This window comes from Aquila chrysaetos, chromosome 4, assembly GCF_900496995.4.
Source record: "Aquila chrysaetos chrysaetos chromosome 4, bAquChr1.4, whole genome shotgun sequence".
NCBI classification, from domain to species: Eukaryota; Metazoa; Chordata; class Aves; order Accipitriformes; family Accipitridae; genus Aquila; species Aquila chrysaetos.
The window spans coordinates 35,171,035-35,284,116 of record NC_044007.1 but is presented as its reverse complement, the minus strand read 5'-3'; the positions used below and the strand labels follow the sequence as shown (position 1 = coordinate 35,284,116).

The window sequence follows — 113,082 nt, the reverse complement described above, 5'->3', positions numbered from 1 at the left end:
TCTCTTCCCACCACTGCAAGCAAACAGGAATCCTGCATTTGAAACTCCCCATTCAATATTTGAAGTGTTTGTCAAACAGCAAAGAACCACAATAAGGAACTATTTGATCCTCTATGGGAAATGAAAGCACTATATCTTAGTGATTTTTTTTTTTAATTTTTTTTTTTTTTTTTAAGAAACTATTTCCTTCAGCTGTTACAACAGATACCCTCTGGAGAAAAGAGGAAAGACCTCACTGTCATCCAAATTCCTCCCTTGATATCCATCACAGCATTTTGGAATTACTGACATCTTTGTCTCAAGAGTAGCTGAATGTAAGGAACAGTGCTTCTGCACTCCACCATGAAAAGGTCCACACGTATTTCCATTCAAGGGTAGTAATCTATTTTAAAACAAGAATTTATTGTGTTATAGTATAAAGACACTAAACACAAAACAAAGTGTTTAACAACACGAACATTGACACAAAATAAAAGCAAGATCGTTTCAAGCCAATTCTGTAACCATTCCATGTGAGAAATTCCAAGTGAAAGAAAGTTACATACACAGAGTCACCCTACAGAAAGGATGGCACCACCTTCATCTAATTCAAGCCCTATTTCAGGACATCATAGCATTGTCAGAATAGTTGCATTATTTTGAGGGCTTTAGTGGTATATAGGCTTTGTCTTGGCCCTCTGTATATAGGTGAACTTACCCACAGATCTACAAGAGAACCAATGGAGGCATTTCTACTGTAAACTAAAAGACCTGAGGTACATTCTCTTCTAATCTACCTTGCATTTTTTTGATCTAAATATATTATAGGGGAGGGTTATTAAAGAGCAGCATAAATTTGGTTATTTAACTTCACTGTAGTCCATGTGATAGCATAGGTCAGTAAAAAGTATAATGCTTTGCACTACGACACCCATCTTCAACAAAATACATACAGCATGTCATAAAGCTTCTCTGAAACCATGTATTGTAGTATGGCAAGCCACCATATGAAAAGATACATGAATCTGAGAAGATGTTCTTGAACCATTTCTTCAGAGACATTACCTTGTATCACAATAAGGTCTCTTTCCTGTGGACTATTTGATAGGATCCATTATGTGAACCATTCATACATGAATTTCTCAAAGCTGCACCAATCATTTCAATCAATACAGAGCAGTTAATGTGAATATACAGATTAAGTATCAGATTACTGCTCTTTTATATGAACCATTTCCAAAAATAACCAGTTTGATTAACTCACAACAATAAAATTTTGCTAAACAAAATGTTCAGAGCAGAACTATTTCATTTGCTTAAAATGATTATTTTTGGCTCTTAAAAGAAACTGAATTCTATGTTTTAAAGGCTCATTGTGAAAATATATACACACATCAAATTTATATCCAAAGCTAGATTTTACCATTGAGTTTTAAAGGCCAAGAGATATTTTCAGTACAGTAGAAAAAAATAGCAGTTCCTGAAGTATATTGTAGCCTCACTTCACTGGCAATATCCATAATTCAGTTGCTGTACAAAACACTTCTCTGAAGCAAATCCATCTGAACTCTATCCACCCTGAGTTAAGCATCTACACTTTAAAACATTTTAAACATCAGGTAACAGAGAAGTATATACATGGCTATAAAACTTGTCAGTTATCATACAGCAGTAAGAAAAAAAATCAGTATTTTCAGCCAATTTTCTGTTTGTTATTGTAGTTATTAGTTCTGGGTTGGGTTTGGGGTTTTTTTGGCTTTTCTTTGTTTTTAAATCAAGCAGGTACTTGATTTAGACATTCATGCATTAATCGCTTGAATTTTTTTTTTTTTGAGTGCAACAATAAGGCAACAGTAAAAAAAGTTATAGAAATTTTGCATATGTGTAAAGGTATTAAGTTTATAAAAGTGCTTCCTAAAAAGACAACCTAATTGCAGTATCAAAATATTACAGAGTGGTGAGAACGACTATCATTTCAATAAATGTTGCTCCATAGAAAAACATCAATCTGATTTTAGGCTTTTTCCCCTTTTTTGGTGAAGTAAAAGCCTGGAAAAAAATTGGTATGGCTGCGTGGGACAAGCAAGTTAAGAAAATATACTTTAGTCTAAACTTAAATAAGAAGGTCCACACTTTTTTGTCAAAACATTAAGCCTCTGTCAAAAATGTATTTTTTTTTGTTTTTATAGTACAGGATTAAAAGACAAGATGATGCTTACAAGATAAAGAAATAATTTACATGAAAATATCTTCTGACAAAGCTTTTCAATCAAAATATTGTTTTGTAACATTCAAACATGACATACAACAACAAAAGAAACAGTGAATGCAAACAAAAAAATGTTATATGGATTGCTTTCAAACACATAAATAAATGAAATATTGGTGTAGGCAGTAGGGCTCATGCTGATGGCTAGCAGGAAATAACAGTGTGCAATCTATTTGGAAAAAGCTCTAAAGTACAAATTACAAGCCCAATTACGGACTGCAGCAAGTTCAGTTATATCACTGCCATCCTCTTCTATCTCCAAAATAAATTCTTGATTAAATCACTCATACCCTAAATTACTCATACCTTTGCTTCAGAGATATGAATAACTATATACAAAAAGTAGTTTTATTTCACCATAGGGATAACATTGTACCTCTCTGCCAACGTCACTTGAAAAACCTTCCATGTCAAAACAATCTGACAGCAGATAAACAATTTAATAAATATGCAATGATCTTATTACAGTCCTTCAGCTAAGCATGTTGATTCATGCTGCTAGTTTTGTGACCACAGTGCATAGAATCCAAATATAAAAGAATGGGGAGGCTTTTAAGGTAATGGAGGATCCCTTGCTTATAATCCAAATATATCCGAAACTTTCATAAGCTCTGTCATGCATCAATCTTTTTTTGTGGCAGGAGCAAAACCTTTCCCTGGTACAATGTCCATTGCCGGCAATGGATGCACCAAAACCGTCAAGGAGCTCAGTGTTATTGCACAATATATGAAGACCTGGAATTCTTCCAAAAGCTTAAAATAAAAATAATGGAATTATTCTGACATTTCTGGACACCTGCATTAATACTGTATGACTAATAAAAGCATGTCAGTTGCATGGACTGAACCAGCGATCAACATGCGCCCAGAATGCACACTAGTAAAAATGCAGTCAAAGGAAGTAGTCTTCATTGCCTATAGGTCACTTCCAGTCAAAGGTTAAAGTTCAAAGACTGAATGATCAAAGTGCTCATTTTCTCAGTAGGACTATCTTCTGCTACGAGGATCACAAAATGGTGGCATCAACATGTGTCATCTTTAAAATAAAAGAAGAGCATTTATGGAAAACATATAAACATTCTAAGTCCAAATTAGCAAGGTGCTGTACGCAGAAACAATTCCTAGCATAGACAGTAACATGCAGTGGAAATACACCAATTGAATAATTATGCAGTTTTGTTCAATAACGACTCGGGGAAAAGAGAAGAGACTATCAAAACACAAAACTTCCAAAATACATGTAACACCCCCAAGCATATTAGTATTAGCAAATATTTCATTAAAAGGACAGTAATTTCCACGCTTGATATTTAAAAAGTCACTCATCAGGAAAATTAAAGACTAAATAAGCTTAACATTTTGCCCCCTTTAAGTACAGCAGGTCCACACCAGTTACCAAATTGAAAAATCCTTTTATAAGGAATATATAGCAATAAGAGCTAGCAGAGTGGGCTTCTCCTGCTGCATTCTCAATCTTTTATACATATATATGTATATATATTTATATATATGTATGTATATTCATTTATTTCTCAAGAAGCAACACAAACTATAGCTGACAAAATTATGCAAAAATAATAGGTTACTATTATAATCCTAAAATCTTAAACCTGAAAATAACTTATATTCACTAAATTTTAGATACTGTGATTGGACAGAACATATTACAAAAAAGCATATTCTATGACAATCTTTTCTGCATTACGCTCAATATTAAAGTAAATATTTGCCTGTGAAAGGTCTCCCTTTTAAACTTTCTCTTCCACACATCAACCCACAGTATATTTGCATCTGGTAACAGTAAACATTAAGTTTGTTAGCAGAAAACAAACTTACTGTCTTGTTATTTTTAATGCACTTGTTACCTCGCACACCTAGAAAATGTAGCCTCATAAACAGTATTTTTACTGTTTACAGATTTAGTATGTATAAAGTAGCAGTTAATAATTCTACATTCTCACTGGAAAACTTTATGTCATCAATACTATTGCATGTAAAAAAACTCTTCATTTTGATAGTAGGGTACTATACATGTAAAAAAGATTGGACAAGGATGCAAGAGAGATAGAAGGGGTATTTAAACAGTGTACCAAAAGTTTGGGCCAAATACCACAGAAAACACTTCCTACTTCAAAAAAAAAAAAAAAAAAAAAAAAGACAAGCCAAAAGCAGTAAGGAGGTGCTGGTTGAAAACAAACACCATTGCCCTCTTTTTTTCACAAAAATCTACCTCCTGACAACACCAAAGCCAGGCAACAGCTTTACGAAACCAATTTCAGCCTGGATGTCCAAGAAAACTGTATCTGGAAGATCCTCCTCTATCTTTAACATAACACGATCAACTCTCAGATTGAAAATTCAACATGAAATTCAGTGTACAGGTGAAGCAGACATTTGTAGGGCAGACATTCTAGAAATATTTTAAGTTATCAAAGATCAGAAGTCTTGAAACAGGGCTTGTGAGGACATCAGTTTGTAGCAAACAAGGCTCCACAACTCTGCTTATGCAATAAGTTGCTTTGTTGGGGCAGGGATGAAATGAGATTAAAAACTCTGTAATAAGCTAAACGCACAGAGACACATGTTTACATGTCAGAATATATCTCAAAGTGCCACTTTATCCCTCTGTGTTCATACTGGTTTGCTTTACATCAGCTCCCAACCATGCACTATTTGCTCCCAGCTAAATAAATTCCAGGCACTTACTGGAGGAAAAAACCAAAAAAACAACCAACCAAAAAAACTTCAAATGCATATATTAGAAATGATGACAGTCTTCCTCCTTTCTCTTCAAAACAGAAGGATTCAATTTCACATTAAAGCGAAGCCATCCCAATGGCTAGCTGACAACAGAAGGGGCAGAACCACTCCGCATCTCCCCCCACATGTTCTTACATTAGCACTGCCATTTATTTCACCTAGTTGTTACCCTTGGACAGCTGGTTTTCTTTCTTGGTTGGGATTGGGGTTTTGCCCCTAATTTACCCAGCCTGAAGTGGTTCGACCACAAGATCAGATATGTGACACTTCAGTTGAAGCAGGAACAGAAAATGAAGATGACAGAATCACATTTTCCAAGGGCTTGTAAATCTTTTCAGATTACAAAACACTGAAGACAGTTCTTTTCCAGAGAGAGGTGGTTAAAATTAGCAGGCAAGCTACACCTCCCATTTTAGTGTAACCCACCATTTCTTCAAACCCATTAAGAAAACATTGAAAATTTAAAGATCATGCTTTGGCAGTCTTGTTTTATGTCCACAGAAGAGAAACAAAACTACTTGTAAGTAAGAAAAGGAGCAAGTGACACACAAAACTTGAAGGAAAAACCCTCTAGCATTTAAGAAAATTTTTGTCCAATGGACATTGGGCATATTTTATTTTTTAATATATGAATTTAATGGTGGGGGAGTAAAACCCAATGAACTTCTAATCATGACCTCCTTTTTAATTAGTACTTAAAAGGGAAGTTAAAAAACAAATTAAAATATTATGAAGCAAAACAGTATGAGTTATTTAAATGAACTGACTTGCTTTCTCTTGCCTCAGGTTGGTTTTTAGATTGCTCTGAATTTTGGGAGGGGTAAGGTTTTCTGACTTTTAGAAAACAGCCATTGCATAGTTACTTCAAAGTTATTAAATGACTTGTTCAGTGGTCTATAAGCAGCTTGATGGTTTTGAGCCACAATTATATAGCAACTTTCAGAGTCAGATAACCCACGCTTCTTTTCATACTCATTTGGTGTTTTGCTTGTTTAACTCAAATTGAATTTAATGAATACGAAATCAAAGTAGTATCAGCAGACTGTTCTCCTTGATAGACTTCAATCCTGAATCAAAACAAGACTAGTACAAATCCAAAGCAGACAAAACATATTTTAATCATAAGGTAAAGCCAATAAATGAAAGTTTACTTGTTTCTCTAGCAAGTGAAAATAAAAATAGTTAATAAAAATTCTCCCAAAATTGCCAATAAAGATAAAGCAAAACTAGAAATGGAGAAGCACCAAACACATTACAAGAGTGTGAAAACAGAAAGAGAAGAGAAAGTGACTACTGAATAATCTGGTGAAGATTAAAAACCCAGCCTCGCAGGCAACAGGATTATTATTCTTGGAATCAATTTTAAAAACAACATAATGTACAACCACATGATAAACAGTCCTGAGTTTCTTAAATACCTCTTAATCTTATGACATACAGCACTCCTGTTACTGTAATTGAAGTCACCTTGTTTTAGAGATACTATTAGAGTATTATGAGAAACAGAGTTTCAGTCTGTTACATTACCATACATCAAAACCCCATTGGTCTCAGCAAGTCTTATGAAACTCTCAAGTTTCACTTGTTAATGCATCCATGGACTTTTAAGAATCTAAGGGTGAAGGTTTTGGCATTTGCCTCTCCAGTCATTAACTCCCACTGTCTCAAAATACCCAGTCTCATTTCACATAGGGGACAGAAGATGTCCTGGGGTGGGGAGGCAGTGAAAAACAGAGGATGTCTTATGATGGAGCCTTCAGTGAAAGGCAGTGATGGGATCAACTGCTCCTGCACCACCCTAGCATACAGCATTACTTGCTCTAAACACATCCTTTCCCAAAATACATGGGCTTCCAATAACCGCCATTTATATAGTATTTTCCCAGGGAAAGCAAAGAAAGTATTGGCCAACAACAGAGGAGAGAAGAAAAGCATAGCCCGTCTCTAACTCCTGCTTCTTTCTTTCCTCACCAATGGAGTGGATAAGACAAGCACATACAGTCAACCCCAGCTCTGGGAAAAGGATGACAAATATTGAGGCAGAAGAAAGAAACCACACAGTATGAAGCCAGACAGAGAGCACATGGAAAGAAGGTGGGGAGAAAAAAAAAAAACAAAAACAAACACCCCCAAAAAACCCACCAAACCAAAACAACTGGCACTGCAGACACTGTAGTACTATACGTAGCAATTTTAGTATGGTGGTTTTTTACCATGTACATGTAGAATCTTATTACTATATTATTGACTACTAGTTCTTAAGAGCCCTTAAGTCAACCAACTGTCCCACACTGGAAATTCTGATTAACAGCGGAAATCTATTAAAACACATAGCTGTTTACAAATACATAGGCATTTTTTAATTGTCATAAAAGCTCTTAAAGCATTACCAACAACAACAAAAAAACCTGGGTTTAGAGCTAAACCTAGTTTCATTACAGACCTTCCCCAATCCCAAACTTAAGACTTGTCATGGACTAATACAGTTTATAAGAACTTTCATTCAGATTCAAACCTCCAATTTAGAACATAAATCTGTGCAGTTTAAATTTCCATCAGGAATTATTAAAATGTGATATAAAATAAAAGCACAGCAGAGTATCTCAGAAACAGGATTTTAATAACTTCTTGAAATTTAAGAAAAGAGTTTAAGGTTTTGAATGCATTTCTCCTACTTTCCTACATTTTCATTGCCTTCAGCCTGAAAAACTTCAAAATTCCTGCTCCTAGTTAAATACTTACCATGATACCACCATTTTGTTTTCTTTGGATTCTTGTTACATGTTCTTACATAAAATGAGTTATCTGGAGGTCGCCTCTGCAACAGAAGAAAAGACCTACAAATAATCAAACAATCCTCATATTGTAATACATGAGCTATTTAATAAGCTTATGAAAGGGTACCATGTGAATGCAGTGAAAATGAGGTAACAGGCAAGGCTAGAACTTTGTCAAGAAAAATCTCTTAATGATCCAGGTAAGAATTCTCACTAGAGATACTCCAAGCAAAAAATTAATGAAAAATACCAAACAGTTCGGACAGACAGGGGAGAAATAAATAAAAATAAAATAAAATAAAAAAGAATTAAAAAAAAGGAAAGGAAACAACCCACAAGAAAGGAATAGCTGTTCAAAAAAGCCAAATGAAATTCCTTTGCAGTTTGGAATCCAATTCTGATATATTAGATCCAATTCCCATCCATAAGTCTCAGCTTGGAGTGGGTGAAAAAATGAACTTAAACATCTATATCTGATCAATACTTCATATTCTTCAGCTTTCTTCATAAGTGTCATCATTATGCAAAACCAAAGTCCTAGGATACAATACAAAGCCATTTTGGGGGTATTTTTCTATCACATACACATGACTAGGACTGATTGGGATGTGACATAAATAGGCATGTTTGGATAGCACAGATGTACAAGCTCTGACCACATCTAACTTCCACAGATATTCCACTGCGAAAGAAATGGTCAAAAATAAAAGGGTAGTCTCTTCACAGAAAAGGTCTGAGGTATCAGTACCACTCATCTATGACCAAATAAGCAGCTTAGCACCATTTACCTTCCTGAAATGAAAATTATAAAGATCACTGAAATAGGACAGCTGCAAAGCCTTACAAACATCTGCACTAAAGACATTTCAATAGGCATTTTGCACTGCCTTTAGAGATAGAATCAATTTACACAGAATTGTCCTAAAACATGACTGAACTTCACAATTAGTACAACTAGAAGGATTCCATTCATTCCTCTTTTCCAATAATGATATCTGAGTAGGTTATCATGAAAACAGTGACAAAGTACTTACTGCACTGTTTATTTTGCAGTTCTAGCTTAGTATTTTTTCAGTAGTAGAAATGTAGACATAGTAGTTTTGCCTATTTTAGAATTTGAGAAATGAAAAATCTCACTTTGCAAAGTAGAAAACTATTAACTTTTACTTATTCTACTCCAACGGTGCTAAAAAAGCCCATACCTTTTCTTTGCAGCTGGAAAGCATGCTAATAATGCTAAGACAAACAGATTGCACTGAGAGAGCTGGAGACCAGTCTTCTGTTAGAATGGATAAACAGATATGACCATTGCTATAAACATGAGGATGAACAGGAATATTGTCTCCAGTAAACATGACCTAAAAAAAAGAACAAACATCACTGTAATTTATGTTCCACATTTTAAATAATTGTATTGCTTTGGGGAAAACAATATCTTATTTAAGAAGTGGATCTGCCATTTTCACTTACATTAAATACACTTTACCATGTGAGATTCATTCATTTTTGGAAGCTATTAACTGAAATGTAAAATAAAACAACGGAAGCCTAAATAGCTAGTGAAGATGAAGTTAAATAAATGGCTATATGTAGGGTTTTTTCTATGAATATTTATACAGCATAGAAAAATACAAAGGTAACAGTGTAAAGACATCAAACTAAACTTTTTGTATCTTACGGCCTCAGTCTCTCACGTCCTAAGGAATACAGTTGCCTAGCCAAAACACTGGATTTTAATGATTTCATAAGCCACAATGTTGTACACCAGGAAACACAACCGAGATTCACGAATAAGTATTTCTATAACCCTGGACACCATAGAAATTAAGTTCTGGACATCTCATCCAGGTTCCAGCATAAAGAGTAAAATGTATCAATCCTACTAACTATAAAATAAAGGACTTGTACAACCAAAGTATGCTACCTTATAGGAAATATTTTTAGATCATTATTTCAAAGGGAATATGTTTTTATTTGACATGGATGAATATGTAAGAATAGCATTTAGAACCTTAACTCCTCTCTATTAAAAGATAATATCACAGTCAAAAAAAGGTTAGAAAACCAATTTTGACTATTGCTCTTACATCAAGTTTTTGTCAAACACATAGTTGGCTCAGGACGAACGGAAATGGAGTAAAAGTAAAACCTTTGTAGCAGCGTTATCCTCCTGAGCTCCTTATTCAACATAACCACTGTCAGTAATCTTTTATGCAATGACACAATAAATCTCTACCACTCATAACCATAATACCCAGAAGCCTCTTAAGTGTTTCCTAAGTTATATAGATACATGTATGTGTACAAATATGTATACATGTATACAACACACCCACCTCATCACTGACTACAAGAAAGAAGCAACACCTTCATCATACAGGAAACTAAAATTAGAGAGCTTAACAAATGGCAGATAGGTTTCTAAGGCAGCAGAAAAACTGGATGCAGAATGATCTTTCATGGGTCTTTAAATTGGTATTTCTTAAGCACTGAAGAGCTTACCTTCATAATCTAGTAATGTATTTCACTTCTAACTAACATCTTCCTTCTATAGGAAAACCAGAACTAGGCATGCTAGGTAAGTAAAAGTATGCACACTATGATAGACAATATACGTTTAAAGGCAGAAAACAACCAAATGATTAAGCAGCAGAAGTGTAAACTGCCGACTCACAGTAAGGAGATTTGCAGGAGAGAGAATTATGACCCAGAGGTTTGTAATATAGAATGAACTACCCACACAGCAGCGTTTTTATAATGGAAATTCTAGCCATCTACAACAATCAAGTATGCAGTACTTAAATACTTAATTGTTTTCTGTGCTAAAAGTCAGTGTACACATACAGATCTAATTTGCTGTTTTACAATAAATTGCACAGAGCCACACACACAGGTTGGATAATGAGTACAAACAGTACCTACTTGGAACCAAATGAAAGTGGCTACTCTCTTGTGGATGACCTATGATTAGTTCACTGCAAACCTGATGAAGTGCAGAAGTACAGGTGGCCAGTTTGTTCCTTAAAACCTAAGACTGAAAAGTCAGCATTCTAGGTTTTAATCACAGTATCTAAAAACATGTCATGTTTATGGTTTAAGTGTCTCTCTCAGCTCCATGCTTCAGTCTCAACACCAATGAGAAAAGTGTCAGAGATCATTCTTGGAACTTTGAGCTGAAACAGACAGGATAAGAACTAAGGCACTCTTGCTTTTCTTCTTCCTTTTTCAGAAAAGCGGCACTGATAGCTGAACACTACTCTTACCAGCCGTGTTTTGTAACATTTCCCTTGGGTAATGGAGGGATGGATGTACAGATCTCATTCTGCAGCCTAGTAGTATTGCTGTCCCTTCAGTTCTTTACATTGCCATGAAAGCAACACAGTATCTCACATCTCAACTGTAACCACTAGATTTATAGGCCTCTCAAAGATGTCATGTACCTATGAGAATCCCTACCACAAGAACAATATTGCTCCAGCTGTATGAATAATGGCAGCAGAGAAGATGCAAGAGGCTTAAAAACAAACTAGAAAAAAAAAAAAAAAAGAAGTCGGAAGCAAAAAGAGAGGGGAAAAAGCAGCAGTTTGTTGTTTACTCTACTCCTACACCACAGTAAAGGGAATCTTCCCACTTTACCCTGTGTTGCTCTTTCACATGATATGAATATCAGCCTCAAAGAAGCCTCCAGTTTACACTGCTCTTTCATCTCCTACGAAACCAAGTAGATTGTCACAGCACTATACCTCACTGCAGAGTAATTTTTTAAAAGAAAAGGCATCTGCACAATGTGTTTAATACAAATTAGAGTAACTAAACCTCACATTAGGATATGGGGATGATACTAATATTCAGCATGTGTCATCCAGCTATAACCTAAAAGTAGCATTAAGCAAGAAGGAAGAAAGCAGTTACCTGAGGCGAATCAAAAGGATACCGACTACTGAACTTAAATAGAAGCTGAAATTTCTCCCCTTCATATAGTGTTCCTGGAGCACCTTCCATGTCTACAATCCACCTAAGGAATGGGGAAAAAATTGTTAGTATTTTGGACTGACAAGTAATTTTACTCCTGGAGCACAGGACTAATCAAATCAATTACCAATCACAGCCCAATTTCTAAACTCTCCATTAGTATCATAACCATCACAAAGGCAAGTAACACATCAAGTCTACATTTGAAAGAAAAAAGCTTGGTATTTTACATACAAGCATTGATATAGTGCAGCAAATTATACAAGTAATTATGACTTGAATTCAACACAGACCCATCAGTTCCCAATAAAATGGCTGTTAATGTGGGACAACAAAGCTGAAACAAAGACCTGTTCCAAAGTTTATTTCTACACAGAAACAAGCTTGGAACAAAAACTACTACGCATTCTCTTTCACGTTGTTTTACTTTTCTGTCAAGGAAATCATCAATACAGTTTATTAAAATAAAATCTGTATGCAAAGGGGAAGGACAATGCTCCTCTTGCACCTACATCTGTGAAAAACTCAGAAATTAAATGGTATATAACCTGGCAGGCAATGGAACCAAAACTGGAAAAGTGAATAGTATAAAAAGGAAAAGGTCACAGAAAATTAAAAACAAAACAAAACAAAAAGCATGATTTGCAACTGTAATAAAGATAACACCTCAACATATCACAGTATTTTTTTTTTCTCTGCTTCTGCTCCTTCCATCATAATAACACGGAAGTAACTGACAGCTGGAGTTGGCAGGGGGTAGCTGGGTGTGAGTTGTTTACTGTTGGGTTTGGGTTGGGTTGTTGGGGTTTTTTTTAATCCAGTCAAAAATAGATGCTTTGCATATTGTTCAACACATACAGCAACAGTCTGCTATCTAGCTTCTGTCATTTTGGCATTCTATTGTTGATCACTTAATACCATCCTTTGCAGCATAACTTCCCCATTTTTGTCTTTCGCCCTTCGTTGAGTTTTACACATTTGAGCAAGACGAAAAGGTAAAGATTCAGCAAGAGACTACAAAAATGCTCAGATAAGATTTATATCAGACTCAAGTGAGGCAGCCAAGATTTTTCAGAACAGCAGCGTGTTCAGAAAAGTCAACATCTCCTCCAGCTGGCAGTCCTGATGACCCTATTCCCAACCTCTCCATCCTCATATCAGATACACTCTCCCCTTGTATTTAAGCCACGCACATTTTTTATCTTGCCCTCTGTTACTCACTCTTTTTTCTACTGAACTGCTAGCTGTCACACTCTTCAGAAGGAACGCATCTTCAACAGTAGCATAGTGATGGGTGTATCAGTGTTCCATATTTTAATTTTGTGAAGACTCCTTTGATTTAATCTGTCTGCACTCCAGGCCACTTATCTCTTCTTATGCCTTCTGCTTTTACATTTATACACATGGTGCACCAATACTCTTCAGCTTTATTAGTCCTTGCGATCCAGAACCTCCACTTTCAAGTTTTTAAAATAGTTTCATTTACTAAGTAGAAGATAATTCTGCCTGGACATTGCTCCTTTTACGGTCAAGGAATCACTAGAACCCATCTTTCCTGTGTGCTTTACGGTTTAGCCATCTCAAATTTCTAATCTTTGTGTATTTAAAATACATGATTGCTTAACATTTCAGATGACCCAGTTACATCATGGGATCCAATTATTTTACTTCACATCTTTCAAATCCAAGCTTGTATTGCTACACAAATCTTTACTGCACCAGTTCAAACTGCAACTTGATTAATGAACTCAGAACATGCTACTTGGCACCAAAAAACCTCAAAGATAAAAAATACGATGTTATTCATGACAGTAAGCTTCTTAAACAGTGACAATTCCAAAATCTAGCATGACAGCAAACAGGAAGTTTTTACTTGCAAAGTATTGAAAAGTATAAAAATTGCACATAGCAGAAAAAAATAATAAGGTAGTACTCTGGGAACAGAGACATGCTAAAAAAAATGGCAATCTACAAACAGAAAAAAAACACTCAACAGATTTTTTTTTTCCTTCTACATCTCTTCATCTGCTGTAAACTTTCACTTCATAGTTGGTTTTTGTTTAAATGAGTGAAAAACACTTGCAATATTAGACTGAGTCCCTTTTTCAGAAAATTTAAGTATATTGCTTCCAAAAGAAAACCCAAAGTAAAGCAAGAAAGACAAGCTGTAATTCACAATTGTACAGCAGTTTATTACTATTTGTACCAAACTCTGGAAGGTGCTATTTCAATTTGTTTCAGTCATATGCATCTGCATGAAGTATCACAAACCCCAGCATCATTTAAAAAGCAATAGCAGTGTTTAACTCAGTATATACAAGGCTCAGAAAAGCCTCATGTAACATGGTCTGAGTGCCACCACCAAAAATGCAGATGTATCATGGTTTAACACCAGGCAGCAACTAAACAGCATGCAAGCTGCTTGCTCATTCCCCCCCTGCAGTGGGATGGGGGAGAGAACTGGGGGGGGAAGTAAAATTCATGGGTTGAGATAAAGACAGTTTAATAGGACAGAAAAGGAAGGGATAATAATAATAATAATATAATGCAAAACAAGTGATCCACAATGCAATTGCTCACCACCCACTGACCGATGCCCAGCCAACCCCTGAGCCACGGTGCCCCCCAGCCAACTCCCCCCAGTTTATATACTGGGCATGACATAATATGACATGGAATACCCTTTGACTCGTTTGGGTCAGCTGTCCTTGCTGTGTCCCCTCCCAGCTTCTTGTGCACTCCCAGCCTCTGCTGGCAGTGAAGTGTGAAAAGCTGAAAAGTCCTTGACTTAGTATAAACACTGCTTCGCAACAGCTAAAACATCAATGTGTTATCAACATTATCCTCATCCAAAATCCAACATACAGCACTACAGCAGCTACTAAGAAGAAAATTATCTTTATTCCAGCCAAAACCAGGACAATATGTGAAGCAACATGAGAAGACAGCTCTATGTTATGTTTTTAAATTGATCCATCAATCAATAATACAGTCCAGAACATACAGCCTGTGATTCATACTCTCATAAATGTTTACATCTGCTAAGATTTTTTTAACATTTCTCTAAAATTAAACTAAGAAAATTATCTAAAAGAAATATCAACACAGTCTAAATGTTTTGAGTTTCAGTCAATTAAAATAATAATTTAAATTAATACCAGGAACAATCTCTGTCCATTTCAATGGACAGGACACAATATTTAACCATGTTTCTCCTTCTGTTTCGCTAATCACAGAAAAAACTACAGCAGGAAAGAAAGTGCAGAAAAATGTACTTAGATAAATTTGCTCTTTAAGAAGTTTCTTCCACTTGCTTTAGAGAAAGAAGGTAATGGAAATTAACAGCTATGAAATATACTCAATACAAATAATGTAGAAACTCTAAATCAGCTACTCCATTATTTCAGTAAATCTACAGGGGTTTCACAGGTCAGTAGCTATGAAAGATTATTAAATTATTTTATTCTAAAATATGCAGAAGCTTTTACCAATTGACATTTTGTTAGACAGTAAAATGCCTAATAAAAATCTAATGAATTCGCCATCCAGTTCCTAAGAGTGTCCAGCACATTACTGCAATATGCTCATTAAGTAGAACAATGTTTCACTCCCTAGACTAAAAACAAAAATGCAGAATGTTACTTGGAATAAGTGGTGGAAGTGGCATGCAGAGAACTTCTAATTACTTACGCTTTTCAGCTTGATAGCAAAAACAAAATAGAATGTATACTTACTGTGTAATTGAATTTTGTACACTCTTTTCATTTAGAGTCATTCCTGGAGGTGGATCATTTTGCAATGCCAATAGTTCTTTTTGTAATCGTTTCTATAAAGAAATTGTATAGAATATTTTAAATATTAAATAAAGTTCAACAATAAACATGCACACTAAAGTACATTTCATTAACTACTAAAGGCGAAAGGAATTTTATTTGAAAATTTAAATATAAAGTGAAATTGAAAGGTGAGAAAGAGGGAAGACTCCTCTCCTAGAAATTAAACTGAAAAGTCACAGGCAAAAAGTCACAGGCTTTAAACTTACTTTTTTGGTAAAATGGAACAGCACTTGTATTTGCAACAGTGCCAAGTGAAGAACTGTTGTGATATGAAATACACAGAGGTATCCAGGATTTTGTCATATTACAAAGATGTCAGTCAAAGCTCTACATCTATCAATGAACATTTCATATTCCCCATAGCATCAGATTTACAATTAATTCTCCAAGATTTTAACAGTAAACTCTTCCTCCTCCAAGTAATTTAAGACACTTCTATGTTGCATCTGTGCAAGCTTTTGCCTTGTTCTAAGCCATCCCAGAGGATGGAACACAAAATTAAAACAAGACTATGTGACTTGCAGATCATGAACTATTTTATAACTTTATAGTAACTGTATCTTAGAGCCTACAGAGTCATAGTATTTAGAAAAGTGTTACACCAGTAGCTCAGGTAATTCTCACCTATTTTGACAGGGATAAATGGGTAACTGCAACCAGCTGTTTCTATGTAACTACCAGAACTGTTTCTTACAATGTATGGAGCAAGGGAAATGCAACCTCTGTAAAGTGCTATCATTGGCACTGCTTTCAGAGTGTATTTTCTCCATATAAACAGTTACACGACATGTTTTGTCATCTCCAAGCTATCTAGATAACGGAAAATTCAAGGCTTTCTCATTTCTTGCTCTCCTTTTTCCTGCCAACCATTTTAAGGTTTACCGCCTACCAGTCCACTTCCATCATCCCACTCATCAAAATGACCTTATCCTCAAGAGGAATAAAAATATATAGTTTGGGCTTTAGTATCTAATTTCGATTCAACATACAATTTTTTAAAATGTAGGTTTATCACGCATTTGTAGCTGTTTCTTACTAATTTTCCAAACAATTTTTCTGGTGCTTAGAAGAATTTAAAAAAATCCACTGGGGAAAACAAAGCGTTCATTTGTCAACATAGAAGTGATTCAGTATCTCTTTAATACCTTTGAAATAGGACTACAATAAATTCAGACACACAACTCCTAAAGAAAAAGCCCCCATACATTCACAATTTACATTTCGAAATAACTTTGCCTCCATCAAGCAGCCCTGAACACTTGCTTCGAGCTTCTATTTTGAAAGTTCCTACCTTGAACACAGATACACACTTTAAAGGTCTTTTATTTGCAAGCAATTAAACAAATATGTTTTGAAATGAAATGTTGTCATAAAAGAATTTTAAAGGCTGTTATAATTGGTGTATAGATATAAACAAATTGAAAAAACAGTGCTAGCATTTTCATAAGCAAGCTATATACATTGCTAATACAGTGAAAAACAGATTAGATTCCTAGTGTTCATCTTTTGCTTTATGCACAGTTTAGGAAAATTTCACATTATAAACACCAGCGTTTAACACCACTATTATGAATTAAACTGCAAAAGAACAAAGTTCCAAAACCATTTTACAAATCCTTAATTTGAGTGGCAGAGATGTTTTGAAGCCAATTCTCTTTCTGACACTTTCCAAGACCACCATCAAATAAACCTCAGTGGTAGTCAACCTGTGTATGCCTTGTCATACAGATCATCATATTGACAAATATTTTAAAAGTTCAGAGATGAGAACCTTATATGATAAGGGAAATTCAAACTCTTTCCCTTAAAGAGGAGATTTAGAAACATTAGGTAAAAAATAGTAAAGTACAAATGTACTTAAGAACAGCAAATAATTCAGTAGATCCATTTGCTTATACATGTAGACAAACTATGTAACTGTCTTTTTAATAAAAGTAGCCTAAAATCCATTTTAAAATTAAATTAAAACCAGCCACATTAAGGTATCAGTATCTGATCAAAGACAGTAATTTGAAAAGAGGAAATTTTGTTTATTCTGTATACTACCAAAAATCCCAAATTACCAACACTTCTCATTTCAAGTCTGGACCTTTGGCCCTTTTCTCCAGCAACTGTCTTTTCGGTCTAATACAATCTCAGTCACTTTTTTATCCATCTCACCAGTTCAAAAATATTCTGACTGTTTCACAGCTTTTCAGTTCTCACATATAATATTTATGGTTCTTTCTAAAAAAACCAGTAACTCAAGGGGAAAAAAAAAAAAATGTAAAATGTGTACTTGATCAGCAGCGTACCACTAAAGCACTCTGTTCCTCTGATCTTAAAACATTTACTCACACTGTCACGGGGGCCTGCCCATTGAATGCAAGTAATACATACAGACAACACATTGCTTCTCCTCAGTTGCAATACAAAATATATTAAGATCAAAAAATGCATCCCAGAGAAATAACAGCAGATACTATTTACACTTTGGGTCAAAAGTATCACAGTAAACAAAATCATATTTTTAAAGACAAGAAAGAAATTATCTTTTCTAAGTTAGCCAGTTCAAACAAGTATCAATGTAAGTTCAGTCTGACCTGTATTTGCAGCTCTCAGTGAGAATATAAATAAAAGAAAAAAAAATCCATGTCATTCCCATATAAAGCTGAAAAGAGCACATTCAGTAGAAAATGGATATGTTATCTGACTATTAAGCCAAAGAAACTCAATAAAGTAAGTCCCCCAGAAAAGCAAGCCTATAACATTGATAGTGTTGTAATGAAATGAAAGCAAACTTTATCAAAGAAACTTATCACTGTGAAATAAGGGAATCAACAAAGAAAACCTGACTATGATTACCTATTATGCGTAAAAAAACTCCAGTGTAATTCTGATTAACAGTAAATTCCTAGGCAAAGCTCCACACTGGAGGGAGGGGATGCAGAGGTCAAGAAACCCACAGCTCTTCTGGACTTGTTCTTCATTCAGAGCAATGTCCCAAACAGGACCAAGTATCAGCAAAAGGCATTATTTCCTTCAGCTTTACTGTAACCACTCTAACCCGTCAGCTGTGTTCTCCATTGTACTATGCTCTGACGGATTTCATGTATCTCAACATTGCTCCCCCTAAGGGTAGGGCCAGGAGGGGAAGAAAAAAAAAAAAAAAAAAAGAAAAAAAACAACACACACACACAAATTAAGAGGATCTCACCCCACAATTGCAGGCCATCAGGACAGAAGACCAACAACTGCTATTAGAGATGGCACAGAACCTTTACATTTTTATTCTCTCCAGCTATACTGACTATCTTGGATAACTTCCCTTGAAATTAAAGGACAAAAATATGATTTAATAATAAATTCCTAGGTTTCTCCAGTCCCCATGACAGGAGCTCTGAAAGTGTTAGACAGCTCAAGGGGAAAGAAATGCTTTTAATGATTTCGTAAGTATTACTCTAGCCACTACAGAGAGAAGCAAGGCAAAGTCTTTACACAAAGATAATTATTTCTATTGGACCAACTGATACACATTTAAGAAGGGGTACTTTTGGGAATATAAGCCCTTATTTGTTTTTTTCCAACTGGAATAATAAAATATACTATCTATTTTACAACACTCTACTATTCCATTAACCATGCCATACAAGTTAATCATACCTTATCTGATGAACACAGCTGGGTATCTTTAATAGGCTTTCACCAGACATTTTCAAAATTTGGTTTGTTCTATCAAGCATCAACTCAATTATTTCTATACAAACTAATGAACAGCTGCCTATAGACGTTTTCCAGAAGATGCTCAAGAGTACTCTATAGCAACTGTAACAAAATCGTAGAGGGCATCATGGCCTACTAACCAGAATTAATCCAAATACTGAATAATTGTTTTAAGAGAGGGGCTAACCAATATTTCAAAAATTTTCTTCTAATCAACCTCTCTGGTCAATGCATTCCAGTGTTTGACTACCCTCCTGGTATAAAATGTTTCTTTTGTATCCTATTGGAATATCTCACATTCCAATTTGTGTCTGTTGCCCCTTGTCTTCCCACTGTGGCCCCATTTTAGGTTGTAGGCATCAGCAAGATCTTCCCTTTGCCTTCTTTTCTTAAGGCTGAAGAAATCCAGTCAGCCTCTCCTTGAACATCATGTAGTTTAGCTTCCAACCATCCTGGTGGCCATCTGTTGGACTCACTCCAGCACATCCATGTCTGTCTTGAACTGGGGCTTCCTAAAGACAGTACTCAGATATGTCAGAGTGAGGGGAAGAATCACTTTCCTCAAGCTGCTTGCTACATGCTTGCACACACAGGCCAATATGCAACTAAGGATATGCAGAAAATTTGGAAGATACTCTCCAAAGATATTATGAAGGACTATTTTTTCCTTCCCCTCTCCCTTACCACAACTTAAAATAATTTGTCTCATGTTGTGTCTCATTAGTACACAAAACTGGATTATCAGGAGCCAGATGTAGTTTTAGAAAAAAAAAAAATCTTAAATGAAGCCCTTGAAGGCCAGATTCATACAGTTTAATTAGGAAATTAAGATTCTGGTTACCATAGTAATTCATAAAACATCTAAAGTTTAAATGTAACAACTTGAAATTAATTCCTCTTCGGTGTTTAACAATATTTGTACTGGCCGACCAGAGAGGTTACAAAGAACACTAATTTTCTCAGAGTAACACCAAGTCTAAAGACTACTGTAATATCACGCACACATCCAGAAACATGCACTCTTAGCTTCAAGATAATTCAGTTATGTACTTTTAAAAAACCATGACACTGATATACGAAGCCCACACATGTTACATGTGCCACAAAAGGCACGCTGCAACTCTAAGTTTCTGAAATTAAGCATTTGAAAAGGAACAGTTTCAGGAGGAAAGCCTTCCTTGTATTTGACAGCCATGAATACAGAAAACTGTTTTTCTGGCACAAAATTCTTGAGAATTAGCAGCAACATACATAGCAGGAAAAAGTATAATGGATTAACACTTTTCAGACAATTTTAACCACCTCATTTGTAGAATCTTATAAACTTAGGACTTGAAGATACCTCAGGGAAGTCACCTCCCCATCTTCCTAACATAAGGATGGATCAAAGATTCTTAAAATATCCTTGTAGTTAAAAGCCTTTAACATTTTCCACATCACCCTATCTCTTGCTTTTGTAATTGGAAGAATTTTCTTCACAATAAGACATCTAGGTGAGTTGAATAAATTATGTCAAATTACTTCTCTTACTCTTCATGGATACAGAAGAGAATTCTTTTACTTATTTCAACTTATTTCTCTCCTTTCCCAATCCTTACTAAACACAACACATAATTCTTTCAAGCCAATGCAGACTGCACTCAAAATACCCTTTAGTAGGTCCACTCAGCTTGACAGAACCAAATGCCCTCTGTCAATCAGACATCCAGTTGAAACAAGAGTGATTTTACTGCAATCAAACTACAACTGTGATACCTTGAGAAGTCGTCTTTGTGGTTAATAAAAAAAAAAGAATCCAAGAATCCACCAATTTATACATTTCTCTTGTGCGCTTATTCAAATGTCACAATAACACAAGCCAGAAATACTTGCACAGTCGGAATACAGCTACTGCTTCGCTTTCACAATAGTTACTGCACAGTAAGAGGAGAAAGTCATGTCAGTTCAATGTGATCCATTTTGGCTACTTTTTAGCTAAGTACTCACAAGTTAATTGTCCTTTATATCTTACAGGTGTCAGAGACTATTCGGTCCAGTGATTTCCAGAAGCCACCCTTTCACACGACAGTACAAGAATAAAAATAGTACTTATCTGGAAACTCAAGGTAATTGTCAAAAAACCCAGATTCAGTTGCTTAAACACTTAAAACAAAAAAAACCAAAACCAACCCACACAGCTGAATCCTAGTGACCAACATAATACCCAACGCCTAAAAGGTATTGAATCTGTTCTTTTTGCTTGGCATTATTTGTTGTTAATTTAAGTAACTGTATCATCTATTCTTTGCTTTCCTTTTCTATTCACAGGCTCATCCCTTTCTTCATCTTTCTAGTGATTTATAAAAACCTTTCTTAATGCTTTTCTAAAAACAATGAACCATGGGTAGATTTCACTCTTATATGCTTGTCCCTTTCTTTCATATTGAGCTTTAGCTGTAATTACTTATTTTCACTTTTCTGTTTTGTACAAAGCCTTTTCAGTCTTCAAGTCACTAAATAGATCCTCATGCAGCCATTCTGACTTTTACTATTATTCCTATATTTTTTCCATATTGAGACAGCTTGCCACTGTAAATTAGTATTTTCTTCTAGAAATTTGTAGCCCTTCAACATTCTTAATTACAAGGAGTCCTCCTTTATTTACAGATCTCCAGCTATGTTGAGACATGCATATCTAAAGTCAATACCATTATTACTTTTGCTTTTTTTCTTACCATGAATCAGGAATACCATTTTTTTTTAAATCACATACTCAGGTTCCTTTCAGCCTCTCAACCAGCTCCTTTAAGTCAAAATACAAGCTAGTGCAGCCACTCACTCCCACAATAACCTCCAAACAGATGTTATCTATACATTAATATGCTCGTGGGTGCTCTGCTTGCTGGATTGTTCTGTTCATATCACAAGACCATCTTTCCAATGTTTCTGCTAATCCATCATAAGATTTCATATAGAAGCTCCCTTCCTGCTTCTCCACCTTCTATTTAAAGAGACTGCAAAAGAAAACATGGACTGCAATCATGGAGTTATTTACGTAAAGGGGGAATAAATGAAGCATGCACAGGCAATCTTAATTTGATCTTTTCCTTATTTTTGAGAGAGGATTTTATGGTTAAACATTCTTTTAATACAAATTCCCAATAAACCAAAACTAAAAAGTATCGAATTGGTAAAACCATTCACTACCTAGAGGGAAACAGATCAGCAGGGTAGGAAGATCAGAAACCCAAGACTGGGTAACAACACAGTCCTTCAACTAAAGGAATAACCAGCTGCAAAAGGCAAAGAGTAGTGACATAACCAGTAGTTTACAGAAGTATTTTCAAAAAGGTGGAAGTCTTTGAAACCAAGATTACTGAATTCACCTCTACAGGAAAGGATGATTCAAGGATGAAATCAAAGAACACAGCTTAACACTGATCCAAACATTAGCTCCAAAAGAAAGTTTATTCAAGTAATTGAGACATGACTGACAGCAATGGCTTGTATTCTGTTGTTAATTCCATCAAATAGGATTTGTGCAACCCCTTCAATTAACCTCCACAAATTTTCTAAAGTGTCAAGCTCATAAGACTGCTCAAAGCATATGGAGCAAAGAACACAAAATTAACTGGCTGTCAGTGGAGTAAAATTCCTGCCGGCTCCCCAGACAGCTCACAACAACCTCCATCATTTCAATCCTGATAGATGGCACTCACTGTCTGTCATGGTTCAAGTTAAATATATCTCTGAAGCCAGTAGCTTCTAGTACCTTTGCTAAACAAAAATACACACTCTTCTTTCTCTGAACTGGCACGTCTTACGTGGCAACCTCTGAAACTGGTATGGAAACATCTCAAATCCCACAGCTAAATTCTCACTTGTGTTGATTCCTGGTGAATCATATAAAGAAGCAGAAGACAGGGCAGAAGCATATAAAAAGATGCTATTTGTGAAAAGGTGGAGAGGGTAGCAATTTAGGACAGGAAGAGATTTGGAAGTTGGCAAGATGAGTATTTCAGAATGCATCTCCTAGAACCAGTTAGTTTGGTTACTGTGCACCATTGAGCTAGATGTTTTATCTCACATGAATGATTATTAACATAGAAAATTATTTCACTGGTCTCCGTATCCCTGTCAACTACTTCAAAAGGCAATAACCTATATTCCTAAAGCATATATGACAATATCACCATCACATTCCCCAAAACCAGGGATCTTTTTTCTGATTCTACCACAAACCCATGGACAGACAGGTAGACAGACAGACATTATCCACAATCCCCCACAATGCAACAGTGCAGTCAAAGGTATTTTCCTCCCCCGCCATGAAAACTTATCTAGCTCTTGAAGGTATGCGAAAATTACTTCTCAATGCCTTTAAAAAGCAGTTTCACAATATCAGCTGTCTATTTCCAGTTCTAAGCCCACTGTCAGAACTCTTACAACAGCTTTGCCTCTCCCTTGGAAAACTGGAGCCTACAGAGTTAAACTTTAACAAAGCTACATGCAAACAAAAACATGTGTACAGTGAAAAAGCAAGGCACCCTTAGTTATAGGCATCACCACCAAGTATGAATTATGTACATAAAGCTGAGAGCAACTAAGGTAGCCAATGAATATTGTTTCAGTTAACATATAATTCATAACTGGAGTGGGCAAAGCATACATACACTATTACATTGGCTCTGTTGATTAGCAGTAAAATATTAACACCATAATCCAATAAAGGTCAACTGTGTGCCCATACTCCTTGCTTATTATCTCCTCAGAGCTGAAAATACAAACTTTATAAAGGGTAAATGATACAAAGAAAATAAAACTGAAGATCAATGTATACATTCAACTGTCTTATCTTTGCAATTCTTGAATATTCTACTTCTTGGTGTTTCAAGAAATGCTGCACAAGATGTGCAGTGTCTTAAACGGGTAATATCTTAAATGAGTAAACTAAATTATGAGCTATCTTAGTCAAATAATTTACCTATGAACAACCCTTAATATAGACTTCAAAGTCTATTTTAGGGACTGACTTTTTTTTTTTTTTGAGAAAAAAAAAGTAGAGAGAGAAAAGCTGAGCTGATTAAACCAGAAGGAGATTCAGTACCAGACAGGATGTATTAAGGGCAGCAATAACAGTTTGGCAGAAAACAGCTGGGCATAAAGCAATTTTTCTCTACCAGTAGAGCAGAAACCTATGAGTAGAGCAAAAAGTGGAAAATGGGCAAACAGCTTCCGTTCCTTTCTGCTGGAGGAAATGTTCCATCACCACACCTTCTTTTACCACTAAAACAAGCTGTGATGGGCGATTAAGCTGGAATGTGGTGGCCTTTTCACCTGGAGTGGTAGGGACTCTACTAGCCATGCTCAGTTAGGCAGTATCGTGAGGTTATGAAGAAACTGAAAGATGGAACAGCGACTTCACAGACTAGGAAGCGTGGGTGTCCAAAACATCTGTACTTATATTTTGTTAGAAACCTTCTATTTCCATGCACTCAGATTCCCCTCTCTTTGTTGCAACGATCTAAGAACCGAGTGGCCTTCCAAGGCCAAGCCTTCCTAGGCACTGTAAACTCAAATCTTAATCTGGCTTGGAGATCAAAGAGGAAGAAAAACTCACTCATAAATAGTTAAAAATTAAAAATTAGTCCCAGAGGGGCTCCACTCTTCTATTTTATGCCGGTAAAGCCACTGCACCCTAGGGAGACCTAACAATATTTCTGCAGTAACTGCCAATGATTCTCTTCCACACCCAAAGATTTAAATGTACCCAGAAAACTCTGTTAGCACAAAAGCACTGTCAGTACTATGATGAAGTCCTGGCAAAGAATTTACATTTCACTTATCAGCTACGGGCTGTCACCTCCTCCCCCATTCAAGTTACAAAATATTTCACAAAAAACATCCTTTCTGTTTTGTAGAAGTTTTTGCATGCAGGATACAGACTTTTTTCCAAGCACTCCCTCACTGAATGGAGGCAAACAGTAACCCTGTACCAGAATAGGAGAAGTTGTGAACAGGCTGCAACAACAGTGTTGTTACAACACCACCATGTTGATTCATAAGCAAAGCTGTTACTAGTCTGCTAGTACAACCTACTAGCCTGAGAGAGTAAGACCAGTAACAACTCTATTTTCAGTATTTTGGTTCTTCCATTCACACATTTCTTACTGAAAAATACCTCAAGTCCAGAATATGAAGTTCTAAACACTGGGTAGGTAGTCCTGCTTTTCAAACAAAACTCCTCTACAGAAAAAAAAAAAAAAACCAAACCCAAAAAAACCACCACAAACAAAAAACCCCAAACATTTTTAACAGTGTAAGTATTGCTGGAACTGATTGCATATTACTCTCTAACTAGAAATCTAACTTTAAATACCAAAAAGCTCCCAGAAGAGAAACAAGGTAAAGATTAAAAATGGTGATATTTAGGAAAAAACTACCTGCTACAGTCCATCTTGCTACCTAAGGAATCTAAAGAAAATATGACAGTTCCTACAAATTAAAAAATCCTTTGCTTCCTAATCAATCAGGTCACTCAAGAAAGCCCCTGCAGAGTGTATCCCATAACTCAGGTGAAATCATTTGGCCCAGACTCCCAAACTCACAAGCTATGCAGATACTTGATTATCACAATCCTGCATGAATTTTTCCTAATCAAAGTTCTTCTGGTAAGTTTTAATCAAGGCCCAGAGGAGGAAAGAAAGATAATTGTCTGGACATGCTCAATTAAAGCTTCACCAGGACACGTAACAAAACAGCTTCACAAAATACTCTGTACATAAAAAAATAATACCAGGATTTGAATTTGAAGAATTGTTTTTCAGTTTTATCTATTTTTGGCTGAATATCAGGTTTTCAATCTGTACTGAGAATGCAGAAGCAGATTAGTCTCCTCCTTCTCATTTCTAATAAAACATGTTAACATCTGGCAACCCAGTTCTAATGTTATTTTCCCAGACCAATCCATACTTCAAGTTCTGAGTGTCAAGCATTTTGTACATTTCTCTCTTTTTAAAGGAACCAAAAGGCAATACATGGATCTTTTAACAAGCTACTTACAAATAAGTTTCCACCACTAATCTTTTGTTCTTTGAGCATTTAAAAATTTCATTAGGTTATGGATGGGGGGGGGGGGGGGGGGGAAGGAAGGATTGTTGATTTCTCAGCTCAATAACAGAATATTATCTTCACATGCTCCAAGATATTCTGAACTATTTGACTGGAAGGTCAAGGCAACACAGTTCTCTTCTAAAGGGAATAATATGCTTGACTTAAACTCACTAAGAGACAAGATCAAACTGAAATCGGAACTACAGTATAATTAAAGATCAGTCAATAACTACACACACAAAACACTCTGTACTCCACAGTCTGAAAAGCTTTTTGCCAGATAATCAAATTTTTTACAACGAACCTGTCATTTTAAAGCAAATTAAGTGAAACCCACTAATAAAGAATAAAATGAAACTGACAGCTAATCATCTGCTTCATAAACAGTCTTCAAATGTACCAATGCCCAGCACAAGCCTCACACAATACTAAAAAGTCAAACACAAATAATCTTATCTTTTAAGGACAAGAGTCTGGCATTATTTGAGCTGCTTCAGTTAAAAAATGAATTTAAGACAACAGCAAGGGCTGGCACAATAAGGACAACCATATATCTAGCAGGGAATTTCTCATCCTTATAAAAACTGTTCCAAAGGTTGATAACCAAGATAAAATGCTGTATTCTGACAAAAAGCCTTTTGGAAAGAAGAGAGTCAAAATCTTGGAAGTTGTAAACTGCAACAAGATTTAAATACTCATCAAATCCATATCCCTAAACATGACAGGGAGAGAATTTCTAACTTAGGAAACCTCAATCCATTCAGTTTCCTTGTCCCTTCTCATTATTGGCCAACAATTTCTAATCAAGAAGAAATAAATAAATCTATGTGAATAAGTAATATCAAATTCTATGAAGCATTTTAGTCCAGCAGACCTTTAGAGACAATATTTGCTATACTCTCGTAAACTATTATCACCATTTATTGACATATATACAGTATTTTCTTCTTGAGGCTGATCAAACAGTATTTTTAATTAAGTTGAATAAAAAAATACGACAAACAACTTTGTAATCACAAAAGGAGAAAATTATTTTTTAATACTATGTATGAAAAGCTAGTATTCTCAATCAGATCATTAATTATCAAAAATAAGGTGTCTCGCAATTCCTGTGCTACCACTGTTAACTTCTGTCCTTTCTTTTCTAATACATTAATACTGCTCCCAGGAAGGCAAATGACGGGGCTGCCTCCCTTCTTCCCCTGCCACCCCAGATTGATACCTGTTCTTCATTGCAGTGATTAAGGTCACCTTACAGGAAAAACAAACAAAAACAAAGAAAAAAAACCTGCAAAGGCTGGCACCGATTCCAGAATACCTTTTAAAAGCACTCAACTATCAAAAGCAGGCAGAAGACAGGTTACCTGACCTTCATTCTATCACAAAAGGTTTCATACTGGCTCTTTTTATTTTAAAACATTCAACCTATTTACTTTATTTTCATTTGGTTTTAATAAATGAAGTTACAACAGGTTTCAATGAATGGGCAATATTGTCTCTTCCTCCCTTCAAAAGGCAAAAAACCAATCCCCAGCTGATAGTTTTGTCACAGTCCTTCGCTACTTCAAAACCATGCAAGACACACAATTTTTGGCTCCAAGTAATGAGCAACATACCTTCATCATCCTGTTCCCCTTTGCCCCAGTAGAAACTTTAGCCTGTAAACTGCTTGAAAGCTTGTCTCTTGGTTATAAACCAAGGCTACATAAGAGACATTATCATTATACCAAACACACTTGTATTTGTTGGACACAGCCATAACTATGGGTAAGTTCAACAGAAGTTGTGCCTTCTCTCTTTCATATTAATAGGGGTAATTTAATCACATAATCTCTGGGAGTATTCACCAGTACAGCCTATGCCTGTATAACATATAGTGAAGATCCTTTAGTCTGAAAGTCTTAGCTTGGTAGAATTTGAGCAAACAATTAAAGAAAGTGCTTGATCACTGAGTTTTGCACATTGTTTGAGCTAAGCTGCTTTAGCTTATTAATTACAAACTCACAGAGCTTTCCAAGGGAGCAGCTTAACAAGACAACATTCCCTGGCTTTTGCAAATTCATTGTTTTCTCTTTTTCCCTTCTCAGAGCTTGAATAGTTAGGCCTAAACGCAAGCACAAGACGTTATCCAACTCTGAGCAAAAAATATTTAACATCAACTGGAATAATCATTCTTTACAATAAATATCTGCCTGCTTTTATTTTCCTGATTTAAATCACACACATATTCATGACATATCAATGTTCAATGTGACAGGTTGAAAGCATTCGTGGTTTTCTATATTTTAGCTATACTGTTGGTCTATTTGGAAGAAAGATCTGCTGATAACGCTCAGTGGCACCAGTTTCAGTAAACTTGTCTACTACTGCTTTCTTTTTCAGAAGTGAATTCTTCCATTCTAGCTCAAAAATCGTGCAGATGCACAGCAAAATGTTTCCCAAAATTCTATTTACGCAGGCAGATACAAAAACACACAAGTGAGACTCTTTAGGGCCTAAAGCCATAACTATTTTATTTACCTTTACTGACTTAAAGACTATAAATTTTAAACTTCACTTGATATTCAACTCACTTTAAAAGTTTATTAAAAAAAACCCCAAGATTAGACTATCTGATCTTGGTAAAATAACTATAAACTTTGTATTTATCTTATTTTACTGTAGCATGGCTACATGCCAAAGCTAATATACCACATATCAGTACAGACTGGTAACTGAAGGTTACATAAAGGACTAACAACCTCTTAGTGGACAGGAGAAATGCTTTTTACTTTCAACTCATTCTGGTCTCAATTATGGTACTTGCATTTTTCAGTTTAAAAAATGATTGAAATTTTTATCTTCAACAGTATTTCACCAATGGCACCACTAAATACTTAAAGCTGTTACTAACTTCCAATAATTTCCTTGTGTTTATACCCCAGAATTGGTTATATGGTTACAGTAACCACTCATTTTCTTTTTATTTTCTAAATGTTTTGTTTGAAACAACACAAACAGCATCCCATACTGTGATGTTTAACAGTACAGAACACATGTGCATCATCACTGAAGTTCCAGTTGGCTGAAAGCTTTCCTCGCTTAACACTGGGTTTGTTCGGGTTTTTTGGAAGATATTAAAAATAGTTTAGAACTTTTTCCTGGACAAAGCTGTCAAATTAGTAGCGAAAATTACTTCCAAATTATTAAATAAAAATGCTGCCAATATTGAAGAAAGATTAATCAATAAGCAATTGTTCTGAGAACAGCTGGAAACACAGAACTTCCACTAAGACTAGGAGAGCAGGTAAAGAACAGAACCAAGAGCAGGTAAAGAACAGAACCAAGAGCAGGTAAAGAACAGAACCAAGGAACTTCAACAGAAAGTGTACATAATTTTTCTTGCAATTTCAGTGGCCTGTATGCATTTTCACCACCCCCTACCCCACTGGCTGAAAACACTGGAGTAAAACTTGTGGGAAACTTTTATATTGCTACTGGCTTGTGTTTTGTGATAAAAGTTTCTGGTGCTTTCAAACTGTAACATGAATTCTGCATTGTCATCTAGCACAATTATTTTATTAAATGCCTGTTTAGTCATGCATTTTGAAAAAAATTCTATTGCTGGAACAAGACTTTTCAAGTAGCACTTTATTTTGATGTGTGCATGTATTTTGACGGCAGCCCACCAACAGGCAGTTTTCAAGGGCAAAAAAAAAAAAAATTTCCTGATAACAGAAACACATGGTGAAGGCTAACATTCTACACTCTTTACTAAAGCTGTTTGTGTCATTAATTACATTAGCTCTGTATTTAATCAGATTTAAATATCTACATGTACAAATCTCGTGTGCCTAACTTTAAAGAAAAGACAAGAGGTTATTTTGGTGATAAAATGCAAACCTAAAACTGTTCCCATAGACGTGTTTATGAAAGCTGTTTAAATATGTCCAACCATAATGCAGGGCCTGAAGTAACATGGTATTAAAAATGAAAGGAGGGGAAAGGTAAAACAATAGTAATTAAAATGCAAGTATTATGAATAAAGCCAATCTTTCAAGTTTAAGATGCAAATAGTTGGTATCTAGTACTTTGTACAGCAATGATATATTTTCTGTACATTTTCAACTGAACTTCCTTGGTTCTATTTTTTACCTGCTCTTCTATTCTTAATGCAAGTTCTGTCTTTCCAGCTGTTCTGAGAACAACTGTTTATTGCTTATTATTTCTTCAGCATTTGCCGCATTTTATGTTATCTGTAGCTTTAAGACTTCAGATTACTAAAGATGCTATACTGAATTTTCTAAAGCAAATCCATTCTATTCACTTGTTCCATACAATTTACAACTTTTCAGAATATTTCTGGGGTTTTTTTTAGGAAAAAGTTGCACAAGCTGGGGCTTCTTCTGGGAAAAACGTTGGGAAAAAATGCTTTTCCTCCAAGGTTTGTTTGTTAAGAAAAAAAATTATCGTTTGCTTGAAGTTAGGCAAACCAGGTTTAAATCAATCCAGCAGTGGCAAATTACCCACCACTTTAGACAACACTGTGGTTAGAAAACAAAACACAGGATCTCATCAACATTGGCTTCTATTATTCTAGAAGAAAAGCATTACAGAAAACTACCATTAAAGAATGTCGACACAGACAAAGATCACAAATTTAAATAGTACACATAAAGACTCAAACACAGGAGTTTTACAAGTTACTATGCATCAACTGAACAGCAGCAGCTCTTCAGGTTGATGTTCAGTGCTATTGGCAAAAAGAGGTGATTTGTTACAGTTTCAAAACTTTCCTTGCGGGCTGACTTAGAACCGGCTGATCAGATAACTCTAGCTTTAAGTTAATCAGAGAAATTTCGGTGGATCTGTAAACATAAGATGTAATTAACCTAGGGCGTCATACATTGCTGTATAAAATTATGGCAGTTTAGGAAGTAACTAAAACATATTTACCATACCAATAGATCATTCTTATGGGAAATATAAATAATACTGCCACAATAGTACAGTGATAGACTACTGGTAGTTAGAGACTGCAATAAGTTGCACAAACATTTCAGTTAAACACTGGGTACTTAAAAACACTGTACATAATCAGAAAAAGGATGTCTCCTTTTTATCTCAGGCAACTTATATCTTAAACATCAGCACTAATAAATTAAATTATCTTGAACCAAAAACCACTTAAAATTATATACTACAGTTTCCTTTGTAAAATTTTTTTTTTTGCAATGAAGATTTAGATGTTAATTAATAGAAGAATTCAGAGCCTTGAGGTCTTGTTCACCTGGGAAGGTGTCTACTATTGAGAAAGTTACTCATTTTACAGTTCACTTACTAATTTTTCATTTATGCTTCCTTTTTTAAAAAAAAAAAAAAATCCCAGACAATTTCTTTTCCAATTTGCTAAACTACATTACTAAATTAGTAGTTTACTAAACTCAGAAATAAGTCATCAGAACATTATACAACATATAGACAAAAAGACTCCGTAAGTTTTCTTGAATCTCTCATCAGAAGACAATAGAACACCATTTAAAAAAAAAAAAAAAGTGTATTCTTAACAGCTGGTATTTCTAAAATGAAAGCAATTACAACCTTAGATTTACCATGACCGTATTTTCAGGAAGTGAGTACTACCCTCCACACATAACTTGTCTTCTAGGCAATATTTATCATTCATATATCCTAAACAAACTTATCTAATTTGTAACCCTTATTTCCCCTTTACAGAGGGAGCAACAGGAACAAGGGGTGAGGCAAGCTACCTAAAGTTGTTTACTAGGCCAGAGACAGCAACACAGCACAGGTTTACACAGTCCCACAGAGTGCCTCCTTCAAGTTTCACAACTGTCGTTTCCCTATAGTTTTCACACAGTTTTATAAAAGGTACTACTTCATAAATTATTGCCTCTATTTTGCAGTTACGCTTGTGAAAGTCTGAGCGTTAAAAGAGCATTACAAAAACACATTTTCCAGATAGAGCTGATAAAATGAAGGCAGATCAGACTATCTATGGTACTGCTAAATGAAGAACATTCTGTACAGTATGTTCAAGTTCTTGATCCCGTTTCATTTCAATAACTCAGACGCACCATGAGTTTTTTTATGCTTCTACACTTCATCAGCAAAATTTTTTACCCCATAAAGTTCAATGCTTTAACATTTTAACCCTTTTTAGCTATGCTAAATCCAGGCTATCAGGACAATGAAACTCATGTCATTGTTTTTGTACGTTCCTTCTGGTCTGTTTCATTACTAGTAACAAAAAATGTAAGTGATACTGGACCAAAATGAAAACAAGAAAGAGAAAAGAAGCAGCAGTTTGAGAAAGAAAACAGAAGTGCCAGATCATCCAGATCTAAAAACAAAATGGAAAACTAAAAACTCAAGGAAAAGCAGAACAGTTACAGGTGAAATAAGGAAGGACAGGGGCCACTGCCACAAAACCCAGCAATCTTTTCTCCTGCCCCTCTCAATAAATCACCACCCACTTGGAGCAGCACACTGTGAAAGTGATCCATTCTTCCAGAGCAATTTCTGTAGCTACTATTTAAGAACTCCTTCGGAGAAGGTATGAATAAATAATTCAGCTGGAAATACCTGTCAAGCAGCAGGATGTTTCATGCTACTGTACCCACAGCAACCCCATCCAACCAAGTAAAACCAGACGTTATCTGTCCACAGGACTGACACCACACTACAATCTCAATTTACGGAGAGAAAGAGGACCCCACGGGCACACGGCTTGGGACAAAACTTGCCTGTCCCAGCGCCCCCCGCACCGGAGAATTACAGTGCCGTACCCCCAGAAACGCCCGGGAAGATGCAGTTGTTCGTTACATCCTTCGACACCGTCCTCACGGTGTCACCGGGGGGGGGGTGGTGGGGTGTGTATCTCCCTGACCCCCTCCGCTACACCGCGGCCACACCGCCGGGGGAGGGAGGGGAACGACCCCGCCACCTCCCACATCGACCAGCGAACCCGTGGCCCCCTAAAACCCTGCCGAGGGGGAGAGGGGGCATCGCTGCCAGACCTCTCCCCGAGGCAACTCGCCCCCCCGGCGCCTCCCGCCTCCTCCCCCGCCCGCCATCCTGCCCCACCCGCCCTCACTTGCGGCTCCCTCCTCCCTCCCTCGCCGCAGCCGGAGCCCGGCCTCGCCCCTCGCAGCCTGTCCCCGCGGGTCTCAGCTCCGTCCCGGCGCCGGGCCGGCCCTACCCTGCCCTCCCCGGCCCTGCCGAGCGGCCGCCGGCCCTCCCTACCCCCGCGGCCGCGCCGGAGCCGCCACGCAACCGATCCCCTCAGCCGCTGCCCCAGCGGTTGCTCCGCCCGCACCGCTCTCCAGAGCGCACCACCACGCACCCGCCCGGGGAACTGCTCCTCCCGGCTCCGGACCGCCGCCGCCGCCGCTCGGCCCCCGCCCCCGCGCCCCGGTGTTGCCCCGGCTCCGCCGCAGGCTCCTCACCTGCATAGACGCCATGATGGATCCTCCCCCTCCCCTCTGCGCCGCCGGCCCGGGCCCACAGAGACGCACCGCCGCGCGCCCGTCCCCTCCCCGCCTTCCCCGGTCACGTGGCCGCGCCGCCGGCGGGGCGGCCGCGCATGCGCGGGGAGAGGGCGGTGCGGGCGGGCGGGCATCGCCCTTGGGCTCCCGCTGCCGCCGCCGCTGCTGCTGCTACCGCCCTTGCCGGCCGCGGGGGAGGTGCCTCGCTGCGCCCATCGCGGGGCTCCCCCGGTGCTGCCCATCCCCTGCTCGCCCGGCGGCCGGGTGGGTGCTGACTTCCCCCCCCCCCCGCCCCTCTGTTTGTAAAGGTTTTATGCCCGCACGCCCAGAGTCTTTAGGGGAGCTAGTTAATGCCGGCTGTGCCCTTTTATGGGTTTCTCCGGGCTCCCCTCACGTCTGGCGTGTCCCGGCGGGAAGGAGGGATGAGGAATGAGGGATGCGCAGCGGACCCGGGCCGGCCCTGCCCGGCTCGCCGGGCTCAGGGCGGCGGGGCCGCGGGCTGGTGTGCCGTGGGAGAAGGCCTGCCTGCGGCTTGGGGTGAGGGACGGCTCTCCCGGCGAGGGGAGGCCTTTCTGCCTCCCGCGCTGCTCTGCCCACAGGTCTTCTGTCTTCAGATAACCTGGGTTTTCTGCAGCGGTGGTCGGGTGGCGCACCTGCCCAAACTAGCTGGGGTGGTTTTTAGATGCGATGTTTTCCTTTCCTGGAGTGGAACATCCTTTGTCCTTTGCACCAGGTGATTTTGTGGTAACTGCGTAGGTGAAAATAAACGCACCGCTCGCTAGAAGCAACCTGCATGCAATCAATAAATTAAGCAAATTGTGGAAACACTTTTCATAAAGCAGTTACTCCAGCTATAGTATTTCAGACCTAACAGATCCTCAGGATAAACCCACAAACTGTGTTTTCAAAGTCAAACCTATAAAACTCATAATCCTAGTGGATATGTAAACCAAGGATTTAATAGAGATACTGATTTTATAGCTCGTTACAATACCCATCTCCCTGCTGATACCGCTACACGTTCCAAAAACATTGAGTACCTTTCTCCGTCCCTTCACACCCACGCTTTCTGATGATGCTAAAGCAGCCCTTTGGGTCACCTCTGCTTCATCAGTAGCACCTGATTTTTCCTTCAGAGATGGCCTAGATACACATCCAATTAAATTATTGAACAGTTGTTCTCAGTTTGTGTTTACCTTTGAAATCTGCTTCTTTAATTTTAGACCTAAAGACGGGTTGTGCATCCAAAAGCCTGCCTACTTTCTTTAACCATATTATTCAATGTAATGCAAGATACTACTTCTACCTACAGGCTTTACCTTCTGGTATGTTTTTATGCATCCTCAACTTTGAAAATGGCTATCTGGAGGAAAAGAAAAACCCAGCAGAACATGGCATCAGCTTCCAACTTGTACCCAGCACCAACAGTGTTGCCAATGTTGAAGCGAGCATACAAACTTCTGGGGTTTGCTTGAAGGGAGGAACAGGAGAAGTATCCTTGCCCTCTGAGGTAGCTGCAGAAGGGAACAAGCCTCCTGGATTTGCAGGAATTTGCTGATGACAGAATTGAGTATGTGTCAATTTTTGCATAGGAAAGAAGACTAGCCTACCAAAAGTAAAGATGGAAAAAGTATCGTGATATTAACCAAACCCTGTACTTCTTGTCCTCTAAATTCAACCTCCGTTCTCATGTCGCAAACTATGGCCTCCTGATGCTGTGCAAGCTGGCATTGCTGTACTGACTTCATGTAAGTAACACCTAAGTCAGAAGAATCTTGCTCGGTGTGTTTTCCCTGGAAGTCAGTATTTATGTACTATATGATTTCACAACACCGTTTAGGTTGCAGAGGATTTATTGCATTAAGTAGACGTTTAGACCTAGTAGAGGTTTCTTTTTCCTGCAGTTCTTCAGAACTAACTTAGGCTGTTAGAACATTAAGTGGAACGTCGCTATTTCTGTTTTACTAGATGTTGTTGTTTTGCATGATCCAAACATATGTTTATCCTAAAATACATTTCTTAATGCCATATGCCACAAAGATAGCAAGAACATCAAGTTTAAGCAATGGACATGTGTTCGGCTATAAACATGGACATACTGACTATCTGTGTTGATGTAATCACAGTGAGATAAAACTGATTTCAATCCATTATATTCAGTTTCTTAACCCTGTTCCAGAAAACCCTGTTCAAGGTCAGAAGATATGAACAGGCATAAGCTTATGAATGCCAGCACACTTCACAGGCTGCAAGCTAGTTTTGTATTAAAAGATCGGCTTTGTAGTCTTAAGCTAACTGTAATCAGTACAAATATGACTTCTACTCTATAACAAAAGAAAAAAATTCTCTCTGGATGAAAAGCCACGTTAGCAGAAAATCATAGCTTTTAACTGTCCTTATGTTCAAGAAGTCTTTTTTTCCTATCTCACAGAGCTCTGCAATGTTAAAAACAAGGCACCTACCACATTTTGGACTAAAATATTGTTTACTGAGATAACTTCATCTATGCTGCAAAATCCCATTCCTGAGGATAGCAGGCATGAAAAGCAAGGGACAGTTTGCCCTTCACATAAATAATAATGCACCAACAAATTACTACCCCATCCTATCTAACTGGATATGTAAGAAACTAAAGCATTACTCTGCAGCTGAAACTCGTGACCAGATCCCCTCATCCCTAAATTCACTTTGAGTAGAGTTTATTCTTACAGGACTGCCAAAGGTATCTTTTACCACTGTTGTTACACCTTTGTTTTTTAAAGTGTCATGCAATTGCCTAATACACACATGCAACATTTTTAGCTCTTTGTCATCATGGGAATAGGGGCAGCTAGAGAATTATCCCTGTGTTTTATTGGGTTTTTTCCCTTTCCCCATGTCTCAGTAACCTGGCTTGCAGACAGTGCTTTTCAGTAAGTGTTTTTGTACAGTGCATAATGCTATAGGGATTCAATCCCTTAAGCACGATAAGAAAACAAACAGCAGACTTCCAGAAAGAATTTATATGAATATCAGTATTTTCTTCCTTAAATACAATTCCATTCTTGATTTTGTGGTGGCTCATAGTATTCTTTGTTCTACGTTCTTCAGTAATCTCAGCAATGAACGGCCCAAAATCCCAGAGTGGGTAGATTTCACAAGGAGTTGGTTATATTGTAATTTGCTGTTTGTTTCAGTGTTGACCTTTACCTGTGCAAAATGTAGAAGAAAACACTTTTGCAGTTAACCCTTCCTAATCTGTTGCAGGTGTAGAGATAGCCAATGCAATAGTCGTTTGGTTTTTAAAAAAGAAAGCTTTACTATTTGGCTGATGCAGCCTGATCCTGCACCAGTCAACCTAAGGATCGCAGTCCTAGGTCCCAAATATTCAAAACTTTAGGGGTAAGAGGAATTTCATCTGTTATCTTCATTATTTCAGAAGCTATCTTGATCTGATCAAATGCATGATTATGACTCACTTATCAAAAACATATAGAGCAAATAATGAAAATTTTACCTCCTACTAAAATTGTTTCTGTAAATATTCACGAATTTGATCTAAAAATCCACTTTTCTTCAGAGTTTGCATTACCTTACATTTACAGGAAAAATGCAACTGGTGTTCAAACTGCATTTATTAGATAATTTTCTGATATATCTAGCCAGTTTCACAAAGGTCAAATATGTTTCTTGATTAGGGTCCCTATAATTTTATATTCCATTCCCTACGTTATCCATAATGTTTTCAAACATTTATTTTCCTCTGCCCTCCCTTTTTTTTCCTTATATCATTCTTTTACATACTGAACTATCACTGCCTGCTTCTTTACAATTTCTGCCACTATAATAACACGGGAGCTTGATTTCTTTTATCCGTGTCCACCAAACATTTTTAGCTTTCCATCTTGTCTCCTTCTCACACAGAAGTCAACTGTACATTCACGATAACCTCCCCTTAGCACTCCAGTGGCATAGCAACCATAATCAGCAGTGCCAGGAGACTGCATCTCACAAGCCTGGAGAACTCGCTACCTCTGAAAGGAATTGTGCCAAATACTTCCTCCACTCCTGCCTGCCAGTTTAAGGAAGGGCACCAAGTTTAAAAGGTCTGTGGAATGGACATCTGATAAACACAAGCTTGATGCACCTGCAGAAAACGCCACCTAAAGATGTAGAAGCAAACCAAGGCCAGAGTCTATCAAGAATATAAAAGAAATAAATTGCATACATAGCTAAAAATGAAAAATACCCTAAATCTGCAAGATGTCTTCAAGGTGTTGAGATTTTATTGTTTTATTTCTTAGCAATCATCTAGGTTTTCCATCAAAGGTGTATTCCATTTTCATTTTAGTGCTGAACAGTAACAGGCACATTATCACTTCCATCCCAGAACTTTCAAACGGACAAAAGGAAAAAAGTTTCACCTTATTCCTGATCTGCTGCAAGTGCAGTGCCTACAGAAGAGGGTAATATTGTTCTCAGATGTCATATGCTTCCATTTCTTCTCTTTACAGGATTTGACAATTTTGCAGCTGCTGGGTGATCTGTGCCTTTCAGCTTATCCACAGGAAGACTAAACTACCAAGATAATTTTCCATCAGATCAGAAAAAGAATCTGTCTTATTATGTGGACACACTGTTGTTATAATTACTGCAGGGGAAGGAGGAGGACGTGTGGCTAGGGGAAGGAGTGGTATTGCCTGTTTTACTAATAATGCCATAATTACCAATTTGTAGTAATTGTCAAGCCATGTTTTTTGGCACCATTAGTCCTCTAACTCTTTTAAATGCTGTGAAGATAAATACCTATAAAGATACAAGCTGCAAAAAATTAAAATAATGAGGATTGTGTAGGACCTATAATCAAATAGATGAATGCAATATAAAGTGCGAGGTTATGTAATTATTAAAAGTTCTTCCACATCAAAAGCATCCATTTGCAGAGCCCATGTGAGCAGGTTGATTACTGTGTCTATCGAACACAAGGGTTCAGACGCTGCTCAGTGATAATACCTGTAAGATTCAAATATAATTATCATTTAGTAATTTTATTTTACCTCTGAAGACTGTGAACTGAAGGCTTCTCAGGTAAGCCCAAGAGTTATATGAATACTTAGTTGATTTTCTTATTACAAATACACAGAAGTGACTCTTGACTTCATAACCAATGGAGAAGATACTGATAAGGAATTTATGAAATTAAGTAGCTGTTTAGTCTTGCCAGCCTAAGAGCAAAACAAAATTGCTGGAAAAGAGGCTTCTTGGGTAACTTCCACAACTGTGCAATAAGCTATCACAGCTCCTGAGGGATGAGAAGCAAATCCTCCAAATGTGCCTATCAGACTCCATACTGCCATCACCAGACCCTGCACACTACTTACAGAGCTTGCAGAATTTCATTTTGCAGGCCTGTACCCCAAGATGACACTTGGTTTGCATTTGTTTATTTAATGTCCCTTGGGAAAGACAAGACTTCATATGGGATATGAATACCATGAAATGGAGGTATGTTATGAAAACACAATGGATGAGCAGTTACTTGACTATTTCAGCTAAATATTTTCAGACAGTTCTCTTGTTAAGTCATGGTTGTTTCTTACAAGCCAAGTATTTTTCATTATTTAAGTGCTCTACAACAAATCTGAAAGCAGGTTAAATGTTAGTGCAATATTGATACATCATTTACATGTTTACAAGTAGTTTGCTACAAATAATTCTAACTCAAATGGACTGTCACTTCTGGAAAACATTTTATGTCAATTTAGTATGGTAAACGCGGAAAGTGTTTCCCTGTATAAAAAGAGAAATTAAATCCTTTATGCCAAATGCATTTAGATTCTAGATATTTTTCAGGCTTGGTGATACCAACCAAAACTGAGAACTATTTATGTAAGAGTGAATTAACCTGCATAACAAGTATCCCATTGTTTTACTAGACAGAGTAACAAGAATTTAGAGCAACCTAAGACACGAATTATGTATTACTTATGGTTTTGTGTAGTGGTGATCTTGGAGATAAAGGTTTTCTATTATTAAGTGCAAATAGGATACCAGTAGTATTTTCTTCATGGGAAGAAAAGCCTTAGCTATGAATTCTCACCTGAAAAGGTGGTTTTAAATTTGAATTAACATCAAAAGAATTAACAGTATTTAACTTCAAAGTAACTTCTGGTTGAGGAAAGAAATTGGCAACAAATATATAAGCAATAGCACTAATCCATGCCTGTATTCCCCAAAAAACTCATCTCACAAAACTATCCTGAAAACCAGCAACTTTAGTGCTGTTCAGTAAGATTTTAATTTATCTAAAAACTCTCAAGTTGTTACTTTCACCAATCTAAAACGCAGTACATATCTCAGGCAATTTTAACTTTATTTTCCAATTCTACCTTTAACAAGTGGGGCTACAAAACATTACATGATTAACATCTTAAAAACTGTTGGAGTATGTAAGTTCAGTAGGAGAAAACATTGAAGTACTCCATTTGTCTAAGAACAATCATGAGCTTGCAGCTCTGATTCTCCTCCAACATAGCGTGAGAGGAAAATCCTGTATTCTGTAAACATGAAACAGTAACATGGCAATGACAGAGAGAAGTATCTTTTTTTTTTTCCTTTTTTTTTTTATCTCAGTGACCTTTCTCCCATAGAAGAGATTGCACCACAACCTACATTTTAGATGTAACATACTCAAAGCTTTATTTCATGACACAGAACACTTGTTAAAACTTGAAACTGATAAAAACTCACCGTTCTTTTCTCTGTGCTGCCCTAGTGATGACACTCAAACAAGCTTCAGAGGTGGCTGATAATAATCACAAAATCTACTATGTGCTCTTTTCTAGCTCTTCCAATCATTGTGCAAGACAGCGAGTTCACAGCATTAGTATCTTCCCATAAAATTGCCACCTAATAAGGTACATTTAAAAGAAATCCAACTCCAATCCAGTTTATTATTTGTCAAAAAATCCTTCACAGTTGAACTTTTTCCATGGGAAAAACTACCTAATGCCTTTTTTGCTAATTGCAAAGCTTTGGTCTGTCTTTGAAAAACAGCGTAATAGTTTAATCTCCAAATCCACTCAATCTTAAATTAATGAGTTCCTGCTATTTTTCTCTTATTCAGCTATTGAAATTAAGTTTATACTACAGCCTCCACCCTTAGTTTTCAGCTAGGAAAACTGCCACTTCTCCTTAGTACCTACACACTAACATTGTGCTTTTGTTGTTACTCTCTTAAATTATACTGCAACATTTGAGACTTAACAAAATAAATAAAGCTAGGCATATAAAATATGGACTGAAAACTTAACTTTCCTGCCCCGTTAATTTTCTTGTCTACTTTACCTATCACATAAACCAACAGATTTAGGCAGGTGTTGGGAAACCCCTTTCAATGGGACGAGTAAAAACAAGAAAGGGTGAAAAAAACCAAATAGCCACTGCTGCAACTTACAGCTGTAAAATATGACATACAGTGATAAAACACAGAGAGAAGCAACCAATTTTCCACACTTACTACCGTTAATTAAGAAATGCCTTTTAGACGTCGTGTTCATCGCAGCTCTTGAACATAATGGCATGGTGAATCTTGATGGTGAATCCTCCTTTCTTCAACCTCAAAACCAAAAAGGAATTTCATGTCTTGTGGAACGGAGTTCTGATCATTCCAGATGCACAGACCATTTCATGTTGGAGACCATCAGCAGCTTCTTCAGCAGCTTATACATACTGAAATGATGAAAAACCATAACCCAGCAGGACTTTTCTCATTACTTACAGTTAGTAAAGAATCTGGAAGTTTTTATGGCTAAATCAATGGTTCATCAATTTGAACCATCAAGATAAAGACTAGCTTACTAAGTAAAAAGGAGTATTATGGGACACCTGAAGTCTTCAAAATATCCTCTTCAAGGCTGTTCAGGAATTCCATCCTTTTTTAGTACTTGGTTGTTACTGAGAATTGTGCATACTTGTAATCCAGAAGAGCACAAAGATATCTAAATGCTTTAAATCTATGAAACTCTTCAGAACTATGAAAAAAACGCTTTAATTTTATACATGCAGTTTCACAACCTATTCCCCAAATACTAATTATATTAGCAATTTGCTCACCACATAGCCATGAAAATTGATTCTAGATATGAATACTTGCTCTGAGAAGTCATAAATCAACAGAAACACAGGTTTAAAAATTTTCAGTTTTGAAATTTATTTAGAACTCAGGGGTTAAGCGTGGTAAGTTTCCAATCGTCTGATAATAGCATACCCATGTCACTATCACGGAAATTGCACTAATTCCCTCTGCCCCCCTCCCCCTTAGAAATCTGCATGTTAGTTTTAACAGCCGGTGGTTTTGCAAATAGTGTGCTCTAGGACACTACTGCATTTCCTGAGTGTTCAAAGCTACTGTATGATACATTAAGCTGAAGGAAAAACAACAAAATTATTATTCAGAACTAAACCAGCTATTTTACCTTGCTGCTGAAGTATGGAATCATAAAATGCAATGTATTTTAACAGGAGATTGTTTTGGAATGCTTAAAAAGGGAGGAAAAAAAAAGAAAAAAAAAACACTTAAAAAAAATTACATCCTTTTTACTTCCATTTTAAACTAAATAATTTTTAACTTCAAGTCATGAACCTCAAGACTATTAAAAATGGCCAAAGAACTTAAGACTCGCTCAGACTGAAATGTAGTTGGGACTAAAATATCCACATCGGTATTCCTTGACCTTTTAGGGTATTCCTAGTGGCTCTAACAAAAGCAGCATAACAGGGTATCTCTGGTTTATCTTTTTAGTGCCCTTGAAAATGAGTTACTGACAGCACTGACCAGAGTGCTTAAACATAGGATTTCAGACAATCGCCTTGCAATGCACTTCAGCTTTATCGTGGAAAACCAATCTAGTTATAAACATCCCCACATTAAACACAATAAATTGTGCCAAAGTACATGATGTGAATAAATGTCAGCTAATCTATCAACACATTGACAAATGTCAGCTTGTCTATCAAGCGTTGTTCAAGCCCAGAGTAAAATTTCATTAGTCAGAACTGAACTCCTCCATGGGCAGACTGCATAGTCTATGTAAGTTACTAGTTTTTGTCCAGAAAAATCTCTTCAAAGTTGTATTTACGTTGACAAACAGGTTTAGAGGAGAGTTTCAGTCCTCTAAATTCACCATGAGTTAATACATCAATAAAGAGGTCCCACCATCTGTCAGTGGGATTTTTCCATAAAAGACCACAACCACTTCTTGATCAAAACAAAGCTGAAGCAGTGGCAGCTGATGGAAATGCTAACTACATTGTTCTTGCATCATTTTTATGATGTATTAGATTTATTCTCATTTACAGATTATTTTGGCAGAAGGGTTCTTCAGGCCGCAGCTGAACAAAAAGCAACTTCTTGTCCCAAGTTTAATTATTTTTTCTTTATGGAAACTTGTTTTGAACAAAGAACTGTTAGTATAGGCAACTACCATCAGGAACTACCAAGAGATGATGTGTTCCACTCTAGTATTATGTCAGTGGCTTGCCAATCCTTTTCTCCTAAAATATTTGTAAAAACATTGGAAATACCTATGAAATTTATAAAACAGCTCCTTAAACATCTGCTTAATGCCCTTTCCTTCAAATGTAAGAGACCTCCACATTTCAGGGTCTTTTTCTGTGGATACAAGGGAGAGGTCGAGGAAGAGGTAAAAGATAGGATAACTGCTATCTTTTCAGTTCCTATGTTATAAAATTTAAATGACTACTACTCTAAAGATTAAATATGGACTTTACATAACCAAATCACAACAATGGAAATAAACCATAACTGAAACCATATAAAATCCATATTAGGTCAAGTGACAGTACATTAAGAATAACCTTATATGTTATACAGAAGATAATATACACAGATTTTAACAGTTATTTTTCCCCTTAAAAGCCACTGTCAGTAGGATCACAGTCTTACTGTAGAGACGAGTGACTTAAATATTTGTAATTACTAATGGGGAAAATTTAGGTTCTAAAAGAAAAATGTATCAAGTACACCTTTACACACATCTATACTATGATTTAAATTAAAAGCCTTAAGCATTCTCCTACATACTCCACTTTCAACCTAAATGGAGTATCGCTATCAATATACAAACCTTAGGGAGGGCACTTCTAATCTAGTTAGTATAACTATGCTAAAGGACAGCTATCTTACAAAGGAGATTAAGTTCAGATGTTTAGAAACTTTAACAATAAGAGAAAGTTAGAAACCCTAAACAGCTACTCGTATTTAACTATAATTACTTTTAGAGAGCATTAGACTAAACTCCAGTATTTTCTATGGTCATTGTATTAAAAGAAAGTTCTACCACACCTAAAGGATAAGGCATAGCCATCTACTAATTGGCATATTTGTTTATTTGTCTCAGTTTGTGAAAAGGTCCTTATTTGTGTAAGCAGCAAAACAAACTTCAACTGAATGATTGCTATATGCAAAAGGACTGAAGGCAATTGCCTCTGCAGTGAACTTTACAGTTCTCAACAGCACACACGCAACATGCTATCTGAAAAAAAGTTACTAACTGAACTACATGTATTAAATACTGAAAAAAGTTTTACATTTTTTATTATAATTTATTTTATTTAACAATCTAGGAAGTTTGCAGCCATCAGAAGTTCCAGTGCAATTTCAGGTGCAATTGGGAATTCAGGAATCTCCGTAGAGCTGTTAGTATAGCGGACCTTGTAGGTGAAATACATGCATACTTTGGATAGGACATGGGATGGGATCTCTCTAAAATTCACCTCATTTGTTTCATTTTCTGCAAACTGTCCTGTAGAAAAAAAAAAAAAAAAAAACAAAAACAAAAACAAAACAAAACACCAAACCAAAAGTCAGAATCTCAATTCACTGCAAAATGAAATGCTTTACCATACTAATACAACACATTCTAAATAGACTTGCATAAGTCCCATATTCCTGGGTGTTAGATTCTTCGGTGTAAAGCAGGATGTGCCACATTCACAGTCCTCAAGAATATTAAGATCCCCTGCATTACAAAATGTTTATTTTGGCTGCAGCTTATTAATAATATTCTGAACAAGTACACCAGAAATTTAGGTTTAATTCTGATGCTTGCTTGATAGGTGCTCTAAAACTGTAGTGTGCTCAACTCTAAAGGTCACAGTAACAACATTAAAAAAAAAAAAAGCTAGAAATTTGGATTGATACCTATCTTATCCAAGAAAAAAAAATGGTTTATAGATGTTCCATATCTGCATATACACGCTTATCAGTAGTCCCTTCTGTGATCCCACTGGCTTTGAATTTCTCAGTTTCAGGCAGATTTGACAGAGGGTCGAAACCTCAAAGACACACTAACTTGATAAGCTGTGAAAACAGGCAGGCAGGAGGGACAGGGAAGTCATAGTTGTTCTGGAGGTAAGGTTATACAGTACGAGTTTATCCCTATTGGACATTGAAGAATTTATCCAAAGCTCACATATCAAAACACAAGTACATTCAAAATTAGCTTTCTATAGTGCCTATAAGCATGAAACTTGGATGATATGAAGTCATCATGTGGTTAGTCCTACAGCCTTTCTACTGTTGTCTCTGTCCCTCTTTTCCTCATCTCTCTGGTCTTTCAACTCGTTAAGCTGAAAGACAATACAAAAAACACTAACGTGTGCTCCACATTTATGGGAGACCCAGCAGCGTTTGGTTCCTGCTATTTCTATAGGAATCCCCTAACTACAAAGCAGAGCTATTTACTAATGTCTACACATATTTGTGTAGAAATAGCTGCACGCACTGAAGCCAATCCGGCTTGAATTCTAGCACATGAAGAGTAGGAAGCAACAGAAGAAATGTTAGCATATTGGCAATGTCATAGTACTGAAATAGAGAACACTTACACATCAGTGAAATTATGACCTACTGAACTAGACAGAAAGAGTACTTTTCCTTGTGAACCCATTTATCTTGCTAGTTTTTATACAAAATATTCTTGAATGCTGACTGCTTTACAGAGTCACTTTTCTAGCCCTCTAAGCAGGCTACTTCGCCTTTTATTCCTTCACATTGTTTGTGGAACAAATTCAGAGCAGGTCTTGTAACTACTCTTCCTTTTACATGTCTGGGAGGCTGACATGGAGTGGATCAGACACAACAGACCTGCTACATATTTTCAAATGCAACCATTACAATGACATTTAATGGAACATTAAGCTGAGAATTTTAATTGCTCAGTGTGCCCAACTATTACTAGGTAATTTAAAAAAATACTAAGCAAATAGATCTCTCCAGTAATCTCCCTCACCAGAATCTGAAAGAGAATATACAATGACCATATTCAGACCAGAGCTCCATGTAGCCTACTGCCCACCACTCAAGTGGCCAAAGGTAAATCTACAGGATGACGGTACAGAAGAAGAAAAGCACAGGTGTTAACTTCTCCCTGTTCTCTCCTCCACCCTTTCGGTCTTCAAGAATTAGTTCAGACACTTCTGAAACCAGAAGTAGTCCCATATAATCAGTAACATGTGAGGTCCTTCCCTTCTGTAAGTTTATCTACCCTCCTATCAAACTTAAGCTAACTTTTGTCATTAAGCTTAGGAACTCCTTGCCACAGGATCTTGTGAACATGTTGTGGCCTAAGCCCCAGTAGGTGGCTAAGCACCACACAGCCATTTGCTCACTTCCTCCTGCAGCGGACAAGGGAAAAGGAAAGGAAGAGTAAAAGCTAGAAAACTCACGGGTTGAGATAAAAAATTGTTTAATAAGCGAAAGACAAGTAGAAGGAGAGAAAGGAAACAAAACAAATGATGCAAAGGTAATCACTCATCACCTCCCATGGATAGGCTGATGCCCAGCCAGCTCCCAAGCAAAAGATGGCTGACCTCCTTAACCCCCTCCTCTCCCTTTTTACTTCTGAGCATGATGCTATATGGCATGCAATATCTCTGTGGTTAGTTTGGGTCATCTGCCTGGTTGTATTCCCTCCCAACCTCTTGCACAGCCCCCTGTCTATTCACTGGCTGGGGGGAAGACTGAGAAACAAAGAAGGCCTGGACACTGCGCAAACACCGTTCAGCAATAGCTAAAACATTGGTGTGTTAGCATCATTGTTGTTGTCACAAATCTAAAACACAGAACCATATGCCCTGCTATGAAGAAAATTAACTCCATGCCAGCCAGACCCAGTACAGAATACTAAAAGTTCCACCATGAAGGTGGCAATGAAGAACTACCCACTCTTGTTTGTTTTGAACTTGACAGCTACACATTTCATGTAATACCCTCAAGTTCTCACACCATGGAAAACGAGTAGTAATGACACTGTAAGATCACTAACTGTCCAAAAGCGGACAAAGTCCAATTATATGTCTGGTAGCACAATACCCTACAGAAGTGGACTGTTCCACTGGAAACAGGAACTAGGCGGGATCTGGAAAAGTTATCATTTATTCCAACTTTCACTCACTGAACAATATAAATTCAAACTGTCCAAAAGTGAAAACAAAAAATGTGAAGGTACTAAAACTTTTGTACCTACCTGGTCCACTCAACATAGCTTTTATTGTTCCTGATGTTAATGCATGCTCTCTTTTTACAATGAACTCATGGCCGTCGGAGGATATTAACTTCACATACATAGCGTCTGGGCCCTCACACCCACCGTATGTTTTCTCTTCTCCATCTATAATGGAAAACAGATTAACAATTTCAGAACACAATGACTGATTCACACCACTAAGAATGCAAGCTGCAGTCTTTTCTATGACTACGTTTGCAGACCAAAGAACCCAATACAACCAGAAATGACAGAAGCATTTTGCATATTTGAAGATGACTTCTCTGAAGTGCTCAGCAACCTGTTTTAAAGTAAGAGTTTTTGCAAAGTAGGATTTTTTTAATTAACATCTCTTCTCTCTCATTTCTTCATCACTAAATTCTGACATGATATCTAAAATCTACGTAGGGAAGAATTTTCCTTTAGACATTCTCAAGTGAATTGAACATGCTACAGCTTCCCTCCATAAGGCTATTGCCATGTTTATCATACCTGTACTTCCTAAAAGTTACCTAAATGCATATCTAATATTTAAAAATACAGACTGAAAGGAAAAAAGCGCTTTTTGAAGCACAGTTAAGAATAAAAGCAGTCAGTAGTCCTGTACTGAAGAAATGACATGAAGTAAGATTCATTGTCCCTCACTGCCCAGTCAGACCCAGAACCATACATCGTTAGTGCAGACCTGTGTTATGACCTTTGGTGGAGAACAGGAAAAATGCAAAAGCACCAATATCAAGGAAATTTGGAAATTCTCCCCACAGCAGTTCTGGCTGTGCGTTTTCTGTTTCCCTTCTCCCTTTTGTCTCACTATATACCTGCACTCTACTTTGTTTCTCTAGAAGCCCTTATCCCCCTTCCCTTTTTGCTCATTCATTTATTCTCTCCTAACAGCGCCATCTTTGAAGTTGAAACAACATTACTGTTGCCATCACTGCACTGTTCACTCTGTGCAGTCTTAACAGTTTCTGCATCTTGCACCTGTCTTGTCTATTTAGGCAGCATGCTCTCTGGGGTAGGAACCACTGACTACTTTGTGCCCGTATGATGCTCAGCACTACAGGACACCATCACACTAAGGAGACTGTCTCTGTAGTTGGTCTTTATATGTTCCTGTAAATTCTTAAATAATAAAGACTACAGTAATATTAAAATACTTTTAAAAAGATGAGTGTAAAAAAACCTCCCACCCCACTAAAAATACAATTGCTATCAAATTCAAACTGGAAAGTTAATGCCTTCCTTCAAATACTGTATATTTTCTAAGGGACTAATATAGCAAGTATTGCTAGAATTCCATTAAAAACTACTTGAATTTGACACTGCACATAAAATTTGATTTTCAGAAAGTTATTAATCTTGACAGAAAGTTAAAAATGAAAGTCCTGGAAGTTCTTCCAGCTTGGAAAAGTATAAGAGAAGAGATCTGTACACTTCTAGAAAAGTAATATACCGCCAGTATTTCATGATCCCATGCAGAAGTACGGAAGATAAAACAGATATAGACTACAAACTTGACATTTCATTGTTAGTGTTGTTTCTCCTTCTGACAAAACAAAAAGTAGAAATTATATTCATTATATAAATACCTTGCATTGTATCTACTGTTATAGCAAATACAACATTCCCCCAGTCAATTAAGTTCCTTTGTGAATTTGAAGTTAAAAGTGAATTACTGTGGAGTTAGTGCCAATTTTAGTAAAGTACTGCCAGTGCCAAATATCCTAAAATACATTCAGAAAAAGTATAGATAAAACCAGAATCTGTACAATCATGTTTCATTAACCAGTCATTTGTAGAGGCAGATACAACAGTTTCAGACATTTAGTCAGATCACACACACAATATAATCTATCAGATATCAGTCCTTATTATGATCTCTTAGCCAGAATTCAACAGGCTGGCCTTAGTTAACAAACAAACAAAATATTTAAAACAGTACATAGTGAAATTTTCTCGTCCACTATCTAAAAGTTTAGTGCTATAAAAGTCTAAAGGCATCCTATTTTAGCATGTACATTTTCAACACTATGGATATTAAGCAACTGAAATTGTTAGATGCACTCTGAACAAGTCTTTTGACAAATGAACAGTCACTTGAGAATATTCTCCTAGAAAACATTTGTAGGAAGTTCCATTAATTTTTGAGGCTACAGGAAAAACAGTGACAAGATCAACGTTTAAAGTGTTACAATCCACCCTCTACTGATGTAAGAGAGAAAATGCTTATAGGAATAAGCATTATTCCTACATTATAGGAAACAAAAAAACCCCTCTAAGATCATGAACTTACCCATTCTCTTCTTATAAAAAAAAATTGTTTCTTTTCAACAGCAGCTTTTGCAATAGGAGCGTCTGAAAAAACACAAGTGGCAATATTTTCAGTCAGTAGTACACTTTCTTAAGTCAGCTTTAGTTACTAGCCTTTATGTTATCATAAACACTCTTCAGAAAAGAATATGATGATACACAGCATGCAATGTTGATGAGCATTACATTTTGAAAACATTACATTTTGAAACTTAACTTTGCTGCCCAGAGATCCCTACCATATTCAAGAATCTCTAAATTTTAGCTTACTTTGTAAAGAAGGTGTTCCCCTAAACTTTTTAAAGACCCTTGACTATAAAGCCAGAGTAATTTCAAGAGCCTTATGATTTTTATCACTACAGACACCATCCATATAATGGTATCGGGGAGGTAAAGAAAGTGACCTTTGCCACACTGCAAAAGGCACTTAGGAGACTGAACAGCTTGTCTACAGAAAAAAAAAAAAAAAAAAAAAAAAGTCAGAGAACAGTTCACTATGCTGTGAATAGAGGAGCGGTTGTCCTGCCATTCAGAGGGACCTTGACAAGCTGGAGAAAGGGGCCAACAGGAAACCTATGAAGTGCATCAAAGGGAAATATAAACCCCTGCACCTTGGGAAGAATTACCCCAGGCACCAGCACCAGCTGGAGGCCAACCAGCTGGAAAGCAGCTTTGCAGAAAGAGACCTGGGGGTGCTGGTAGACACCAAGTTGAACATGAGGTAGCAACATGCCCTTGCAGCACAGGCAGCCAACAGCACCCTGGACTGTATTAGGAGGAGTGTTGCCAGCAGGTTGAGGCAGGTGATCCTGCCCCTCCACTCAGCACTAGTGGGACACATCTGGAGTGCTGGGTCCAGCTCTGGGCTCCCCAGTACATGCCAGACTGAATTGAGTCCTGCAAAGGGCCACAAAGATGACCGAGGGATTGGAGCACCTGTCATATGAGGAAAGGCTGACAGAACTGGCGCTGTTTATGCTGGAGAAGAGAAGACTCGGGGATCAGCCTAATCACTGTGCACTAAATACCTGGCCTCCAACCTGTCCTTCCCAGAAGATTGACAGGTCCTGATAACAGCCACCAACGTCACCTAGATAATCTACTTCAGACATTTAATGTAGGTATTCACATAGTAAGTTAACCAGGAGCTTCCATAGCTTATAAATTGACATCCAGCTTGCCGCATACATATTTCACCACGTAAATGAATCGGAAGAGTTAAGAGAAATGGAAGCACTTATTTGCAAAACAAATCCAGTATGTTCAGATACAAAATGTATTTCTTTACACTGAACCGCATCTCTGCTGTGGGAAAGAAAACTTCGGAAGAGAAATTCCAACCACCCACCTGCTGTTCTGAAATTCCTTTCACGTCAACAGCTACTCTCCAAACATTAACCCAGTACAAATCAATGAACTACTGCTGTATGCCCACAGGCTTAGGAAAACAGCACCAGTGATTCTGGGTGGTTTCCCAGCCGATATCCAGGGTCAGGGGCAGCAAAGAGACTTAAGAATTCTGACAAACCATGTTGCCTCAAAAAGCAGTGAGCAACAGCAGAGGCATGAACTGTGGTTATGCACTAGAGAAGAACCCCAGAGGCAGAGGTGTGAAAAAACAGACTAGAGACCACTCCCCCCATCCCCTCCCTCCTATGTTTCTGGTAAAAGCTTAGCAAAAAGCATAAGCAAGTTGAGGAGGGAGCTGCAAGATTTGGAAGAAGTTTTACAGAGATCTCTGCATCTCTTCAGAAGATGCAGCTCTTCGCTATTGCCAATAGCTTCACTTCTCAATAGCACTTTGGTGCTGATTTGATCCATCTCCCTTTTTTCATAACTACAATTATGAATTATTCTGAATGTTTCCTCAAGCTTTCACAAGAAGGCACTGTTATGTACACCTAATCAAACTACACATGCATAACCAATAGTTTTTAGTTGTCTGTGGAGAACTGAGCAAAAGCATCCTCCACTTAGACTGTTGTCGTCTTTGAAAATTATCCTGACTTTACAAAAATATCTTACAAAATATTTTCCTTCCCAACTGGTATAAGGAACATCTTCACCTGTACTCTTGCAGGTGATAAGTACCTGAATATAAGGCATATTCAAGAACGCCCTTTGAGAGTTAATTTGTGTACACTGTCATAGACATACCTTAATATCGAGTGTTAAATGCTTTCACCATTTTCACTAGTTCCAGGAACTCATCCAAGGAAATTACATTTGGGTGCTGGAATAGTTGCAGCACAAAACTGATGGGATCTTTCACCCTATTTCAATGTTTTTTGTAAATGGAAATCAAGCATCTTATTGGACAGTATCTATTGCTCAGGAACTGAAGGGATACCTTGCATTATTACTTCTACTCCGCAGAAGAGAATCACTTGTGCTACCTCTTTCTCTAGCCACAAAACCCTTCCCTACATTCCAAAAGAGTAGTGAAACCACTTATAATGATTAAAAAAAAACACAGAAGTGATACCATTTTGTGGAGGTACTGTTGATGATAAAATGTGCCTCAGTTTCCAGTACAAATAATGCCACTAAATACAGGAATAAAGACAGGTTACCTAGTGGGAATGCAAATATATTGACACCATAACTTGAGGAGGCTAATATATTGAAGCTGGGGAGATGAAAAAATGTCTACATTATATTATATTAGAGCTGTCCCAAAAAATTGCAATGAGCACTTTAATAAAATCAAATTAAGTATGCTATCATATGATTAGAGAGAAAAAAAATACTGTAATTAACAAAGAAGAAAAAAAATTATCAGGCTTAGTCGTCTGAATTCAATTGTACTAAAAGGAAAACAGGATAAAAATGCAGTAAGCGTTAGCAGATTTAGGACATACTGGACTAATCCAACACCTAAAAAATGAATCAGTCGTTTCCTTGAAAAAAGGAAACTCAAACAAGATGCAATCTGGACTCAGTGAATCATCTGAGGTTAAATAAATGTGATAAGAGGGTAATCTTAAAATGAGAAAGAAACTTTCTACAAAGATACAGTATGATGGTGCAAACATGGAACAATTGGACTAGAAAATAACTACTAGTTCCTCCAAAAATTATATTGAACTTTTTGTTAGGTTTTGTTGTTGTTGGTTTGTTTTTTTTTTTTTTTGTTTGTTTTTTTTTTTTTTAACAAAGCTGCCAGAAAAGTATAGGTAGATTTAGATGCAACAGAAGTGGAAAGCACTGCAACAGAAGGGGAACAGAGTATCTCTCATACAAGTGACTGGTCTTGAAAAATGGCATACTAGAAGCCACATGAAATGAAATCATATGAAATGCAAGATTCCTGCACGTAGGGACTGATACAAGCTTCTTACATGTAGTCAGGGCTTGTTATTTGGGAGTATAGTCATTCTGTGGTCAACTATGAACTGATGCAGCTCTATAGGTGAAAAAAAGGGGGGGGGCGGGGAGGAAGAGGCAAATGCACATCAAGGATTTCTTTGCTATAGAGATAGGGAAATATGAACATTGTTGCACATAACCAACAACTTGTCAGGAATGCCACACACAACTCTGAATTCCTGTTTTCAAGAAAAAGAAGTTCTAATTACAAGAACTACAGAATGGAGCTACTGATACAACTGTTGTATAAAAGAAAAATTAGTCTTGCTTAGTCAGCTTACCAAAATAAAACTGGAATGAAGATAAATATAACAATTCATTAAAAGAATAAACATCAAAGAGGGAGAAGTATGCCAACATTATTCCTCAGTTTAAGTCTAACAAATGAACATAAACTAAAAAAAAAAAATAAAATTTATACTGCTATTCCAGAATCTAAGTTTGGTTCCAAATATAGAACAAAACTAACATTCTACTGCCAAAAGTAAAAGATGCAGAAATCCTACCTGGTCTTAAGAAAAAGACATCATACATTCCATTATATGATGCATTCAACATGTAAGCAAGGGATACAGTTTGGTTTCACTCAGTTTCTATTCTGATATAACAATGTGTCACTTCAGAAAAAAAAAATCTAAAGAGATAATCATGAATACTATTACAAGTATAGATTTACTCCTGACAAAATATGGACAGCAAAGAGCACAGAAAAATCACAGAGTCAATGCAACAAAAGAGAGAAGGAAAGAAAAACAAGAAACCTGGGAAACTTGAAAAACCTAAAAAAAGCAATGATAACCTGTTAGCATCTATTGGTTCCTCTTCTGGATCAAGAAATGTTCGGTGTGTCATGACAATTCATGGAGATCAGAACATACTGCAGCTCAAAATTATTATTTTGTGAAAAGCATCTTCTTCCCAACAACTACACTCAAATTATCTGAGACAGTATTAACATGATCTTGTGCAAGCCATAGCCTATTTTTTCAGTCAACTATTTATTATGTACTTCTGACCTGAGTATTTCAGACTCCTGCAAGGAACCACTAATTTTTGTTGAAGTACATTCCCGATTTCATTTCCCCTTGAAGAAGCTTATGTGGCACTACCAATTAGGTAGCTCAGCTCCCTGCCTTTAATCTCAAAAAAGCACACATATTAGGTATTATTGTTCTCCTGCCTTGCCTCCTTAAAACAAAACAAAAACCAACCCTGCATTTAAGAGAAAGATTATATTAAAAAATCGATGAGGGAGAATACAATACAACGAAAACCAGAATATTTGGTACAGAAACTTTCCAACCAGTCTAAAAAGGAAGTTCTTGCTGCAGAAAACATAAAATTCTCATTAGATATTAGAGAACTGAAAGTTTTCACAAGTTGCTAGAATATTTACGCCTATGAGGTAGAATATAGCAAAGTATCATAAAACACGGTAATTAACCCACACAAGGCAAGTGTTCTTGTTAGCATAAACATCTTATTCTCCTCCTTACAACTCTAAGAAGAAATACTATGGTATCGTGAGTCTAGTTTGATCTCTTTCCTGCTTTTCTTCAGCATCAAATACAAGAAAAAAAACGAAGCACGTCCATGACCTTCCCACCTTACTCCCAAAGCTGCGTGCTCATCTCCCAAGCTTCCCAGAATTTCCAGAATATAATTTCCTTGTATATCTTGTATGTCGATGAGACCGCAATAGACTTGAAGGACATAACGCTAATTTAGCTGAACACATGCAACCACTGTACAGATGCCAGAACCCCATTGCTTTATTCTGGTTAGCACAAGAAAATTAAATCTATGCAAACACTTCAGGCACTCAGATTCTTTGATCCCACAGAAAACTCTTTAAAAACTCAGATTCTGGGCTAAGGAAACTCAAATGGCTTCCAACTCATTAGCTGCGCAATGCACACACAGCTTTTGTATACTTCAGCTGGTGACATTTCCATACTCTACACTATCAATTTTTGGAAAATGTGGGTCTAATAACCTTCACAAATGCCTTCACAATTCCTAGGTTAGTTTTGAAGCCAAACATGACATCTTCTGGGTCTCATTTATGTATTAGTAAGAGTTCATCAGTAAACAAAGCCTGCTGTGTGCTAAAACAGTAGCCTGCTACTGTTCAGTCCTAAATTCTAGTCCTATTCTTGATCCTATACGCTAACTTGTTTAAAAATACCGCTCTTCAGTTTAGTATTCATTGTTCAGTATGCATCAAAAAAATAATTAATGTAAATAAGGATTGAAGCATATTTAGAAAAAAAAAAAAACATGAGGGCAAACTGGTACAGTGTGATTTCCAAATCAGGTGACTCACTATTACACACTCACAGGCACTAAAATTCAAACATTCAGGGGCACACTGAAGTGTGACAGGATGTTGTACCACAGGTGAGTGCTAGTTAAGATAAACAGGAGATGAGGTAGGATACTGTGTGTGGAGTATCAAAGATGTCACATTAAGATCTTTCTATCTAAGGAAATTTTCCTTTTTGGTAATTCCCAAGAAAATTTTAAGAAAAAAAAAAAGGCAGGGGGGGTGGGGGGGGGTGGCGGGCAGGGGGGTGTTACTGTTTTCTTCCTAACATACAATAAAAGGCCTGTACTATACACCTCTTGCTATTAGGGGAAAAAAAGCTGCTAGCATACTCCAAAATTTTATAGGGGACAGATTTCTGCCCTCTCCTTATAAGCATTCATCAAAAACTGCTGTTATGCAAACTAGCCTATAATGAAGATAATTAAATTCTGAACCTTTCTAGGTGCAAGAAAACTTGTCAAAATACATCAAAATTCCTTTGTTTTAATCTGGCAAAACCCATACTTTTATGACAAAGCTTAAGGGTTTCTTGTAATATACACCGCGAATTGCAAAAACACAGCAAAACATCTGAAGCTAAGTATACTTTCAAAAGATATTTATTTATCCCCACACAAAGCATAAGGGACAGGAGCATGAACACAAATGTATCAGAAAAAGAAATATGAGGTTGGGAGACAGAAGAAGGTACCTCAGAGAATCAACTGGATCTCCTCACCATACCAATACTAAGTCTTCACATTAAGACTACATGAAACTACCTAAATCTGTTCATCACCCATTCTAGTATAAAAAAAGAAATCTCAAATGACTTTTTTCTGATACAACAAGAAAAAAAATATTAAATGCTGAAAGTTTCTAAAGCTTATCTTGAAGTTCCCAATGTTAATGGGAAATGTTAGTGAAGATTTTATTGACATAACTTAAGCACATTAAAAGGCTGATCTCAAAGTATAAGATGTGCACTACATGTGCAAAGATGGTAGCCAATATATTACAGAAAAACTAATTGACACTGACTCCCCTTCTAAGTAACTCTTTAGTTAATAAACATTATTTCTCTCCCGACAATATTTTTTTGTCTTTAGTATAGCAAAAGGAGGAAATTGAAGCATGTAAGGAATTACTCAGAAATAAGTGCACAAAGTGGTTCTTATCCTAAAGGTCTCTCACCTCTCTCTTTACCTATGTTTTTCTAGCTTGCTTCCAAATTGAACTTTTGCAAGTGATCTTCAGCAAACCCAAGTAAACAAATGGCCCATGACCACCTAAGCCTTCCTACAGTGCAAGGCTTAACTCACAATCTACAGTACTAACCATCTTTAATAAAGCTCCTGCACATAGTAGTGCATGGTGTAAGATTAAACTGGTAATCAAAGTTAACCGCTAGCACCACCATCACCTTTTCATGCATCTATGTGAAGCCATCAATAACTCACCAGTGCTCAGGTTCCCTTATATTAAAGCAGAATCTCCCTCTGAGAAACATATGGTACTCAAAAGCTTATTTTTCTTACTACATGTCAGCGTATCACCCTTTTACGTCAACCTTGCTTCCCTTATGTTCGTCGACCACTACAGCTAAAGCACTTCAACCAGCACTTCCCACCTTGGTGTAACAACCCCTGGGGGTGCATCCTAAATTCTTTCGGCCTTAGTTTTTCCCCTATCTCTAGGGCCTGGCGTGGGAAGAGGGTGGACGTCATTTGTGGCGGAAAAAGTTTAAGAGCAGTATTTAATTAAAACACCGTGCCGGAAAGCCCCTTTCCCGGCGGCCCCTGGATTTCAAGGAGACGGCTTCACTCCCGCACGCAGAGGAGAGAAACGCGCCCTTCGCCACCGTCCCGCGGTGGGGGGGGGAGAACCCCGACCTGGCACCGCATCCCTCCACACACCCCCAACGGCCCCCCGCGCTCCCCCGACTGCCCCAAACCTTTCCGCTCCGCGGCCCGGCTCCTGTCCAGCTTCCCCCCGACAGCCCCGCCGCCTCGGGGAGCGGGGCGAGCGCGGCGCGGAGGGCGAGGCCCGCTCCCCTCCGAGGGGCAGGCCCCGGCGGCTCCCCCTTCCCCGTTTTCCGCCCGCCTCGCCCCCTCCCCCCCGGACGGCGACGGGGCCCCCGCCGCCCCCAGCGGAGCCAGCCCCCGCCGTCCCCGCGGCCACTCACTCGTCGGCGCCGCTCCCTCCGCCCCGCTCTCAGGGCCCCCGCGGTGTCGGGCCAGCTGCCTCCCAAGAACTTCCGGCAAGGTCACAGGTCACTTCCGGCCCGGGGCGAGCGCCCCTTCCCGAGCCCGCCGTTGGAAGGCGTGCGGCGCCGGGCTCCCGGCATGCTGTGCGGCGGGGAGCGGTGCATGCTGGGGCGCGTAGTTCCCGGGAGGGCAGGTGCCGGCCCGCCATGTTAGGAGCGGCGCGGGGGAGATGCTGAGGCGGAGTTGCCCGGGCGGCGGTTCCTGCCCCGGGGCTGGCGGCAGCCGAGGCGTCCGAGGGCCCGCCTTCCCTGGCAGCAGGCAAAGTCCGAACCTCGCTGCGGGCGGGTCCTAATCGTGCGGGCGTACGCTCTCGGTCTCGCCCCCCGCCCGGCTGTGCCCACGAACGCAGTGCCGCCGGGATCCGTCCAGGAAACCCACATCGCCCGCCGGGCCGGGGTGCTGCATCGCCGGGCGGAGGCCGCCAGCGGCAGCCTGGCGGGGGCGCGGTGGAGTCGGCCGGACCCTTCCTGCCGGCGGAACCAAAGCGCGGGGCTCTGGGGCGGCGGGGGCTGCCGCCCGCTGCACCGCGCCGCGCTCCCCCGTCCCCCGTCCCCCGCCGCTGCGGGACGCGGCCCGACATGCTGCTGTGCTGCTGCTGCGCCTCCCCCCTCTCCCCCCCTCCGCACCTCCTCCGCCTCCTCTTTCTGCTGTCTCCGCTCGTCACCTCTTTTTCCCTTCCTCCTTCCGCCGCCCCCCTGCCCGCCGCCGCGGGGGCCCAGCAGGTTGTGTGGGGGGTGAGGGGACGCGGCCCCGCTCCCCGGGAGGAGCTGGCCGGGGGGAGGGCGGCAGTCCTGGGATTGGCGGCTTTTTCCCTGCGAAAACTGCGAACCTCAGGCGGGAACCGAGGTTCCCCCCCAGGGCATACCTGAGACCAAAGGGAGACCAGGCGAGCGCGGGGGCTGTGAATGTCTCCCTGCAAGGCCCGATGTGCAACGATCGCAAGCTTAGTATTCGTCAGTGGGGTTGCAAACATTTAATGCTGATTTGGGATCGCCGCATGGAAGATTATTACAACAGTCAAACGGTGTATTAGTTGGCGTTTGTTCGTGGCGTGCGCTGTAGCGTAACCTAACTTTAATCCCCAATTTAAGATGCTGGGAATCGGTTCAGGGCAAGGAGAAACTTTGTGTGTGTGTGTGTGTGTGTGTATATATGTGCGTGTGTGTGTATATATATATATATAAAGTGTAGATTGGTACTAAAGTTGCTTGGCCATGTACTGCTTTCATCTTTCAGGTTACATCTTTTCAAGGAGTGGCTGTTCGCAGCCTCTGCACATCCTCCCCTCATGAGCACCCAGAACACGGAAGATTAGTTTATAAAGGAAATTTGGCAAAGGCAGTGTTAGGTATGTGACTTGAAGTGATTTGTATTGCCTTTTTTTTTTTTTTAACAGTGTTTAATAACTTTAAAATGCAACATTATAAACGTGACTGTTCTCCTTTCCAACTCTGCTAAAACCTGGATCCTCTATACAGCACAAAAATGTGGTGATGGTGGTGTTTGGTTTCTGCTTCTACGCTTGGGTGTGCAGGGAGTTCTGTAGGTACTGTGCATCTCTGTAACCCCTCTGCCTCCATCTGTTTCTCTTGCAGCTTTTGGAGTACATGACCCAACCCAGTAGCAAACAAAGGCTAGCTGTAACTGCTATTTACATTCTGTATGTTTTCAAACGTTACTGAAATGTTTCTGAAGTAGACAGATACTACCATGAAATGCACTCTCTGTAATGAGACTTTGCTGGTCTTTCTCTGACCAGTTAACGTTACAAAGACCTAGTGAAAAGTAATCCATTGGATGTTTTCTGATATGCATTTTTGAGATGTGTCTTAAAGAAGGAGGAAGTATGCCTTACTAACATACATAATTATCACAGCATCTTAGACTCCTGGTTCTCATGGTGGCCTAAGAACTGTGAGAGATCCACAACACTGGCTACTGTCTTTCAAGCTGCATGCAAGATGGCTGTGGAGTACTTGCTAATATTGAATAACCTAGGTTTTTCAAGTTATGCATGGTGGGGAACCAAGCGAGCTTCTTTGTAATGTACAGTGAATGTCAACATTAGTTGTTGGTGAAGAAAGAAATTCCCAGTCATATCTGTCATGATTACCATTATGTGTGTCAATGACTGGAGTCAAGTTTCTCTTGAAATCAGTTTCAATCATAATAGCTAGTAGCTGACTTCATCATAGAAATAGAGCCATCTACCAGCTTTGATAAACCCAACATGAACACATAAACAAAACAGAACAGTGGCAAGAAGGCAGGGTTGAACTGTCAATGGTTTCTTTGTAAGCTTTAAAAAAAAAGAGCAGTGGATTTTCAGTAACTTCAGCTGTTCGAGTAATGCCGTCGATATATAGTAGCAGAACATATGTAATTATAGAGAAAATTTTAGTGATAAGTATTAACCTTGATTTTCTTTTTCTTTTGTTTTATGCAGGTGTGAGGTTTTTCTCTTACTCCACCAGCATATTCAACCTGTTCATGATGCCCTACATCATGCTCAAAACGGGTATTGGATTTGAAAGTCTGCTTATACAAGCTGCCTTTTATGGGTTGATCGGGTTTTTTACATTTGTAACACCGGTTACTTTGCATGTCCTTACAAAAGGCTATGTGATTCGACTCTATTATAAAGATGAAATGGACACATATACAGCCATTACATACAATGCGATCTTGGCAGAAAAAGCGACTGTTTTCCATCAGAAAGATGTAAAGATTCCAGACATCACCAAGATGTTTACAACATTTTATGCTAAAACAAAATCAATGCTTGTTAATCCGACACTTTTCCCAAATCCTCAGGATTATAACCATCTCATGGGCTATGACAAATCCTTTTATTTTAACTTAGAAGAGGAAAAGGAAGCTGGTGAAAAGAAATAATTTGAAGATAATGAATGTCACTGTCGTTGTTCATGGTGCAGTGCTATATATGTGAAAGAATGTAAAATTCTGTTACACTTTCATAAGTATCAGGTAGCTAGAAGTCCCCAAATGCATTTTGGAATGTATAAGAAAAAAAAAATCATTCTTTTAAACTTGTAAACAATGTGAGGGCTTCTTCAGAGTAATGACACAAAACATAGTAAAAAAAAAAAAAAAATGCTTAGATCTGTCTTGTGCTTGTTTGTTCTTGGCTTGGTTTTTATTGTTAACTATCCAGGACAACTGTAAAATGCATGGGCTGTGCGGCAATCTCACCACCTCCGTTTCAAAAGGAACCATTCATATAAGAAAAATCATCAATACACATTACCTGTCAAGTACATAGTTAAGCTTTTAAGCCTTAAAGATTAATTGTACTTAATCCAAAAAGATTGGGCTTTTTCTTCAATGCTGCTGGTGGTATAACGGGAGTGGAGATGGCTTTCACTTCCCTTTGTGAGAGCATCAGTAGCCAGGAGGAGTCTTCAGAAGGCAGACAGGTATTGTTGCTAGTTCCCACTACAGCGTCCTAGACCTCTGGAGAAGATAGGGAGAATGCATCACAATAATCTCTAGCTACTCACAGCTACTAAATGGTTTCTTAAGCTAGAGTCCCACTCCAAGCGACGCTGTCCCCAGAGGTGGAGAACAAGAAGCCTCTGTTTTGTTGGGTGGGGAGAAGCGCCTTAGCATAAGAATTGCTCTCTGAATATCCTGTTGAAAACACGTGCTGTATTTGAAGCAACTGAAAATACTAGCAGCTAGTAGTTAAAATGGATTCTGTCAGCATTTATGTAAGCTGGGGAAGCAAAACGGAATCTCCTGTAGGGTACTGTTTAGATCTTGTGCCTTTAAAAAACATACCTCTTGATATTTAGCACTGCGAAGAAAGCCACCTTTAGCTCAAGTAAAAAGACAATTAGTTCTCTTCATGTGACTAGACTGGTTATTTCTGTACTTCGAGTATGCAGAAATTGGATTTAAATGTTTTTAGCCCAAGGAGAGTTTTGTCATGTAAACTGACGGATACTTGTTTTCAAATAATGAAGGGCCTAAATATTTTGAGGCCTAAAAGTTACTGCATTAAAAAAAAAAAAAAGGTCAAAATTCAAATTAATCCTTTTGTATTAGCAGTGCCATTTGTAATAAGTAAATCTAATGCTACTAATTAAGTCATCCTGATACTGCAAATAAAGAGAAAATAATTATAGCTACCTTTCCAGATGTTTCCTAAGTTCTAGCTGCAAAAATGTATTTAAAAGTCTAAATGTCTTCCAAGACTATTATTTCAGTTTCCTGTCATAGGATGACACTACAGATCATACTAAAACACTAATGTTTTTAAATGTTGTTTTCCTGAATGTTGAAACTGCTCTCGTTGTACTTGCTGAGTGATTAAAAAGCAAATCAGCCCATCCAGATATTTTTGAGGCAGTTGTTTTGTGTTGGGGCAGCTATAATTTTAAAAGCCTGATCTAGCCCCATTAAGCCGGTATCGCTTTATAGGTAACAATAATATAAAAAAACGTATTCCATAAATGATGCTGAAGATGTGAGGCCAGTAACAAGCAATTCTGATCACCTGGTTGTTCTGCTTGTCCTTATTGAAATGATATTTTACACCTAATTAAAAATAATCTTTCCATTCTTTCCATGTCTGATGCATTCACTCTCTTCTTTTTGTGCTTGCAAATGAAGTTAACTTCATCTTTGAATGCCAAATACAGGGGGAACAGGAAATAGAGTTTGCAAGAGGAGGTAAAGGAAAGGCCCCAAAATAACGTTTATGTACCCCTTGAGCAATATTAAAATCCTCAGCCTTTTCTTCTGACTGCAGAAAAGTTTCACTGTTAAATTTGAGATTTGGCCAATTCAGATTTAAGCAGCAATAGTAAGAGGTTTCCATCCCAGTGGCTGAGTTTCTCAAAAAAAGTATGGAAGCTAAACATTATTTCTTCTATCTGTTTGTCCTCTGGCAGTGAAATGCAAGTTAAGCTAGTAGGTGGATTTCTGACACATAGATGATTTTTAAAAAAATAATTACAAAATGCAGATTTCTACCAGAAGATAGGTGATGATTCTGGCCATGATGTAGTCTCAGAAAAGTATTTTACGCTTCCAATGTGCAACCTGAAAATAATTATTCCATAGTTTTCTTTTAATAGTACTTTTATATTAAAGAAAGAAAAAAACACACTAGAGATGCACAATATTCTACCTTGTTTGCTGCTAACTTGGGAAACTCAGTTTGGGAAACAACCAAGTTGTAAATCCTAAAATCATAATATTTGTTATGGTTGCCAAGTAAGTATGGCTTTGGCCTCGTCGCTGTTAGTGTTTCCACAGTTCGTGAGTATAATCCCAGAATTATCAGATTTGTCTTTTTTGCAGTTTTTACTTACAGTATGTACTTAGAATCATGGAATCATTTAGGTTGGAAAAGACCTTAAGATCACTGAGTCCAACTGTAAACCTAACACTGCCAAGTCCACCATGAAACCATGTCCCTGAGCACCACATCTACACGTCTTTTAAATACCTCCAGGGATGGTGACTCCACCACTTCCCTGGGCAGCCGGTTCCAGTGCTTGACAACCCTTTCAGCAGAGAAATTTTTCCTGATATCCAATCTAAACCTCCCCTGGTGCAACCTGAGGCCGTTTCCTCTCATCCTATCACTTGCTACTTGGGAGAAGAGACCAGCACCCACCTCACTACAACCTCCTTTCAGGCAGTTGTAGAGAGCGATAAGGTCTCCCCTCAGCCTCCAGCAGCTCAATGTCTTTCTTGTAGTGAGGGGCCCAAAACTGAACACAGTATTTGAGTTTACTTGCACATATGTGACTGGTTTAGATCTGTGGAACATGTTGAGAGCAGTAGAGACTAGTATTCAAACAAATATTGCTAACATTCACGTTAGCAATGAAATAATGGAATGGAAATGTAATCCAAAAAGGCTTCTAGATTTGTATCTGTTTGGCTTCTGAACAGATATTCTAATACAGATATTTCACAGTGCACTGAGTGCATTTCTAAGTGGGAAACTGAAATGCTTGGTGTCCTTCTAAGCTAGGAAATGTGCATAAACCAAAACAGGCCCTCTTGCTACTAACAAATCATGCAAGAGAATTGACTGTAGTGTGAATGTTTCAATAAGCAGATTGCTGTCAAGTAATTCCCAAAGCCTAGTTATGTTAGCTCCACATCCTTCACAATCCTATTAATTTTATGAACTACTGTTTTCTTCTGGTTTATTTTTCTTCAGTTTTATACACATGGTGAAAACCAGTTCTAACTGCAGAAGTATTACTACCTGCTAACGTTTTCTTCCCTGGAAGTTGCTGATATTTCTCTGGGTGTGGGTAATTTGTGTACAACATGGAAGAAACGATTAATTTATAAGACCTAGAGAATGTGCTCATAAACATGGAGATTCTGAAGGAAATACTGATGCATAAGCCGAGTCTTCTAAAATATGTGATTTACAAGCTGTCCTATTTGCAAGGCTATACCTACTCTGAAGGTTGCCAGCTCCTGCTGTCTTTCCAGTACCAACCAATCACTTCTCCCTAGCAGCTGGGTCTCACATCTTACTCAGGTACCAGTATCACTCAATCTGGTGTGAAGAGCAGGAATGTACAAAATGACTCAAGCCTCTTTCCTATCCCCTTCCAGCCTTACATGCTTCCGCAAAAGGCCATAGATGACTGTTTTTTTTCCTAGGAAAACAGACAGGATATATGCGAATTTTTCTTTTCAGTCTTTGACTACGTGCCATTTTCTTGCCAGCGTCCCTCTCCCCTTTTCTCAAGTTTTTGGCTTTGTCCACAATATTAGTCATAGTCCCTATCTGTTCTTAATTATAAAGTACAATGCTTCTTGTCATTCTTTAATGTTATTTTTTAAATTAAATTATCCCACAACCCTCAGCCTTTTCTTGCAAATGCAAAAAATTCTGATGAGAAAATTATCCCCTTTTGATACTTCAAAGGGAAATCTTTAAAGCTCTGAGGTACTTCACGCTCTTAACCACACTCTCTAGAATTAAAAGCTAACTAATTTCACTGGAGCTTGGTTTATTACAAACCAAAGTCATCACGTTGGCAAAGATGAAGAAAATCTGTGTAGATTTTTGCATGGTACTGTCAGGGCCTAATTTAGGTGATGGAAACTTCATGAAATCTTGTGCTGTAAAAATTAAGAGCACACATGTGAATTATTACAATTGCTCGGTATAACTTCATAGATGGAAACTTGGTAAGCTGCTGTAATTTGGTTGCTCTGGAGCTCTGTGGTCATATCATGAATTTCTTCATGCTCCCACGTACAACATAGCCTGCTGCAGCCCCCCTGAGAAATGGGACAAGTGTGCTAGATAGGAGTTGGATCCACTATAATAAGATTATCCCACAGCTATACATACCTCAGCGAGCAGCTATTTTAAGCAGGGAAGAACAGAGAACAAAAGCAAACAGCCGCAAAACATGTCCAGCTTTCTCCTTTTCTGGAACACCAGGGTGGACAGAGTTGCTGTGGTGTGCTTTCTGTCAGCCTCAGGTAGGACACAACCCTTCCTTCTCCCTTCACCTGCTGCTTTCTCTTCTTTTCGACAACTTCAATGGTTTAATGTATACTTTAGAGTATAACTATAAGCTTTAATCCTAAAGTTGGCTTGGAAAGAATAAACCATAAGCCTACTGGCAACAGGCAGAGTTATTTCCAACATAATTGTTTCCACAGGATACCACCTGGTGCGTATTTGCTTCACTTTAATAGTCTCCAGTGGTTTAATGTGATATATTCAAATCAAACCCCTAAGCCAAAGTGCATACAGCATTTAAAAAATATATTCAGAATAACGCACATCACTTTTTCTTTCTTTCCACAACTATTTGCTTTCTTACTCAAATGCTACCAACTCACCACTGGGTATGTGTTGGAGCACTGCTCTTGGGTCAGACTCCCCTGACACTCTCAAGCACTTCATCAGCTGCATGTAGAGGAGCTGAACCCTCTACCTCTTTCTAGTATCCCTGGGCGTGACTTTCTACTTCCATTATAAACATTATCAAAGATAGGATGAGAGGATTTGAGAAGAGAGATTTATCCATGTATTGCTACAATTTTCTATTCTTCATGTTGATTGCTGAGTGTGTTTCTGTTTTGTGAGTAATGCCTTATGCCTTATATATAGCCCCTTTATGTTGGAGTGTCTTCAGCAGTAACCCTAAACCCAGGATCAGAAGTAATAAACGTCTGCTTCCAGCTGCAAAAATATCTACTTCAAAAACTGTCACAAATGGTCCTGCAAGGAAAATAAAATTATTATTGCCTCTTTCTTTTGTTGAATAAATGTGTTTAACATCTTAAAAGAGTTTTTCCATTAACGTGAGGTTTTGGTACATGCCAAGAACTAGGACATAATTTTTAATTCTGTCTGACTAACACTTTGAAATGGAGTACTTTCCTCTGCTGTACTGGTTATTTATTTATTTTTCTGTGATAGGATATTATGATAACGTATATTATAAATCTTTCCTGAGGGAGATTTCAGTGACTTATAAGTGCTTATCTGGTCAAAGTACTCATCTGCAGCCAACAATCCAAAGTGATTATTTTGAAAAGCAATCGCAAGTAAGTTAAGCACTTTTTAGATGTATTGAGAAAGAAGATAAAAATATCATAAATTAGTTTAAGAATTTTAACCACAAATCAGTGAGGAGGCTTGGAGTTAAACTTCTACTCTCAGCATCTCAGATGTAGACAAAATGGAAAGTCATAGGTATGAAATCCTAAGTTCTCTAGACTTGGATTTATTTTATGTGCTGTTAACTGGATATGCAAGTTGGTCCCTACTAAATGTAGTTGCAAAGAATTTAAAAAAACTGAAGTAAATTGTCACAAAACTCCAGTGAAGTAACACTATTGTGTAGCTCTTTCCACTTCTCTTTCTTTCCTTTTCACCTTCCTTCTGGATCAGAGTATGTAAGAAGAAGATCATAAAAAAGAAAGAGTATTTAGTAAAAATAAAATATATAGAAGTTTATATCCTTCTTCTTCAGTGACCTTCATACTGACTTGAAAGGGACAGAGCAGACTCCTCACACCTCTAGTGCACTAGTTTGGGGCTTCAGTGAGCGTCACAAGAGGTCACTTCTATGAATGGCATCGATAAGGGCATCAAAAGCCACAAGCATCTAAAACTGAATTTGCTGAGGAGATTTAAAAATTATTAAGGTTATTTTGATTTAAGGACAATTTGACCAGACACAATGGTCAAGGTTATAGACTTTATAATTGTGGTCATAAGTGATATTTTAGCCCTGACACCAGTAGCACTTACTGTCCCTATTTTCTCATTAGCCAGCCAGATCCTTCTAAAATGGAGCCTAGTTAACGCTGATTTTTTGAAGCATTGGAATAGTGTTGAGTTGTGCAATAAAAGTGCATGCAATAAGGAACAGCAGAGGATATAGAGGTTTCCCCATGTGTCTGTCTAAGCCACCAGGGGGGACTCATTCCTCATCTATATAATTTACTGCAGCAAGTATCTGAAAAAAAATCTATTCTTGAACCAGGTACAGAAAGTCACCGAGTTCAGCGGAGAGCTTGTCTTCATTTATGTTAAAAGAGCTTTCATATCAAATCTTGTAAATCTGCAGCGCTCTTTCCAGTCTGCCCATGAGTACATCAGCCACCCAACACACTGTGCAGCAAAGTACAAGTCTGGTCACAGAGGGACAGACACGCTTTCAGCTGGGTAATCATGTATGTCAATAGGGTACGGTCAGTGCCATCTCAAGCCCACTTCAAACTGACCTGTGACTTTTGCTAAATCAATTGGACTGACAGAAGACTCAGCGGAGAGCCTGGCTTGGCATCTCGCTGGTTAGACTCACTCCACATCAGTGGCCATGGCTTTGTGGTTGAATGGAACCTTTTTTTGCCTGTACATGCACAAGGTAGCTCTTCTCTAGTGGCTGCTTCATCACACCTTAGTGGCTGTCTCATTACTCCATTTCTTTTTTCCCAACTATTGCAGACTTCCTGATTTATTTCCATTTCACTACATATTTTACTCTTTTAAGCAAAATTTGGCCATTTTTACACAGAACTGTATTATTGCTATGATCACAAAGGGTTTGTATGTTTAATAGCATCCTATTAAACAACAGCAAAAATCTGTGTGTGAGCTACATACTCTGGAGATCTGTCAGGAAAGTTGTATAATTTTGAATTCCCACTTGAAAGCCACCTGTTAAAAGTTCCTTTCAGTCTTGAACTCTGTCAGGCTGGTGGGACTCTTCTTGTGGTCTGTGGAAAGATTTGGAAATATTGAAGGGAATTCTCTAGCCATATTAAATTTTCAGATTTTTATCTTATGTTGTGAATTATTACATGTATTAGCTCACTAGTTGGTACTTTTAGGTGCTTTTGAATTCTCACCTTCTTTAACTAGTCTGTGAACTTCCCCCATCTTCTGGGCACAATCAGCCATGTTTTTGTGCATGTCACTATTCCTAAATTATCTTTTGCGTTACATGTTCGGACTTCTGAAATCCAGTTTCTTAATCTTTTGCTACTTTACCTTTATAATATGTAAAATATTACCCTGGTGTGCACAGAATTTGGGAGAATAAAAGCTTTTAGGCACTGTGATGGGGAGTGGGGAGTCGGAACAATTTATTAAGTTATATTTGTTGTAAGTAATTTTTATTGAGTTTCCTGCTTAGCACAAAACCAAATACCTGTCTATTGTATACACTGCTTCTTTTTCAAAAAAAATACAACTTCTGATCTCAGAGAAACCTGCAGACATACATACAAACCAAGAGGGTAACTCATGAGAAAATAATTTGATTAAGTTCTGTAAGTCATTCTTCCATAAATTCAGTAAGTTTCCATATTTTATTATATTCAGAAAAAAAAAAGAATTGTGTTTCCTGTCAGTTAGATGGTGACTGTGCTCTCTTGAATGAGGTATGAGACTTTTTTTGATCTCTTTCTGTAGTTGGGACTAGCAATATTGCTGGGTTTGTGCAGTAAAAGCAGACCCAGTTTAGTCCACAGAACTGATGTAGCAGATACAGGCAAAATATGTTACTCTTTGTGTATTGCACTAACAGAAAAAAATAAGGGGGTGGATCTAATACCAAAAGTGCTTTAAGAGTTTTTGTTTTAGTGTTTCAAACCTGAGTGCCAAAATCTGCAACCTAGACCGTTTTCAACGTCTTGGGTTAAAATCAGGCTCCTAATCAATCTTCAGTTGTGATGGGTAGATTCTGTGTTCTTACAGAAACATCTCACTCAAAATGTGACAGCTTTTGTTGTTAATTGTCTCATGTTTGGTGTCCGCCTGGCCCCATACCTGTGCACTGCACCGGCACAACAGTCAGGGTTGGGCTCCGTGCTCTTGGGCAAATGGTGCAGCGCAGCTTCTCCAGCAGAGACAAAGAGTGGGGGAGAAGGTCACAGAGGGAGGCTGGGAGGCAGGCATGGGACTTATCAGTTGTAATGTTATGGATTTTTAAGATTGCTTTCATTAAGAATTATAACTGTGATAGTTACGGCTTTGAAGATGGTAGCTGACACCGTGCAGGACATCAGTGGTTCTACTCAATAACATGTCAGACGGTTGCCTTCAGCTCCCATACTTACCTCCATTTGGAAATACGTCATCTAATTACACTTCTCTGCAGCACTGGCGTGTTCTTAAAGCATGGTGAGCTTTGTAAGAAATTAATTCTGAAAACTTGTGAGAGTTATTGACTACCATATCAATAAAAGAGTGGACTTGGTTTTCATCATGTGTGGATTCTTCTTTTCTTTAGTATGTACAGGAAACTGTGTTTGAAATTACGCCTTAACAAATGTTATGTCTGATGAGTCAACTGAACTTTCCCTTTACGTGCTTCTGGTAATCATAATTGTACTTCTCCTCACTTCCCCATTTCACACAGTTTTCTCTTTCATTTTTCACTCGTGGCTTGAGCTGCGTTGTCTGGGGAAAATGTAACAACAAAGGCAGAAATTCTTTTTCTTCACAAAATTTATTGTGATGATAATTGATAGTGTTGCAGTAGGATTAATTAAGATTGCAGAGAATTTGACAAAATAACTGAATATTCCCTGAAGACATGTGACTGAGGATGACTGTACTGAATTTTTGTTCCTCTTTTTCCAAAACAAAGTTTTATGCCATCGAATACTGAGCCAAAAAAGTAACTATGTTTGGACTTTTTTTTTCCATTTTATTCACCCCCGGAGTCAGTGAATTACTTTGTACGTCGTCAGAGCTAGAAGTGTCATATACTTTTTGTGGTAAGTAAAAAATAGCTTTTTCTTTTCTGGCATTCGCACAATAATTACTGTAGTTTGAGGAAATGTGAACTTTCTTTCAAATTTGTTTCTTTGATGAATACAGAAAAATAAAAAGAAGTTCAGCTGGAGTATATTTCTGTTATTAATTACCCTATTATAAGAATTGTACTGCATAGGCACAAATATTACCACAATGCTGGCTGCAGCAGCTAAGAGAGAAGTTTACGCCCAAGTAAAGCAGGCATGTTTTGGTTCAGGAAAAACTAGGAGATAAGGGATTTAAACTTGTTTTGCAAGTACTGTACTGTATAAATTATCCACGTTGATTTAAGCAATGTATTACAATGAAAAGCTTTAAGGATATGGAAGAAAAGGGGGAATGTGATATTCTGCCAGGCTGGAGGACCAGTCAGGCTCTGGGACAACATGGCGTGTCCCTTCTTGCTGTGTCTGCGTCGTGGGCCGCTGGATCTGTGTGGTTCACTGAGTTTTTTGGTCGATTCTGCAACAACTGGGCACCTCCCTGATGTCCGTGTTGAACAGGCTCAGTGTGCCCATGCAGACCCAGTGGTCAGAAGGTGGGCTTTTGAGGAGATATTTTGCAAGGAAAGGCCCCTGTCTTTTGAAAATCTGTGTGCATTACTAGTGTATATCACCTGTAAAATAGCTATATAAACTGAGGCACAGGAGGGGATGCTTATTTTGCTTTACATTAATAGTCACGTTAAAAATTTAACAGGGGTAAAAGTGGCGGTACTTAAGCTTGCAAACCAAACCTTTGAGACCAGGGTGAGTTTTGTTTGCCCTTTTTCCCGTCACAATTTCCTGTGCGTAGTGGTATCCGAGATGAGAAGCTGACCGCTGGTTACCGACAGCCAGACAGTTTCCCTCTGCACGCCCCTTGCTTTAATCCCCCAAACACAAGACAGAACCCTTCACCGTAAACGACCCCGCCATCCCGTTTGCTGGCGGGGTTAGCGCGGGGAGCAGGCCTTCCCCAGCCTGCCAAGCAAGGTGAACTGAACAGACTTCTTTCCTAAAATTAAAATAAAAATAAAAACTGACTGGAAATGCTTCCAAAGCTGTAACTGAACGATTTTTTAAAAATCAAAATATCGGCTAATGGGCTCTAAATTTGCTTAAGTACAGGTTGTATGATGCTTTATCACACTGCATCTGACACTGTGCGTTGTACAATGAATGCTAGGTGGGTCACTCACAAAACAAATCTACTCACAAAAAGGCTCATTTACATTATCCTGGAAAATATGCTGGTACATTAAAAATATTTTTAGCTGTTGTCAGCAAGTTTATATAGATTCCAAGGGTAGCATAAGTAGGGATATTTTCAGCAGAGGACCATGCTGGCTTAATGCTAATACAAAGTTTCTGTAACTTCAAAAGAGCAATAAAGGTACTTTTACCTCCGAGTTTTGTGTGAAAAATAGCATCAACCAAACAATTGACTCTTCTTGCTACTTAAAGAAATATGATATTATTTTTGCCCTCTAAGCATATAAATAATTAAAATATAATTTAAATTACATATTTAATATTTACTGTGGATTAGACAATTTTATAGTATATACCTGAATACATTTAAAAATATGTATGTGTTTATTGTGAGGGTGTATATATGTATATTTTTATTATTTTCCTGGAAGAAGCCAATTTACACTAACAATATGGAATACTTTTTTCCTGTAGATTCTACAGTTCATGATTTCATGTTTAATCTGACACCTTGCAGCATCATGAACAAATCCGTCTGGAAGGCTGCTCTTATGTGGATTCCAAGTGAGTCCCTCTTGACTAGGCAATTATATTCTTCAAATGCAAAAAACCGAATACAAGCAAAAAGCTGACACTTGACATCCTAAATGCCAAATGGTTCGGGAGATCAGTTTCTCTGATTAAAAATGGAATAGATAAACTATAGTGATGGACAGAAATGATGATTTGTGGAAATAAATGTGTTTGAGTTTTACTTGTTGGAGCAGTTACCAGAGCTCTGCACACTAACTGGCACTGTACATGCAAATCTGAGATGGTATAGGTGCGTGTGCATTTATCTGGAAGAAGCAGACAAGATTTGCAGCATACAAGCTCTTCTGGCCTGAAGAAGATCCAAGGAGAGAGAATATCATTAGGCTATCCAACTATGGCAGGTCTTCTACTGAGAATATGCATGTTCCAGAAGCTGGAAATGGTACTGGATTGTGTATACAAACCCAACATTAATATTAACATCCAGCTTTAAGCTGGCAAGCTGAGTTACTTATGAAATGGCTGTATCATAAACTTCACCTTCTGAGTAAAAACTCTGGAGCTGGACTAAGTCTGCTTCCCTAGAAAGATATCTTTATGATGACTACCAGCATTCAGGTCAGCTTGTTTGCAACACCTGCTTAAAACTAGAGAGTCCTCATCTGAGTATTTATTTGGGTTAGCTGTGGAGCTGAGTGAACTCTGTTATCTTTGCTGAAGAAATTAAAACAGATTTTGAAATTGTCCACTCAAATATTTTTTAAGACTGATGTTTTTTTGTTGAAAACCAGCTTTTTTTTTTTTTTTTTTTTTTTTCCTGGAAGTAACAGTTTTCAAAATATGTATTTTTGTTAGTTTTGGGGGGAGTCTTTAAAAAATATTGTATTTCAGAGAAAACTAGGTTTTAGCTGAATAGTGTGTCTGCATATATGTTTTTCCTCCCCACCAGCTACCATTTTCTCACTTGCAGTGTCTTAACTAGGAAGTGACATCACCTTTTTGAAGGTCGTCTTCAATGTCTGGTACGACAATGCCAAAGCATTACACTGGAAAGAAGTCCTTTGCAGCGGAGCTGACGATGAATACACAGTATGCGGAATGCTGAAAGGAGGTCAGTGCGGAAAATACCCTGTGCCTTTCCCTTGCCTGGCAGGTTCTCTTCACAACAGGGCCATATCCTGCCAGACCTTTTTCACCACTCAGCAGATTTCTTAAAAGACTAATTGATCAACCCATGCAGACAGATTTTTCTCTCCACAATCTAGACCGATTCATCTTGCTTGGCAGGCAGCAGACTTCAGGGCAGGCAGTTCTCCAGTGCCAGAACCCCACTAAAATAGAGAATTTCCAAATTCTATGCTTTAACACCCTTGTACTGCAGTTTCCATCTCTATAAATTAGGATTACCAATATCCTTCATCTCATTATGACACTTTTATTGTTAACATCTCTAAAATGACATGGAAAGACTACATTTGACTGGACTGTATAGAAAACTTGAGAGGAGCTGGGGGCCTTACTAGTATCCAGAACACAGTTTATTTAGATAAGTATCTGGATGGGTTTTTAAAGAGATTCTCTACACCCATGTATAATGCTTTTTTATTAGAGAAGAGTCAATCCTGTGGCAGGGGCTAACCAACATTAACATGACACAGGCTCAGATCCAGAGAATTCAGGGAGGATGTCAGACTAAAGGCCAAAAAAGACCTGTACGGAGGTCAAAATACACAATCCATGTTTTCATTTCTTTAAAAATGAGTATCAGCTGTCTTCAGTTATCATTCGGCTGAACTACTATTACAAGCTGAATTATTGGAGTTATCACAGTAGGATGGGTCTGCAGGATATGTTGCAGGAGCATTGTGTCTAATTTCTATTTTCTAACGTGGTTTAGACAAATAGGCAGAGCTCTAGGAGAAGAAACGGGTGAGGGATTTATCACTGGAAGAGTAAATGGCATTGGCACTGCTGTTGAGAGATATGCCATATTGCTTTGAAGTTATTTGGGAAGTTTGATTGATGGCTTTATGTTTAAGTAACTATTTATATTACAATTATCTCTGTTTTACAGAAACAATTGTGACAACATTTGACATTAAAGGTGCAAGAACAAAATTTCCAAAGGTACTTTTCAGCATTTTATATAAAGAAATAACAATAGTAAAAATCACATACTTACATGTTTTCTAAAAAGAGTTGTTTACCCAAACTGTAGAAAAAAGCAAAAGGAAATGTCAGAAAACTTTCTCATGCTTGAAGTGATGACTTCAGTATGGTAGCATCTCTAAAATGCTAAATGTCCTCAGGTTATTATTCCTCTATTATTCCTCCTTTATTTTATAAAAGAAAAGACCAAAGATATCAGTTAATGTCACCTTAATAATTCCATTTCATTTGGTAAATTATTGTGTTTACTTTTACCTGTTTGAGTAAATCCATACATATTATTTCTTCCCATTTCATTCTTTATTTGATGTTCTCTTCACATGCTGGTCTGTTCCTCCCTGAAATCCTTTTCAAAGGTTTGAAGAAGGATAACAATATCCAAAAGTAAAAAGAATGCTCCGGCATTAAACGAGGAGCAGCACCAGTCCTCAGGTTAGCCCACTCTCATCCAACACCTGCCTCATCAGCTGCCTCAGCCTCCCCAAGGCCCTCACCATCCCTATTAATTCCCACAAATGTCACTAAGGAGCTCCTACTGGCACAAAATCTCCAGCCTCCCCTTAACTCAAAGCTCATAGGCCTCTAACACTGTTGAGCTCCATCTGTCCCAGCAGCTCTTCTAGCTCCAGAGCTGGTAGTAAACAGGAATGCCCTCTGCCATAAGCAAACCTCCTATGGATGAGGTGCTTATGGCAGACCTGACACTTCCCAATGGGACTCTGCCAGACCAGGAACTAACCCTAATCATAGTCTTTGCTGTAAACTAGAAACTCTTGCAAGCCTCCCAGTCTTTAGATTAGTCCCAAGAGCCCTTCAGCTCCCAAGTGCTCATCCCCAGTTTGCGATACCAGAAGAGGAAGGTGGCAGGTGTCAAAGAAGGTAGGGTAGGACCTGGGTTCAGTAGGGGCCACCAAGCTGTCTTCTGTCCTGGTGCCTACAAAAGTCTGTCTGTGTGACAGTGTAAAGATGGGTAGCTAGACAACAGCTAAACCTGGGGTGATGCTGCTTTGTGAATCAGACTGCTGGATGTGGATGAGCAGATCGGTGGGACTCGAAGGAATTCTGAGCCAAGGTGAGGACCAGTATTGCTTGGAGCAGCGTGCACTGCGAGTAAGTGTGGCTGACTTAGAGCTGGGCTTATGGCTAAGGTTCAGGCAAGCAGTATCCCGCTAGTCAGGGAGCAGATGCTCCATGCAGGGAGGTGAGCTGCGCACTAACAGCGTGATTTAAGTAGGCAGCTTGAGACCTCACACTAGGAGACATACTGGCTATACTTTGATCAGGGACTGAAGAATGACTACAGCACTCTTGTCACATGGGTCCTTCCTCCCACTCTCCTCTCTCTAGCGTACTTCACCCTCATCTTGACATCATGTTCAAACTCAGGACAAACTTTTTGCCACCAATAATAGTATAAGGTTGCTTTAGCTTTCATCAGGCAGACGTCTGATGTATTCACATCATACGTTCACTCTAAGTTGCTGATTTTGGTAAACACCACTGAGGCTGAATAGCAGTTAAATGTCCAGTACGTGATTACAGCTGAAAACAAAAGGATGGACTGTGCAGTACAACAAACTGTTACAAGACTGGTCAGAAGCTGTGTGGTATGTAGCCAGGAGGATTTCCCTAGGACCGCCTGTGAAATAGAGGCTGTTATTGCAACTACCTATGTTGCAATGGGTGTTGGGGGCAAGAAGGTGGCAGAAAGCCAGCCAAAAATCAAGTGTCGGTAGGAGTGAATCCTTGCTGGATGCAAGCTATAAGGGCTAATAAGGTTACTGCCTTACAGTGGGGACAAAAAAGCCCATTGCTGCAGAATGCAGCCTGGTGTATCAACTCAGTTAATTCCTGTTTGTGGAATCAGAAATGTTACTCAAGACAACAGCTCTGGAAAGGGGAGCAGGTGCCCTCGGGAGCACAGGACTCTGGTTTGAGAGAGGACCCTGACAAGTGCAAGCTGGACCATGGCCTACTGCTGCTCCTTAGTACCCTGGTGATGAGAATAAAGTTGAGCACTATTTTTTTATGTACACATATATCTGAATATACACATGATAACAGTTCCTGATGGGAATCTTTCTTTTTCAGGTCTAACAGATGTTACCATAACCATTCAAAGCAGATACTTAGGCAAAAGCAGGCAGCATTGTGCACTAATTTTCTTTTTTTTTTTCTTGCTTATTTTAGGGCAATTATAACATTATTTTACAAGGATTCTCTGATGATTCTGAGAATAATATGATCATGTGCTTGAACTTCACCATGATAGTAAAACAAGGTGCTTTCTGAATGCGACAAATGTTTCAAATAATTCCAGAACATGGAGCTCACTTCTGCAAGCATCTGGAACCCAACCTGCGAAATAATAAGCACGCTAATTTTCCTGAGGTAGAATACATCATGTACTGGCTGGAAAGCTACATGATGGATAGTCTTATGCATTTATAGCACTGCTGTAATCAGATGCTCAGCCAATGTGCACAAAATCTCTGGGAATCAGACATCCTGATTAATCCACAGAATAACCCTGACTGGATGTCAGGCTGAGGACTGCATTTTGGTGCTGTGCCTTGAGTTATGAAAAGAACAAGTACTTTAGACTGCGCTAAACTAATACAAGAAGTTTTGAAGTGCAAGAACCAGAAGCTCGCCAGTATTCAATTTAAAATAAACCAGCAATTGAATCTGGGAACCCTGTTGTGTGGGGTTTTTTTTTAGCTGATGTGAGTAACATTCAAAGTGGAACATGTTTCCAGTTACACTGATACGGTACAGCTGAATTTAGCCATCCAGAGCTGTAACTGCAACCCCATAGCGTGTTTTTAGCTCTTGCTCAGAGTCCGAGGGGCAGAGGCTACACAAGCTGTCTCCTTCAGAAGCAGGGGGATGGTAATTGCTCAACAGATTGATCTATTCCTCAGTTATCAAAAGCATGTCTAAAGATTTGCTGTGGCTTCTGCCTCTTGGGCAGCCCTACATTCAGTACCCACCTTCCTTCTCTGCTGCACCTCCATACCCAAGACCTTCGGTGAGATTTTGATGGAGTGTAAGGTTTGGTCCTTAGGAGGAGAGCTGGCAGCCTTTCAGGCTTCACGGTGCTTTGGTGCCACTGTATGATGAATGACAGCTGACCAGTGCAGTGTACAAATGCTTCCTTCCTTCAGACAGGTTCTCTCCTTATGATGTTAGGATGCCATGTCCTCTTTTCATCCTCAGCCCCAGCCAGCAGTTGCTTAGTGAGTTCAGACACTTTTCCCTAATGAACGGGCCAGTGTTGAAGTTGCACTTTGTGCTGGCTGATAGGTTATACTGTGTCTAGCAGATTGCTTCCAAATGCCTGAAAAAAATGAAAAACCAGAACAAACCAACCCTCTTTCAGGCTGCTAAATACCAAGCAGGAATATTAGCAGAAGTGAAGATTTTAATCTCACTTTACACATAAAGATGTTTTTCAAATTGAGTATCAGAAAACTCAACAAAAAACCCCACACCCAAGTATGTAGATACTCCATTCAAAACTTGGTTTCGGTATAGCTAGTTTGGCAATCTAAAGCAAAATCATCAAGAGTCAATAAAAACATAAGAAGTAGAACTGCATCATGGCTGGAGACAAGAAGCCACAGTTACATCCAAGTGGCAACAGCAAAGCATCCGTGCTTGCGTTCAGTCCACAGAACATTCCAGCAGCAGTCCAAGATGGAGCATCACAGCAGCTTCTGCTTACGTTTGAACCAAGTTACTAGAGTTGCAATCAGTTTCTTCGTAATCTAAAATATCAGTTGAAAAGCAGCCAGAGAGCCTGATAACCAATACCTACTTTTCTTCTTCTATTTTCCTCATTTCAAATAGTATTACTGGTCTAGGGATCAGTCTTTACTGTATGATGCCCCTGTGTACACATTTCACAACGGTGAAACCAGCAACCACCAGGTGAAGCCTTAAAACAGTTTTTAGTGACAAAGTGTTCTGAGACTTTTGCTGCCCTGAATTATTTGGGGTGTTAGAAGAAATGTTTTGTTTATTAAGCAGCAAGTACCACAGGTAGGAGAGACTAACAAACAGCTCCTGGAAATCAAGGACATTCACGTGCTCTATTTGTCATAAGCACACATTTTAATGCCTTATAGATGTTACAGAAAATTTACAGTATATGTAAAGGTAGAAATAGAATTTCTGTATCTAAATAGGGACATTTACAGAGAAACATATGTATTCAGTAGCTTGCATTGCAGACTTTTATGGTGTAGATCTTCAGCTGAAGGGTTATGATTACACATACCAGCAGATAGGATTGCGAGGCAGAACGCAGGAGCCACAACTTTATAAAGCAAAGACCTTTCAAAGGCCTCAAGCTCTCTCCTGCGCATGACTGAAGGTTTCCACTTATTGCAGCACTGGTGGCTGCCACACTGTGTTGCCCCATGGACAAGAGGAGATGAGTTTTTGTAAGGTGTAAGATCACACAAACAGGTTACCCCAAAATCGCCATGATTCTGTAGGGTGAAGGGCAGAGCTGAAGGCAGAGCTTTGCTCTGCATGTCTTGTTCCTGGGACAGAGCTGTTACAAGGCTTTCCTTTCTTCTGCTGTTGTCCGGAGTTGACAACAATTATCGTTTAACTTCTTTCCTTTCCAAACTTTCCTGAGCCCATACTCAGGGCTCTATGCAAATTGGAGCCTACTAGGATGAGGTGAATTACTTGGACTTGGTAAAGACTGATCTGAATGCTTCCCTTTTCTTCAATTTATTGGGTCAGTAAACTTTGATCCATTTTTTATTTCTTCATTTCCTGGCTCTGTCCAGAGTTTGAATAGTGTGAATGCTGTGAAGTAAACCATTCACTAAGTATTTCTTGCTTAAAATATTCAGTGAGACCCACATGTCCTGAGATACCTGTATTTTGCCAGGAGTTCCAGGGAGCTGTGCAAAGTCCTCTCCCCTGCAAACCAAAATAAATCAAGGAAGGCCTCGTGTGTGGCATACTTATCTGAAAGTAATACCTAAAGTCTTCACAAATACCGCTTTTTCTCTCCCTCATTACTGTTGTTTTTAAGTGGCTGTCAGGATTTGCTGCAGATGGGAAAATAGCTTTTCTTCACCCCCTCACCCTCTGTCGCCAAATATGTAATTATCAGAAGAAGCAGTTCCTGTAAAATGTGTTTTCCAATAAGAGCACACACTTTTTGAGCTGTGTTATTACAGTTTCATTTGATAAAAGCAGTAAAGCATGCATAATTTCAAATGAGAGAAGTCCTGCTGACCACAATAACAGATACATTTGCTGGCTGAAATTGTAACATCATTTGAGATGATAGACACACAAAGAAAATTCCATGCAATTCAGGTATTACGATAGCGTGTCTTGTTTCCAGGGATGTACTGGAAGGCATAAGGAAGCTCTCAGTCACCAGTTAGCTTGGCTGGTAAAAAGCATGCATGCTTATACTGAACAAATGAACTACATGGTGCCTGCAGCAAGAAGGAGTTGGACTTGATGATGCAGGAGATGCGTCCTGACCTGTGTTAGTTACAGGCATCAAAAGAGAAACATAGCAGCATTAACGCCTTTTGCAGAATTTTTTTTTCCTGGTGGAAAAGGCTAGTAATTGCTTTTGAAGTGTCAGTGTAGCACATTATGCTGAATGACTTCAGCTGCTTCATTTGGCCCCCGCGTTCCTGCCAGCCCAGGGAGTTCAGGGGCAGCAGAGGGGGATAGTGACATTTCTAATGGGAAGAGATGAGGAGGGAGGGAAGGGAGGGCAGCTCATGCCAGCAGAGCTCAGGGGAGAGAGGGCAGGAGAAAGGAAATTTGGAAACTCTCCTTGCTGGCATTAGAAATGACTGGACTTTGGAAATCCTGGAAAACAGTCACTGTGCACGTGTACTTGCCTTGTGGATCCCAGGCACAGGGGCCTCGCTGCATGGCTGCTGTAGATGGGTATGTCCGTAACGTCTTTTCTTCAAGATACATTTTACTACTGGCAAAGAGAGACCTTATTATGTATATAATATATATATTTTAATATATATATTTATATATACATATATGCGTTTGTCCAGATAATTTATAACAGCTTTCCAAAGCTTGTGTCTGCAAAAAACCCATTTTTTTTTTCTTGGGCTTTAGCCTAAAGAGGTGCCTTAGCTCCAGGTGTTGTGTTTTTAAATTTAAATTTCTTACTAACATAATTTCTTACTGACATAACTCAGAAAGCAAAACTTCTAATAGCAAACCTGGCTCTTTCCTCACAGGAGGGAACTGTCACTCATTCTGAGTATTAAGGTGCCCGTCTGCCCGTTTTCCTGCCCTGCACAAAACCTTCAAGTACTACACAGTAGATGATAATTTTTTCTTAATAACTTCTGCTAACCGGGCACATCCACTGTGTTTTTTATTCTCCAAGAGGTTTGGCATCTCTTCCAAAGAAGTACCTCCATACTGATTATGAAGTTGGATTAATTCTTATATGCTTTCTGTTCCGCCAGATTCTATTTAGATTTTTCACTTTATTACCCATATTTTTTGCATTTTTCATATAGTAGTGTAGTTTAACAATTTCAGTAATGCAAATTAAAAAAAAAAACAAACACAACCCTGCAATAAGTAAAGATAAATACAGAAAAGCAAAATTTTAGCATTAGTCCTCTGAAAGCAATAGAATTAAAAAATCTGTCCTTCACTTATGAGATGTATAAAGGAGGAAATAATCAAAGAAAACATTATGCGTACGAGAGCAAGCTGTTGTTCACTTTGACCCTAAATTAATTTGACCCTGTTTTAGAATGACTTGACTTTATTTCACATCTGAATATCAGCTGAACAGACTGGTAATTATCTTTTGTAATCATATATCACACTGAAGCAATCTGCCCTATGTCAGTGGACATTGCATGTAGTGGAATTTCCCTTATATCTTTAAAGCATTAAAGATGCTTTTATAACATAGATATAACATAGATAGAACAATGAACATCACTAACGAAATATTCACATATGACTGTCAGAAAAAGACTGTCAGCAGCAATATGCCTTTCTGATTCCCCAAGTTATCTTCCAGTGACTCTGACTGCTAGATATACAGTTTCTTTAACCTGTAAAAGCTTGGCAATTTTAATATTCTACTTATAGAGGAAAAGGGTTCCTAAAAAAAAATCTAAAGTAATTGCTTACCTAGGATAATCCAAAATATTAAAATAAAGAAAAAGTATTCTCAGATGAGTAATAAGGAAAAAAAAAGTAGTTGTGTGAAATAAATAATTTTGATAACTTCAGAATGTTGCGTATTTATTTTGACCAAATAAAAATACTAGGCTTCAACTCACTTAAATTTGAGATGCTTCAGCAAATAAGAAATATTTTTCTACTTTTTGATGAACTGGCATTATTCAAGGAAAGACTGTTGTACCACAAAATCATTGTGATTCTGCTGATAAGCCAGGAGACAAACTGTGATGGTCGTACTCGTATCAGTATCTACTTGACAATCTGAGTTGTCCTATAGGCTACAGGTGCACAGAACAATTCTAAATGACTTTATATGCCTTCTTCTGGAATTGATATGCAAAGGGCAACATTAAGACTTTGCAAACAATACAACAGGAAGCAAGATGTTGGGGGGAGCAGACCATGTATTTTGACTTTGTAAATTATAATTTTCTTTTAGTATTTTTGGTTTTATAAAAAGCAAATGCTATAACAAATAGAACAAATAAACAGACCAATACACCTCCTCCTTATGCACCCTTAGGAGTATATGGCTAGGGTAACCAAAATTTAGAACAGAACAGAATAGAACAAAACAGAATAGAATAGAAGGTGTTGAGTGTCTCCAAATCTTACTGAAGCTGAGAGCTGGACATACTCCGCAATGTATATTTTCATATAGCCCAATCTTAGCACAGTCATAATGCAAATGATTTTATTTAAGTGTAGATGAGAAATCTGTGATAAAATAAAGAAAAGTTATTTCCTTCCAGGCTGGTATTGGTTCTACTGCAAATGTTTTATACAAAAGTTACTTGGTTCAAGATGCTGAGCCTGGATGTCTGAGCGGGACAGGGGAGCAACACAGGAGAGAATGCTTTCTTTTGGCCTTGCCGGAGGGGCAGTGTGCTGCAAAGTCCACAGTCACTGTCACTGCCATGATGGGAGTGGAAACACGGCTGCTCCCTGTTTCACTGCTGCTCCATAGATAGCTACAGCCAATCCTTGTGACAGTCCACTTCTTCATCCAAAAATAAGTGTTCTGGGGGGAAAAATATGGAATAAAATGGTAAATAAAATTTCAGTTTTGAATATGTGGAAGAAAATAAGGAAGAAAGGACAGGTGGGGTAAACAGTTACATAAAACATACAATCAAATGCAAGATTTTTGAAATATTTATAGATAAAACATTGCAATATCAGTGAGTCAGGCACTAATATTAGGTTTATTTGAAAGAGGAGGCTTTCTCCAAACATTCTGTCAATACAACAAGGATGACTAAGACACCATAATTCTGTGAGAAGAGCTAAAATTCACCATAAGCTCAAGGTATTCAGCAATTACAATTATAAATATCTGTTTTTTTAATACTTGGATTGCAGTGGTGCCTTCTGTAAGTAGCTTGTAATCAGGACTGTTGCTTCCCTGCTGGGTACTGTATAAATATTTATGAAATTAGTAAAATAATATTTTAAGGGTTCTTTGAAACGTGAATCATGGCCAGACCCGAAGCACCTACTAAGCATCTAGCCCCAAGAGAGTGACCCAGCATCGCTTAATTCTGCAGTGACACTGTTTGACACCTCCAAAGAGCAAGCCAGAAATCCTACACAATGAGGGGACTGGTTCAGTGCAGTGCAAGATAGCTTTATGCTGAGGATGGCAGACAAACTAAATTAATTCTTATTTTCCACCACAGTTTCCACTGTAATTCACATTTCAAAGCATTAACAGCCTGAAAAGCATGTAGAATGACACAGTGAGGTCTATACCAAATTCAGAGATTTTGCTTGACTACAAAGCTGAAAGTAGAGCCAGATGCCTAACTGTGATGGGCCTTGAGCATATGCATTGTTTGGATGTCTAAGTTGATGTTACATGGATTTGACATAAAATTCATCCTTTTTTGCAATGGTCTCACACTTTTCTACGGGACATCACATTGACCACAGTTCTGTGAAACATAATATGGCAGGCAAACTGAACTACCTTATTTTCCACCACAATAAAGTATGTGGCCTTGTTATTAAAAAGACCCTAACACAAGAAGAACATTGATGCAATCTCTAGACCAAATCACTGACCCTTTCAGTGACTGTTTTCTCTATTTTTAGTCTCGATCTGGAGGTTAAGAGACTAGTCTAAGAGTAAAGCAACATATTTTTAGGCTCATTGCCCTAATGTTCACCTTTCGGTCTGCTGTCTCTTGGTGGGACTGGATGGTTTTTCAGTTTCCCAGAGGTACCATTCACAGGGACCACAGTAGACTTGCAAACGTGAGAAGCAGCAGCGTCACTCCTCGGTGGACTGGGGTGGCTACTGCCAACCAACATCAGCACCTTCTTCTCTGCAGGGTTGTCACTTCACCACCATATGGGTCTGAAGTAGTCTGGTCTTATAAATTAATCTGATTTGCCTAAAATCACCATGGTGTCTTGCGTCTGCACAGTAACATAGAATCTGGCAGTTGCCTGGTTGCCTCAGCTTTCTACACATGCTAAGTTTTTCTACCAAGAGGAAAAAAATATCAAAGGCTTAAAACCCCAAGCCGACTGTCATCTTGCTAGGCTACCAAATTTTCCAAGTTCTTGATCTTAAACCCCCTACGTGAAGTTGTGAGTATTCCCATTTCCCTCCTTCCCTTAAAACTGTGAGGTAATTTGCACATGTGAAGTGAAGGCCTCCCAATTGGGTGAGGTTTTTGCCCTGTTACTGGGGGTGCATTTTAGTTACTGCAGAACAGCAGGGTTTTTCACACAAGCCATGAACCACTACTTTATAAATGCATATGTGCATATAGGAGATCTTGGTGCGTGTGGAAGCAAACTGCACGATGTTGCCTGCATGCTTCATATTGGTTTTACTCCATTCATTTCTGTTGGGAAAAAAAAAAGTAATATTTGACTATTTAAATGTGTGAGATAAATACTAAAATGTTCAAGAAAGAAATGGAATATGCTCTGTTTAGGCTTAAAATTAATAACTTTTCCAAAGTTGGTATCAAGCCCAGAATAAAAGGAGGAGGTTGGCTGCAAGTTAGTGCCTCACTTTGTAAAATCAACAACTGCTCTCTGAATTACAGTGCTAGGAGAGCTTATCCTTGCTGATGATTGACAGGCTATTATCTTGCTGAATAAAAAATGAGCAATCAAATGTGAAAGCAAGCACTGTACTTGGAACCAAATTCTACACATCCTTAAGCATGACACAAACTTGCTTAAGTCAATGAAGCCATTTTTTAGAGGGATTTTTGCAGCTTGGCCCTTGATAAGATAAGTGCCTACATGTAATATGCACTTGTCACTATGCTCCTGAATGACTCAAAAGACTAGTAACATGGCAAAAAGCCTTTCACCTGTAGACTGTCAGTTTGAATATGTCAAGCAACCAAAAGTTCCTGCTGCAGGAAATTTTATGCAAAAATTTCAAGCAGTGCTAGGAGAATATTAAAGCTGCACATATAGTCATATACTCAAATCAGGAAGGGTTGTCACTCATTTTTAATGTGCCCCTTTCTGCTACAGCCTTACGATTCAGTTTTTAATAATGCAAGCACGTATCACCTTTTGAGCAGCGCAGTACAGGCATTTTCTCCAAATCTGCAGAAATCTTTGCTTTGATGAACAGAAATCTTTATTCAGTCTCTGAGCACCCCGTAAGTTTATTGTGGTCTAAGTGAAGGAACACAAAAATAAGCACACAGCTGAGTGGCACTACACATCATGGTCACTGTCATGATCAAAGTTTAGTTGTACTGAAAATGTCTTTCCTGAAAATGGATTGAATTAAAATACCAAAGCTGAAAGGATGAATACTTGTTTAAACTATGTGGAAATAGGTCCCTTTTATATAATCAGGAATATTAGTGATTGTTAGTTATAGATTAAATAGTTTTTGCCTCCTGGGATATCATTTGCTTTCATCAAATTAAATGCAAGAGATCTAAATGCTCTTTTAGCCTTTCCACAGGGAAATCTGACCCCTTTCAGCTTTATACCTGAACAAGAATCTCTTCTGAAGACAAGTTCTGTTACTTTAATTTCTCCAAGAAACTCCCCCTTTGAAGGTCTCCTGTTTACTGCAGATCTCTCCACGTGTTAGCAAATTTCCCCACCTCCCCTTACTACAAGGCCTACTGCGTAAAAATCTCCCACAACGCGGAAGGTTTTTTGCCAGTCAAGTGACTCAGGGTCACTGAACTCAGGCTAAAGTTTTGAAGAACGTTTTGTTGAGGGATTGGCCACTGGCTGAATCAGCATCTTTCTACCGTCCCTATGAAAAGAAACCTAAATGAAGATGGTAATTCATTTAGTGGTCACTTATGTTTCTTCTACTGCAGCAGGCAGAGTTTTTCTCTGTATGGCTGTATAGTGAAACTCTCTGCAATGCCATGGGTATATTTTGAGGAAAAAATGGGTTGAGTACTCTGAAAAATCCTGAGAAGCTTAGAATAGACAGAGCTGGAAGGTCTTTGTAACATTATAATTTGCTGGGATTCTGCTTCTTGGTCAGCACTTGGAACAGATTCACTATCAGGTCAAGTTTTTTGGGAGCTGTTGGGCTGGAGGCAAAACTCAGATTTAGTCATACAGTACTGAAATTAAAAGAACTATTTTCTTGCTTAAAATGAGTTGTTAATTACCCTACTAATTGAAACCAGACTAATTACCTTGGAGAGTGATTGACATCATGCAAGTAGAGTTGTCAGAAAAAGCAGCAGCAGTGATGCTGAGCTACTGAGGAAGCATGCAGCAGAGTGCAGTCAAGGATCCCTTGTCCACAGAAGCGTACTTGGTTTGTATGCTAATTGTGGCAAAAACTGCCTGTGCTTGCTCAAGCACCTCCACAGCTTGGTGCCGAGCCCTCTGGGGAGCTGACTAACTCGGCTGCAGTGGTGTGTCCTGCCACCGAGGTCAGAGGCTTTCCCTACCGCATGCCCCACCGGCACGCTGGAGGTGCGCCTGAGCCACTTCTGCAGCCACCAGCTTGGGTCTGGGCTCGTTAACACCTCTCCTCCTCTATTCCCTATTTGCACTGAAGGAGGAAGAGGAGACTGTCTAATCTGTCGGTAGGAAAATTGAGTGTCATCTGGATCTAGCAACAACTGTGAGCACCTCTGCCCATAATTCAGCCTCAGCTGGAACGTAAGGCTGGGAAATATTATTATTCAGTGGAAGGGAAGTGAACAGCTTCTGTTGCCTTGGAGCTATTGTTTCTCTCTCTAGCAGGGCTGCTTTGAATATTAAAGAAACTAATAGTGATTCAAATTAAAAACTGTGATTAACATTAGGTACCAGCCTAGTGTACTTATGCTGTGAGAAAGCAAGAGATAATAGAAAACAATCCAAAGCCTGTCTTGCAAAAGTGAACAAGTTCATTAAGTTGTACAGTGGCTGCTGCGATAAAGGTATTTTATAGTGCAGAGTGGCTCCTGTGTTGGCATTTGGCATAAAGCTACTGTTCTGGTGAAAGCAGAAAACAGAACTCCTTTAATTTTTAGTTAATAATTTAATTTAACAGGAAGCTAATTTTCTTTAATTTTTTGTGTTGCGTTTTTTTGTTGTTGCTCTTGTTGTCTGGAACACTACGATGAATATATCTTGCAATGGCATGTCCATGAATATTATTTTTAGATGCAGCTTTGCCATTCTTTTTTACAGGCCCAGTATTAATTTTAAACATTTTTTCTTGCTTCTGCTGCTATCTTCAGTTACCACCCCCATAGCAGCCACATGCCCTTATGCATTCTTTCAATTTTTCAAGACAAGCTGCAGCTATTCTATTTAAATGTCTTCTTTAAATTTTATTTAAAACTGCTAAACTACATTTATTCTGCATACAGCTTTTGCATATGATACGTATGGCCAAAAATGATAGTTCTTTTCACCAGCAGATGCTAGAAATGTTTATTCATAATGAAAAAACAGAAATAAAGATAATAGCTGATTAAAGAAATGTGTGTGTGTATGACTATATATATGTATTTATAAAAGCTTTAGCAGCAGACATAGCAAAGGGGCTGGAGATTCTTTTTAGCACTAGCTGATGCAGTTCAAGGTCCTACACAGCCTGCTGTAGTCACCTTGCTGCATGTGTTCCCTTCACTCTCACCATTTGGGTCAGGGCTGCAGCTACCCTTACAGCATGAATACGTTGAGTTTATTAGGGTGGAAGCTGTTTTTGTGCTAAAGACCCTCATGAGATCTTTCCATTTCCTTTCTGTACAGATATGGATCTCATTCATAAAGATAAAAGGTCACCTGAATCTTTTCTGAATTTCATAAAAAGCAGACACACAAAAAATCCCAAACACCTCTGACCTGGGGAAAATTGGCACAAGTTATTTCTCCTCGCAAGCTGTACCTTGTGTTAAGAGGTGTTAAGCAGCCACAGCTTAGAGTATTACAACATTCAGAGTCCTGAAAAATCTGGTGATAATATGAAGCCAGTGCATTTGAACATGCACATTAGAGGTTCTCAGAATTGGCTCCTGCGTCTGGTTTTATTGGTCATGGTCTGTTCAAAACTGAAGAAAGCACACCTTTTTTTATTGTTTTACAGCTATTGGACAAATTCCTCATGCTGAAAGTTGATACAAACCCATTAACTTAACTTAGAGCCAGAAAATCTTTGCAACAGTTATGGCGAGGCCATTTGACACAATGCAGCTTGGATAGTTTTTTTTAAGTATCAGAAATTAATCTAAACTTATGCTTCTGCAGAAAGTATTCCCATAGCAGTCCTATAGCAATAGGATTTTTCATCTCCTAGCTTTGAAATATGACACTCACCTGCTTGCTAACAGGCTATGTAATTTCTAATGAACAGGTATGGGACCTCAAGGATATTTCTATTAGTGCTGTAGAGTGTCTGTATGTCCCATGCAATGAGAAGGAAAAATCCCCATATTTTTCACTGACGTGCCGAGAATAGATAAATGTTTATTGAAAGAATCTGGAAAAAGAACATCCATAAAACTCAAACACCGATTTTCCAAAGGTGATGTCTTTAGTCTTGGGATGATAACTGTCTGCTGCCACTGCTGTCAGTTGTGACTGAGAGTGGTCCTTCAGATGTCCTGATAAAGGCATCCAGTGCTACTGGGGGAATTCAACTGCCAAGTGTAAACCTGCTTTAGGACATGGCAGGAGAACAGAGGGGTGATGCTCCTGCTGGAGCTGAAGTGTCCACAAATGCGAAATTCTTCTGCTAGCTCCCCAGTCATGTTGGCCCAAGAGGTGTTTCACTGGAAACCTGGCTACATATGATGGCCATGCAAAGAGGGCTGCAGACCTTGGAGATCCTGATTTCATTTCCCAGGTGACTGAACTAGGGAGTCATCGATTTCAAGCATGTTTGGCAGACCAGAAAGCTGTGCCTGGGAGAGCACTCTGACCACACCAGACCAGACACAGCAACTAAACCCTGCCCCTGACTAGCTGAATAAAAGCATGTGTGGTTGAATCTCCTCATAACAATAGACTAATAGGTAACCCAACAGGGCTGGATATTTATTTAAATGTAGAGACTTCAGTACCTTGTAGTCCTCCTGGACTTTTGTATGTATTCCTTCTCTAAAGGAATTCCTGAACAGCTTTCTTTTAACTGAGGTTTTACACCTCCACAGGTCAGTGTTAAAATTGAATGCAATACTTATTCTAACTTGTGTGCCAAGAAATGAAGAATTACTGGCTTGTGGATTGCATGTGGCTTCAAATTCGGAGACTGTTCAGCAAATAGGAAACCCTTACTCTACAAAATGCAAAGCAGCCTTTCCACTGGGTTCAGAAAATACTGTACAGCAGTGTTAGTGACAAAAACGTAAGTATTTAATGATGAAGGTGTCGATGCTAGCAAAATATAGTGAAGAGGGAAGGTGGTTTATTAGACTTAACAGGTTAGCACTTCACTTGCAGAACATTGCCCTATCTATTTAATAGCCATCAGTGATGAGACTCTTGATTTCATATCTTACTAAAGTGTTTTGCCTTTTTCTGGCTACTCCATGGAATGTGAATTTAAGCTTAACCTGAAGAAAGAGGTTCCACAAAATAATATTCTGCCATCATTTCTGGATAAAAAGACTTGGTTAGGTTTACACACACATGAGAGAAGGAAAGTGTTTTGACTTGAATGGACTATTGGATGACTGATGAAAGCTTAAGGAAAAAAGGAGAAAGTAGTGAAATCTACAACCTTAGGGTGGACTCAAGTCCAGATTTCCCTGCCCAGCCGTTACCTGCTAGAGTAGCTTTGCAGTTCACTCAGTAGACACCAAGCTGCTTCTGTAGGAAGGATCATTGGTACTCCTAAGGACTTTACTTGCCATGAAGTAGTTCAGCTAGTGATCACCTGTGGATTTTGTAATGAAATAAAGGCTTATATTGTCTAAATTCAACACCAAGCAAACCTTAGGGAAGGAAAAGTCCTATGGGGTACTCAGCAAGTAGACTATATCAGACCCATGGCACATACCTCTGAAGGGTGGAAATTCATTATGACTGGGGTTGAAATAGTGAGCAGTGTGGATAATGCTTTCCCTACACGCACCACATCCAGATTGGGTTTAATCCTGTGGCAGGATTAAACTAATGACCTGCTGTGCAGCTGTGGTGGGTTGACCCTGGCTGGACACTGGGTGCCCACCAAAGCTGCTCTATCACTCCCCTCAGCTGGGCAGGGGAGAGAAAATGTAACGAAAAGCTCCTGGGTCAAGATAAGGACAGGGAGAGATCACTCACCAATTACCGTCATGGGCAAAACAGACTCAGCTTGGGGAAAATTAATTTACTTTATTACCAATCAAATCAGAGTAGCATAATGAGAAATAAAACCAAATCTTAGAACACCTCCCCGCCAACCCCTTCCTTCTTACCGGGCTCAACTCCACTCCTGAATTCTCTACCTCCTCCCCCCCAGCAGCGCAGGGGGACGGGGAATGGGGGTTGTGGTCAGTTCATCACACATTGTCTCTGCCAATTCTTCCTCCTCAGGGGCAGGACTCCTCACACTCTTCCCCTGCTCCATCGTGGGGTCCCTCCCACGGCAGACAGTCTTTCACAAACTTCTCCAACGTGAGTCCTTCCCACGGACTGCAGTTCTTCATGAGCTGCTCCAGCGTGGGTCCCTTCCACGGGCTGCAGTCCTTCAGTCACAGACTGCTCCAGTGTGGGTCCCCCACGTGGTCACAAGTCCTGCCAGAAAACCTGCTCCAGCGTAGGCTCCTCTCTCCATGGGTCTGCAGGTCCTGCCAGGAGCCTGCTCCAGCGTGGGCTTCCCACGGGGTCACAGCCTCCTTTGGGCATCCCCTTGCTCCAGCGTGGGGTCCTCCACGGGCTGCAGGTGGATATCTGCTCCACAATGGACCTCCATGGGCTGCAAGGGGACAGCCTGCCTCACCATGGTCTTCACTATGGGCTAGAGGGGAATCTCTGCTCTCGCACCTGGAGCATCTCCTCCCCCTCCTTCTTCACTGACCTTGGGGTCCGCAGGGTTGTTTCTCTTACGTATTCTCACTCCTCTCTCCAGCTGCAGTTTCTGTGACCCAGCAACTTTATCCCTTTCTTAAATACATTATCCCAGAGGTGCTACCACTGTCGCTGATGGGTGTCCTGGTTTCAGCTGGGATAGAGTTAATTGTCTTCCTAGTAGCTGGTATAGTGCTATGTTTTTGAGCTAGGTATGAGAAGAATGTTGATAACACACTGATGTTTTCAGTTGTGTCTAAGTAATGTTTAGTCTAAAGTCAAGGATTTTTCAGCTTCTGATGCCCAGCCAGCAAGAAGACTGGAGGGGCACAAGAAGTTGGGACAGGACACAGCCAGGGCAGCTGACCCAAACTGTCCAACAGGGTATTCCATACATGTGATGTCATGCCCAGTATATAAACTGGGGGAGTAGGGGTGGGGGGATCACCGGTCGGGGACTAACTGGGCATCAATCAGCGGGTGGTGAGCAATTGCATTGTGCATCATTTGTATACTCCAATCCTTTTATCATTACTGTTGTCATTTTATTAGTGTTATCATTATCATTATTAGTTTCTTCTTTTCTGTTCTATTAAACCGTTCTTATGTCAACCCATGAGTTTTACTTCTTTTCCTGGTTTTCTCCCCCATCCCACTGGGTAGGGGGGGAAGTGAGTGAGCAGCTGTGTGGTGCTTAGTTGCTGGCTGGGGTTAAACCACAACAATGGCCTCAGCCTTGACCAGTGGTGGGTCCATCTTGGAGCCAGCTGGCATTGGCTCTGTTGGACATAGAGGAAGCTTCTGGCAGCTTCTCACAGAAGCCACTCCTGTAGCCCCCACTACGAAAACCTTGCCACGCAAACCCAGTACAGTAGCCAATGCCACAAGTGATACAGTCAGATTATATGTGACATTTTAAAAATAAAATTGTACAACAGTGGTATCTTAAGCATGGAGTTAAGTGGACTTGCCACTTACTTTATCAACCTTAGAGTAATGGTATAGTAGAAAGATGGAATGGTTTGCTTTAGTAGCAACTCAAATGGCAAAATGGTGATGCTGACTGGGGAAGAAACTTATGGCAGGATGTGCGAGCTCTGACATCCCAGCAGACTCCTACTGGTGGTCCACTGTACAGAGGTTTTGAAGAATCGCCCATGCTGAACCAACACCAGCAGGATGCTTTGAACACCTTGGTGTGGTATCTAGGAGATCAGGTGGGAATTCCACACTCATGACTTGGAGGACACTGTGCTTTGTGCTTTGCAGCACTTTTGAGGGAAAGAAACATGGGAAACTGTTGATACTGTGGGAGTGAAATTAATCATTGCTGATGCTTGGATATGATCCAAGATCTAAGTCTTTCTTCCTCCCTAGGAACTGCTGACCTTCTAGACGAATAAGCAAAAGCTGTTGTTCAACCCATATACTACAGAAAGCATCTGTCTAGAGAGTACACGACATCTGCTCTGAACTTTGTTATGGAATGACCGGAATAAAACCATCAGTTCTGTCTGAGAGTGTTGGTGCCATTTAATGTCACTAGAAACCTGTGGACAACTTTACAGAGACCATAAAGCTAACCTCACATCAGTGCTGGTAAAATACTGGCCTACAACTTGGACCCAGTTGGTCCCTTGAGGGACCATGGCTCATGTCACCGCCTGATGTGTGCTGGAGCAGCCACTGGGGCACAGTGAGAGCAATGCGCGGGCAGGACACAGTGGGAAGAAGAGATGAGCATGACTCTGCAGCCGTTCTCACCTGCAGCCTGCTGTCCCCTGCAGCTCCCATCTCCTACAGAGGAACCATCCCTTGGGACCAATATGGGACACAGTGTATTCTCAAACTGAGGAACTGGAAACTTTAATCACTGAATATGAAAAGGCTATTATTTGTCAAAAACAGGTGACCCTTGCTATCAAACATGATACTGGCTGGATTGTCAGAATTGCAACAGAAATAGAACAAACTGCTGGACATCATTGGTATGACATTTTTATGAGATATGTGCCATCTGCAAATGGCATATCACATCTTATGTTACTTCCTATGATCATTGTATTATTGTGCTGTATTTTATTAGTTTTGCTATTAATATGTTTTTATATCTATGTTTATCACATATCTCGCTATGTTGAAAGCATGCATCACCGGTTGTTACCTGATTTGGGCTTAAGTGAGTGCACAAATCTTCCCCCTGCCCTCATCCCCAGGGAGGCAAGAGGGCTAACCATACCTCCACTCACCCAGGCAGTGGTTTTGCTGGGTGTTTGGTCTACGCCAAGGGGTGAGTGTGACTGTCCACTCAGCTCTGGTTTGACCCAACACACAGCTCATGCCACGGCCTGATGTGTGCTGGAGCAGCCACTGGGGTACAGTGAGAGCAACACGTGGGCAGGACACAGTGGGAAGAAGAGATGAGGGCGACTCTGCAGCCTTTGTCACCTGCAGCCTGCTGTCCCCTGCAGCTCCCATCTCCTGCAGAGGAACCGTCTGTCGGTTTCTTCAGAATCCACTAACTTATGGAAATGTATAGACCAGCCTCCCAAGCTGGAAGGTAGAAATATGCCAGCTTACCCAAAAAGCCTCTGGGGTGGTTCCATCTGCAGCCAGCCCACTGAGGCTCCCGTGCTCCCCAGTGTGGCACAGGGATGCCCACACTGTGAGGGAGGAGGAAGGGTGAGCACGCTCATCATCAGCTGGTAGCTGCTTTTCCTGTAGGTGTGTGAGCTAAAGAGTTTGTGAGCTGGAGAATTTGTGAATTAATGAAGTAATGCATTAGAGAATTCACGTGTTACATTAGTCTGCACAAAGGACATTGAGCCCACATTTGATTTTTTTTTTTAACTTAATGAACTCCTGAATTAAAGTTTAATTTGCTGAGTATGTTGTCCTGTAAATTGAGATATCCAAACAGACTGTGACATTTTGGTGTGCAGCAGAGGTAAAAAACTGGCAGAGAAAGAGAAAACTGGCATATTCCTTCCTTCAACTGATGAGTCTCTCTGATTACTAAAGTTTATTCAGTTTAGACATGAGATCAATACACCATGCATAGTGTAAGATACCTGTAAATCACTGGGGATTTAGACATTTCTTAATTAACAATGCTATTTATTTTTAAAGAAAGAGAGCTCTGTTCTAGCCTTTGTGGATGAGAAAAATCTTTGCCAAGTCACCTAAGCCCTTCAGATAAGAGTTAAAGTTTCTGCCTTTTCTTTGTCTGTCACTATTTCTGTAGGTGTTAGATCTGCCTTGAGACATGCCTTGTTCCAGGAAGACCAGGTTGAAGTAAGGTTGTTTGCATTTGTGCTTGTAAGGATTTACTTTAAGCACAATTATCCAAGTTCAGAGGTTTAACTGTTTGCTCTTTCTCTTGTTTTAGATTAAGAGAATTATTCTTATCCATAAAAGAGAAGATCCTAATCCAAACCTCTTAGCTTTTTCTGAGGACCTCTGCTGCTGTAAAATTTTTCAGTCAGTTCCTCCTTCCCTACTGTTGTCCTTATCTAGGGAATTTTCCTCTGCTGAAGGAGACTACAAAGCTTACAGCATGCCACGCATATCTTACATACTGTCCCGGGAGTCAGCTGCAGAGTCACCATTTCTGTCTGTTGTCCAGTCAATGAAAATAGATTCTCAGTCCTACAATTATGAATCACAACACAGGTCCTGGATGCCTCATCTGACTTTGCTTGTTTCATATGAACAAAAGGGAACATGTAGGGGGCTAGGTTTTAAAAGAAAAAGCTACACCACTAGCTAGTTACTGACTCAAATAAGCTAATGCCAAAGCCGCTCAGTGGATTTCAGTGGAAAACTTCCTGTCCCTTCTAAAAAGAAGCTCTGCTACCCTTTGGTGTTTGGCAAGAAAGCAGACTGACTGTAAGTGTTCTGGAAAAGCTGCTTCCTAGCTCTCTTACAGCAAGTGTTTGCTCATTAGTAGGAGTCACTTGCTAGAACTGACTCCACCGCAGCCCCTCAAGTACTGTCAGTCAGGGGCTTTGATTGCCGGGGATTTCTCAAAGCAGGCGACAAATGTTTCCTTTCCCCTGATGCGGCTTAGAAAACTGGCAATTACCAAAACATTACATCTTGTTCTTTAAGCCTCTTGGCTTCTGTGTGTGAGGCCAATTGCCACTCGCTGAGATTAAGAGTGGTTCACTTTGATATATCGGGATGTACAGGCATTCATGTTCCACTGTCGCTCCTGTACTTGTATCAGGACTACACCAGCAACGGGTTAAAGTGCGGTGTGGGGGGAAACTCAGTGAACTTAAATTGCAAAAGGGATTAGTAGCCTTGTTACACAAGACTGGAGGTTTAATTCAAAGGCATGTTGAGCCCAGCACTTCTTTTATGTCTGACACTGGTATATTGCTCATAATAACATCACTGTGGAGAGTAAGTGAATGTGGAATTCACTTGCAGTTCCTTCTTACATTTTATTGCCTTTTCCTTTAGAAGTTCAGTAATTATTTGGCAGAGAGCCTGGTAGCAAGAACAGAGTGTATACTGAAAGGCTGGTCACTATATTCAGTTTCTTTGCGCATGAGTAAACAGCATATATAAGAAGAACCAATCCGTAGTCCAGTGAGAAAATGACAGTTTTAATAGCAAACAAGCAGATAATGAAGTAAAAGCAATTCTGCAGGGAGGTGGCAAAGGAATAGCAACAAAACTTGCTGTGGGGAGGTCTTTAAGGTCTGTCCATTTGAGGCCTGACAGCCCTTTGCGCCCTGCAATGCTGCATTGGCACCGACTGCAGAAGCTGAGGCACATCTCTTTTGCTGACTCTGCCACGGGATGGTTATCTCTGACAGAGCAAGCCGCTGAGGTCAGAAATCCTGGAATGGCTCAGGGAGACTTGCCAGGCTTCATCTGTCAACACCCTTGCTTTTCTATTGCATGGATCCACCATGTGGATCCCTGTGAAGTGGCTAATAAAGGTCTTTAAGTTTCAATTAGCAGCCTGGCAAGGGAAAAGTGATACGTGGATACATCAGTTCTTAGCTGCTTGCAAAAAAGAAACGGGGAAGTACTCTTCGTGGTCCCAGTGAGGAGTAACAGAAAGCGCAGGGAGGAGCTGTTCTGACATCTGGTTTGAGTTGCTGCAAGCCATCCCTGCACATCCTTCCCTGCGGGCTGAGGTGACCTGAGGGTGTTCGGAGCCATGGCTGTGGTTTGTCACAGCTTTAAGTGACAGTTCTTTTATGTTTTGGTTTTTGTCTTGTTGCTAGTGTCACAAATAGTTTACATAATGGTCATCCGTGAGCAAGTGGGAAGCACAAAAGTGCAATTCATTATCCTCAGGAAAGATAGGCTAATGTTGAGGCACCTTCGCGGGGCTCAGGAGGAGCAGATTGAATTCCTTTGCTCTGCCCAGAGCTCCTGCAAGAGTAACTCCACCTGGGCTGATTTACACACAGAAATCCTAGAGAAGTTGTTGACTATCACTTCCCATCTCATGACCACAGCACCACAGATGTGTCTGACTGGTTGTGCAGCCCCGGGGCAGTAGGTCCCATTCATTCCACACATGACGGGCTTGCTGTGCACGTGCTACATGGCGGCCGGACATCCAGTGCTCCTGGGGGTTGCACACACTGGGCAGAAGCAGAATTCGGGACACACAGGCAGATGTGATGGTCTCGGTAAGGAGCGAAAGCATTTGGGACTGAGTGTGAAGTGACCTTGGACACTCTCTCATTTGATTTCTGCTGTGTTCAAGAAAAAAGACTTTGTAGTCTCTTGGCAAAGAAGCAGACTGCACCAACAGAACAGCAGACACCATCCTCAGCCTGAACAAAACAAGCTGCAAAATTCTGGGGCTTTGCCTGGTCATTTACGTAAAAATGTAGCAAAAAGCAAGAATTAATCAAGTGTGGGTAATGATGATATAAATACTAGAGATTTAATAGCTCCTCCACATAGCACTCACTGAGGCCAGTTAGCTGACCAAAGTCTGTGTAGGATTGAGTCAGACAGAAGTCCCCGAATACATATCAACTACATCTTAGCTGAGTATTTTTGCATCAATCAGCGTTGATTTTTCAGCAAGTAACTGTTTGAGGAGAACATTTAACTGCCAGTAAAACTCTTCTGATAACTGTCACACAGAGTAACTAAGTTGCATGAATAATTCACAGTGCTTGCGATTTGCTGTGAATTTAGCTGCTTCTTCAGCTCATGAGCTTTTTACAAGTAACATGCAACTTTCTGTACATTATTTGTTATTCAATCTGAATCAAGTAGGGTCTTAATTTAGGAACAGCTAGGGGCATGATGAAGAATAGCTGTGGTAAAATCTGACCCCGCATTAATCTCTATGTTGTTTTCTCTCCGCAAGAGATGGAATTATAAATAGTCCAAGAGAAGCATTGACTCCTGACTGCAGGTAGTCCACATGTGTTGTGTTTTGGTGCATGGTGTAGCTGGTAGATGCCTTGAACTCTGGTAGTCAGAGAGAGGCTCAAATCTTCACTTGTGGTTTTGCATTTTCTCAAGAAGCAGGGAGCATGTTAGGGTGAGAAGGCAGATGGTAAAATTTAAGGTAATTCAGGAAATGTTAAACATGTTCTTTTGGGCTAAGGACATCTTGCCCAAGCGTTGTTCTTGAATAAGATTCTAATAAGAGGTGTTAATTGGCTTCAGTTTCTGTCAAGTCAATATAGTTTCAGCTGTGAAATATTTCACAATGTTCTTGCCTGACAAATGACATTTCTTCTGTGCTGGGATGCTGTTGATACCTTCTGGGAGTTCTGTTGCTCCACTTTGTGGAAAAAAAGAAACTGAAGTTGCTTAGGAGCACAAGTTTCATTTATTTTCCAAGAACATTAATGGAAAGTATACGTCACAGGCTCAGGCAGAGTTCACTGGTTATCATGCCATACAAGATATTTCTCTGGAGCTTTTATATTGCTTCCTACCTAAGCACCTGAAAGGGTTGGTTTGTTCGTTTGGGGTTTTTGTTTGTTTCGGTTTCTTTTTTTCCAAATAGGCAAATTTGAATGGTGCTGCAGGGATATGACAGGCTGGGGCTGGAAAAATACAGAAGTGCTGATGCAGAACTGTGCAGAGCTGTTACATCAAAAGGATATCTGCTTCTGGACTCTTGCAGGGCAGCTAGTATTTGCTCTGCTTCTCTATTGCTTCTTCCAGGCCTAAAGAGGCCCCAGAGAAAGTGGAGAGGGTTTGTGTGTCTTCAGTCTCTTAATATAGTCATACCCTATATGATTTGCCTGATGTCCATGGCACTGCAGTGAAGTGAACCCAAATTGCCCTGCTTGCACCCTCAACGCTTTCTGCCTAGGCAAGAAGAGAGAAAGCCATCAGCGGTGACAGCGCATTCAGTTTTAAGTCTTGTCTTGGTACCCCTGGGTCAGAAATGGGATACGTGCTCTGCTTGGGAAAAGACAGCACCTAGTAGAAAGCCAAGTTGTTTTTTTCTTCAGCCTTCCCAGGTAGGAATGTGGTCTTGGGTCTTGTGCTCAACCCCTTCTTCTGCATCCAGGCAGTTTCGCAGTGGTATTTGTCACGCCTCAGGGTAACAGAGCAACTTGTTTATCTGCTGCAATGAACCCTGCTGAGTCTTCAGAGGAGTGGAATTACATTCTGGATGGCAACTTGGGCTGCAGTCACGTTACTGAACATTGGCTAAAATTTCCCCTGGTTGTTGCTCTCGCTTTAGCCCCCATCAGTGGTTACAATGTTGGGAGCAGTAACACAGAAAAATCTGCAGAAGCGGTTGGTATTTTATCCAATGTGTCATCTTGCTGTCTTCAGCTGGATGACACGGTGCTGCAAATATTGTAAATATTTGCTCATGTTGTGGTCCCTGTTGGTTCTCCTGGTAAAGCTTGGGTTCATTTGTATTGAAAGTGTGGATAGGACAACAAACCCTTCCACTCCCATCCAGCAGCAGATGACTGCCATTTATTCAAAATTTATCTTAAAAAAGAGATCAAACCCAGTGTCTGGATTCCTTAGGGTTTTTAATGTTTGGCTTCGGGAGCTGGTGAGGAAGATGGCCATATAACCATTTTGACAGCAGCTGCAACTTTTGCTGGCAAAGCTCTGAGCAGGGCAGCTCCGACTGGGGAGCACACGGGGTGAGGAACAGCTACAGAGAACAGAGAGGGGCTGCCTACCTGCAGCCAAGGATGCGGTTGATTTTCAGGCTTGGTTTTTTTTGTTTAGCCAGGTTTAGGGACAGGGAGTTGGGTGCACTGTCTGTAAGTGTAATAATAACCTCGCATGTCCTCTCTGTGCTGTTCCCATGGTCTTCAGGAGATTACACAGTCTGATGCCCTGCCATTCATGCCATGTGTAATTTGTGTCATCAGGGGAATCGTTTGGACAGAGGAAGAGATTTTAATTAGGAGGATAGAATTCCTTCAGGATAAAAATGGCTATATATTAGTGTCACACTGTCCCTTCTTAGCACTACAACAGAGAGGATGTGAATTAAATATTTAATATGAAGTAAGAGAGATTATTTACCTAAACAAAACCAGATGTATTTCTGTAGGTACAAAGAAGTCAATTCCTTACTGGGAATTTGAAAACCCACACCTCTCACTCATGCATGTACAAAACCCACCCCACTACCTCCAGTGAGTCCTCACAAGTCCTGGGACTTGCAAGAATGGACCGTGGAAGTGGGCATGCCGGGTGAGGACAGTTCCTTTCAGTCACTAGCCTACTGTATAACAACTGCTGTGGACACTTACTAAGCCTTGTCCATCGCACTGTGGCCCTGGATTTTGTAAAGCAGAAGCTAAAAAAAGACACAAGGGTGGAATATGGAACATGATCCTGTATGCCATCCATCCCCTTGGATATGGCAAGAGGGACTCAGGGGAACTAAAGCATAAATAGAGCTTCTTTGCAGTGGTCACAGTTAATGCATCTGTATGATAAAGGGGGGTGAAAAAGGGGAAGGAGGTATGCAGAGCTGATACTGATGGAAACCCTATTACTTAGGCAATGTTATTCAAGAACGATTTATCTGTGAAAAAATATGACACTTGTAATGTAGCCAAGTCCTTTGCAAGCTGCAGAGCCAGCTGCATAGGCTTGCCTGAGGCAACGAGTATGCCATCTGAGCAAGTTACAAGGAAATCTCTATTTAAATAAAAAGCAAAAAAAAGTAGTTCATGAATATTAGGCACTCTGTGTCCTGCCAGAATGTTCTCTTTTCATATTAAGGGTCTGATTCTTCAGAAGAAGTACTTGTTTGTCCTCTTTCAGACTGCTGACCGATTCAGTGCAGAGGTAGTGTAGGAAGTAAAAATCATACTCATCCATGAAGTATCTCTGAAATAGAGCTTTCTGGATTGTCCTGTATTTCAAAGACTCATTCATGGGTACATGGTGTGTGATTCAGCCACAAGAGAATGAGATTCCTCTTGTCAAACTGCAGACATCTGCAATGTCTCCATCTGAATGATCTGTCAACCCATCCTGTAATAATCAATGGAGCGAAACAAGTAGCTACGTGGGACTGCTTCTTCTGAAGTGTTTTGGATGTCAATGTAATATAAGGTGATTTGTGCCTGAGGAGTGCCTACTTGTTTCCCCTGACTGTAGAGACATCTTTAGACGTCTACTGTAAAGTTAAGGGAAATGAATCCCCGCATGAAAATATGCATCGTTTTAAAAAGGTTAGCTTGAGTTGTCTGAATGGCCACAAGGCATCCAAATCTTACCGTCTCAGCTTTTCTCTTTTACATCATCTGTGAGAGATTCTCAGTTTTCCACTCAAATCTCTCCCTTCCATCAAGGCACCATCATCTTTTTTCAAACTTTTCTCACATGCTACATGCAAGCTACAGACAGCACAATACCCCTTGGTAGTACCCAGCAGTACAGCAGCCTCTTAAACTACAGGTGTCCTAAGTACCATGAGGCGAGATTTGCTGTGAATTCTCAGTGTGTTGGGCATTGATAAATTGGGATGACAGTGCAGCGGGTTGGGATTTTTTGATGAATATTTGTTGTTAGAAAATGACAGTTCACAGAAGCAAAAAGGACTGGTAGGAGCATACTGGTTCCAAACAAATTTTCCCAGTGGAGTTTTTGCTTTGTCTTACTGTGAGAGACAGAGCGGGCTTGATCAGCTACTAGGAATAACCTTGGTCCATGTCCTGGGAATACTCTAGTTAGATTTGGAGGCTGAACTTCTCTCTCCTACACATGAAGTATCCACTATCAGCTACTCTAGTGAGTGTGGACAAGGGAAGAGAAACGTCTTGTTTTTGCGAAAAACTTTGGGAGGTGTCAGCATGATTTGGATCTTAAATGAGAAGAAATGTTTCCTGTAAAAATGTGAAAGAGAAAACTGTTCCTGTCCAGGAGACCTCAGGAAAGAGACTAACAAATTTAAAGGCACCTCACACTTGTTAATGCAAGAGAGATGAGCAGTGGAGTTCTAACTTTGACTTATATAAACCAATGACCTTTAAAAAGTCCAGTTGTTTTAATAAAATATTATGATGGGGTCCACACAGATTCAGTTCTAGGTGAAATACAGTTTGCGCTGTTACTTTCCTTGCTGCAGCGAGGTTGCTCAATTATTTCTCTGAAAGCCATCATGAATGCAACAGAAATGACACTGGAAAAGTAAAGGAGAGACTCTGAAATAATTTCAAAGCTTTTTTATTTTCCAAGGTGGGGACGTGTAGTGTCTAACACACAGTAAGCCTTGCAGAGAGTTCCTGCTTAGCTGGAGGTGCACACAAATGCTGGCAATGCTTCCTGTTGCTAGAAATGGCCCCAACTTTATATGACAGGGACAACTGAGTTTGTATTTAAAACACTGCCTCGCCCCAAACATTCCAAGTGCTGTGCATTGCCTTTGGAATAGATGAGGTGAAATACTATAACAGTGCAAGATTTAGAGTTGTTTGGGATTTTTCTGTAAACATGCTAGTGACCTTATTGTGAGTGGTAGGTAGCCAATAGCCACTTCAGTTAGCATTCAGTGCTATAATTAGCTATAAAGAGTTTTGAGACGATCAATAATTCACCAATTGATCTTTTACATCCATTATTTTGCATCTGAAGGGTGCCTAAGAGTTCACTAGCAAATTATTCACTTAGATGGTGTCCTGTGGGTCCACTGTCTGCTTCCTAAAAGGTGAGGGAAGGGGACGTTGCACAGATTTTAGGTGAGTTACTTGTCAACCCCTTGACTCTGGTTGGCTGCACCCAGCGGCAGGGAAATGCATGCTACCCTTGTCACCATTGATTGCAGCCAGCGCTGTGCTCTCTTTAGGCACCCACTGATCTGTATAAATCTCCAGGGTTGACCTACACCGTTCTCTGCTTAAAGGCTTTTGGCAAGATCACGTATGTCTTTCTGAGAGCTTTGTTTGCAGGACGGTGCAGGAAAGCTGGGGGTGCAGGGTAACAGCATCTGCCCCCCTAAATGCGTAAATAGTCCAGATGAAGGACAAAAGGCAGGTGGCAAATTAGGACATGAACTTTTGCCTGTGGGACCAGCAGCCAGTTCCCTGTGTGGCCAAGTGACACAGCTAATCATCGGGAATTTGTACCCTCCCCATCCACTCTCCTTGGCTGGCACCCACCCACAGTCTGCCTGCAGTTTTGCAAGGCATTCGCACCATTTCTTGTGGTCGATCTCTAACCTAGTTGGTGCTATTAAGTATAGAAATGTCTGAACGTGTGGACAAAAGGCCTGTGAAGAAGAGAGATATACAGCAAAGCAGCTAGGGGTGCAGCAAGGGCCACAGCCTCCTGCCGGCAGCAATATGCAGGCTGATCCCAGCCCAGGGACGGCAGCTGCCGCTGGTAACCCCAGATCCAGGCTGTCTGAAGGCACCCCACCCCAATCTAAATTTTATCTACCTTGTGGCATGCTTAAGTAAGGAAAGCAGCTTCCACGCTAGTATCTTCATGCCAGTTCATGACATACAGCGATTTTCACCAGCTAAGGAACAAGGTTGTGTTCTTCTGCACCAACTTTTAGTCACCAGGAAAACCCTTGTTTCCCCAGACCCCTTCCTTCTCCAAGCTCAAATAAGTAGGAAGCTAGTTATTAAGAAAAAATAAATACGAAGATAGGAAATATGTTAAGTAAAAGGAAAAATAGGTGAAGAGCAGCTACACTCCAACTGTAGCATATCTGTATTTCTTGTCCTGCCTTCCTTGCAAACACCTTTGGAAACATGCCTGCTTCATGCAAGCTGGATTTGTATTTCAGGGAATGCATGTGCACTACTACTGTGCTATAAATAAACGGCTGCTGTACCAGGTCCACTGGCTAAGTTCATCCAACTTCTCTGAACCCTCCTACCCATGCTTTTTGCCTTTCGAATTGCACTGCCCAACCAGAGCAAAGCTGGCCTGCCCTGTGTCTCAGAGATAGCAAGACTCAGGTCTTGCAATATTTTTGTTGTTTAAATAATGTTGTGATCTGGTGCTAGTTCAAATGGGAAGAGGTTTCTGTGGGTTTTAAGACTGATCTATATCACTTCAGGTTGTGTCAGTAATCAATTTGAAACATGCTTGCACACATGCAAGGTGTTGGCTTAAGCGTATCAGTTTCAGTAAAGCTGATGTGACTTCTGCATGTAGACATGGCCTAAAGCTCTGTGGGAACATAAGAGCGAAGAGATTGCAGAGACGAGAGCTGACAATACTGTGTCATGGCTCCTCTCTCTTCCTCCTCCTCTTTCTAGTTTCGCACTGCAGATTAACAGCATAAGCATCTGATGTGTGGCATCCTGCACCTATGCCTAGCAAAGCTACTGTGATTATACTTCCCCTGCTTTTCACAGGAATCAAATGTCCGTTCTGGGGTTGATGATGAAAATCTCTTTTTAGGGTAGATCACAGCCAACCATGGAAAAAACTTTCTGGTTTTGTTGCATTGATAAATTCAGTTTTGTTACCGCAACAATATTATTGTCAGTTTTATAACTGAAAGTTAAATGAAGTTTAAAGGGAGTAGCATAAGTAATATTCATGAAGATTTGTTAGAATTTTTAAAAGCATTTCTGTTGTCCAGGTTGGGTTCCCTTTTCTGCTCCCCCATCTTGAATATTGTTGCAATATTCAGGTACATTCTTTATATTTGAAAGGAGAAGTATTCACTTAGGCAGGCATTCTTGAATTGTCAGAAAAAAGTTCAAACTCATTTTGTTGACTACCCTACAGTATGGAGACTGGATTTGATAACCACAAGAACTTGCACCAGAAACTTGATTCTTGAGCCATGCAAAGCATGCTGCTCCAGATATCTTCTCTCTGAAGCTACAGCTCTGGGAAGAAGTTGTATTAAAACTTGGCTGAAGGTAAGGACAGATTCAGGGAAAAGTATGCTCCATTACAGTGTGTACAGTCTAATTATATGGCATGGCAAAAAAATTTACATTCAAGTTAAGCTATGTATATTTTGATCCAACGTTCATATATTTTTTAACTTCCTTGGTGACATTATGCAGCAATTATTTCTGTAATTCTACAGAGATGGAGAAGTTCAGATTCATGAATTTAAACTTCTCCAAACTGTGAGAGACTTAGCTTTTGAATCTGAATTGTATGCTTTGGACCCGTTTTTGTTCTACGTAATTAATAGCATGATTAATTCCCAGGGAGCACAATGCCAGTGCAGCAGGCTCTTGTATTACCGTTTCCACAATCTCAGTGCAGGGGATGTACAAAGAGATCATGGAGAGGCAACTACTCTGAGTGCCCTTCGCTCAGGTAGTCAGGCTTTTGGTAATGTTGTTTGTTGAGATGATAGCCTGAATCAGCCCCTCCTGCAGCTGTACACTTTTCCTGAGCAAATACTACAGGAGCTCTGACTACTTCCTTGTCTTTACTTCTCCTAACTTTTTTTAAGGGAAATAACGTGAGATATTTAGCTGAGGCAAAAACTATCATATGGCTCTTCTACTGAACTAGAAGAAATAGTATAAGTGGGGTTTTTTGAGAGCAGAATATTTCCCCCCTTTCCCCATCTTCCCAAAACAATCTGTCAGCTCTGCTCTTTTAGTGGACAAGGACCAGAGCTGTGTGTCAGCCTTCTCCTTTCCTCTCTGTCTTCATGTCCATTCACATCCTGGGGTAAATATTTGCTGCACCAACATTATTTTCTTTCCAATTTCAGGGCAGACACTAATGCTGCTGCAGAAGCAATAAGGCTTATGTCTTTTCTGATCAACCCTGTCAGAGTCAAATGATACCTAGTTCTTTTTTTCTTTTTAAGCACAGAGATTCTGCATTATTATAGCTAAATTTCTGAATCCTGAGATATTTCAAGAAGTCATTAGTTCAAGAGTACAGAGATATTTTATCTCCATGTTATGTTTTAGACCGTGAATAAGATGACTTACAATTTCATAGGGATGCTTGCTCTCTTCAAAGATGGTTTTGGGGATGTTAATGCTTGGAGTGGCCGAAAAATTGAATTTATCACTGAAGTCAACTTGTGGTTACACTGAACTTTGGAAAACAATGGGGCTTATTTTCTGGCTGTTGTGTTCAATGTGGAGCAGCACCACAGCAAAAATGTGAGGGTTAACAGCTTGTGTTACTCTCTTCCTTAAGTCTTCCAGGTTTGAGAAGTAAATCAAATCTAGCTGTTCTCCAGACAAATAACCTTTCCCAGTTTTTACTTTTATAGTTTTCAGTTGTGTGTAGGGTGGAATATGAATAAAAAAAGGAAGAGTTAATTTAGTGGCATGCTTGCATTTTGTGCAAAGGCAGAATGGTGTCCAAGCATTATAGAGCTGTTAAATACCCAAGGGAAGATGCATCATGTCAGTTTTGGGCCAAAGTTTAAACATTTAGCATGTAAAATCCTCAAGATAAGGGGTTTTCAAGATTTTCTTTCAAATTCTGTTTAAATGGTTTATCTCAAAATGTTCCCTCTAAGTATTCACAACACAAGAACTGCAACGTAGGTTTGCTGCCTGACAACAGAACTGACTGAAGCACAAATGAAACTGTCACCCTTCAAGTTGAGCAAAACATAGAAAGGAAGCAAATGACATGAATGATGAAAACTAGCTTAGCTTTTAAAAAGGTTCCATTATCATTAATCTAAGATGCTGTTAATGTAGGCAGTTTACAGCACCTTGCATTCTCCATTTTTCTGTACATATTCGAAGTTTCTTATCTTTAAAATCCTTGTTTCATGGATCATCCTTTTGCATTTATATCACACCCTGCACAGCTGGGTCCCAGTCCAGATCTGATGTTATTGCAAATTGTAGTGATATATCTAACAATAATAATTACTCATGCAAGACGTCATGGGAAACATATTCTCATGTGCCTTTTCTAAAAAAATCCCCCTTTTATCCTCAATCAGTTTGTGATAGTACTTGTGAAAACCATTCACAGAGAAGAGAGCAATGAAGTAATTTCACTGATGAATCCCTTCAAAGGCAAGTGGGTTTTAAGGTAGTAAATAAAAAAAGAAACATGGCACATGTGAGCCCCTTACAAAAAGGGCTATAAAACCAGAATGAAAAAGTCATTGCTAACTAGCAACCAAAGGCACATTGAAGAAAGCTGTCTCAGTGATGGCGATTACAAGACAAAAACTAGGCATGCAGGCAAGCGGAAGCAACAAACACCATGTAGATCGTTTGCTCTTAAACTTACGTTGGTTTACTGCTGTTGGAAGTAGTAATAGTGACAACAACAACAACTCCAAAGATTTACTTTATGGTATACCAGAGGAGGCATTCAGCTCTTCAGGCAGTGCTTGCAGCTTGATGTACTCTGGCAACAATCACACATCCGTGAACCGCTATTTGGTAAAGCTTGGTGCTTTAATTTTGTGAATAACATATCAATCTAAGTGAAGGGGGATGAAGGACTAGAGAAGGGATATGAGCTGGGAGCAGCTGAGGCACACAGAAAAAAGTGGTCTAGGTGACTACAGAGCTGCTACTCTGACTTTACAGTATAGAAGGAGGTATGTAATATGATAGCAGATACAGTCTTCTGAAAATCATGATTAAAAGCATCAACTTCTGAGCTATGAACTGGAGAACACGTTACTAGCAATGACACAGCTTAGTTATTACTGAATAACGGAGTTATTCACCAATATGACTTTGATCCAACAAAAAGGAATGCCATTTCTGTGTTTGCTTTTGGTGAGCAGAGAGGACATGACAGAGAAGCTCTTTTTGCTGAGCCAACAAACCTTGATATCAACTGGGGAAAGGAACTCAAAGACTTCAGCATGGAGCAGACTTGGAATTTCATTACATCAACAACTGTCTTGAGAAAAAGCTTTGGGAGGACCCGTGTCATGTTAGCCCTTCTGAAGCGTAGGGAGAGAGGAGACAAGGAGCCCTGATGAGGTCCCTGCCCTCAGTGCAGGCAGAAGTGACTTTTCCAGTCACAGTGTGGTAGAGATGATAGATGCAGCCACGAGGCTGGTTTGATGAATCTGTCCAGGCAGTTTTTCTACCAAGTCACTGGAAAAGAGCTGAAGCCCTTACTCTTAGCAGAGACTGGAGGTCTCTTTGAAGTGGGGCAGCAAAGGGGCTGCAGCCCCACTCCAGCAGAAGCCCTACTCTTTCCTAAACCTCACCCTTCCCCTCACCTAGATTACTATGAGTATGCTACTCTGACTTCAGGGTATGCAAGGATTTAAAAGACATTTTGAAGGAAGTATTTAAATAAAGGGATGAAAGCAAATTCTAAAGGGATGAAATTCAGCGTGAAAGACATGGACAAACTTAGCTAGATGTCTGCCTTTGATAACCTTTGCTAGCCGGGCCAGTACCTAGCCCCTATTGCCTGCACTGATGCCTTTGATACAGAACCACAGGAGAAGTCGTTTCAGTTGGAGAAAAGGGCTGAAGGCCCAGCTACAGGGAGACAACTGTGGGTTGTGTTGGAAGGGTCCCTGTCAGACTGGGAAGAGGTCATGATTGTAGCTCTGGTTCCGGTCCTGTTTTATGTGTTCGTTAATGATCCTGTCACAGAGAGTACTTGTTTGCTAATGGAATTTACTGACAACATGGTTTTAGGACAGAGAGAATTCCTACAAGAAAAAAGGGGATGACTGTGGTAAGTAAGTAATAGAAATAGGATTAGATTTAACACTACAAAGTGCAAGGCCATGTGTTTAGGGAAGAATAACAGCAGTTTCTTGCAATATGACAGGACTTCGTCTGTCGAAAATCACAGAGAAAAAAATGTCAGAAGCATCTATAGTAGTGGAGAAATATAGTGGAGAAAAAATCACTTAGGATACTGAAATACATCAAATGTTTCACTTCCAGCAGAGATTTCCATAGGGACTAGCTCCACAGGGATAAATTCCACAATATACACCTCTTTGCAAGGCACTGGTGAGACATCTTCTGCAGACTGGGTGTTGTCCTGGTCAGGCATAATCAAGTATTATGAACTCACATTATAATACTTGCAGAAAACATTATTACCATGACATCAATGATGTTTTAGAACATACTAAGAATATGTTACTTTGCCCAGCAAAATGAAGTGTTTTCTAGGAATGCCTCAAGGTTACAAAGGCCAGGGAGGGAAGGAACTACTTATCTAAAGAGCAATGCTGTCATTGCAATAAATGTATATATAGAACAGCAAGAAGTTCCTAACAAAGAAATGAGGATTTGGATCTTCCAGTCGGAGTAGTAGGGCCAAAAAAATCCTACCCCTTCCTTCTCAGCAGAAGTGTTTGACGACATGGGCAAAGAGCTGCAATGATTAAAAAGCAGACTAAGCTGCACAGAATAAAGATTTAGTCACAAAATATCAAATGCAATTTCACTGCAGTTCTATTGCAATAGCTGCCCTGCCAGTTCACGGCTGGGTTTGCCACTGAAATACCACCCAGGTGGGATCTTGGAGAGGTCTAAGAATGGTGCTGTTCCCAACACTACGATCCTCCGGAATTTCACGGGAAGAATGTGGACAGGAGACATTCATATGCCAAAAACTTGAATGCAGTGCCCAATTACATCAACATGTGATGTAACTGGGCACATCTTCATTGAGCTGATGGAGCTACACCCACTTAAACCAGCTGGGAACTTTTGTTAGCTGTTAGCAGCGTAAAGCCCAGGACATGGAGCATAATGGATGCGATTCTGCCCAGTAAAGGGCAATGGTGGAAATACACAGCACACCTAGCCTCACAGAAGTCTTATCAGTAGTATCTTGCTTGAAACAGAGGCATGAGTTATCAGCCATCTTCAAGGTTTCAACAGGACAGAGGTTTTTAATCTAGCCAACTTGTCTCCTCTTCACTAAGAAAACAAGCAGAAAGGATCTTTTTGTCATGTCCAAGGCCGGACCCCTCCAGACATCTCACCTTTCTTAAAATATCTCTTGTTGTACTCTGATTTTAAGGAAGTTTATCTTCTCCAGATCCTGTTGTAACCCAAAGCACAAATGTGTATTATTATCCTTGATTTTTGTGTACACACCTGAGTGTGTGTGTGCATCCTAGCCTTTTTAACAACTTTGTTTGATTTACAAAGTATTTACTAGTAATTAATTATATAAATGATATACCAGTAGCTGAACTCAGCCAAATAAGCAGGCTTGAGAAAACAATGAAAAGGTAGAAAGGCCATACACTCAGATGTCTTTTGGCTGAATGGATTCACTGAATTCCCCATTTCTGGCCAACAAGCATACTAATCCACCTACTAAAGTCATAGCCTTCACTTCCAACCAGGAGCTATTAGGGAATAACAGAAACAAAAACCTGTTTCAATATTGCTCAGTTTTCCTGGGGTCAGACATAGGGTTATCAGTCTGACTGGAGGAGTACATGCATGCTATGTGGTTGTGTGTTGGAAGGAAAAGGGAAGTTATTACGGTGCAGAAATTGCTCTGTTTTGGAGTCTTTTGAGGTTTGGCTGGCATGAGTTATGAATTGAGGCGCTTCTTATAAGTAGTCTCCTCAATATATGTTTCTTACATTTTTATTTTGATAGAAAAAGTTTGAGCAACTTTATCTTCATGAAGAATGCCACCTGGGAGAAGTAATGGAAATACTTTTAATTTTGGATATTATTATGAACTTACATGAACTAACAGGTACATAGATAATTAAGAGTTCATGATGAATAATTATTATTCTGATTAATTTAGATATCAAAATGAACTCATACAAGATAAATGACATTATTAATTACTAGATCAAAGGCTTTGGGAAAGATTCATTTATGTAGTCCATGGGCACAGATTTACTGGATGATTCTTGAAGTCTTTTAAGAACTCTGTGTTAGTGTTTCAGCTTATAAAACTGTTATATTTAGGGAGATATTTTATGGAAATACTTCAAGACAGTGTTTACAAGGTATTGTGTGTTGTTTGGGTTTTTTTTTTTTACAGAGAAGTTGATCTGGAAGTGAAAAGCAAAATAATAAATCCAATTATAAGCTCTTTGAAACAGCAGCATTTCTTTTAAAGCTTGTTCACTGCTTTTTGTTTTCTTTTCTTTTCCTCATCTCTTCTTTTATATATTATAGTAAAAAAGAAGTTTAAAAACTTGAATAGAGTGAAGGAGAAGATATATAGCAATTTCATTTCAATTATTATACTTTTTCCAGGACCAAAGGGTAAAAATTTGTACTGGGAATGTCATATTTACTAAAATTATTAGTTTTAAAGTATTTATTTGCCTCAGTTGTTAACCATGATTACTGGAGGGGTGACTGTGTAAATACAGTTTACTCCATCTACCACCGTGTAATAACACTCAATCTGTTCCACAGTTCCTAGCTAAGAAGTCACTAATAAAAACATGCAGCTGCCTCAAATTTCACTATTTTCAAATAGCAAATTTAGCCCTCAGAGTTTTTCCAAGCAAACAGAAGGCGTATCTATTCTAAGGGAATCAACAGCCTAATACTAATGCATTTGAAAATGCTTTACATCTGAATGGCTGTGTTTGCCATTTGCTGCGACTCAAGGGGAATAAAACTTCTTTCACAGAGCTGCGATGCTGCGTGCTGGTCACTCACTATATGCTACCACTCGCAGCTGTGCTGCCTGAGAACGGGAGAAGAATTCTCCTCATTTTATTCCCTATACATCACTTGCTTATTTAGCCTAAAGTACCCTTCCTTCCCATCTGGGAGGCTACATATGTCTAAGGTCAGTTAAGGGAATTCTGTTCCTTATTAATGAAAGCTGTTTTAAAATAAACCCACCATGTGTTAAAAAAAAGAGAGTTAAGCAAGGCTATAAAATCTTAAAATGGATATTCATCCTTTTCTTCCACCCTAGAGGGAAAAAAATATTTTGTAAAGAGGGCTTTTCTTTCCTGGGACTTTGTTACTCACATCGTAAAGCCCAAATTAAGATTGCACTTTGCTGTATAGGTGAAAAGCTGTATCTTCAAATGACGTAGATTACGGAGCAACTCAGCACTCTCCAGATTTAATTCTGACAGGCAGGAGCAGGTGGATGCCATGCAGTATAACCTTGGAAAGATGACCCCACATGACTATTAATTTACATTTGATAGTTGTAAGATAAAGTAAGGGTTAATTAAGGAACTTCTAGAAGGGGCACAGGATGTTCAGGTGAAAGGTGGAGCAAGGAATGTGCTGACCCAGAAATAGGCCAGCTGGTTTATGTTATTATTTTATTTTTTCCTAAGACCTTGAAGTGATTGTAAAACTCTACAGTAAAACGTGCTCAGTGATAACCTGAGTACAATGTGTCTTTCAAACGACTGAGTGGCTGAGACGCTGGTTTACCATAGCATGCTGTGAGAGTATTGGAGGCTAGGGTGGTGCCATGTAGACAGAGTCCAAAGCAGGCACACTTTGCAGTATTTTGTGTTATGAAGCTTTGAAAAAAATGCTTTTCACTGCAGGCAAGCTTGAAAAAATGGGCAGGACATAAAAAGCCTTTAATAACACTTTTCTTCTATTTCTTTTCTACCTTTTTTTTTTTTTTTCTGCTAGGGATCATTTGCATTTCTCAATACCAGAGTAAAGAAGAATGAATGTTCTTGCTCTTAATAAGAATCCTGCTGTTGCAGCTTGTCTTTTGTACATCATATCTGCTCATTTCTTTTGCTGTTAGCAGTATTAACGCGTGCAGATGAGCTATTACATCATCAGCCAAAGATCCTATATTGGGAAAGGAAGGAAGTGTTTCCTTTGCTTTGACCCCATCTATTTTTTTTGGCTGATGAATTATTAAGTTAGTAAGAATAAAAAAGCAGTAAGCCCTGATGCAGAAGAGACATTTCTGTTTGCAATATTTTGTGGCTGTGTGGTTTTATTTTGTTCTGTTAAGAATCCAAAATAACTGCACCTTCCCAGGAAGTGGGGAAGACTGTTCTCATTAGCCAGTGAGTTGGACGGCTCTTTCATTGAGAACAAGCTTCGGATCTGCTAGGCTGTGGTTTCCTCCTTTCTGATAAATATCTCCTTCCCTTTCTCATTTGCTCTCAGGCATTGCAGCCCTCCACATTGCACCATCTGGGCTGCACACGCTAATTCATGTTGTTGGAAGGAGGAGACTCTTGCTGTTATGGGGAGAACTACATTTTATAGCCCCTTTGGTCACCTCTGAGTGCATCTCTCAGGTGACATCTCTGCTCCTCTGTTCCACCCCTCTGGTGGAAGTTCATAATCCGCCCAGTAAGACCAACTCACTGGTCAGTTCCGTTGGGATTTTCTAGCCATGGTATTGTAACAGGCACAGCGCAGCTTTGCACTTGAAAATCTTCTTTCCCTGGCGATATTTGAAGGTGCTGGGAGTGGCTCAAACCCACCTAAATCACAGTCAAAGGGAAGCTTATAATTATACATCCTCTCATTTAAACCTACATCTTTCCACACAGGCTTTATTAAGAAAGCCAGACCTGTTACCTCCGCCTCTGGGCCAGAAGCAGCACACAGCTCTGCTGCGTTTCTTCCTTCCCCTTTCTCCTCCTGGGGGACCACTGATTGCTTGCTGTATTTACTCCCAGCCTGGCCACTGCTCACCTACCTCAGTCACCCATGTGCCTCTTCAAAGCTTTTTGCAATAAGTAATGAAGCATGGTAATATTTATGAGGTAGGGAATGTATTTTGTCTTTTCCTGTCCCCTTGCTCTCTCTTTGTCAGACTGTTGATTTTGCATTGTTAAAGTTCGGCGCCAAAGCAAAATTCAGGTATTTATGTGTATGTTTTCAGTATCTCCATGTCACTCAGATTCAGGTAGTGGGGCAGGCTGATGGGTACTCTAAGTACCCAGGCACCTCGACCAGACACCCTGTGCCTCCAAGGCGTTTGAGGGAGCAGCAACATCTGCACTTCCTCAGTTCCCAGGTTATCCGGAATTTCTTCTTCTCTGCGACACGGTGCGCAATGACATTCGCCTCAGTTCTGCTGAGGACCAAAGGAAACACATTGCATTGGCATCAGACTGACCAACATTTCTCTAAGTCATTGTACTTCATGGCAAACAGTACTTAGTACCAAAGCATTATGGATCTCCAACTCATATATGAAACATTTGATGTATATTGGACTTTTTCAGTCCTTTGGTATCTCCACATT

General features: G+C 39.4%; 4 protein-coding genes and 1 long non-coding RNA gene across 8 annotated transcripts; 3 read left to right on the top strand and 2 right to left on the bottom strand.

Moving 5' to 3' along the window:
- Positions 1–383: 383 nt before the first annotated feature.
- On the bottom strand, positions 384–33,943 carry UBE2W (ubiquitin conjugating enzyme E2 W). Of its 2 annotated transcripts, none has more exons than XR_003923015.2 (6): positions 33,836–33,943; positions 15,492–15,583; positions 11,698–11,800; positions 8,988–9,143; positions 7,751–7,845; positions 384–3,284 (listed from the first exon to the last, which is right to left on the bottom strand). XR_003923015.2 is itself a non-coding variant. In XM_030011773.2 (6 exons), exons 1-6 carry the CDS (start codon positions 33,848–33,850, stop codon positions 3,271–3,273), a joined length of 456 nt encoding a protein of 151 aa, XP_029867633.1. In that variant the 5' UTR covers positions 33,851–33,943; the 3' UTR covers positions 384–3,270. The 2 variants fall into 2 exon arrangements, 1 of the variants encoding a protein (XP_029867633.1); XM_030011773.2 differs by having other exon boundaries at positions 7,751–7,826.
- An 8,097-nt stretch (positions 33,944–42,040) lies between these two features.
- ELOC (elongin C) lies at positions 42,041–57,720 on the bottom strand. 2 transcript variants are annotated; one of them, XM_030011493.2, is made up of 5 exons: positions 57,594–57,652; positions 57,039–57,108; positions 49,715–49,776; positions 47,404–47,547; positions 42,041–44,679 (listed from the first exon to the last, which is right to left on the bottom strand). In XM_030011493.2, the coding sequence occupies exons 3-5, from the start codon at positions 49,716–49,718 to the stop codon at positions 44,489–44,491; spliced, it is 339 nt and encodes a 112-aa protein (XP_029867353.1). In that variant the 5' UTR covers positions 49,719–49,776; positions 57,039–57,108; positions 57,594–57,652; the 3' UTR covers positions 42,041–44,488. The 2 variants fall into 2 exon arrangements, with proteins under 2 accessions (XP_029867353.1, XP_029867352.1); XM_030011492.2 differs by lacking the exon at positions 57,039–57,108 and having other exon boundaries at positions 57,594–57,720.
- Positions 56,075–62,262, top strand: TMEM70 (transmembrane protein 70). The gene is made up of 4 exons (XM_030010840.2): positions 56,075–56,116; positions 57,829–57,933; positions 58,912–59,023; positions 60,122–62,262. The coding sequence occupies exons 1-4, from the start codon at positions 56,075–56,077 to the stop codon at positions 60,568–60,570; spliced, it is 708 nt and encodes a 235-aa protein (XP_029866700.1). The 3' UTR covers positions 60,571–62,262.
- Positions 62,263–64,574: 2,312 nt separating this feature from the next.
- Positions 64,575–76,564, top strand: LY96 (lymphocyte antigen 96). Of its 2 annotated transcripts, none has more exons than XM_030012735.2 (5): positions 64,575–65,169; positions 71,641–71,730; positions 72,683–72,811; positions 73,775–73,827; positions 76,060–76,564. In XM_030012735.2, the coding sequence occupies exons 1-5, from the start codon at positions 65,097–65,099 to the stop codon at positions 76,159–76,161; spliced, it is 447 nt and encodes a 148-aa protein (XP_029868595.1). In that variant the 5' UTR covers positions 64,575–65,096; the 3' UTR covers positions 76,162–76,564. The 2 variants fall into 2 exon arrangements, with proteins under 2 accessions (XP_029868595.1, XP_029868594.1); XM_030012734.2 differs by lacking the exon at positions 64,575–65,169 and adding an exon at positions 68,489–69,933.
- Positions 76,565–77,974: 1,410 nt separating this feature from the next.
- Positions 77,975–93,429, top strand: LOC115340451. The gene is made up of 2 exons (XR_003923061.2): positions 77,975–79,809; positions 91,921–93,429. It is a non-coding gene; the product is annotated as an uncharacterized LOC115340451 (long non-coding RNA).
- The last annotated feature ends 19,653 nt before the right edge of the window (positions 93,430–113,082 follow it).

Bases quoted from the DNA above. Each gene is read 5' to 3' on its own strand.
- UBE2W (XM_030011773.2), bottom strand. The intron at 9,144-11,697 runs GTAACTGCTTTC...TCTTTTTTTTAG, and splicing joins ATCCTTTTGATTCGCCTCAG to GTCATGTTTACTGGAGACAA. The intron at 7,827-8,987 runs GTATGGGCTTTT...CTTCTGTTGCAG, and splicing joins TTTCCAGCTGCAAAGAAAAG to AGGCGACCTCCAGATAACTC.
- ELOC (XM_030011492.2), bottom strand. The intron at 44,680-47,403 runs GTAGGTACAAAA...TTTTTTCTACAG, and splicing joins AGCTATGTTGAGTGGACCAG to GACAGTTTGCAGAAAATGAA.
- TMEM70 (XM_030010840.2), top strand. From the start codon at position 56,075: ATGTATCAGAAAAAGAAATATGAGGTTGGGAGACAGAAGAAG. The intron at 57,934-58,911 runs GCAAAGTCCGAA...TTCATCTTTCAG, and splicing joins CCCGCCTTCCCTGGCAGCAG to GTTACATCTTTTCAAGGAGT. The intron at 59,024-60,121 runs GTATGTGACTTG...TGTTTTATGCAG, and splicing joins TTTGGCAAAGGCAGTGTTAG to GTGTGAGGTTTTTCTCTTAC.
- LY96 (XM_030012734.2), top strand. From the start codon at position 69,840: ATGTTTGGACTTTTTTTTTCCATTTTATTCACCCCCGGAGTCAGTGAA. The intron at 69,934-71,640 runs GTAAGTAAAAAA...TTTTTCCTGTAG, and splicing joins AGTGTCATATACTTTTTGTG to ATTCTACAGTTCATGATTTC. The intron at 72,812-73,774 runs GTCAGTGCGGAA...TCTGTTTTACAG, and splicing joins ATGCGGAATGCTGAAAGGAG to AAACAATTGTGACAACATTT.